We start from the raw sequence: 104,769 nt of genomic DNA on the forward strand, positions 1-104,769 counted from the left end.
TTCGCCCGATAGGGTTAGGTACTGCTCGGGTCAGCCTTTACTGCTCCCGCCCCCGGGACGGCCCAGTGACCGTTTGGGGCGGCCATGGTCCGCGCGGCCCCCGACACCCCCAGCTTTGGCACCTCTGTATCGTGTGACGGACCTCCGTCCCAGCAGCGCCGCCACCGCCCGGCGCCGGCGGCCGGGCCGACCCAGCCTGGCCGCGGAAGGCAGGAATCCATCTGGGTATTTTTAGGTGTCGACCGGTGCGCCCTCTGCTCCCCTAAATTGGGAGGGCCACCGAGTGTCGGCCGGTGTGCCGGTTCACTTCGGGTCTAGCCAGCGAGGGGTGCACTGCGCAACATCCCACCGCACGAACAACATCATGGTAAGAGCTCAGCGCGCGCCGCGCAGCCGGCGCTGGGAGTGAGACTGTGAGCACAGCACCAGTGGTGACGCGCGCCAGTGACCTGAAGACCAGCGACCCTCTGTGGAGATCGACGGCTAGCGGAGCGAGACCCGTCGCTCGCGTCAGAGCGCACCCTCCGGTGATGTTGCTACCAACTGATCAAAGACTGCTTGCTTGTAGCAGAGACGGATAGTGCTATATGAATGTTAAATTTCAAATATTCTCTGCACGTTCTCTTATAGCTTTTACGCCAGACTGCCTTCTTAAGTAATGAAGTTACGCTTTCACTTTTGCATCTGGATACTTTGGCTTCATTTAACACTTGCCTTTTCTCTCTATGAAAGGAAGAAGACCAGAGATGATTCGTCATACGCTATTAGCACTGAACTGTGTCCGCTTTGCTCATCAAAGTATACGTGTATGTCACCTTCCTCAATATGTCCATCATTGACGGTCGTTTCCTTCTGTGTTGCAGGCCGACCTCGCTGCCAGAGATGTTGAGAGTGAGTATCATACCATCTATCTGTCACTTGTGTGACATAATAATGCAACTGGCTGGCCTAAACCGCACTCTTGGGAACAAAGGAAGGCACACAAAATTCAATGAGCTTTCTCATAAGTTGTTACTAAGTGGGAAATATTTCGCAGTTGGTTTGGGGCGTAAGTTTGATAAACACCTTTTTGCTTCTGTAGTGTTGTGAGTGAGATGTTTTATAGCGCCGGGTTTAACGACAATTGAGTTGCACCTATAATCTTTCTAGCGATTATTTATTTATGATGACTTATATGCAATATGCTTTATTGCATTTATAAATTACATGCTGGCTTTCAAAGCATCTGTGCTGTGGCATCCCTATTGCATATCGATATGTATATTGCTACATGGTTAGAGCGTTGTCGTGCATATGATTATCAGCGCGAGTATCAAATTTCGCCGTGGGCCAGCGGTGGCCCCTGTGGATTGTCGGCGACTGTTCAGCCTCTTACACCAGTGCCGGATGGTGGATACTGGATATGGCCATCATAACCAACTCTCGGATCGGTCGCTCCCATCATTTCTCATGATCAGTGTAATATTCTGCCGGTGGCGGAGTCTGCGGAAAATTCTGCGCCACCGTCGATGACTACCCAGCTGGCCGGGTGCCAGCAGCGGCCCCGCCCGGCCCGTCCCGGCCGTCGCGGCGCGGCGCCACCGGCCTCTGGCAGGTGCCCGCTCTAAATCGGGCGCGGCCCGGCCTCTGCCGGAACTATGCGGGCCCATCTCGGCTGCCAGCGGGCAGGCCTCGGCCCCCCGAGCCCGACCGAGGGGCCGCGCGGCGCCACTGATCACGCTCATGTCACGAGGGCCCGCCATCTACGGACTGTCCGCAGATGAACGCGAAAAATCTCGAAAAAGTTCGCATCTCGTCTACCTTTCCTTGGGAAAGATAATCGTGGATAGATTTCAGTTCAATGCTGTAACTAATGGTTGCCAGCTTTGATGCTGTGGGATGATAAGCATTGATTTCACGTTCATTACTATAAGGCCTTTAAAATCCTTAATCAAGTCTCCTGACTTTCAAAGGTGGTGGTTGAAAGCGTTTCACATGCTTTTTGGAATCAATATCTAAATTGCCTTTTTTGTGTTTGGTAGCACACTGATTTCTTTTCCTACTCACACGGTTGAGATCATTGTCTCAAATTTGTATTCGGCTCTGAATTAGATGAGTGCCTTCATGGCTGTCTCCGAACAGATAACAGGAGAAAAAATCTTATGCTCCTCACCAGTCACCAGTACTATTGCCCCTTAACTACAGCAGATGCAGACTGTGGGCACCTTTCTACAGCACGGCGTCACCTCAGCGTTCCCGGGGCTCTGTATGGTGAGCAGAGAGCAACGTGGTGTGTTCGCACAGCGCGGCTGGTGCAGTGACGCTCTGCCGTTATTCTTGGCACGTAACCCGACTCGGCGGCTGGCGTGTTCGGCGCCGGTGACAGGCTGCTGCGCCAGCGATGTTTAGCAGGTGCCGCTGGGGAGAGAGCCCACCTCACGGCGCCGACGGCCCCGCAAAGGAGCTGGTCTTCTGGGAGCACTAGCACATGTCGCACCTAACTGTTCAGTGTTCGGTTAGCCAATCTGTGACGAAACGAACAGCTAAATGTGGAGGCAGATGAAGCTTCGGGGAATGACCTTTGCATTGGCTTCCCCAGGAATTCCTTATTCGGCTGAAAGGTACAGCCCTCTGCAAACTGCGTGGTAGGTATTCTTTTTTTCGACAAAACCGAGAATAACGAGAATACTATGCTATCGGTCACTCGAAAATCGTAACAGCAAGAGGCGCGAGGCACCACACCTTAGATTGGCATTATCATCGTATGCATTTTCCATCCAGTTTAGCAACAAAACCCAAAAGTTTATATTAGCCCCCAAAACAAACTTTTGCATTTTGGTGCCATACAAGCCGTATAGTTTGTTTAGTGACAGACTCAATCGAAGGAGTGGAGCATGGCGCATCTACTTGCAGTGAGTTTCGGCCGACTGTTGACATAGCCTTTGAGTAATTATCGGTTTTGTCAAAAAAAGAATACCTACCACGCAGTCTGCTGAGGGCTGTACTTACTGATATGAGGATGAAGATAAAGAGTGCAAATTGCATTTCTTTTGCTCATAGTTTTGTGAATCTTCCTTTATTAACGATACTGGGAGTTGACCCTTTGTCGTATGGCATAGCACCTCACATTTTCTGTCGTAGGCGTGCTACCCATCTGGTTTAGCAGAAAACCTGCATGCCCCAGGTGCCAACGCCGCCCTATTGCCAACCTAATGAATCGTGCTAGGCGGCACAGCATAGCTTCCGGGCGGTGCGGGCGCTCTGCCATCTAGCGGTACTTGTAGGAATCTCCAACTGTCGCGCGGTACAGCATAGCTTTCAGGCGCGCTCGGTCCTGCCATCTAGCGACGGCAGTCAAAACTACCGGCCGCCCGGCCCGGGCCGTTGGGCCATCGCGCTCGCGTGCTTCCTGAAATGGATGGGAGATGTGGTCTGGAAGCCGGCAAAGCCGATGCGAATTGTAACCAAGTTTCAAAACGCAATTTTTTCCATTAAGCAAAAGTTTAGAACCAGCATGTTCACACAGTCGTGCAGAACCCGTTCCGCTCACCGACTTTATCTGACCTTAACTGCAATCATTGTCACTGACTGCAGAGTGCAGACAATCTTTGTCAGAAGTTAATAGTGAACTCTTGACATCAAAACGGATCGAACCGGGCTCTCACCATTACACCGCTCGGCTCGGATAGTTCTGCGTACAGCACAGCTTCTGGACCACCAAGATCCATGGCAATAACTAAAATAATAATCACGCCTCGTTTGACAGCGTCATTTCATTTCCAGGGGCTCAGTTCGCCTTCTCCATCTACGACTTCGAAGGCAAGGATGAGGTTGACGCCTACTACCTGGGCGACGTGCTGCGCGCGCTCAACCTCAACCCCACCCTGGCCATGATCGAGAAGCTGGGCGGACAAAAGATCAAGAGTAAGTGCATACCGGTGCTGTTTTTTTTTTTTAGCGAGCCGTTAAATACCGCTCGGTAATAAAGATTTACTCCTTTGAATTGTTATTAACAAATCGATAATTTTTTATCTCGTTCGATTATTTCGTGTCCACATTTTCATCCGTAATTCACTCTGTTAACGATTGCTGATGCGCAAGCTTGCTCTCATTTGTTGTGAGTTCTTGATCGAAAGATTTTACGATTTTTAATGACGCCGTCTCTATCGTTTTGTTTACAGAGCAGAAGAAGCTGAAGCTGGACGAGTTCCTGCCCATCTTCTCGCAGGTCAAGAAGGACAAGGACCAGGGTGGCTACGAAGACTTCATGGAGTGCCTGAAGCTGTACGACAAGGCGGAGAACGGCACCATGATGGCGGCTGAGCTGTCGCACGTGCTGCTCTCTCTCGGTCAGTGACGCTCTCTCCATCCTCTTTACTCTGTCCTCTCCCACTCTCCCTCCCCCCCCCCTCTCTCTCTCTCTCTCTCTCTCTCTCTCTCTCTCTCTCTCTCTCTCTCTCTCTCTCTCCCTCTCCTCTACTCTCTACTCTGTCCTCTGCTCCTTCGGTCAGAGAAGTACGCAGTGCGCGTGCTTGATCAACAGTACCTCTTTGCGTTAATTATTATCATGGCTAATGTTATCTCTCGTTTGTTACAATTTTGCCATTTTGCGTGTCATTCTTGACATACATTGAATGGCTATACGGGCTAAACACATTACGCGTTTTATCCACTGAAATCAACTCCTATTCACTATATATCAGTCGCCTATTGACTCCAAGTTCACTTTGTTGCTGGCTCAGCCGCCCCGCTAACACCCAGGGAGCGGGGCCGTTTACCGTGTCTGGTGTAGGGAGTTACTCAGCCTGCTGACGCGGTAGCTGACCGTGCTGCTGTCCTCTCCAGGTGAGCGGCTGACGGAGAAGGAGGTCAACGACATCATGGCCGAGTGCTGCGACGAAGAGGATGAGGACGGCTTTATTCCTTACGAGCGTAAGTGGAGCGTGAGAGAGCGCTGGGGTAGCGGGAGGAGACAGTGATGGAGGTGATTGGGGCGGATTGGGTATGGGTTTAACCCGCGCCCCGTAGGGGGGGGGGCCGAAACGGCCCCCCCCTGTCCTTTTCGGTCGATATCTCCTAAACGGCTGGAGATATCGCCACCAAACTTTCAGGACCTCTCCGGGCATCAATTTTACACATTGTGACAAAAAAAATTTCCAGAGGCTATGATAGGTTGGCCACAAATGACGTCAGAGTGACGTCATGTTCTGTCATTTTCGACCGAAAAAAGACCTTCGCGAGAAGACCTGTCAGGACTACAGCTTTGAAGATACAGAAAAATGATCAAGACATAAAAGGTGTAGAATTGACAGGGCTACAAAACTGCTATCTCGAATTTTTGAAATTTATGAGTTTTGACCCCCAAAAATCAAAAAAACATTTTTTTGGATATATTCGCCAAAAAATCCAAAAAGTTTTTTGAATTTCGAAAAAACCGGAATATATGTGATAGTGCCTACCGTCTTCTATCTACATACCAAATTTCAGATCGATACCTCGTTTTTTGGCCAAGTTATAGCGAAAAAACTGTTCAAAAATGATGACGTCAAATTTTCAAACTCAATTTTTGGCAATTCTAGAACTCGTAGAGCAAAACGAAGACCACCATTCATTAGACTCCCCGTGACGAGCTGCATCGAATCGATACCCATTTTATGCAAAAATATCAACTTTGAAATTTGACCTAATTTGACCTGTCCTTGACCTGACCTTCACAAAAACGTGACCTAGGCTGGCCCCAAAGGCTGCCTAACCCACATAATCGCATTTGTCATGTAAAATGGACCATAAAACATGTATCACACGACACATTCATATTGTGACCCCCGGTGACCTGACCTCGCTGTGACCTGACCTGGTATCAGTGACCTCAGATAGCAAGGTATGTGTTTGACGAACAATGTACCATCGATGGTTTTCAATAAATTACCAATTTACTCGCTTTCACAGCACATTTCATGAATTGCCTGTGAACGGTGAAAATCTGACCTTTGACCTGACCTGTGACGTCATCGGTTTGACCTAGGTCAATGAAATTTGGTCACAAGGTAGTTCCCGGGTGGGGCTATCGAACGCGTTTGAATTTTGAAAATCGGCCGGTAACTTTCCGAGATCTTAGGGGGGGGCCGAAACGGCCCCCCCCCCCCTACGGGTGGTAGGGTCCGCCGGTAGCCCTACGGGGCGCGGGTTAAGTGACATTAAATTGTGCTATGACTTATGACGTTATCAGCTGTCTACCTTCTGGTTTTTTTTTTGCTCCTGGTTACGTTAACTCGTCAGTGGGGTTTTAGTTCAGGTTACTACAGCAATCGCTTTGTTATTCAAGATTTGCAATAATTATCCGGGTGTTTCAGCTTTCCTTAAGAAACTCACCACCATGCTGAAATGAACGCGCAAAAATCATTTAAGTATATCATCAATGACGCGTAAGTGGTGCCTCAAGGATTTCAGTACTTAGTAAGAGCAGACGTATCGTAGGCCCTTAGAGTGGTCCAGAATCGTACCAGTGTGCTTGCGTTTTCAGAAATGCGCGTATGATAGATATATCCTAGCCCAGAGTTCATCATTATCAGTAGCAGGTTGAATGCGGTATCGAAGAACTGTTGTGATGATCCTACCTCAGTTTGCAGCAGTGGGTCGCAGCGGCTGTGGCGTGCCACAGTTGTTGGGTAGTGTGACACTGATTGTAGTATTTGCCATTGTTTTTGGGATGGTGTTGAGTTGTAGTTAGTTGTAGCGTTGTGTAGGTGAGACAGAGTAGATTGTGACATGTCGACCAAGAGTTTACAGTCGAGAGAGATTTGGCAGCGAGACTGCATGTGACCCAGATGTGACGCTATTGATTGCAGCCTTCGTCAAAAAGCTGATAGCCGGCCCCTTCCCGGATGCGAAGTAAATTCGCAAACTTCGACATTCAAGCTCAGAGGTAGCTGCCCTATTGCTGACCGATTCCCCACCCCAGTCACCCGGTTCCCGCATGTAGATTGCACCGTGTAGATCGTACCTTCACGCCACAATACCCCATTGGAACAGCTACAGTTTGCCTCCGACGCACGTCACCTGAGCCCCTCCAACCCCGGAGCACTCCGAGGACTTCAGCGCGGGCTCTTCCGCCCCGCTTTGAACCACTCACCCTTGACATTTCACCCAAGCGACCTCTGAATGACGGCGCTTTTTAGACCCTATTGACCCCTGCAACCCTCTCTGACCAGCAACCTAGGGTCTCATGACATACTTTTGAGCGTGCTCCTGCTCTCTGTAACAGCCTTGTCCAATCGGCGGCTCTGTTACAGCCTTTGTAAAACGGCTACTGGCCGGCCCCAACCCCGAGAAGAAGTAAGCGCGTCGGCGCAGTTCCTCCGCAGGTACACAGAGCCTAGCTTTGTAGCGTCTGCCGCCGTCACGTCTTTCTCGAACGGCTTCCAGCAGCTGTGCGAGCTTCGCCTCTGTAAAAGCTCAGCGAAAGGCACCGCGGAGAGCTTGCTGCTCTGCGTATTGACGTTGCCATACTGCCCAGTCGCCGCGCCATGCCGCTCTGTCCTACATGTAGACACTAGACCTCACCACTCGTATGCGTGGACGTCTGACACACCAGCTTCAGTGATCGTCCAACGCCGACTAACTGGTGCCCGTGTGCCGCTTACATGACCCTCGCCTGACCCCGCCGGCTCGTCTTACCCCTAGGGTTCATCAAGCGGTTGATGGCTGGTCCTTTCCCCGACTCGGTCGCGTAGTGCCCCTATAGCAGTGGCCTCTCCAAAGTCTGGCTCGAAACAGGTAACTCGGTGGCCAGTGAAAGGTCGCATGTCTGGAATGGAAAGAAACGGTGGGATGCGAATCCGCATGCAGTGAAAAGCGGTCAGTCCGATTCCGTGAAATCGGCAAAGTGACAATTATTTTATTTACCTTCTGTTGGTGGCTTGCAGCTGCCATAATCATGTAACATTCTGTATATATTGAATTGTTTCAAGAGCACTTGCATTCGGCATGATTCGACGAATGATGGTGGGAAAGTTCTATCAATTCTCGAGCGGATGCTCCGCTGTACTAAATGTATCCGATGCTTGATTGACTTCTACAAGTTGTCTTGATCTTCCCAATGTTGTTTTCTCTGTCTTAAAGGAAGAAGACATTAATTTTATAAAAGGATGATTGATATTTATGTTGTACAGTCTGACACCAAACGATATTGAACACTTGAATGATGAAAGGAAGCGAAAAGAAAGCAATTTTGTGATCAGCTATGATAGCATTGAAAGCAGACAACGCTACGTCCTCCCAAACGCTGTGACTTATGTGAACCGTGCATGCTTCCAGCTTGTGTTTCTCTGCCAGCAACTAACAATGATGGTAAACTGGGAACGGCAGTACCTGAATGATGTATAAAACATATGCTCGCTCTATTTGCTTCGCCTGGTATCGCAATGTTTTATCTCATCGTCAATGTTCGCTTCCAGCAAACATGTATTTTCTTTTCATATTATCTGTATCTAGAAATGCTTTATTCATATTTCATTATCAGTGGCGAATTCTCTAAGATAAATGATCCATTTTAGTTTTCAGTGGCTCATTAGCTTATATACAACAAATAATCTGACAATCGTCAACGTTTGACTCGCCCGTTTGACCGTCTATGCGTGTTTCCAGGTAAACGAACCAACATCTCGACCCATCTTTCACTGGGAGGTGGCCTCCCGGCCGCCGAGTCACCTGGCGGCCTCGCTCAGCAGCTGTGTGCAGTCTGCGCGTGGTGAGCGCGGCGCTCGCGAGCCGGCGCCGCCGCCGCCGACCGCCGCCGCCGCCCCCTCGGCCCGGGCGGCAGCGACGCGGCCGACACAGTGGCGGCGCCGGCCACCTTCACTTCCAGGGAATTTTTTTTTATAAGCTCCGCCAGCTCGAACCCATACATATGTATATTTCACTCGTGATGTGTGCGTGTGAATATTGGCGCGTGTCGCGCGCCGCTGTGCGTGTGCGTGTGGCGTGCCGCGTCCGGAGCCCTCTCGCCAGGGCGGACTGAGTGCGATCTAGTCAGCTCCCGCTGCAGAGAGCGCCCCGACGTAAGTCGGTGTTGACGCTCTGGCGCGGGAGTGCGCGCGCCCGCTCCGCTGCCTGGTGCCGACCGGCCGGCGTGGCGGAGCGCTCGTCTGTCCGTCTGTCCGTGGTCGTCTGTCCGTGGTCCGTGTCCGTCCGTTGTCCGTTGTGCCCGAGTCCTTTCCGTTAACTTGACATCACAGAAGAGTCAGCATCATCAGTCAGTACCATCCGGCAAATCTGTTTTATCAAGTTTCGGAACAATATGTAAATAAATTTGTAAATTATATGTATGTTTTTGTCTCACTGCACGGCATGAAACTGGAAAGCTCGATGAGCATTAGGCACTGGGAGTGGGCCTTTTAATAGTATTTGCAACGTTGTTTAAATCATTGATGTTGTGCGGATAAATACAAGGTTGGCACCCCATGGATGGTGGGATAACTGGGGAGCCTGTATTGGCAGACAGCTGGTCATTCGGTGACCACACGATGGTCAGAGCCCTTCTCATATCGGTCATGCCACTCCGAGATTAGTGTGAAGGCCGCTCTAACTCTGTCCTGGCTCAGTGCCGACATACCGCATGCCTGCTGACGCCCGAAAATCAGCGAGCCTGGCCGACCTGAGAGACACTCCGTCTCGTTTACACGAGTTATTCAAACTTCGCGCTAGCCCAGAGCCGGCATGTCGCACACTGATTCATTTTCATTGTGGCGCTTCTATGAGTATCCATACACTTGAAGTGTTGATTCACATGGTCCATTTCTGTTCAGTTATGTTTTATTTGCTTTACGGTTCACACCACATTTAAGAACGCACTTTTTTTATTTCTCCGAAGACTTTTTGTTGGAACGAGCTTCTTCAATATGTTCTTAATCCATTCGTCATTTTATCGTCGGTGTAGGCGTAAAGAGAGAGAGTTAAACTAGGAGCTAAGGTTCGGAATTCTAAGCTTTTGCAACTGCTAATCTACATTATAATTCACGAATTACGAGCTCGGGTTTAATTGATGTTGATGCTTTCGTAATAATAGGCCAAGCGATTATTCCCTGTATTTAAAATGCTATTAAAGGTTACTGAAGATAAGTTACCATTACGCATCGCACTAAACCACTTCGTGGCTCCAAAGCATTGAAAAGTACCGGATTTATTATTGATTGTATTTCAGATGGGTGTTCTTTAAATTGAATCCTTTCATAAGAGGAAATAAGTTCGGCAAGTACATACAACCCGTCACGGGATATTCCTTTGAACACAGGGGAGTCAGTGGCTGGTCAGCCGCGGATCTCGTTGTCGACGTGCCAGTTGATCCAGTCGACGTAGTTCTGGACGCGCGTGTAGACGCCCGGGTAGCCGGCGGTGGCGCACTGGAAGCCGAAACTGACCACGCCCACCAGCCGCCAGCGGTGGGCGTGGCGAACGACCAGCGGGCCGCCCGAGTCGCCCTGACAGTGGGCAAAACGGAAATCAGATCCGGGTTCAGTTGGGCGGGCCGGAATCAGTAGCCGGGCGGTCAGACACTCAGACACGGCCGAACGTGAAGCGGACTTCTCTGAGATATGCCTGGTGGATTCAGTCTAAATTTAGTCTGAGCAGCAAATTGAAGTGGAGTTTCATGTTCAAAATCGACGGTAAGCGCACCTCGCTCGACAATCATTTATATGAAGTAATTGTTAGCTGTTGAGCACGTTTGGTTTTCTGGTTGCAAGTGAGACCGGAGACGTTATGGGATAAGTGCTTATAGGAGCTCTTGCATTATTCCAAAACACTCGGAACTGTTGAAGATACGCATGCAGACTGACCACTTGCTGCTTTACGGCATCCACAATTGCTATAAGGACACCTCAATCTGTAAAAAACCTACCTATTCTCACTGATCTTTCATAAATACCTACTTATCACCGAACCTCCCTGGCGCACCCTCCACTGACCTGACAGGAGTCGCGTCCGCCGGCCGGCAGGCCCGCGCAGATCATGTTGCGGGTGATGATGCTGCCGTATGTAGTGCGCCTGCACTGAGCGCTGGACATGAGCGGCACGTGGACCTCGCGCAGCACGGCGCTGGGTCGGCCCTGGTAGGCGGTGGAGCCCCAGCCGGTCACCGTGGCCCAGCGGCCCGTGTAGACCGTCTCTGAGAGGGGGGGGAGGTCTCTGGTCAGTGGTTGTGGTATGGGGAGGGGCACATGGTCAGTGTCCAGTGACCGTCCCTAGGAGGACGAGTGGACATTGGACAATGGCCAGTGACTCGTGGAGATGAGCAGGTGGGCAGTGACGCTTTTACATAGGTTCACTTATCGTCCATTTACGGAACCACAGCAAGTTCCCAAGAGTTCGTCATCAAAAATATGTAGGGAAGTTTGGGCGTAATGAACCAAGGCTCCAACACCAAGGTTCAATGTTCATTTACAATTTACATACATATAATAATTTTCATTTATGTCCGACCCTGATGAAACCAACTCCGCTGTCACTCACACAGCCCCTTGGGCAGACTAGCGATAGCGCTCCAACACCATTATGCAACCCTGAACGATAGACGGTCCCGCAGAGACTCAAGATGACACCCCCAACTCCGTCGAACAGCCCTGAATCGCCCCACAGAGACTAGCCATGCCGCCCCCAACTCGTCTGGACAATCTTGGACAGTCCCGTAGGGATTAGGTATAAGGGCAGTTACCCAATGGAACAACTGCTGACTTCCGGCCGGCGGAACGGCAATCTCCGAGACAGCGAGGTGCCGGCCCGCAACGTCTCATCTCTCCGTGGGGGTCAGTGACAGTGACCGCGGGGAAACGCTGTGCCGTAGTTATGTGAGCTCAGTGATTTACGGCTACGTTGGGAATCTGGCAGTTCATTGCATACTTACCGTTAAAGCTCAGATGACAGTGTCAATGTCAACTTCGACGAGGTCGTATTGTACTGGCAGTGGATTACTTGTGTTGATTAATAATGCTACTAGTCAGTAGGCATTCTAAATGATCGCGCATTTCTGCTGAGACGGGCAGAAAAATAACAGGATGTTAGTGTGACCTATCTACATATGTAGAGCTTATAAGTCCGTACCTACATAGCACCCTCACCCCATACACGCATCTTACTTTGGCTGATCACCGACCGATCGCCCTCCGGTGTCAGGACCCTTCCCCTCCGGCCTCGCTGTAGCTGTAGCTGTATAGTAGCTTAACACTACGGTAACAGCTCTCACTTCTTTCCATATCCTCACAGAAAAGTTGTTCAAGTAAAACTTCTACTGAATCTTAGATCCGCTACCGAAGCATCATTCATCTCTGTACACCAGATTGATAACACTGATAAATGCATATGGTGCATGTGTCCGCTAATGCCGTGCGATGAGTAATGGATTTTGGCCGGCGAGAGACTACGGTCGGCCAGATGGGAGAAGATCAGTCCGGGGGGAGGGAGGGGAGGGAAATCGCCCGGCACACCACATCGTTAGCGGCCAGAATCGCCGGCTCGTTAGCGGTGTCTGACATTGCCTCCTGCGGGCGGATCGGAACGGGAGACGGGCTATCCCAGCAGATCGGGATGGGAACGGATGGGAACCACTGGCAGAGCTGAACGGGATACGGAATATACCAGCAGATCGGAACGGGAGTCGGACTTTCCTGGAGGATCGGAACTTGAGACGGACTATCACTGTGACTCGGGATATCCGAGTCGTCTATCTAGTGGGAAGAGTTATCCCAGCAGATCGGGATGGGAACGAACTATACCAGCAGGTCGTGAAGGGAAAAGGCTATCCCACCGGGCAGATCGAGGCAGGACTATCACTGCGGAGGGCGGACGCTGGGCGGGGTAGGCTATCCCTCCGGGACGGGAAGGATTATCCCAAGGATTATCCCAGCAGATCGGACGGGGCAGACTCCGACTATCCCAGCGGGCGGCAAGGACGCCGCACCATTCCGCCGGCAGATCTCACTCAGATCGGGGATGGACAGGACTATCCCAGCAGCCCGGGATGCTAATTGGGACACGAACTGTTCGAGCAGCAGCTCGTATGAGACAGAACTAAGCCCAGTGGCTCGGGACGGTGACGGATTATCTCAGAAACACACCAAACCGGGACAAGGAAACGGACTATCTTGCCGACGACGGAGTTAAGTCAAATGGCCTCGATGGTATAGGGGAGATACCTAATAGATAATTCAAACATACCTACCTGTGTAAGAGGAATATATAATAGGCCAGCACGTAGACGTCGAGGGAAGCAGGCATTTCCAGCAGTACGAAAGGTAAAATCATTTGAGCTTCAAACAGTCTCTTTCCAAAAAAAAAACGGCGATATCAGCTGCCACCCCGGCAGACGTTTCCCCAGAACACTCGAGTAGCAGAAGCGGCCCCGGTGACCTCCCTATCCAAGACGCAGTACAGGGTGGAAAGTAATTACGCGAACACGCAATTTATTACAATTTCACGAGTAAGTAGCGACTTTGTTTAGACGGGGACTCGCGCGGGGCGTGATTGGCCGCGTTCGCTATCGATCCACCCACCCCACGTGACCTGACCCTGGGCGATGACCTTGGCCGGTCACAACGCGTCTAGACGTGGAACGGTGCGGGCGCCGGGCGCAGCCCAAGACCAAAATGGGCAAGGAGTATAGTTTGGAATTCCGCGGCAAAGCCGTTGGAGTGGTTTTGGGCGGAATGGATCGGAAGTTGGTCTGTAAGCGTCTCGGCATCAGTCTCACCCAGTTATACGTCTGGATGAAGCGGGAGACAGCTGGAGAGGGCCTTAAAAGCAAGGCCGGCCGAGGCAGAAAACCCTCCGTGCACCCAGTCGCTAAGCGAGTAATCGCCATGTCGGTGACAAAACGGCGCCAATCAACTCGGTAGCTGGCAAAACGGCTTACTGCGGCCGGGTACCCGATCTCTCATACCACGGTCCGCACGTATCTTCGCGAAAATTTGAACACATTTCCGTACAAGCCCTCAAAAAGACCAAAACTCACTAAAGAACAGAAGAAACGGCGTTTGAATTTTGCAAAGGAGCACAAAACATGAACAGAAGAAGACTGGAAACGGGTATTGTGGTCAGACAAATCATGTTTTGAATTATTTAACCCGCCAAACAGGCAGAACGACCGCGTATGGGCTGCCGATGCGTCTGATGTCCCACCAGTCCCAACGGTCAAGCATCCACCGAAAGTGCACGTCTGGGGGATAATGAGCTCCTGTGCGGTGTCGGAGCTTCAGGTAGTGCCCCAAAAGGTCACTATAAACGGCGACTACTACCGGCAGAACATCCTGGAAGAAGAGTGTCTGCGTGCCGTCCACCGAACCGGCAAAACTGGCACGATACTCCAGCGCGCTCTCGTGCCAGATGCAGAAAAGGCCATCTTCATGCAAGATGGGGCATCTCCGCACACGGCCAAACGAACGCAAGACTGGTGTCGGGACAACCTGCCGTCCTTCTGGGCGAAGGATGTTTGGCCTGGCAACAGCCCAGACCTCAATCCCATTGAGAACCTCTGGGGCATTCTCAAGGAGAAGGTCAGCGAGCTTCCAGGGGCCACCACTGCCGATCAGCTCGCCAGACAGCTTCGGAGGGCATGGGCTGCGATCTCTCCCGATGTGCTCCACAACCTGGTGTCAAGCATGCTGGAACACATGCGCCAGTGTATCGCTAACAAAGGAGGATGTGTCAACAAATAAAAGCTTTATGTCACACACGTTTTTTTTCTTCTTAAAAGACGAAAAATGTATGTTCGCGTAATTACTTTCCACCCTGTAGGTATACGGGCCAAATCGATACGGGACGGCGGCATCGCTCAGCCGCGCGAGCCGCTCACCAACTACAGATGACCGCATTAGTGGTAAGGCCGCGGCTCTCAGCGACCAAACTGCGGCTGAGTTTGCTTTGCGTAGGTACTGTTGTGTCGGCATGCCCATCGAACTGCCGGTTTGCAGCATCAATTTAACCATTGTGCAAAACGCTAAACGTTTACTCACTCTCGGTTGCTTTAGAAATATTTTACACTTATTTGTGTTTGTATATGAGACAAGTAGAAAAATACGGAACAAATAGTGCATGGACGCGTTTCGATTATTAAATCTTCATCAGCATGACTTCATGCTGACGAAGATTTAATCATCGAAACGCGTCCATGCACTAGTCTATTTGTTCCGTGTTTTTCTATTTGTGTTTGTGTTTCTAGGTGAATACAAATAGTTTTGAAGGCGATTTACATTTTTCGTTTTGCTGGCAGCCTAGCACATGTGTGCAGTTTTTATCCTACACCATCTCTCTAAACGAAAACTGTCGTTCTACCTTCACGATCCTGTTGATGCGGAGGGGCCGAGGGCTAATACAGAACACTATTTTTACAGCCTTTCATGTCGATGGAATAAACGGTTAATCAACAATCGGTGCTCATTATTTACAAGGGCCGGTCGGAAATCAACGCCGAATGCTGAGTCGGCTGACTGTTCAAGTTTTGAGTGAGCCACATTGGCGGGCGGGCCACCTACCCGAGGGCTACCGACGGAGGTTCCACCATTCTGTAGTTCAGCGTCTGCCGCCTGGTGTCGCTAGAGCCGTCGGACTGCTGACGCACCGACACCAACACGACGGACTAGCTATTTGTCGCTTGGCTAACTGCGTCTCTTTTGTGTTCGTATAGGAGTAATATGAACTGCTAAATATCACATTACATGATAAGCAGGCCGCAATACACTAAAAAGTGTGTTTCCTTTTGCACTTAACGCACCAGTCCCATCATCTTCGGCTTCCTATCAAAGCATCCGTCATATCTAACTATCCTTCCAAATCGACCTATCTTTATGTTTGATCGCACCTTCTTGTTCCGCGCTGACGGCCACCCGTTTAGACATTCGAAGAAGGCAACTCCAAAAAAAAAAAAACAAGTCCCTGTGGGGTAACCGTTAAGGCGGCGAGGTCAGGTGGCCTGTCCCACCAGGGCACACCTGTCCCAACAGGATGGGTTTAACAGCTTTCTGTAAATCTGGTTGGTGAAAGGCAGCGTATTCTTTCATGGGTTTTAGTGGTCCTAATTTGCACTATGCATAGTATCACATTTACATAATGCCTTCTTGTTATGGTATAGCTGACCTGAAGCGCCTGTAAGTTTCGGTCGTGCACACGGCCCTGCTCCCTGCCGTTCTCCCTGTCTCCGCCCCTGCGGACGAAGCCTCCCCCATCCACTGTTCTCCCTGTCTCCGCCCCTGCGAACGAAGCCTCCCCCATCCACTGTTCTCCCTGTCTCCGCCCCTGCGGACGAAGCCTCCCCCATCTCCACTGTTCCCCCCTATGTCCGCCTCTGCGGATGAAGCCTCCCCACTGCTCTCCCCTGTGTCCGCCCCTGCGGATGATGTCGGCAGCTGTCCGTAATGAGGGGCTGACAAGGCGCTCTCTGAGAGAATCGACGAGCACTCTCCAGGGAGCTGGGCAGAGGGGAGGCAGGTCATGTGGGGAGGGTCGGGCAGAGCTAGCGCCGAATGCGTGTCATCTTCCCCGCAGGCATGTGGAGCTATACTAATGACCCGGAAACAGGCCGTAGGAAAGGTGGACGAATCCCTTACTCTGCATGAACACTAAACAGCGTAAAAGATAAAATTAGAGAATCATATCTATATAACCTTAGTAGACAAAAATCCTATCTAGGACTTTGCGTCAGGACTAGCGACATTGCGTCTGACATCCCTTGGTTGCTTCGGTTAGTCGCGCGCTTACACGTAAGTACATGTACCTAATGACGGCAATGACCGTTGGATTGCCTTTGGGGCATTCCACGTCAAATCAAACACCGAAATCCGTCATCCCCTTCGATTTTTCTGAAAATTTGTAGGCAGACTGGGCATGGTTCAAAACTGAGTTACGTATAATATTTTCGAAGTTTGATAAAGTATCGCTGAGATATAGGTCATCGAATATAGCCAAAAATGCCACACATCAATTTTTTAAATGTCTATAACTCTGGTTCCTTTTCTGGTATCAAAATGATATTAACAGGGTCTTGTAGGCAATTGATAAGGCTTTGATTTTTAATTATAAAATTAAATTGAAGTGACCTTGAAATGCATTTGACCTTGAATTAAAACATAAAAATTTAAATAGCAAAAAACACGTCACCTTCGATTCGAGTAATTTTTACATATTATGTCCGTCACAATGTTCCTAACCATCTGTGAAAAAATTGGAGTGGGCCATTCATAACTCTCGCGGCAAACGCCGTTTTCATGCATCAACATCACGCAACCGCGCGTGACCTTGAAAGACAGAGTCAAGACATGCTTGCTTGTGTACACTTTCTGAAATGAATGATTGCTGATTAGTGATATCCCAAACTCTACGAGAATGGAAATACATAGTCATCGTAGTCAAGCATTCAAGTTCCATAGTAAAAGTGTCTCAGGCAAACGGTATTTTGCGGTGAATTTTGAGCCGTGTGGAAATGCATCATGAAGCCAAAAATTCAACGAAAACATTATCACGCAACGATATCTTCACGTCTTTTTATCTTCACTATACGAAAGAATATACATTTTTGAGTATGTATGGGGATTTTCTAGTTAATCCAATAATAAATATGGCAGTTAGAGACCTGCTAAGAGTAACATGTCGCCGGCTGAGGCGGGATCGGCCGACGCGGGAAACGCAGCAATCACAATTTTGTGTTTACACGTTCATATTTCAATTGTTTACCAACCGATTTTCAAAATTCTTACACCATAAGATTGCCTGTACATTTCTTAGTCTTCTCACAAAATTTGACGCGAATCGAATGTAATCAGCGGTAAGGAACGCGATGTAAAGACGGAACCGTTCCGTTCCGTCCCGGCACAGTCTACAATTCAGGCGGCGGCTAGCGGTCGGCGCCGGCGCGGCGACAGGATGTTCACTTTACACCGCTATTACTAGACCAGTTGTGGACCGATTTTCTTCTTGCTTGCACGATGAGATGTGCAATTCAATTTTGGACAGGCAGCTATAATTAATTTCGCATTTATACTATGAGATATTGGCGAAAAACAGGAGGGGTGGGGCGAAATTCGCTCTTCCCCCTCCACTGCGCGTGCTAACATACGTTTGGATATGTGCCATTTTCTTCAAAACTTAGGAATGGCCCACTCTAATTTTTTCACAGGTTGTTAAGAATATGGTAGGCAATAAAATATACGAAAATTAGCCAAATCGAAGGTGACGTGTTTTTGCTATTTCAATTTTTGTGCTTAAGAACAGAGTTAAGCAAATTTCAAGGTCATATATTTAAGTAGGTGCAATTCTAAACAAATGCTTAAGAAATTACCTAAACAGTAAGGTTTATTTCATTCAAATCAAACAAGTACAACCACAGTTATGGTCGTTCAAAAATATAAAGATGCAACATTTTGTAAAAATTCGATGCCCTATATTTAGAAGACCTGTGGTCAGAATGTGCAAGAAACATCAATGTAATGTTCGGGGCGACACAGGAACTCGCTCACAAATTTATAATGAAATCGCTGATGGTAAGGTGCAAAACAGGCGATTTTTGTTCGATTTGACGTGGAATGCCCCCTTTTTATGCAGACGTTTTTCTTGCTTTGGAACATGCTGTTTGGTACTTTGTTTGCATAATTGTTGATTGTCATAATGAAGTTCGCTCTGATTTTTTAATCCTAAGCATATTGATGAGTGAAGACTCATGCAAGAGTTCAAATTTAGCTCCTTTATGCGGATATGAGCTGTCCCGCTCATCAGTGTCATTGGCCGTAAAGTCGACCAGCTTCCAATGGTCGCCAATGATCAAAGGCTGTTCTCTCAGTATTGCGGCAGTTAAGCAGTTATATATAATAGGATTATCACAATCACGATATCGGACCTTAGTTGGACTGCACAGTACACTCTACTTTGTCAGGGCAGACAGACGAGGACTGTTCTCAATCTGACCTCCACTGAGCTTTGTCGGCCAGGCGGGCAGGTTCTCAGTACCTTTGTCGGGCAGACAGGCGGGTTATCAGTACCTTTGTCGGCCAGGCGGGCAGGTTCTCAGTACCTTTGTCGGGCAGACGGGCAGGTTCTCAGTACCTTTGTCGGGAAGACGGGGACAGTTCTCCGTACTTTTGTCGGACAGATAGGCGGGGCAGTCCTGAGAACCTATATACCTTTGTCGGGCAGACACCTACCTTTGTCGGGCAGACAGGCGGGACTGACTCGCGGTCCGAACTCGACCGGTTCCTCCAGGCGCAGCAGCGCGATGTCGTTGTCGATGGTGGCATAGTCGAAGCGCGGGTGCCGGTGGATCTCGGCCACGTCGTGCACCCAGAATCCGTCACTCGGGTCGGTGACATTATGTGCACCGAGGAGGACGCGTACTTCGGCGGCGCGCAGGGCACGGGGTCGGGCCATTCCCTGCAGAAACCTGCCGACCGAGAGATGGGGACGGCGGGTTATGGGTAGTCATAGAAACGATACGCTATACAGCGGCAACTTGGAACCAAGTTCTCTACGCAGAAAAGTTGCACGAAGTGACGTTATATTGTAATGGTCGCCTGCCTCGCATACTTCTATTCTATGTGTTATGAATGCAATGCACGTATGACTCAGCGAAAGTTGTAGCATACCTAATGGAATTGGAACGTAGCCGTAACACCAATGCCAGTGCGTCTGCGTGCATTCCTTATAGAGATGTATCGACTGTGCGCTACTTTACATACAAACACAACGGACTACCGGCTGCGTCGCTTGTGGATCGCTGATCGGTAGGATCGCTGTCTCACATGTTGGTGCAGTGCGCAGCGGTGACCACCAGTCGACTGCTGATGAGTGTGCCGCCGCAGTACAGGGCGTACCGGGTGCCGGTCTTGGTGACGAGGCCCGCCTGCCAGGGCCACGAGCCGCGCACAGCCTCCTCACCACCCACCACTCGGCGACTCAGGCTGGCCGGCAGACCGCACACTGGCGCGGGAGGGGCACGGCGTGGGTTACTAGATACGACGGCGTTAGATATCGAAAATTTTCTTGTTGATCATGAAATCCTGACAATAATAAGACGTTCAGCAAACATGCCATATTGTTATGGCACATTCGTTTGAAGCACTTTTCTTTTTCTTATAAACACTCAGAAGCAGATGTAGCTGTTTTGATGATTTTTCCCGTCTGGTTATGTACAGTTCAATAATTTCTTCACTTCATCACAAACGCACAATCTCACCTTCATTGATGGCGACCCGGTCATCTGCCACCATGTTACCGGACCGGCCACTGATGGCTCCATCGAGGCTCACTGGAATACTCCCGTGAGCCAGAGACACACAGAGACAGAGCAAAGACAGAGTCAGAGTCACCATGTCGCACACAGACTCCACTCGCACCCCCAATGGACCCCAGACACTGACACATTCGTCTGGCCCAGGAGCGGGACCGAGCCAGCCATCAGCTGAGGATATTACACAGGTGCTGCTCGGACAATTATACTCGAACCTTCAGAGGTGTCCAACTGGCTTTCAATGTGGTCGCACTTGTGAACTTGAACGCTGGCGAACAGTCAATTGCTAGGCCTACACGCATACACCCACGCGCATGTTAACAGGACATCTGAGCCTGCAATCATCTCTCGGCGAGTGTTTCAAGACTAAGGTTGTAAAATACGGGCCTTGACTCTGTCAGCAGACTAAAAGATAAATTGACAATTGACGCAACACGACATCCATTTACATACCTACAGGGTTCTGGCTGGCTAATAGCAATGCATTTCACTCAAAAGAATTCTTTTCCTCCAATTCGTCACCAAAAGCCCTCACTAAGGCACAAGGAGAGCGCTGGTCTCATGCACCCGCGGCCGACAGCCCCAGATCAAGCTGCTCGCCAGGATCGACTGGAAGTTATACTGTTCCGCAATGCACAACTCGCGCTAGGATCGACTGGAGGTTATACTGTGCCGCACGACACAGCACCACGCTACGATCGCCTGAAAGGTATACTGCGCCGCACAGCCCAGCGTAGCGCCAGGAGCAGTGGCGCAGCCAGGGGGGGGGTCAGAGGGTCAGCTGACCCCCCCGAAATTTCTGTCAGGGGCCCGCTCGAGAGAGAGAGAGAGAGAGAGAGAGAGAGAGAGAGAGAGAGAGAGAGAGAGAGAGAGAGAGAGAGAGAGAGAGAGAGAGAGGAGAGAGAGGTCCTAATCTAATCGGACGAGCCCGCTTCGAGAAATGCCCACTGCGACACCTCGGGTGAGGGGTCGGCCTGGGGCCCCAGGTGGACAGGGCCCGGGCCCCCAGGAGAACGGGCCCGGCCCCCTGGGTGGATGGGACCCGGGCCCCCTGTAGATGGGTCCGGGCCCCCGGGTGGATAGGGCCCGGGCCCCCCGGCGGATGGGGCCCCGGTGGATGGATCCGAGCCACCGGGAGAACGGGCCCCGGGTGGACGGGGCCCGGACCCCCGGGTCCCGCGAGAACGGGTCCAGGCCCCTCGGGTGGATGGGGCCCGGGCCCCCGGGAGAACGGCCCTGAGCCCCGGGTGGACGGGGCCGGATCCCCGGTTGGATGGGGCCCGGGCCCCGGGAGAACGGGCCCGGGCCCCCTGGGTGGATAGGGCACGGGCCCCTGGGTGGATAGGGCACAGGCCCCCGGGTGGATGGGACCCGGGCCCCGGGAGAACGGGCCCGGGCCCCTTAGGTGGATGGGGCACGGCCCCCCGGGTAGATGGGGCCAGGGCCCCCGATGGATGGGTCCGGGCCCCCGGGAGTACGGACCCCAGGCCCCGGGTGGACGGGGCCCGGGCCCCCGGCTGGATGGGGCCCGGGCCCCCTGGTGGGCGGGCCCCGGAGCCCCGGGTGGACGAGGCCTGGAGCCAAGGTGAACGTGGCCCGGGCCCCCGTATGGATAGGGCTTGGTCCCCCATGTGGATAGGGCCCGAGCCCCCGGGTGAATGGGGCCCGCTAGGGTGACCCGCTTGCTTCGCAACGCGAATAAGGGGTATTTTCGATCGGTGGGCGTTTGGTTGGTCTTGTGTCTGTGGGTTATGTATCCATTACGGTCGATTGCCTTTTGACGGCTAAGCATTTTGGTTTTGGGAAAAAATATCCATCGCATCGAGGTGCTCGTGTCTGATAATAACCATGCGTTCTACTATAGAACATGCCAAGTGTATTTCATGACATAGGTTGGCGTAGGTTATTGAAGAGTGAAAGCCATCGATGAATTACTATGTAGAGGTTTGAAACATTTATATTCTTAAGAATATTGTTGCTCGTCATGCAAAAGCGATGATTGGACCTTGGTCACAATTGAATGCTCTTCCAATCTATGCCCATTTCAATTGTCAAACATACCAGGTTATGTAGCAAAACCCCTGTAATTAAGTAAGTCATAAGCAAATGCTATTTTCTCCAGCAATTTGTTCCACCTTGTTTTTGATCAATTAGCTTTTCACAATTTTCCCATGAGAGGCGGTAGGTACATTTCTCTTGCCAACAAGCGTTGTTTGAACCCGCTTCGTTTGTTTGAACCCGCTTCGACAGTCACCCAAAAATAGCATTAAGTCCAAAATCCGTCCAAAACGTCAATTTTTCAAGCATAAGTGCCCTCACGGGTGCACGTGGCGCGTGCCATCCCTGCACCGCACACCATTCGATAGCCCGTTCGATTCTCATGCACGATACTGTGTTCCTCGTGCCGATCGGACCCACGGTTACCGAGATACTGCACGGGGACCGGACCCGTGTCGGGCAGGTTGAGCCATTGTCGCCCATTTTTGCAAGCCGATTTATGCATGTAAAGTCTATGACGCGAATTTGCACTTTTTGAGCACGCGCCATGTGCTCACCACCGGCCCGATCGAGCTGTGACTCTTCACAGGCACGTTACCCATCCTTGTTCTATAAGTTGCGCGAATTTCAGCGCACTATGGAAGTTACGTCGCGATCAGCCGCTTTTTTACGCGAGTTCTTCGCGAAAAAAAAACTTAGGGGGTTGCATCAACCCCTCCCCCCTGTGCCGGCGAGGGTTAAAAATTCTTACGAGCGAATTCACGTAATGAAGAAGAATAAAAGCACAATCTACTACAGCAGCCAATAGATGACTTAGGACAGGCACATGGGACTACTTTTAAATCTTGTGCGACAGAAGCAGGCAACAGTTCCGATTGCATATAATATGCTATGCATATTGCGGAATTGGGGCTCATATCGGACTCGAAAGATACGAAGTCATACGTCATAGTAACATATTTCTGTCGTGGTCAATTTGCGTAAAAAGTGAAGACCGGGTGATTACCGAGCTACTGTTCTATGCAAATTTTCTGATTCAAACTCGCTCAGGGTTATCGTGCAGGTAAAGGGGACCCGCCCAGCAGAATGCGTATGAAATATGGAGAGATTCTGAAAAATGGGTGGGGGCCCGCACACTAGGGGGCCCGCTTTGGAAGCGATGACCCCCCGAAACGAAATCCTGGCTGCGCCACTGGCCAGGAGTGGCTGGAGGTTTATACCTACTGCGCCGCAAAACAGCCCGCGCTAGGATCGACTGGAAGTTATACTGTGCCGCATAACACAGCACCGCGCGATCGACTGAAAGGTATACTGTGCCGCACAACACAGCCACCAGCCTGCGGCCGTCCGAGCTGAGCCGTACGACCTTGGGGGGAGATTTGGGTGCGTAAGCGATAGCTGTAAGAAATGGAGCCTAGACTTCAACTGCAACAGCTGCGAATGATTCAGTTAAATACGTCATGCGACACTTCTTGTTCCCTTTATCATCATTACCTTTTTTATTAGCATTTAAAATTGTCGTAGGTATTGTGCTTTAATTATCAATCAAAAGTCACTTTTATTTTGATAACATTCTTGTACAGCCCTCAGCAGACTGCGTGGTAGGTATTCTTTTTTCGACAAAACCGATAATAACTTACAGGCTATGTTATTAGTCGGTCGGAACTCACTGCAAATAGATGCGCCATGTTCCACTCTTTCGGTTAGGTCTATCACTAGACAAAATATACGCCTTGTGTGGCAACAACATGCAGAAGTTTGTTTTGAGGGCAAATATAAACTTTTGGGTTTGTTACCAAACTAGATAGAAAATGAATACGGTGATAATGCCAATCTAAGGTGCGGAGTCTCGCGCATCTTGCTGTTACGATTTCCGAGTGACCGATAGCATAGTATTCGCGTTATTCTCGTTTTTGCCGAAAAAAGAATACCTACCACGCAGTCTGCAGAGGGCTGTACCTACATCATTTGAAGTTGATATTTATATAAGGCAGGCACTATTTGCATTTTTAGGCCTATTTCTAAGTTATTTTTTTAGCCTTCGTCGAAGATAGAATGTGAGCATCGGCGTAACCCAACAAAATTGCGTCGAAGAACATTTACTAGCATTACCATTGACACCACCCTACGATACAAATATTTCTTCTCCGTCGTCCCCAGCAGCCGGCGGCGTGGACCGGCGCGGTGGCTACCAGCCCGTCCCCTGCCCAGTGCTCAGCGCTCACGGCGGGCCGCCGCGCCGGTCGGGCGGGGCGGAACGGCGAGAGATGCGCCCCGTTATCGCCGGAAGGGCCCCATTCGGCAGCGGGCCGCGGCGGATCGCCTGCCGGCCGGCTGCTTTAGTGTCGGCGTCCGGAAACACTCCTGGCGCCGGCTCAGTGGGGGCCGAGCAGGCAGCGAGAGGAACTCCAAAGGAGGGACATACTGTCTGGATTGAGCGGAGCAATCGCGCCAGAGGCCGAGAGAAAATCCAGATGAAGGACACACCTACTGTCCGGGCTGTGGGAGATGACGCACAAGTGACTCAGACGTAATGCTCTTTCTTTAGGTGAATGCATAGCGAAGTTACAGCCTATCGAAGCCGAAGGTACTGCCTGGGAAGTCACAGACATAGATCTATGGATCATGAAAAATCGGAACAATTTATTCTGATACTGGTTGAGCCGGAAGGCAGGACAGATCGTGTAACAAAAGGCAATCTGTCTTGCAATTTGTTCAAATGTTTGGCCAAATGACGACATCGATGAGTGGTTACGACATAACGAAGTAATTCGGTGCTGGTGCTCTCCAAAGAGGCAGACCTGTCATAACTGAGCGCGCACCTCAGCTCACATGCCAGCTCCTGTCGGTGTCAGTGAGATCACGTGACGCCACGTTTCTGTCCTGATGACGGTCACGTGCTCATATCCGGCGCGCTCTGCGCTGTTTCCGGTGTCGGGATGGTGGAAACATCTCCGGAGGGGAGTCAGCTGATGAGGCGGAGCGACGAATGTTGTACTAACTTACATACATACCACGACAGACGACAAGATACGGAGGCATGTGCGGACACGGGGTGCCGACTTGGTGGATGATTTTTTTTTGTAGTGTTATTTAAGTGAAGTTAGAAACATAGAAGAAGAGCCTGTTGAAGAATGTTGAAATCACTGAACCGTTGAAACAGTTTTTTCTTCAATGTAGGCAATAGAGTAAGAATGTGTTTGACTAAATGCTTTCGTAATGATTATATGAAACGATATTATGTAACACCACCAGTACAAGACGGCGTCGACTGTTGCAAAAATGTATGCCCTCGTTACGTCCAAACTCCCGAGTCATTGTCATTAGGGTCAACGCCAATAACACGTTTCTGCTTTTACCGAGCTATAGGTTAGCCTGAAGGCGACACCGGGACTTTAGCGTCATTTGCTTAAAAAGCGTTGATGAAGAAGATATTTGTAAATGTTAGTACATAAAGTGATTGAGTGAGCAAATAGCCAATAACGCCCATATTGGCTTGCATGTAAGCACGATCGCCCGGTAGAGAGCACATACATGAATTGTTCATTCATTTCTTTTGTACTATAAACGCAAAAAATTCCGCAATCCTTATTTAGTTTCAATGTCCGCAATAAAAAGTATGTCCTGTAGCTATATTTCGTATAGTATTTCCATTCTGAGACAATTTATACGGATTATTACAGTGTCTCAGTCTCGTTATCATACAGTCTTGTGATAGCGTTAGCCATTACGTTCAGGTACAGGTCCTCGTTTGTGCCACCGCTCAGCCTCTGGAGGTGCGGCCGACGGACACAGTCCCCGGTCGATTGGTATCAGAACAGCCACCAACCGGCTGGAACCTTAGGCAGCCCCTCTCCGTCGGCCGTCCAGACGTGCACAGTGCACAGTGCACACTGCACACCTCCCGCTGCGCCAAACACCGGTATCCGGCCGCCAGATAGATTCCACTTCAATAAACACCGGCTCCGGGGGGCGGCCGATCGACGCTGGAGAGAGCCGGCCCGGCGGCGCTCTCAGCTGGGAGACGGACGGACGGTCGACCGCAACAGGTCGTCGCCGGCGGCGGCTGCAGCCCGGGGCAGCGCGCGCGCCCGACGGCGGCTGCGCTGCCGCCGCCGGCCGGCGCAGTTCGACGGCCCCAGGCGGTCGGAGCGGGCTGGCCGGTGGAGACATGGAGCTGTCGACAGCGGTGTGCGACACTCCTGCAGACAGTGGCCGCCCTGAGTGACACCATGAACGAGCGGCGCGGCGGCGGCGGCGGGGTGCCGCTGCCCATCCAGCTGTTCCTCTGGAGACAGACCAGGTACGGACCGGGCGCGCCGAGCGGTGACGAGTTACCCCGGGGGTTGTTTGCTTTAAAGTATGCCAAACTGCTTCAAAGTTGACGCCACTTGACAGAATATATCCATTTGACCTTAGGTTAGGTAACCTGAGCATGAAATTTCGACACTTACATACGCACCGGGATGACAAATTGTTTTAATGGATATCAGATTTTCAATTCCTATATTAAAAATGCAGTCTTTTGTGTGTTTTACGGCTACTCAATAGCATCACGTGATTTCGCATATACTTTTTTGTGGATTTTAAATTAAGCATTAATATAAGGCGTTTATTTCAGCCCATTTATAAGACCGAAGCTGGGAAAACTTCATGAGGCAACATGCGTGGTAAGTGGCTGCGAAGTCTTCTTCATGTCCGCCATTAGTTGATCCCTGTAAATTACATTGAAAAACTGAAATGAATGCACGCTATTATTTTTAATAATTTATAATGATTAAAACGGTGAACATTTCTGCTTTCATTTTAGTCACTATTTAATTAATAGTGCATAAGCAAATGTTCATGAATACATCTGACGATTTAAGTCGAAATAAATGAAGATAATACTTTCCTATATCTATTTTAGATAAAGTTCGCCAATAACAGATCAAATATCAATGACATAATAAATACTTTACTTGATTTCACGAAGACTAAACTGCATTTCGAGGATACAACATCCCGGATTATTTTTATACTACCACCACTCTATGTCTTTCCTTTATTTATCCTCATTGGGTCTAAAAGTCGGACAATTTGCTATCCACTGCGGCATAAAAAAGCGCAAACGATGATGGAAGATTACCTTTTTACGCTTACCTCTACGAGGGGAGGGGGGTCAAACAGTTCTGGGCCCGACCATTAACCCGCGCCCTGATGGGGTCTGCCGAGCAACGCGGTCTGATGGGGGGGGGGGCATTTTGCCCCCCCCCCCTAAGATCTCGAGAACCACGCAACATAGCGACAAGCGGTAAACGGCGTTCGATAGCCCCAACGGGGAACTACCTTGTGACCCAATTTCATTGACCTCGGTCAAACCGATGACGTCACAGGTCAGGTCAAAGGTTGAATTTTCACCGTTTACAGGCATTTCAAGAAATGCGTTGTAAATCGAGTAAAATGCATTTCATTGAAAATCATCGATGGGGAAATGTTCTTCAAACACATATTTTGCTATTTGAGGTCACTGATACCAGGTCAGGTCACAGAGGTCAGGTCACTGGGGGGGGGGGGGGGGTCACAATATGAAAGTGTCGTGTGATACATGTTTTATGGTCCATTTTACATGACAAATGCGATTATGTGGGTCAGGCAGACTTTTGGGCCAGCTTAGGTCACGTTTTGGTCAAGGTCAGGTCAAGGTCAGGTCAAGGTCAGGTCAAATTAGGTCAAATTTCAAAGTTGATATTTTTGCATAAAATAGGTATCGATTCGATGCAGCTCGTCATGGGGAGTTCAATGAAGGTCTCCGTTTTGCGCTACGAGGTCTAGAATTGCTAAAAATTGAGTTCAAAAATTTGACGTCATCAATTTTTAACAGTTTTCTCGCTATAACTTAACCAAAAAAAGAGGTATCGATCTAAAATTTGGTATGTATATCGAAGAGCGCAGGAACTATCACATATATTCCGGTTTTTCGAAATTCGATTTTTTTGGATTTTTTTTTTAGTTTTTTTCTAAAAAATCAATTTTTTGATTTTGGGGGTCACAATCTCAAAATTTCGAAAATCCAAGATAGCAGTTTTGTAGCGGATTTTTCTCTACACAACCACATAATGAACTTTAAAATTGCTTGTTAACTGTAGAATTGGTGAGCGTTTCAAGATGTCATGTTTCTTGCTCATTTTTACTCGAACATGACCTCAGTTTGACCTCAATAACTCCTGACTTGAGATGACCTGTGACTTGAAATTTTGTATGAAGGTGTCAAATCGATGTCCGGTAAGGTACTTAAAATTTGGCGGCGCTGCGCGCCGCCGTTTTCTCGCTATTTAAGAAAAACCACAGGGGGGCCAAAATGCCCCCCCATCAGGGCGCGGGTTTTAAGGAGCAGAAAAACAGCATCGACTTATAAGAGCAAAGTTGTCTATTTATTTAAATAGCCACCGTTAAGACAAACACATTTTGCGCAGCGCCTCGCGAGAGCCCCCAGTGCCTCCATAACCAAATGGGGTTTGGATCTATCTGGCAAGTTCAAGACGGCTGCTTTAGTCTCTCTGATGTTCGTGAAGTTGTGACGGCTAAGCAATTTCCTTAATTGGGGAAGAGGTGGCAACCAGAGGGTGCAAGGTTCGGAGAAAAGAGTGGGTGTGACATGACAACTTGAAGCTACAGCTCACTGCTTCGCCAATCATAAGGCAGATTGGTTAATGGCTACGCAAGTGGACATCCTAAAAACACATCATTGAATACACCGCGTTGCAGGCCGAAATAACAACTTCTTCATGGTTGGGCCCGGAACTTTTTGAGCGCCCCTCGCTAATTATGCATGGTTATGCTAAAAACGATGCTTTACGTGAGTGGGGATAACAAATAGAAGACAATATTCATTCATCAATATGCTTTCAATTCAGTACACCAATGTTCCCATCTCAGTGACTCCCGGTCGCTGCAGTGTAGGCGCTAACCTACTCTCGGCAGTCGTCGATGTTGTTGGCTCAGTCAGTCTATCTCGTTCGGCCACCGCCGCGTGGAGGTGCCGGCTGTGCCAGTAGCCACCTGCAGCCAGCTGCCCCGGGGTATTTACCCTCGCGCCGGGTCGCCGTAATAAATTGTTTATCTGGCGTCTGCTACAGGCGCGTGTTTCAGAGACTCGGCGCACGGCTGCTGTTTGTGTGACCTGTTCTTCTGGGGCGCACGCGTGTTTGGTGGTGGTCAGCGTCATATTGCATATAAATGCCATCCCATTATGCCGCCGATGTCTGCCTGTAGCCAGACCGGTCTGTCTGCGGCCACCTGTGGCTGACCCGAATGCTGTCCGCCGCCGGCCACTGCACCGCCAGCAACAGAGATTGTTAGCGCGAGAGCCCGCTTGGAACCGCCCAGAGCGTTGCCATAGCGACCGCGGAGGAATCGATCTGGCCCGCTGACCGAATGTGGAGAGTGGCGTCCATCACCGCGCGCACGGCTGACCGACAAAATCGAATCGGGCCTTATCGCCGCTTGCCAGGGAGCAGCGGCACTGACATCGCGGCGCAGGGCCGCCGCGGGGAAAACCGATAACGGCCCCGCCGGCGCCGGCGCCCGCGGCCCGTCCGCCGGCCCTCCCGGCAGCCGATACCATATAGATGACATGTTGTGACTGCCCGGGTTTTTAGGGCCGGCGTCTTGGACCGAGCCTTCCGCGGAGGTAAAAAGACTCGGTCTGGCGGCCTCCGTGACGGCTCGCTGGATCTGAGGGTATTGATCGAGCCCCGGTGCCCCAAGGCTGCTCTGCCGGCGGCGGTGGCGGTGGCGGCTGTGGCGGTGGTGGCGGTGGCGTCTTCAGCGCACGCTCAGCATATCGCTACAATTCGGCCTTCCCGGCCCGACCGCTACCAGATGCGAGACGCTTCATTATGCCACCGGCAGGATGCGAGTGCGACGCCCCGGGCCCGGCCGGGAGGCGACGGGCCGCGAAGAATAGTGTTCTGGTACCTACCAGCGCGAGCGCGACGATTCGCCGCTTCCAACTCAGATGGATCCCTAATAATGAGATGTGTCTTTAAAAAATTGTAGGCTTCATCGAGAATATATATCAAAATCCCTAGATCTAATGACATGACGACTGACAAGATAACCTAAATTCCAAATCTTCTTGAAAGCCTCAAAGCCTCGAAAATGCGTCGCAGTCAGTGTATGTACTTACATACTTCATGTTTTATTAAATACTGTGTTGAAATGGAAATGAGAACTCAAGTGGCCAAGCGAAGAATGTTGTTCTAAATCCTTTTGAAAACACCATGCGCAGCGCAGAATCAAATGGTCATGGATGATGCGTCCTCCTGTCAAAAAAGAGCACCGCATTCTGCGGTAGTCACGTTCAACTATTGTGGAAGGTGATAAAGTATCATAGAACAATATGGATAAGTATACCTACGATGTTAAATATTTACGAAAGGGCTACGAAATGAGCAGACCAGCATCAGGCAGAGCTGCGTCCCTACAGTTTGCTTTCTGGGAGGTAGGCTGTCCCGCATCACACAACGGGCCGGCGGAACAGCATCTAGCCGTGCTCGCGTTGTTTTTGCAGTTCTGTGAGTTGACCAGTGAAGAGCAGATGCGTGTCAAATCGAGCATCTACATTGCACGCGGCTAACTTTCCGCCTTCTCGTCGAGTTCCAGCTTTCGCAATTAGTTAAGTATATTGGCCTGTTGCTCTTGTTTTCCTTGCTGATTTCTCTCCCAACTTCAGAGTTAAGCGTTCGATACCGTCAGTGCAGCGGCGCGAGACAACGACACATTAGCGATCAGCAGAACTGCATGTCCTCAGGCGGTGACGGATGCCGCCAGTGCCCAGTATCGCTTCTTGCCGTGGCCGGTAGGGTTATCCAGCCTCCAGCGCCGATGGGGTGGGGCGGAAGGAGGGGCGGGCTGCCGGGCGACCCGAGCGCTGATGGCAGCCTGGCCGCATCCGTCAGCATGGTGGCACGACGATCAATAGATAGGGAATCTGCGGGCGGCCGAGCGGCCGGCCGGCCGGCAGCCACCCGAGCCAGATTATGCCGGGTTCACACCGGATTCCGGGCCGGCAAAATTCCGTCTGCCGGGCCGGAAAAATGGCCAATTCCGTGCCGGAAAATTGAAAACTGGTGTGAACCGGCAAATCTGGCAACTTCTTTTGACCGGTCCGGCAGGCCGGAGAGCCAGATTTTCCGGTCCGGCAAGAAGTTGAAATCATCTCAACTTTTGCCTTAAGCCGGGTTCACACCGGTTTTCCGGTCCGGAAAAATTCCGTCTGCCGGGCCGGCACCAAAATGTTGAAATTGTCGCTAGATGTCAAAAAAGTCGCTAGAACCGGAAAACCGGAAAGTCGAGCCGGAAATGTCATAATCATCAACCATCAAGTAGGGGAGAGTGGGGTAAGATGCCCAGGGTGGGAAAGACGCCCCACCCCCTCTAGCGGCGAAACAAAGAATCGAACCTGGAAATTTATGTTCTTAGCGTAAAGCGGAAGCCTGCCTTGTTAACTGCACAAAAATTTGCGAAGCTCAGTTGGGCAACGGCTGGCTGGTGATTGCATGTTTTTTATTTGCTGCTTTCAACAAATATTTTGGTGTCAAAACATTGTAAATATCAAAAAAGGTAGATAATTTTTGCGTCCCTTGCTATAGTCGTGATACATTAACATGCGTGTACTGTGTCCCAAACAGTTTGTTTCAGGGTGTAGTTTTATGGCTAACAAATTGTACTGATTTAATGTTACTTCGGTACCTTGGGGTAAGATGCCCCCTGTCCTGATGGGGAAAGACGCCCCCCTAAATCCGTAGGCTGTCCTTCAAGCAGCCCGTCAAATCATTTATTACATACTTGTGATAAGAGACAAAAGCCGATCTGGGACTATTGAGAGTCCAGTACGGTCGGGTGCTCCCCATGCCGGTCTCTCGGCCCACACAGCGACTTTTTGGGCGGCATCTGACTCTGAGAGCCCTCACGACGGCCTCTGTGGGCCCCATTATTGGCTCCAAGGCCCCTCACGACATCCTTTGAGGGCTCCCACGTTGGCTCCACGGGCCGCGCAGGCATCTGAGGTCCCCACGATGGGCTCGAGGGCCCTCAAGCATCATGAAGACCTATAAGGGCCCCACAGCGGTCTCCGAACGCCACCACGGAGGCTTGTTTGGCCGCGCTGAACTAAGCTAGCCCTAACGATGACCTCTGAAGCCCCTTACGACTACTTTTGAGGGCCCTTCGATGACGTTTGGTGTCTACTGCAGGTTCGAAGGGACTACTGATTCGTTCAGGCGATTCACGTGCCCATTTATGTCACTTATAGTGCAGGGGGCATCTTACCCAACGCCAGGGGGCGTCTTTCCCACCCTGTGGGGTAAGATGCCCCCTTTCACTTCTTTAGGAAAATGCTTAATAGCAAAAAAAGTTATCATATTTCAGGCACGAAATTGTGATATTTTTGGAGAAAAATGATGTCGGCTTCTGTTGAAACTCCAAGTTTTTGCTTTCCTATCGTCATTTTCGAATAATATATGACAAAGTAAAACCCTGGGCATCTTTCCCCACTCTCCCCTACGATAAGTGGTACCAAGCAATCTCGCGAATTATTTTGAAATCGAACATACTTGTGTGACGGCTTTATAAGTCCCTGATGCAGTTCCACCCAACCGAAAATCATCCATACTTCACTGGTAGGTATATTAGCAAGATTAATACAATTTAACATTTACAGCATGCGGGCTGGGTATCGACAAAGAGACACAAATAAATTTCAATCGCGCTTTGGCTGTTGTTGGTTTAAAAACACTTGCGAACAAAGAGGAATTGAGGGCTGGGCAGGGCGCATTAGAGACGGCGAGCTTGATATTACGCTTGCTGATGTAGATGGCTGGGTCTCAAAATCGGTCATCTGACCGTCACTGAACTCTACTGCCATAACCCGCGCCCCACTGGGGATCCTAAATTTCCACGCCTTGCTGGTGAGGGTGTTTAACATCCCCCTTTTAACTCGGCTCCTGGGCCACGTAGCTCCACTTCGTAGACGACGGAAGTTAGCAATACGTAGGTACATTGTGCTACCTGTCCTGCGGCCGGCTCCAGCGCTTGATAATCTCTTCTGCAGATACTGGCTCCGCTCCTTCTACAACCAGCGCGTCCGCAATGTTGTTCCACAAATTCGCCCTTTTCACCGCTTCCTTATAACATTTATCTTTTTTATTATAAAGTCATGGATATTTTCCAACCAATGAAATTAATTTATAATTTGAAAAGGCCATGAGTCATGTGAAATACAAAAACAGAAATGTAGCTATCACTCCGTTTGAGATGCAATTGCAAATGTTTTGAAATAAAAAAGAAACGCCGTCAAATTTACGCTTGAATTTTATATTCTCGTGAAAAATTGCGAGACTATTAGGGCACCGTTGGTTAAATTGGTCCTGTAGCGCTGAAACATAACATTATTTCCCTCGTGCCTTAATTTCATATCACAAACGGTGGCTATCCGGCAAGGCAAAAGTTGAGATGATTTCAACTTTTTGCCGGACCGGAAAATCTGGCTCTCCGGCCTGCCGGACCGGTCAAAAGAAGTTGCCAGATTTGCCGGTTCACACCAGTTTTCAATTTTCCGGCACGGAATTGGCCATTTTTCCGGCCCGGCAGACGGAATTTTGCCGGTCCGGAATCCGGTGTGAACCCGGCATTACCGGATAGCCACCGTTTGTGATATGAAATTAAGGCACGAGGGAAATAATGTTATGTTTCAGCGCTACAGGCCCAATTTAACCAACGGTGCCCCAATAGTCTCGCGATTTTTCACGAGAATATAAAATTCAAGCGTAAATTTGACGGCGTTTCATTTTTATTTCAAAACATTTGCATCTCAAACGGAGTGATAGCTACACTTCTGTTTTTGTATTTCACATGACTCATGGCCTTTTCAAATTATAAATTAATTTCATTGGTTGGAAAATATCCATGACTTTATAATGAAAAAGATAAATATTATAAGGAAGCGGTGAACGAGACGAATTTGTGGAACAACATATTGCAGACGCGCTGGTTGTAGAAGAAGCGGAGCCAGTATCTGCAGAAGAGGCTAGCAAGCGCTGGAGCCGGCCGCAGGACAGGTAGCACAATGTACGTATTGCTAACTTCCGTCGTCTACGAAGTGGAGCCAGCCGAGCAGATTCTGAAATCTACATTCTACAAGACGCGCTGACAACACTTCTCTGCCCTCGATGCCCTCCTACACAAGCACATAGCAGCTCGGGAGAGTGGAGGCAGTTTTGCCATTCAATCGCAATTAGAAGATTCAGGAAATGCGATGGTACTGAATGCCAATTGCCAATGATATTATCCCGCGCCCTGCTGGGGTGGGGGTGGGGGTGGGGGTATTTGAACACTCCCTGTGGTTTTTCGTGAATATCTCAAAAACGGCGGCTGTTTTTGGGACACCTTATCATGCATCTTTTCTGCATATGTTATAAAAATTGTAGACCAAGGTCACTTAAGGTCAGGTCACCAGGTCACTTCAAGTGACCTCACCTCATACAAAGTTTCAACGTCTTCCATAGCTACATCGAGCGACTGACCTCTTTGAAACTCTCAGCGATTGATAAGGGCAACAATATGTACACAATTTAAATAAATAACTATCTCGGAATTTTGATATCGGTGACCTAAGGTCAGGTCAATTTTGTGACCTCCCCATTATAAGTCAATGGGAGAAAATCGATGCCAAGTTATGCATTGGCTTGTTGTAAATCGTCGACATTCGACCTGAAAATCGGTGAAGTTCGGTTTTCCATGACCTCTGGTGACCTGACCTTTGATTTGACCAAAAAATTGACCGTATTACTTTTGTCATTATTTTTGACACTTTCGAACGCCGCCTTCCCCGTATCGCTACGTGGCCCAGGAGCCGAGTTAGAAGGGGAGTGTTAAACACCCCCCAGCAAGGCGTGGAAATTTAGGACCCCCAGCGGGGCGCGGGTTATGGCGGTAGAGTTCAGTGACAGTCAGATGACCGATTTTGAGACCCAGCCATCTACATCAGCAAGCGTAATATCAAGCTCGCCGTCTCTAATGCGCCTTGCCCAGCCCTCAATTCCTCTTTGTTCACAAGTGTTTTTAAACGAACAATAGCCAAAGCACGATTGAAATAAATCAGTGTCTTTTTGTCGATACCTAGCCCGCATGCTGTAAATGTTAAATTGTATTAATGTTGCTAATATACCTACCAGTGAAGGATGGATGATTTACGGTTGGATGGAACTGCATCAGGGACTTGTAAAGCCGTCACACAAGTATGTTCGATTTTAAAATAATTCGCGAGATTGCTTGGTACCTATATTATCGTATGTACCAGATTACATTTCTGGCTAGACTTTCCGGTTTTCCGGTTCTAGCGACTTTTTTCACATCTAGCGACAATTTCAATATTTTGGTGCCGGCCCGGCAGACGGAATTTTTCCGGACCGGAAAACCGGTGTGAACCCGGCTTTAGTCCTGCCGCCGGACGAGATGCCGGCCGGTCAGAGGTCCGTGGGGCTGGTCAGATGGGTCCGTCAGATGGGCTCAGTCAGAGGGGTCGCCCGTGGCGGGCGTCATAGCCCGACAGCTGACCAATGACGACCGGCGCGTCCCTACCACAGAGTATCCTATGGGACTTCTCCTAACAATGGGCTGTGCGGGCGCCATATAGCCGGGAGAGTTCCGTCCGGGCGGGCTCTCTCAGACAGTCGCCACCGTCGGGTGCGCCGAATGCGATAAACAGTTCCGGCGGGCGACTATTTACGTGGGGCGCCAGCCGGCCGACGGCCGGGTTACAGCCGATTACTGCCAGCAAACGGCCGCCGTCTGCCACGCGAGCTGGGGCTGTCCCGAGGCGAGTACAGGCCACCAACCTGACTGCAGCTCAGAGCGTTGGATCATAGGCTGGATCTATGTAGTGTCCCAAAGGCACCGGCAGGACTCCCGGGTCCGTCAGTGCCTATATCGATCAAGTATAGATGCACTTCTTCTTCCGGAGAGCGGAGCTGGGAAGGACAGGTGTCTGTATCCGTTCAGGCCTTCGTTGAAATTAAAAAACTGCTTAAATGCCTGTGTTCTTTGTCCTCTTCTATCGAAATACTTTTATGAATTGCAAATTTATTCAGCAATGAACTCATTCTACTTATTCAACTTATTCAGCAATATAATATAGGCACCTAAAACATACCTATAGCCATATACATGTGTTTCTAGCTACATATCACGAGAAGGGTGTATAATGAACTGCAGTAAATGAGGAAATTGGGTCAAACATAGCAGCTTGATGTTCGAATAATGTTTGAAAACTATTTTCAGTATTGTCAAAGAGCACCAAGTCACCATGTAAGTCACCCCAATGTCATGGTTCAATGTTTTGTCGTGGTGGTGGGTACAAATTTCGTCGAGGCACGTTGTGGAATGCAAGCTTGTGTGGTTCGTTCTGGTCGAGTAGAATCTATCTTTCATTTCTGGGGTCAGCCCTGTCAAATCTCACCCCATCCAAGTGACGGTAGTAGAGGTATAGCTGTGAAATGCCCTTAGAAACGATCTCGCTTGGCTATGCTCCTAAGAAAACATTATTTAGTTAGGCAGATGTGATTGTTTTCTATAAATCCTTTTCCATCTGCTTAGCGATTTCTTTATTGTTTTTATTTCGTGTAACATGTTGACTTGAGCTTTATACATTAACAAGGCCTGCATTTGACGTACATACGAGTGACATTCATACATCGCCCTACCATTGCCGTTTATTTTCCCGACTGTGCGCCCTCGTTGACTTGGTACTTAGTCTCCTAGTCTCCTGACGTAGTCTCTCGGTTTAGTGCAGCACGTGTGAGGTGTATACCAGCAGGGGACAGCGGCTCCGGTAGTCTGTTGGAATGAGGGCCGGTGGTGGAGCCCGCCTCAGCAGAGCATGTGCCCACTTTGACCGCCGGCCGGGACTTTGTCTCTTTCTGGTGACATCAGTGCATGAGGAGAGGGGAAGAAAGGGGCCTATTTCGTAACTGTTCAGTATTCATATCCAGTCTCTCTAAAATATTGTGTACAGTGTTTAGGAATGTTATTAAAAAAGAAATAGTCCATCTTTCAGTTTACTGAATGTGTGGTTCTAGTCAGGGTTTGGGGCCTTCTATATTTTATCTGTGGTATGAACTTTTTTCCGAGCGTCCGTACTGATGCTATGGATTCTGATATGTGGTCCTGAATCGCCCCTGTCCCATCGCCTGACAAGCGGCAACATGACTAAAGTGAACATATTCATTGACAGCTATCCGAATGATACGCCTAGCCATTAACTTGTCTCGACGCAAAAACATCAAAACAAGCATTGACACATGCAACCATAGCGCATACCATACACACAAACAAACACAACCATCACGAAGTTATCCAATGCACGTATAATGTATATGTAAGCATACATGTTTAATCAGCTACATCCCGACATGCATAAATACATTTACTCGTATTATGCATACATACATGCCTACATACACACTAGAGTCTCCTACATGGTTTCACCCATTACTTCTTTTACACTAATTCAGTTACACTTACATCTCAGCACCCTCTGCGCTAACGAGACCAGCCGCCACCATTAGCTGAGGCCAGGGTGGGACCAAAGGGGAGACCCGCTCCGTGCTCTGCGGCGCTGCACGGAGGCAGACTGACCTATACGGGCTGTATATTACTGACGCGCCCCGGTCTCTTCCTCCCACCCTCCCCTCTTCATCAACGCGTCACGCTGCCCAGGAGATGAAGGAAGCCAGCAAGGTGAGAATTGGCGATAATTAATCAGCTCCGTCCGCGCCCAGTGGCGGGATGACTTACTATATGTTTGTAAGGCTTCCTTAGCTGCTGTTGTGCTGCTTCGCTCTTTAATTTTGCACTCATTGTGTATGCTCCTTCGTTCATCATTCTCTAAGCACTTATCAATTTAACCAAGATTCCATGGGCGTAGGAACCTCACGAAAAATGTGTGTGTGTGTGGGGGGGGGGGGGGTGCAGCGAAACTTCAATGTCACTTTGTGAGATTCCAAATACCCCTATGAGGAAATTCTTTGCAGTTTTGTGCTAATCACATCTTGCTGAAGGTTTTCCTGCTCTTAATTTTGTATTTAAATAAAGATTTTTTTTTTTAAATGGCTGAAAAGTGGGGGCAATAGCCCCCGCCCCCTGTTCCTACGCCTATGCAAGATTCAACGCTTGATTGTGAGTTACGTGGTGTCAACTAACCTTTGTGTAATTACGTGAAGCAAAGTTAAACGGTGCTCTTCCCCATGCACAACTGCATGCTATTGTAATGCTTTTTTGTATCGTGAATATTTGGCATTTTATTCATGCCTCGAAAAAAGTATCGATATGTGCTGATGGCCACTAGGTCTGAGGTCCTTATCGTGCCAGTCCAGAGAGATTCGCTCTCACTTCAATGTTGTCTGGCGCTGTTCGTAAATACGGATGCCTATTAATTTTTTCGCTATGAAGTCGCTGATTCGATTCTATTCAGATAAACACGAGGCATTCATGAGCTCATATACCTAACATGAGTAAAAGCAAGTGTGAAAAGTCAAAGTGTTCAATAAGCACCTTCTTTGACGAAGTTGTCCAAAACTGTAGTTGGGTATATATTATATTCAATATGTATGCTATAATTTTTATGCATTTGGTTATTTCTATATCGGTCATAAATCATTCAACGGCTTTGCAGCAGAATGTACAATGTTAAGCTTCTAATCCACCAATTATGCATATCCTAACCATCACACAAGGATACCAATCGTCATTCCGACATCAAAGCGAGCAGACGGTCGCGTCACGTCGGCCCCTGTCGGTCAGGCGATGTCGATTACAGTCTTGCTGTATGACTGATACAGCCATGTCGGGCGGTGTCGGGAAATGTCGTGTGGTGTCGGCTCATCTGCCGATCTCCCACGGGGCACAGCGACTCGGCAGCGGTCATCCTCCGGGACCGCCACTGTGCCACTGCCACCATACCGGCGGATGGACATAGAAATGGCCGCTGGCCGACCGCCGCGCCGGCCGCCCGGCTCCACTGACTCCCCCCGCCCCCGCCTCCCCTCCCGGCGCACCCGAGGGGCGGTGGTAAGTGGCGCGAAAACGGCACCAGATGTGACTGATGGCGCCGGGATCGACCGCCAACCGGTCGCCCCGCCCCTCCCCGGCGTCGGTCCACTCCCCGCCCCACCGGGATGACCGAGCGCAGAGCCAGGATGAAATCACCGACACAATAGACCAGACGCAGAGAGCCCGGGTACGGGAATTCCCAGCCACCCATTGCGCTCCACCGAAGGGCCGACGTGGGACGGCGAGAGAAAGGGGGAGGGGGACTGTGGGTATCGCCGGCGCCGACGACCGGTGATGATTTATTCAGGAGCTGCTCCCCGGTATCGGCGCCGCGAGGATTGGCACAGACTCGCCCGGAAGCCCTGTCCGAGATGATGTCCGCCAGTAAAAGCTGGAGCCCGGCAGAGCTAGCGACGCGCATGCATATCCGAGTGGGTCATATTCGCTGCTATTTGTGACCAGTAAAACTTGTAGTGAATGTTATGAGGCTTAGTTGGAACACATCTCGAACCGACTTAGGTGGTCCTCAGCCCCTCAGAAGTATAAATAGCCATCGTAGGCACATTCCTTGCCGTTATTCTTTTGTAGCCGTTCAAAGTCCCGCCTTCTGGGACGAGTCCTGACTGACTGCCTCGGACTGTCTCAGTGTCTGGAGAAGGTCCTGGTGCAGAACATTCTGTTCGGCCTGTCGCCGAGTCTGACCGACGCCATCAAGTCCATCTCGCGCTGGCGTCTCATCCAGACGGCCTTCCCCTACGTGGTCCACTGCGCCGCCAGCCTGCTGCACAACCGGTGAGCGGCATTGTCGGACCGTGGTCTGATTGTCCGTCCGAGTTAGGATCAGGAGGCTCATACTCATCTTTATTGTGGCGCCCGGTGAGCGGCATTGTCGGACCGTGGTCTGATTGTCCGTCCGAGTTAGGATCAGGAGGCTCAGACTCATCTTTATTGTGGCGCAAAGTGCAATAAATGTGTACTCACTGTGTACTCTTGAGTACGTGTAAGTGATCGAATTCGGTCCTTTCTCCCTTTCAGTCAAGCAACGGTCACCTTCTGCCACACCCAGAAGCCAAAATCTGTCGATAAAACTCCTGAGAAGGCAGGTGCTGGGAGCCCTCTGAGACTGTGCTGCTTCCCCACAGGCGCGAGTGAGCCTGCAGGGCCTGGGCGCCCTTTGAGACTGTGTTTCTATCCTCAGACGCGAGTCGAACCTGCAAGGCCTGGGCGCCGTGGACACGAAGCTACTCTACACACTGCACTGGATCCTGCTGGACGCCGCCGAGGAGTGTCGAGACGCCGATCTCGAGCAGGGCATCATCAACAGCTCGCCGTTCCACTACCTCTTTCCCATCACCAGCATACAGGTTAGTGTCCATAGCTCTCCTCTCAGCGCAAAGAGATACACCCCATCATTAATGGTATAGTAGGTAGTCACAGGAAGATATGAGACACTGAGCGCCGAACGACTGAGCCCGGGGAGACTGCGAACGAAATAGCCTCACATACACCCATTATTCATGGTATTTTCATAAATAGAGAGATGGGACACCGAGCACGGAACAGCTGAGCCCGGGGAAACTGAGAGCAGAATCGCCTCATTCTGTATTCAGGCCCGAGGCGGAATAACTGGACCGCTTAGGATGTTCTGAGCGATATTGCTCAATATGTGAGCCTAAATTTGCATTTGATGTAGGTATAATATGCTGCATGCGATCACCGATCCCATTCTGTGAGCTATTGATTGAATGCTCAAAAAGAATATTGAAGCCTTCAAGATCCGGGTTTCAGTGAAGAATAAAGCACACTCGGTTTCACATACCAAAGACCTCGTGGATTAAATGTTCCATCGGACAAAGACCTGCGATGGTCGGGTGTGCGTGCGTGCGGCTGGTCCGATTCACCGCTGGTCGTCACGTGTCGGCGGCTCAGGCCACTGATCCAGCGGCACCAGCATGAGTCCAGGAACCGAGTCCCAAGAGAGCCGGCCACGGTCCGAGCCTCCTCCCCGACCACCCTGACACGGCCGACACTCGGCGTGTCACGACACCGACTTCCGTGTCGCGTCACGCCACTCCACGTCACGTCACGTTAAGCCGCTCAGCGTCACGGCGAGTGACGTGATCATCATCGCGTGACCGTGCGGAGGGAGCCGTCCCATAACGGGGGTCGACGATAGGCCTGCAACAGGTCCCCGCTCGGAGCAATCCCTTCAGCGGGCCGTGCGCGGTTAACAATGGATGTCGTAATTGATCGGCTTCGCTGGACATCAGTCGAAGTGGGCGGGCCGCCGGTTAGCCGCGGAGGCTGGTCACTGTTTGGCAGGAGGGCGGGCCACCGCTGTTAATTTCGCGGGCCCTGAAGCCCGACTCGGACGTTCAGAGTGGCTGCGTGTTTGGCAGTTTGGTGGAGCCAGCTATTCAGTGCGCTGAAAGGCTGCCATTATTGATGATGTTCTGCCCGTGGAAGCAGAGATAATGGAGGCAGTGAGTCAGAGGTTAACTATCCGTCTCCAAAAAATGTGCTGAGCGTGGTTAGAGTTATAAGATGGCATCAAAGTAGCTTCAATTGTATAATAATGTTGTGAATTAATTTGCATATCATAACGCAATTCCATCATCATTTTACGTGTATGTAATGTTTTTCCTTCGCCAATGTTAAGCTTCGAGATTTAGGTATTTAGGTACCTACCAAATGTATCACACACTAAATCCATATTTTCCATTCAGCGGCCCGCTCGTCGAGCACGCGTCGGCTCGGTTCGTCCGGGTGCTATTCAGTGGAGCACGGCCCGTTCGACCGGCCGGTCCAATTTGGTCCAGCTCGGCTGAGGCTGGGCCCGCTCCGCTCGGCCGCTCGGCCGGCCCGGCGCCGTCTCGAGCAGCCCCCGGAACACAGTATTGAGCGGCCACCGGGGTGGCCAGATTTGAGCGTGGCCTCGTTCGATGGCCATTCAAAGCCTTTCGACTCAGCCGAATATCTCATAAATCTGCAGCCTCGAGAACGGTTGATGCAAAGTGGATACGCCGAGTGCTGTAACCCTCAAGAACACGGTGAAATTTATTCATTAAAATATTTCTCGAATAGATCGCTGATGCTTATATGAGGTCGGCCTTTCTGACGAAATGAAATCGATGATGGAATGGCTGTCATCAGGAAAATTTCTTCCATTGAGATCGTCACGCGCCTTCGCATGCTTCCAATTTATGAGTTGATCCAATTGATGTCCGTTCAAATTCAGCCACGTAAGAAAATGCTGAACATGTTACATCAATGACAATTCATACAAGTATAAGCTTGCTGTGTTTAAAGGAAGGGTGCCACCTTCCGAAATTTTTGTTCTATGAATCTATTTTACTTATTTGAATTTTTAGACGTGGTTAGCGCGTCCACAATATACAAAAAACCGAAACATTGCATTTAATACATTGGCCAAAAAAAAGATCGTTGTTTATATCACCACTACAACTCAAGGTCGTTTGATGTGGCAGCTAGGACGGCTGGCATATCCTGTTGTCATGGCAACATATCATTCTGCCATTTGCATTGATGGCGCAACTGAGACAAAAAGATGAACAAATAAAAAGGAAGAAGATAACATGATTTGAACTAAGTTGTAGGTAACCAAGTAGGTAACTGTTGGCCATATTATAAGTCGAGTAAATAAGTCGAGCAAAGGTTTTTCCTTTACAATGCTTAAGAGATCTATGGAACCCTTCACCCTTCATGCAACTTACTAGAAAAACTTCCCAATTAAAATTTTAAAACTTAAGTGTATACCATAAAGAAAAAAATATACCCTTTCAAAATGATAAAACATGCTTCAAAAGTATAACTTTTATACATACCTTTGCTGATTTCATGTTTTATAAAATACCCTTAACACGACGAGGAAATAGTGCTGAAGATTTTTGCCTGCCCGAATGCTGGCAGCAAAACTCGCAAATGATAACTTCACGTGCGGATTCAATGCTGACCGTCTCGAGCATAGGTAAGTGAAGCCGGTTTTTAGGTTCATGTGAGGCTAATCTTGTAAAAACTGCGTTGTGTCCAAAAGGTGGCACCCTTCCTTTAACCCTCGCATGTGTGCGGCGTTTTCCAGCTTCTAATGTGTAGGGGGGGGGGGGGTCGGTTGGACCCCCCCTTGCCGTTTGGCCCCTGATCGAGCTAGAGCTTCGCGGAAAAAACGAGCGTGTTGCCCGTGACGAGAGGAAGCCGATGATACCCAATTTTAAGGTCCTAGGTCATTGGTTGACCTTCCAGGTCAGGTCAATGACCCAAAGTCTGGAAAATCGGGATCTGTTAGAAAGTCGTAAAGTGTGGCTGCTAAGGGGTTTTTCGGGGTGCTGATCACGAATATCGTGTTAGTTTTGATCACAGATGATGTCTTGAAGCATTTATACCAGGTCGGGTCAGGTCAGGTCAGGTCAACCAGTAGGCGTCGTGACGGGTATTCGTAGTACGTGTCAACCGCCTCTGACAGCTTCGTAACATGTTACGAAGTCACCAAAACTACTTCGTAAATGTTCAAATGGTTGCTAAATTCGAATTCAGCTCCAAAAACTAGCCTAGAAACATGTAAAACTCAAAAAAGTGACCCGAGGTCACCCGAGGTCACCAAAGGTCAATGACCTGACCTGACCTTCAGGTGACCTTGACACACACGGGAGTAACATCAAATCACATGTTTGAACGTTTGAAACCACGAAAAGCTTGCAAACGCGCGGCTAGTGCGAGCCGACATACGCGAAATCGCGATTCCGGCCAAACATGGTCTCGGAAAAGAGGTCACAGGTCAAAGGTCATTAGGGTCAGGGTCATGAAATTTTCAGGGTAGGTGTAAAATTGATCAATGCGAGGGTACTGAAAGTTTCGTCGCGATCGGCCGCTTTTTACGCGAGTTATTCGCGAAAAACCATGGGGGGGTCCATCCGACCCCCCCCCCCTACACATGCGAGGGTATGTCCGCGACTCCGCATCCACCCATTCTCCTTTTAAATCCCGTCCCGTCCTGTCCGTGTCCTGTCGTGTCGGTATCCCATCCTGTCCGTGTCCTGTCGTGTCGGTATCCCGTCCTGTCCGTGTCCCGTCGTGTCGGTATCCCGTCCTGTCCGTGTCCGTGTCCCGTCTCCGTCCATCGTCCTCCGTCCTACGCGCTGCGACCCGTCCCGTCCATCCGTCCTGCCATGCCCTGTCCGTCCCCTTCCTGTCCGTGTCCCGTTCTGTCCGTGTCCCGTCCCGTCCTGTCCCAGTCCCGTCCTGTCCCAGTCCCGTCCTGTCCCAGTCCCGTCCTGTCCCAGTCCCGTCCTGTCCCAGTCCCGTCCTGTCCCAGTCCCGTCCTGTCCCAGTCCCGTCCTGTCCGTGTCCCAGTCCCGTCCTGTCCCAGTCCCGTCCTGTCCCAGTCCCGTCCTGTCCCAGTCCCGTCCTGTCCCAGTCCCGTCCTGTCCCAGTCCCGTCCTGTCACAGTCCCGTCCGTGTCCCAACTCCCAATCCCGCCCTGTCCGTGTCCCGTTCTGTCCGTCCCGTCCCGTCTTGTCCGTGTCCGCGTCCCGTCTCCGTCCATCGTCCTCCGTCCTTCGCCCTGCGACCCGTCCCGTCCATCCGTCCTGCCATGCCCTGTCCGTCCCCTTCCTGTCCGTGTCCCGTTCCGTCCCAGTACCGTTCTGTCCGTGTCCCGTCCCGTCCTGTCCGTGTCCCGTCCTGTCCCGTCCCAGTCACGTCCTGTCCGTGTCCCGTCCTAATCCCGTCCTGTCCGTGTCCGTCCTGTCCCAGTCCCGTCCGTGTCCCGTCCCGTCCTTTCCGTGTCCGGTCCCGTCCTATTCGTCCTCCGTCTCTGCGGGGACACTGACGTCACCGGATATAAGTGCCGAGAGAGCGGCGGATGTGCTGAGCCAACACTGGCTATCGACCGGGCTGAGCTGGCCGGCCGGTCGGCCTGTGGAGCTCCAACAGCTGCCGCGGGTCGGCCGGCCACACAGCGCTGAGGCGACTGCACACAGCGACACAGGCTGACTCACCCAACTAGCTATACACTGGGTCGGTCGGCCACACAGGGTTGAGTCGGCTACACAGTACACTCAACTCACAGGGCTTAGCCGACTAACACACAGCGACACAGGGCTGACTGGGACGAGCGGCTACTCTAGGTCGAGTGGCTACACACAGAGACGCAGGGCTGAGCCGACTACGCACAGCGGCACAGGGTTGGCTGGGACGAGCGGCTACACAGGGCTGAGCTGGCTACACACGGCGACATAGGGCTGACTGGGCCGAGCGGCTAACCAGGGCCGAGTGGGCTATAATACACCCAACAGTCAACACAGGACTGACTCGCCCGAACACCGGAACACAGGGCTGGCGCATTCGGGCCAAATTCACAGGGCTGACATGACCTGGCGGCCGGACCCGCACCGTGTCTGCCCAGTGAACACGGCCGAGCACTCGCGGCACGATGGAGGGGCGCGAACGGGGTCACCATTCATATGTCAACCAGATTCGGTATGGAAAGCCCATCGTTCATAGTACTCTATTGAGGCTGAACACTGATAATTAGTTTGAGCTCGGCTTTAATTGTTCACTCATTTCTGTGATTTTAGAACTGATGTTACACGCTGATTAAATGCACAAGCACATTTCATCTGAAGGGCATTTACATAACTTATGGTATCGTTGACCTATCGCGTACTCCAATTGTTACAAGTAGATGATTTACCTACTCATGGAACAGAAGTCTGAAAATATCATGCCAAATTGTCATACCATTTTCCGGTGTCTCACCGTTCAACACCGCCTCATCCCAATTATTCAGCGAGATAAGACGCAACGATGGTACACCGAGCGAGCCGTATAATTCGCTTTATGCATCTGAAAACAATCGTCCTCATTGTCAGAGCCCATATAAAGCACTAAAGCAGCTTGGTTTCATTCCACGGTCGTCAAGCTTCCACGGTGGGCTAACTTATAACTTTCGTCTCACTGTCCGCCGAGCAGTGTCGCAGATCTTTATCGTCTGAGACGGTGTAAAGATAAAAAACGTAACAAGCGCACCGCATTCCGCAGGCGTTCATCTACCTGTTCACACCACTGATGCACTCGCTGAAGGAGTCTGATTTCACCAACTTCCGGCTGGAGAACGGCCTGAAGATTTGGTCGGCGCTCTGGGAGTACCGGCACCCGGAGGTGGCGTGCTTCACGGCCACGGCTCGACCACGGCCGGCCGTAGCGCCGCCACGCCGCGGCCGCCGCGCCGCCCAGCAGTTCGGCGATGTGTTTATGGGCGGCGGCAAACAAGGTGGGTGCCCAGAGGAGGCGCCGGAGGGGGATAGTTGTGCGAGGAGGCGTCGGAGGGGAGGATAGTTGTGTGAGGAGGCGCCGGAGGGGGATAGTTATGAGAGAAGGTCCCGGAGGGGAGGATTGTTGTGTGAGGAGGCGCCGGAGGGGATAGTTGTGTGAGGAGGCGGCAGAGGGGAGGATAGAACTGTGAGAGATGGGCCGGAGGAGAGGGTAGTTGTGTGAGGGGCGCCGGAGCCGGGAGGATGGTTGTGTGAGGGGTGCCGAAGAGGAGGATAGTTGTGATAGGGCGCTGATGGGGAGGATAGTTGTGTGAGGTGGCGCCGGGGGGGGGGGGGGATAGTCGTATCATAGGGCGCTGATGGGGAGGATAGTTGTGAAAGGAGGTGACGGAGGGAGGAGAGTTGTGTGAGAGGCGCCGGAGGGGGGGGGGGAGAAATAGTTGTGTGAGGTGCAGTGCTGGTGGGGAGGTTGAAAATAGTTGACTGAGGTGGAGTTTAATGAAGGTGGAAAATGATTGTCTAAGGTGGTGTTAGAGGCATATTAGAGTTTATTTCCTTTCTGAAGCCCTGCCTACTAATCTTACATGACGTGTCCAGCTACCTCACCCGGTCACAGTTTGTTTTTCTGGATAAACTTCAAACAGTCGTCAACTGATCAAAGCTTGTTAGTTGTTTTTCGCATAACGCCTGAGGGCCTGTAATTATATGAAACACCGCCGTTTCCCATTTCCACATTGTCACACCGCTGTCTGAGCAGCTACCGCCGAGTCGATAACATCGCGCCCGACTGCCGTCGGTAATGAGGGCGTGAGCAGGGGCATTGTGTTGACGTGACCGCGACGACCCAGAAACACTGTCCAGGCACGATCCCATCGCACGGGCCCGATCCGGTCGGCTTCTTTGAGACCTGACTCACCAAAACAGCCCCGTTTGAAATAAATACACCCGCCGAGCTGCCGAGCTCCCCGCCGGCTGTCTATTTTTGCTGGCCTTCTGGAACCGGTCTGGTAGTTTTCAGTGGGTCCGGGAGCCGAGCGAAACATGTCGATGCGGAGACGTTGTTTGGACCGGAGCGGGGCCGCCGTCTGTGGACCTGTCCGGCCCCATTCGTTTCCCTGATACAGCACCCCGAAACTAGCGGGCCGGCAGCTCCGAGTCGACAGTTGGGCCGAGCAGAGCCAGGAATTAGTGGCCGGGATTGGATTGAGCCGACCGTGGCGGTGCGGTAATTTCGGAACACCGCCGAATGGCGGCCGACAAAAGAATTGGAGCTGTTGAAAACAGCCGTGAAAGCAATGAACGCTAACAAGGAAATATGAGTGTGGTAGCGCTGTTAAGTGGGGTTACTTCATAACAAATTACGTAACAACGATAAAGGAGGATTTCTCTTCAGTGTTTACTGAGCTAAATGCCTCGGAACCACTCTCTCAGCGACATTTCCATGCCCTTTATCAAAGTATCCATTCTTCCTTCTCCGAGCTCCATCCAGCGTTGTGACCCTCCCCGTCCGATGTGCGTCAGGTAAGGAACCGGCGCCGGGGACCGGTGGCGAAGACCCCTCTCGAGCGCCAGCTCCAGCCGATGAGGGGGCCGACCCCGGTCCGGCGGCGGGCTGGACCGCTCGTCACGAGCCTCCCTCCGACCTGGGCTTCAGTTCCGACCCACAGCCTACCTCCAAAGAGGTGAGACGAGATGTTCGAGTAGCCAGGGGTACGAGATGTGGTGTTCAATTTGGGATCTAGACCTAGTTGTATTGTGAGGGTTTAGGACCCCGTTGGATAAGCCACAGCTGTAAACACTTTGATATAGGTAATTGATATAGCTACTTTTTCCATGTCCTTGCACAGTTTTAAGCTCCCACGTTTTGTTTTACTTAAGACGCAAGTTTAAGATAAGAACGACCATGTTTGATGGAGTTCTTATCACTATATCATTGCATGATAGACTGAAGAAAATATGAATGAATAATTCGTAGTTCTTGCGTTGATAAATGCGTCACTCATCGTGCGACTTGACCTAGTTCTCGCGGGCCAGCACCAGTTTATCACAATAACGGCCGCCGGGGGATCTCGCCTGAAATACTGCCCAGCTTCAGCCGACTATCCATGCATAAACTAAAACCGTTTCTAGCCGTATACGGCAATAGCACCGGCATAAGGAGCGCCTGATCAATGAAGCGTGGGGAGGTTAAGGATCCAAGTAGCATCTCCGTCTGCATGTATGTAGGGTAAAATAACGTTACGATGATCTCTACAGGCGTCGCGGTCCAGCTCTTCAGCCACCACCCCGCGCGAGCCGCACGCCACCTCGTTTCCCGAAACGATCCCCGAAGAGACGTCTTCCATTGAAGAGGAGCACGTTATGATCTTCCGCCTTGACTCGCTGCCAGAGGAAGAAGACGAGGCCCAGAGACGACCCAAGGTCTACAAAGTCAGTACAAGGTCGAGGTTAACCCAATATTTTTGAGACGCTTCCACTTAATTACGTGAATAAAAAAAAAATCAGAGCAGAGAATTTGATGATTTAAAGTGTTTTTTTTTTGGTTCATTGAAAACAAATGACATTGAGTATTCCAGCATATTTCGTGTTGTATTCAGACGCATTGATCAAGTTTGAATGCTTTCAGGTCCCTTCTCGAATGCTGAGTAGGCAGGTCGCAGAATCTCGACCCAGTCCTCAGGAAAGCTTCCGTACCGCCGATAAAGGGTATGTTACAGCCGTACACAACATAAACTCTGCCCAATCCAGTGTGAGTCATTGTAAGGCTGTAGCGATTTTGCTTTAACTCAATGAATAGAGCGCCATTCGTTAAAAGTGCTTCGGGTTTTGAAATCTTGGCCCATTATTTACTACTGTAAAATAAAACAAATAAGCATTTGTCTCATAAGGGCAAGCATGGCTTCGGTAGCACTGCGTCCGGCATTGGCACTTATGATATAATATCCCTGGAAATCAGTTGACAAAACAGCACCACTTTGACAGTCTAATGAGCACTTTTTATAATACCTACACCGACTTGCGGTGATATCAAAGGCCGTGAATGGATCGGCGCGCTGTTATATCTGCCCGGATGGCTCCACGCCCGCACCGATGGCACCACTCCCACCCGTGTGCAGGAGTATGGAGCAGGTGGAGTCTGCCTCCTCGCGGGCCAGCCACAACCCGCCGGCGGCCGTCGACCTCACGCTGGCCACCTTCACCGACGTGGCCGTGCTCCGCTGCCTCTTCATCCCGCAGTGGGTCGAGGAGGGCGTCTTCTGGGCCGTCCAGTTCCTCTTCTACCGGTGAGACAGCCGCAACAAAAGAGCTAGATATTCCGCATATTTGACTTCCTTGATAAAAAACTAAATCTTACCTTACACGAAACCGCAGCGTAAAACGGTAAAACCGCCTTTTAGCCCTTGCTAGAACCAGTGACCTCTCAAATAACCCTCTCTTCCGTCCTGGCGCCTTCCGCAATTTGAGCTGACGGTTAGACTGTCCCGCCAAACATCCAAGCCGTGCGGGTCAGGCTAACCACCAGGCGCCCGCGCCGCTAATCATAGCACGACCAAAGCAAACGCTCACGCTGTTTCTCTAGTATTCAGCCATGTTTCCGTTGGCCGGCGAAATAGTTGTCTGTTTCCTTTGTCGATCTGCCGGTCTTTCCTTCCTCGTTTAACGTTCCACTTGAGCACGTTTCTTTTTAATGATGTGAAGCGGATCTTTGTGAAGTCCTTTCTTTGATTGTTGTCCAATCCTTCTAAATCCGACTCGTGCTTCTGCTGATTTCAGGTTTCTATTAACACATATATAAGGGAGGTCCTTACATGTAAAAGCGCAAAGGTACCTATTTGGTATTTGTTGCAATATAAATTCGCAGTACATGAATCATGTTTATTAAAAACTCGACTGATAGCATATTTGGTGTGGTCACTAGAATGAACTTTTTTCCCACGTACAGGCTGCGTGAGATGACCAACGATGGCACCGAGGAGGATTTGCCTCGAAAGAGGAGCAACTCGCTGCCGGTGCCCAAGATCGAGGTCTCGCTGTATCAGAGTCCGGAGACGAAGCGACGAGAGGCGGCTAGCCGGGACGCCCCGCCACCATCCCCTGAGCCCAAGTACTCGGGAGGTAAGCCGACCCGTGGTCGCGCCAGCCGGTCAATTGCTCACGTGACCTATTGCCAGTCACGTGACAGTCCAATTAGGGATGGAGGCTCAGCGGGTGTTAGATGGGGGGGGGGGGGGTGGGGGGAGGCCATCCCCGGAAGATCGGGTCGAGAACGTTTGACCTGGCTCATTGATTGCATTACCCACCAGCTTCTCCATTGCACGCTAAATTTGAACTCGCCTTTGACATTTGCGTCCGTGTCACTCACTTCATTAGAAGCCGCTCATCTTATCCGCTAGCGGTGGAAATTCTCAACATCATCTTATGACATCATCCAGAAATTGTTCCGTCATTAGCATAAGCAAGCCTGTTTCGCCGCAGAGTTCATGGCCTCGCCAACGGGCGGGCCGCTGCACAAACGTTCTGCCAGCGAGCGCGGGCGGAAGGGTAAGACCCGGATGGCTGACTTCCGAGCGTTCGTCGAGACCAAGCTGAAGTCGCGCTCCCAGACGATGCTGGAGAGACTGGCGGGGGACGGGCGGCGCGGCTCAGCCTCCGGAAACTACCCGGTGGGTGGCTGTCATGCCTCTTTTCTCTTTTTTCCCGCTATCCTTTCATTTTGGCATTTCCTCTATTCTTTATCCTCATTCTAAAAACTATTCGATACAAAACTTTATTCCCTGTCAGGTCTAACATAATATAATGGAATTGCTAAACAGAAGGTGGCAACAAACAAATCTGGCAACGGATCTGTTCTTATCATCACCAAAACACACAGCGACCACCATCTGATATCGTGTGCCTGGTTTGCAGAACTCGACATCTCAGTCGGACCTGAACGAGCCCGAGTCGCGAGCACGCTCGTCCATGGACCAGCACCGGGAGCACGGCGGCAGTTTTTCGGCGGCCGACTCGCATCAGTACGACCCCGTGCTCGGCCAGAACCTCGTCAAAGGGAAGAGCATGCCCAGCCTCAGGTAAGCCCGCCCAGCTGCACACGCGCCGCATTATTCACGGCCCTGTGCACAGCTTTGATGATCAGCAAGGGCCTTTGTGTCATTTCGTGGGAAATGCCGAACTATGTGATGGCTTCACGGGAATTTAAGCTTTTATTGCTTCTTTTGAAAGGAAACGTTTGAATATCAGCCGCCAGTTTTATAGATTGCTTCGTTTTGTCACATTGCCACACATTCCCCTGCCATGGATTAGATAATAATGGATTAGATTACTATCAAAGATTTCTATCTGATCCATGGCTCTGTAAATCAATTCCACATGTTTTCCTTGTCTACATAACAAAAAAATACGAATGCGATTGATTGTTTTTATTGTACCATTCCAATTTTTATCAAACCCCCATAGGAAAAATAAAAGCACAATTATAAAAATGAAAGTCACATTTTTTGCCACCAAGCATAAAACATTAATTAAGGAGGGAAAACCCTCAAGTGCTGACATTTCTAAGCACACGCAACAATTATGCGCTATCATTGTTAATATTCATTGCACATCCAACGACAAAATATTAAAAGCAGATTTAACACATGCTACCCCCTGTCAACGACACAGAAACAGGAACAGGACACATCACCTGCAATGGGAAAACATTCATCCGCCGTTCAAGCGCTGTTTGTCTCCTTTTGTCTGTTCTGTCTCCTTTCTCCGTCTTCGCTTCAATGCTCACGTTTCTCTCTCTCTCTATCAGCTCTATTGTAGAAGAGCTAGGGTAAGTGAGGTTTGCATTGTCATTGCCACACGTTTTCCTTGTTTACGATTAATTACTAACAGCGTGATACATTTACAATACTAGAGTAGCAAGGTTGAGTTTTCACTTACCATAAGTTGGCACAAATGCGTGTGCGGTACTTCGAGGCCTTGAAAAGCCGAAAGCTTTTTATAGAAGTAGTTTGGCCTGAATGTAATTAGACACATAATCTGCCCGTCTGAATAGTTAGACATTCTTAAATACAATATTGAGGAGTTTCTGTGGCACAATTTTATGTATTTACTTAAAGTGAAGTTAAAGAAGTTTTGAGTACCTACACCTTTCACTGGCATATAACTGTTTCTTGAGGAAGCTTATCAGCTAATTTAAATTGTGTGTGACGTCTTGGAGGCGAAACATTAGGGATAATTCTAAAATGACCGTATTTGAAATAATGCATGTTCACATCATTACGCATGTAAATGCATTTTACTAGCAATGTCCAATGTACAAAGTATTAGCTAATTTGAAATGATATAGTTTATCGCATGCTGTATAAATGACAGAATTTCAATAACTAGCAACTAACGCTTCTACTTCCTCACATTAGATAAACACTAAAGTGGTGAAAACACGAGCATGGTGTGGCTGCACAGAAGCTTTAGATAATATACGCAATAAAATGGTTAACCAGGAAAAAACCTGCTGAACAGGCTAGTGCCGCAGCGAACCACAAAAATAGACGTTCTAACATACATTTCGCTCGTTGGCGTACCTAGAATTCAAGACGCACACATGCCATGCTACTTCTAATTCAAACTAAAAAGCATCATCCCTCTAGAGTTTCAATAAACGTGAACTGACCGCACATAGCCTAGCATAGGAGTGAAGAACTGTTAGTTTTGAATATGCATTTTCTTGCCTATTTATTTAAGTTAAAGAAGAAAGTTCTTAAATGTAGGGAACTATCAATTGTCGAATAGTCACCCTCAAATAATTAAGCATAGTGTATGCATCAACTTGTGCGATGTATATTTTTGATACCTCAAAGCGTTTAAAAAATATTCGTTTCAATTTCAAGAACTCAAGAAGACGTTATCTTTACTCCCAAACTTTACAGCTCAACCAATCTAGTAGGCAAACGTAGTTACCTAATCCACTGCGATATAGTCGAGCTGGCCACTTAGTTACAATTATGGTACAGTGGGCAGCACTTCCAATCCATACAGCGCGGCGGCATGTAGCCGAGGCGGCAGTGCTGTCCGCAACTCCTCTCCGGCAGGCCTCTCAGCGAGCCTCCCGCGAGTGACCGGCCGCCGTCCGGCAGGTACATGGGCGTGCCGCAGATGGCGCAGCCGCCCAAGACGCTGGCGTCGCGCATCGCCAGCGTGCCGCACCCCATCATCACGGTGACGCAGCACACGCCGTCGCCCACGCCGACCCCCTCCGTGTCGGAGGAGGGCCCCGGTCCCGGCGGCGGCGGCGGCGGCGGCGGCGGCGGCGCGGCGCGGCCGTTCCTGCGCGACCTGACCCGCCGGCCGGTCACGCTGAACCGCAGCTACTCGGACTCTGACGTGTCGTACAGCGCCGAGGAGCTGACCGAGGCCGCCGGCTCCACCTACTACATCAACAAACACGGCGGCATCGACCTCGTCATGCTGCTCAAGGTAGACGCAGGCGGCAGAGCTCGGCTGCACAATTGGCTTCATTCGATGAAGGATGTTATTTGATATTTCTTTAGGAGTTTGTCATGCGGCTATTCTCCGCAACAAACTATAAAGTTGAACACTACATTTCCAATACATTTATAAAGTTAATTGTAATTAAATCAGTTTTTGAGTTTTCCAATTATTTGCCCGGTTCGATCCGACGTCCGGCGCCTGCAGGGCCTCCACTCGGTGGTCCTGAGGAACCGGCAGACCAACACACTGCGCGTCACCGAGGCCATCGTCAGCCTGCTGGAGATCATGCTGTCCATGGACGTGATGCTGCTGGACCGCGAGGAGGAGCGTCAGGAGGGGTCGGCCGCGGCCGCCGGCAGCTCCGGAGCAGCCCCGACCGAGGAGACGGCCGAGCCCGAGCGGGCCAAGGCCGGCTTCCTGGTGCACTATCTGTATATGGATATACTGGTCAGGTGAGATAGCTGCCACCTGAAATTATAGGCTTTGTGATTAGTTTAAGAACTTCTCACATACTTACGTTCCTGTTCATAAATCTACTACATGTAACAAGATCGGGCTAGTTGCCTATTTTACGCCCTTCTAGTCATAAAACGCACTGAACACCTAATGCTGAGCCCATCTGAGTAAGTGTTGAGTGTCTGTGTGGTGGCGTTTACGACAGGTCTTTCAAGCACATGGGCTGTGCGCACGGCTGCCGGGAGGGCTACCGCGGTCCGAGTGCCGAGTTTCTGCGCTCCCAGGCGCAGCTGCTGCTCACACGTCTGCTGAAGATTGACGAGCGCAGTGTGAGTGTCAGGGAGTGAGGGTCGCCCGGGGAGAGAGCGGGAGAGATAGAGCAGCGAGACAGAGCAGGGAGGAGGAAGTGCCCGCAGCAGTGCTCCGGCTAATCGTCACAGCGAAGATTGATGAGCCGAGTGGGTGGCGAAGCTTGACCGTACACAAGAGCTTCCATTTGTAGATGCATTTCCCGAGTCATTTGTATATGTGCAGCCAGCCCACGGCGCAGAAATGATATGATAAAGTAGTCGGCCAGACAGAAAAAACATTATTTCCTGCGAAATTAACTGAGCTGTTTACAAGTTACAATTGAACAAATTGCACTGAGCACGGTTAGTCATGAAACAGGCATTGCAATGCTGAGCTTAATCTCACGAAAAGTAACAGTCTCAATTCTTTTATTCTTGCTAATCAGTTATTTTGCGTGACTGTTTTATCGAATGGGCTGCCGTGTTATTATATGACGTTGATTTCTACAGTTTAAAAAGTACATGCGGGAGCTGTCATCTCAGTCGTCGATCCACGAGCTGATGGAGTTTCTGCATTCGTTCGTCGGCTGGTGCGGCGACCACGGCCAAGCGGCATCGCCGATGAGTGAGTAACGTTTTCGGGTGCTCTCGAATGAGTTTCAAACTGATTTAGGTACGTCATAGCTGTGCTGTGTATGTTGTATGTTTGCTACTGTACCTACTGCCATTTTATAGACACAAAGGCTGGCGAACTGCTTGGCAAATTCAACAACAAAAGATCGAGTGAAATCCCTCCACCTGTGACAGTAATTTTCGAAGTTCGTGACATTCTCACTCATATGCACTGGCATTGTATCAGCTGCCACGCCCACTTCGTTATACCCGGGTAAACAAAAAACACATCACGTTACACCACACAGCATCCACCCGCACTACTCGTTCATACAAAATCTACATCACTCTCTCTCGTACCCACGGTCGTTCCGTGGGGACCTCGCGATCGCATCGCTCCCCGGGAGTATCCGCGATCGCCAACCAGCCGGGCTGGAAACGTTCCCTGGACAGCGATCTCTCACCACGACTGAGCTATGGCGTCAGTAACAGCACAGGACTGCAACGGAACGAGATAGAGATATAGGGAGAGACCGGAAAGGATTAGAAAATACGAACAGCGTGGCGAAATAGAGAGAAAGAGAGAGAGAGAGAGAGAGAGAGAGAGAGAGAGAGAGAGAGAGAGAGAGAGATAGAGAGAGAGAGAGAAAAGAGAGGGAGAGAGGAGAGAGAGAGAGGAGAGAGAGATGGAGATGGGGATAGAGTGCAAGAGGGAGGGAGAAACAGAAAGAAAGAGAGAAAGAGAGCGAGAGAGAGAGAGAGAGCAAGGAGAGGGAGAAGGAAAGAGGGAGAGGGAGAGAGAGGGAGAGAGGGTTGGTTGTTAGAATAAACAGAAAAGATTATAGGTTCAGTGCGGCACGAGTGTGCTGTGGCGCGCGTCCACTCTCTGTAATCGTAATCCGGTGTGACGGGGAGCTCCTGACGCGGCGGCCGGCCGGGCGCCAAACGACCATCGGCCGTCACCAGCCATCAATTACACACACGGCGATAGCCGCGGCAGAGCCCGGCGATAGCCACGGTAGAGGGCAGGATGGCAGAACACAGGGATGGCCATGGCTATAGCTACGACAGAACCTAGAATGGCAGAGGACAGGGAGGGCCGCAGCAGAAGCAGAGATAGCCACATGATGACGGTGAATGTAGACACAAAATACACGTCCCTGTCGTATCTGCATCGTTGCATTGCCCCATATGTTGGATATAAAAGAGCAGGTGTCAATATTCAGCAGGACATGGCATCACAAGGGCGACTGGTCCCACCTCATTCACCTGTCTGTCTGCCGTCCCCAGACCAAAAACGAACGTCCGGCAAGCAGGCTGACAGTGCCCACCAGTTCGGCTACGCCACCAACTTTGGTGCCGTCCGCGGCACTGCCAGCGTGCGTGGCGTCGAGGGTCAGATGATCGGCATCATCTTCGGCGAGTACATGCGGCGACTGGTGGCTATGTCGCGGGAACTCCGCCTGCCCGAGCACCTGGTGAGTGGCGGACGCGTACGGTGTGGCAGACTGTCGAGTGTCGTTGTTGGACAGCGTCAGACAGTTGTCGGGCTTGTCGGTGTCAGTAGGTGTCTGATTGTGTCAGGGAGTGTCAGACCGTGTGGGGAAGCGTGGGACAATATCTGACTGACGACCAGAGCTGAGGAACACCGGAGTCAGCTGGTGAACGTCGTAACTCGTAGATAGTAAGGATAGATTCGGTAGGCTCCTGCGAGAGTATCGGGGAGACCCAGCTGACGGCTCAAGCTCATCAGCGTTCCATGTTTCACTTTACGCTTATAAGCGTTGCCTGAAATAAGTTATACTTACCCGTATTATGGCAGGCTCCTGCAAACATTGTCTTTGTCCTATCCGAACGCCAAACCTTGACGAAGCACCATGTGATTGCTTTAGTTAGTGGACTGATCACGGGAACGTGCCGTGATCATGAGCAACAAGCATATTATGACAGACGAGCTATCAGCTAAAAACCCTGTTTCCTCTGTACGCGCGCAGGCCCTGTATCACGACGTTCGGCAGTTTGTGGTATACGTTCGCGACAACCACGGCTGCATCTTCAGGAAGGTGCTCTTGGCCGGCTTTTTCGACTCGACCGACCGCAAAAATGTACAAAACACCATCATCACCACCAAAGTAGTTCGGTAAGAAAATACGACATTTCGATAAGAAATTGATATCAGCTTACTCCCTAAAAATAGTTTTCATTAGGCTGATCCGTGAAACTTCCTTGAAGACCCATTTAAAGGTAGTGTGCCACCTTTGAAAGATTTCCCGTTTTATTTTTCCTAGGATAAGAAGCTTCTGTTTTTACCTAATATCGCAAAAAAAATCAAAAATGGGCCTGGAATAGTGCCTTTTTCGCCTAAAAGTTTATCGGTTTTTAGATATGTATAACAACTGTAGTGGGCTCACCTGCAAACAGGCGTCGGGCAACAATCGCGAATGCGGCGCACTTGTGACAATAAGCAAAGGTCATTATAGTGTTACGACCATACGACGTACGGGAATGAGTTATCAGCTGTCTTATCGTAGACAACACAATGTCGAGCCTTAAACTGTAAGCCTGTATTGGTATTGTTTCTTAAATTTGGCTGTCGAACATTAAGTTGTGGTTTGAAATATGATTTTATGTAAAATAATTGATATGAAACAGCCGTCTCTTAAGTTATGACCCCATTACACCACACGCAAGTGGCAGAAATGACAATGATCAGCTGACGCATTTTTCTTGGCCGAAGTCAGAGCGCGCGGCCCGACGCACCACGCGTATTTGGAAATTCCGACCACGACGAGCATCAGAAGCCACCTAACAGGCGTGTTCGAAACCGCAGGAGATGATGATGAACGGGTTTATCGAAACTTGATTGGATGAGCCTATCGGTAATAGCGATTTTAGTGTGTGCATTTATTGTTCATAGTGGTGTGAAATGTGGTTGGGGTACGACCGACAACCCGTCGGGGCGAATTTCGCACTGGGGTACTCAAAATTTGAAGAATTTAAGACGTTTCCATAAGTTTTGAAGGTATGGATAAGTTCTAAAAATCCGGTTCTCCTTATCCGGGTCATTAACTCCATATGGTCCAAGAAAGCTGGCACACTACCTTTAAAGCAATATATTTTTGCCTATTGCTAATTGTCTTAATGATCATCTTTGTAGCTCAATGTTTGTTTCTTTCACGACAGGCGCATCCACATGATGGCCGAGCCCGGCTCCAGGGAATCCCCGACTAACTACTACCACACAGAGGACAAGGAGGAGCGTGAGGAGAGGGGACACAAAAAGTCCTTCTTCAGGAAAAAGGGCACCGTGGCCTCGCTGTCCTCAGTGATACGGAAGGCGCCCAGCGTCCAGGTAAAGTTTGCCATGAAGTTTCTATCAGAAGGAAATGTTATTCTTATTTGTTGTATTTATTGGAAGTACTGATTTCCAGGGGCGTGGCTTTTGGTTTCTATCAGGTGAGTTTCAGTCATCCTCGTGATCATTAGTTGGCTTGAGTTTTATTTTCATTTCAAACTCTGTGCTGTATGTTATGAGAGGTAGGTATTGTTTTCCCTTTACCATTTTAAGGGCACTGAGCGATTTTTGGTCGCATCGGGAATTTTAGAAAGACCAATTGTTTTCTGTAAATTTGACCATTTAAATTGCCCACTCTTCAGTGGCAGACAGTTTTTCATTCAATTCTTCCGATCGGTAGAGCATGCTGGACGCGGATGGCGACGAGAGCCCACCGGGTCCCAGCCCGGCGTCAACCATCCGCAGAAAGAACCGCCACTCGACGCGGGCCGCAGAGGAGCCGCGCACGCGCCGTGTGTCCCGCTTCGGTGAGTCACGTGACCCACCGCCCCGGGGGTACAAAATGACGTCACAGGCAGTGGGCGGGGCACACGAGTGCGATGAAAAAACGCTGCAGAGTGCAGTTCACCGTTCATGGACTTCTGTAGATATCAGACCCGTGCAGGCAGTCGATGCTGTGCCGCTGTTCATTGATGTCATGCGGTACAGTCTACCTAGCGCGGTGAATTCCGAGAAACTCCCAGGCTGTTGCTACAGCATTGGATGCTAAATAGCTACTGGTCGGTTGTTAACTTGTTTTTTATCTGTGATCATAATTTTTTCCTCAGCATTGCAACGATTAGGAGTTGTACTGAAACAGTTTTGATAGACATTCTGGAAATCATAACATTGAATCAATATGATTTCATGTCATTGAAATAACGCCTGTCAACACTGTGCCAGACGGCGGATTTAAAAGAAGTAAGTTTTGGAGGACAGTTCTACCACGTTCTACATAATTGTGTTTGGCTCACTCACAGCGCACTAATGCACCCACTTCTTGATAACCACTGAAAACTCCCTCGGTTTATCTGTTTTGGAGGTTTGTAAATGTTCTTCAAACAAAATCGAAGCTCAGTTGAGATTAATAGCACCTACGGGAAAATGCTGCATTTCAATGTTATTTACGACTAACTAAGCTGGTGGAAGACTGTTTTCTTCGATTGACGTGCACCGCTATTCTTGAGCACACGCTTGTCTTCGCTTTCAACGATGTCCCTAATTCTTCCTGGATAACAAACACAAATAACACGAATGTCATCTGCCTATCTTTGATGTGCACACACACTTTTACAAAGGCCATTTCGCTAAAACATCGAAGCCTGAGCTGTTATTTTTGGAATGCACACTCAGTACATAATTTCGGTGTATCTGCTGCCTGTATGGAGCCACTTATTGGATTGTCTCAACCTGCAAGGAGATAAGTAAGCCCAAAACCGAAAAAAACATTTTCAAACGAGTGAGATAAAAAATAATGGATCAGAAGCACACGAGTCTGGAACCAAATATTGTGGTTGTTATTGTGATTTATTATAATTTAACGAGGTTCAATACAGTACGATGACAAAGAGACAATGTTCAGCCGGCGCGGGCAGACGAGGAGGCACTGCTGACCCGTGATCTCTGACCGGAGTGTGTGTGTGTGCTGTGCTGCCAGCGTCCCTGTTCCGCCGGGAGGTGACCGGTCGCCAGGGCTCGGAGGAGAGCACGGAGGACGGCGAGGGCTCTGACCGGAGCATTCGGAGGCAGTCGGTCTACCGCGCCATCCGATACAACAGGGGAGGGTGAGGCAGGACGGTCCCCAACATCCGATACAACAGGGGGGAGGCAGGACGGTCCTAAAACACCATACATTAGGGGAGGGTGAGTCAGGACGGTCCCAAAACACCATACAGCAGGGGAAGGTGAGACAGGACGGTCCCCAACATCTGACACAGGTTACCGTGGAGGGGGCATTGGTCCGTCCGGTATCGGGATGGCACTGTTAACCTCCGGCGGAGTTCATAAGCATTGTGTGTTTTTGAATATATTTGCTTTATACTAATTGGTTGATTATTTGCATCAATATGATAATCAGCATCAGTGAAACCGGTGTATTTCTGCGTGGTTTTGTCGAGAACACCGGTTAGTGGGTGCTGTTTTCTCCCCAGCACGGTTAGTCTGAGCCTGTACCGAGCCCGGAAGCGAATGGAGGACCAGCTCAGCCGCATTGGACTCGGCAGAAACCGGAGAAAGGAGGGACTGCACGAGGACGTACCGGGTACGGAACCTACCACCTGTAACGACTGATTTAATTACTTACCGCTCCTCTTTCAGTAACTATGACTGTATCGGTAATACTGACGACTCTCTACTTTGGCGAATTGATATAAACTATGAACAATGTTGTTGCGAATAATCGGGATGCATATAACTTGCATTGCATAACGTAAATTCCGCCCACCATATCTAGTTATTAGCACGTTTTTATGATATATGTGCGCTGACGATCGTTCACTGTCCGTTCATCAGACCGGAGTCGGCACAACTCGTGGGACTTTGACGGCTATCCGCAGAGTCTCGAGTACATGATCGTCAAGGAATGTCGACTGGTCAACACCAACGCTGTCCGGAACGGCATGAAAATGTAGGTGCAGTCGACCGGGAAAGTCTAGTGAAGTAATTCCTCTAAAATTTTCATATTCAGCATATTCAATAACCGCAGAATGTTTGAAATGGACAAAACTATTCATTAGCATTGTGTTTTTCTATTGAATAATGAACTGCAGCAGTAATTAGTGTTCTGAACATCCAGAACGTAGGCACAGCTGCGAAGAATATGTTCACGCACAGCCTATGTAACGCTCGGACGCTGTGCGTTTGCAGACTGAACCTGCTGATGGAATCAGCCCCGCCGGGCAGTGTACCGGACGCACCCATGGTAGCCGCCGCCTTCTCCCTGGTAAGAACACCCGACCCCGCTCCGCCGCCGACCCGAGAAATACCACCGGAGCCAACCGCCACCGGCACACAGTCGGGGAAGCAATTCCGGGCGGTAACCTCGTTAGCATTTTACTAGCCACAGAACGTGGCCTGACTATTACGTGCGCTCTCTGCCAATGGGCTGCAGCGGTGAAATGTGGCCCAATTCGCCGGCGACGCGCTCCGAATATCATTTGTGTTAATTTGCTGGGAAACACCAGCTGGCCGGCGACACGCCTATTGATCTACAGCCAACTGCGTGATCTTCGAAAGGCGAGACACATTTTCGAAAAGATTATGAGAGTTATTGTATTTTCTTTCACTATCTATTGACGTTTTTTTACCATCGCCGACAGCCGGGAGTTCCGGTGGCCACCCGGGCCTGCTTCTACCTGGAGTGCGCCCACTTTGTGCACCGGTGCAACAAGGGCCTGTGGCCGGCCTGGATGAAGCTCAACCTGCCGCTGTTCAGGAGCTCGGGTCCGCTACACAGCAAACCGGTGACGGGCGCCAAGCGGACGCACGTGCTGCAGCGGGCCGCCGGCAAACTGTTCTACCAGTGGGCCGAGGTGAGCGGAGATAGAATGTTGTTCATCATAAAGTGGCGCTGTATGAAATGGCATTAATATCGCGCTTCCACCGGACCTAACTAGCATGCATGCTCGCGCCGAGTGGTGAGCCGGACATCAGCCCTCGCCCCCGTTCTCAGGCGCTGGGATCCCGACTGGACACGGTGCTGAGCGACGGTCAGCGTCCGGGCGAGGGTGGCGGCGGCTGCGGGGATGGTCGGCGGCCGGCGGACAGCGCTCCCCTGGACGACGCGCGCAAACGACAACTGCGGCTGGACGACGACGAGGAGGACTTCCTGGATGAAGGTGATGTAGAAACTCGCTAAACAGATATGATATCATCCACGCCTGCAGGTTTTACTATCATACAGAACTAGGGTGTGTGTCTTATTTTATGGCCATATGGAAGTAACTATTATCTTGTGTGGCGGCCTTTGCTGTTTTTATATTAATTTCGATCGTTATTCCACTTGCAAATGAGATTACCCCGTTAATGATACAATGAACAAAGAATTAAATAAATACGATCAATAGGATGATCTGCAATGCTAAATGCCTGGCTGAGCCTTGGTTATAGGTACTTATATTTGGTGTGCTATTGTAGTTAGTAAAGAAAAGACTTCTTTGCTACCAATCGATACTAGAATAATAGCCTTCTCGCGATGTTTCGCCGTGAAGTTTAGCCACGCCCTAACGGTGCACAATTTTCCATCGACCGACAGCCAGCGTCAACCCCACCGGCCGCGAGTGTCCGATGGCGCTGCGGTTCGCCTGCTGCGTGCTCCTCTACGAGATCACTGCCTTCATGCGCGAGACGTACCCGCTGCTGCCGCGCACCTTCCAGCCGCCACAGCGCGAGCGGGCGCCCAGCATGCTGGGAGGCTCACTGGGCGTGCCGGCCGGTTCGCGCCGCTGGAGCACCGCGCTCAGCAGCATGGGCTACTCGCAGACCTCAGCGCAGAGCCTGCAGTCCATCAGCGGCGACCACGTGCCCATCAGCAGCGAGCGAAAAATCAGCTTCGTACTCCAGGAGCCGGACGACGTCAGCCTGTGCTCCAGTCAGAATACCATCATTCAGGAGGAGTGCTCCCGCACGGCACGCATCGCTGCCGGCGCGCGCAGTCATCTGCTGAAGCGCAGCGGCGGCCAGGGCTTCTTCAACCCGAGCTCCAGCATCCGGCGGCGGTCCATCAAACTGCGCCGGGCCGGCAAGGAGCGCGACCCGGACGCCGAGTGTAAGTACCGTGGGAATCACCACTTACATTGATTCAGATTCACTTACATGGATTGCTGTCCTCCAAATGGCACTTCATTGGAACCTTGAGTTTTTTTTTCTGAGACGTATTTTATTTCCATTGGGTCACTCCGCACCCCATGGACTAGTTTCTAGTTAGTAAACGCAACACAAATCTCAATAATTACTACTTATTCAGGATAGCTTTTTTATTACTGCCTTTGTTATTCCTCACGCCCAACAAAGGCTAACTCTCTATAATTCGTCACAGCCATCAAGCGGGCGGACAGCATCAAGTCTCGGCGCAAGGTGTCCGCCATCAGCGACTGCAGCGCCACGTCGGACCAGCACAGCGGCGAGGAGTCGCCCGGCATGCTCAGCGACGAGCACCTGGCCGACACGCCCAGCGACGCCGACACGGACGACTTCACGGTGCCCGAGCACCTGCCGTGGCTGCGCGTGGCCACCGAGATGGTGACCGGGCTCAGCTACAGCTGCCGCCACCAGCAGTTCTGCCAGCCCAACTGCTACAAACGCCTGATGCGGGCCTGCAACAGGCTCGTCAAGGCCGTCAAGACGGTGAGGATGGCTGGCGGCCGGCGCCACCGCTACTTGTGGCCTGTCGTACCGTAATGTGATTTGCATAGTTGGCTGCTGAATGAGGGCGACATAGACCTTTGGCGGCAGACTTGGTCTCCACTAAATGATCCATTCTTACGGGAATATAAAATGCACTAAAGCATATTTTGTCCAGCCATCCGAACGAGTACCGCACTCAACTCGTATGCATTTATTGGACGCCATCAAATTTGTACAACGCCATGCTGAGCATATCATCGTATAATAAAACCGTTGAATGTGCAGGGCTCCAGCATTTTCAACGACTGAGCTAACCTCTCGACGCTCATGCCAATTCCTATTCTCGACAGGTGTATGATGAGGACCTGAGCACCAGCCCGTCCACCGAACACTCCAAGGGCAGTTCGCGTCAGAGCAGCCACAAGGACCGCTCCCGGCTGAAACGTACCGACGCCAACTCCCAGGGCAGCCCCATCAAACGAAAGGAAAGCGTCGGAAGGCGCGAGCGAGACAGGTACGTGTGATGTGCTGTGCGTGTCACTATCCGCGCGATGTGATTCACGGATGACCGTCGGAAAGGGAGCTCTAAGACACACTTCCTTGTCGCCGAGCAGGGTGGACCGTGTGCCGGAGGGAGTGTCGGGCCGGCTGAACACGGGCAGTCTGCACTTCTCCCGAGAGACGCTCGACTCAGACGTGGAGCGCGGAGGAGCGGACACCAGCTCCCTCAGCGGGCCGGACCGGCGCGCGCCCAAGGAGGAGCCGCCCATTGTCAAATACATCACATCCCAGGTCAGCCAGGGCATCTCTGGGGTCAGACAGCGGGTCCCCTAGGTCAGCCAGGGGGTCTCTCCGAGGGTTTCTGGGCAGTGACGCTCCTTTTAAGTTCGGTGTGAGCTTCACCGCTCAACAGGAGACACGTTAGGAATGTGTGAAAGGCAAGACTTACAGAGGAGCTAATGTCCACTACGTTATGCAAGCTGTACGCATTTCCAGGTGCACACGCTGTTCCACATCCCGCTGAACCTGCTGGCCAAGAGCGCCGTGGTGCTGTCGGAGGACGTGCTGCTGCAGGTGCTGCCAGTCACCTGGGGCCTCCTGCTGGACACCGACCACGAGGTGAGAGAGACTAAACGCCGCTCTCTTCATCAGCTCAGCGTTCACATTGAGCTGCCGTGGACGCTGTTAAATTCGACACTCTCATCGAGCATTGCTAAATTTTGTAGTGAGCGAGAACAAACACAAGCGCATTGCTCACGCTCTGGTCTTCGGCAGGTTGCGAGTGCGGCGGCAACCCTGTGTATAATATCGGCGGTGAAGATACCGGGCTTCACCAGCGACATCCTGATGCGGCACCTGCAGCACGACGACCCCACGGAGAGGGTCAACGCCATCCTCAGGTAGGTCACGTGCGGGAAGCTGTGCACGGGGTATGTTGAGGGTGGAATAGGCTTGGTGAAACGTTGTACTCTCGAGATGTATTAAAATGACGCAACATCCAGTAAATCCTCTTTGACGACTCCGATATCCCAGCTGGCCACGCCTAGATTTGCTCTGCGGCGGGGCCACCGGGATTGATTGATTACCCCCAGAACCCGGGCTTCATTGTAGCTCTCACAAATCTCCCTTTGCCCCAGGTTCCAGGCGCTGTGGCGGTTCCGCTACCAGTGCTGGCCGAGGATGGAGGACACGGCGCACCTCGGCTTCAAGGTGCCTCCGCCGGGCATAGAGTTCACCCTCCCCTCGCCCAAGATCGGCATCGAGGCTCTGCCCGTGGTCGACCCCTCCTGGATGCCGCAGGTACGACAGCCACCGAAACGGAAAAACTTGGATTCTCATAGCCAAACAGGAGCGCCGTCTATTACAAATGGCCATAGGCAGTGAGAAAGAAGCTGATCAAACCTCAGGAGGAGCTCATTCGAAGGAAACTACACCTTTTAAGGACACTCGTTTGACCTAAAATGTACCATTTAACGACCCGGGTAAAGAGACCCAGGTAACGAATCAAGTGAAGCCGATGACACAACGTTTAACTTTTGGCATCGTCCCAGAGGTGAAGAGTATAGTAGAGGACGCGGCAATTAACATTTTGGCATCGTCCTACAGGTGAAGAGCAAAGTGGAGGACGTGACCCTGAAGGAGGAGCTGCACTCGATCGTGTCAGCTGGCAAGACGCGGCGGAAGCAGCAGGCCGAGCTGGTGCAGATCGCCCTGAAGAAAGAGGAGGAGAAGAAGCGACTGGACAGGGAGAACTACCGCATCAGCACGGTGCCCGTCACCGGACAGGCGGCGCACGAGCCCAGCTTCTACCACGTGGCTGGGGACGAGCATGACGAGGGTGAGCGGACGGGCGCCCGGTGCGGACCCCGAGCGCTATCTCGGTGTGCGGGTCGGCCGGCGAGCCCGCAGGGACAGCGCGGCCGGCCGCGCTCGGCTTGGTCGCTGGGACTGTGCTCTGCAGGCCGCTGTGCGAGTTTCAGTTGCTCGTGATTGTCGATTGCTCACCATATTGTGATTTTCTTTCTGGATCTCACATTTTGTTACAGGAATCAGGAATGTTACACGAAGCTGAACACAATGACATTTTTGTAATCCAGTTTGCCTATCAATTTCATCGTTTCTTTTGTCAAGAAGCCTTCAAAATCCCAACAATCACAATCCTTTACTATTAACCCTCGCCGGACCTATTGGTTTTCTACATACGCGCCGGCCGAGGGGGGGGGGGGCGGGTACGACCCCCCCTCGCCGTTTCGCCCCTGGTGGAGCTAGCGCGTCGCGGAAAAAACGAGCGTGTGCGTCGTTACGAGACGCAGAGATTGGTACCCGAATTTAAGTTCCTAGGTCAACCGGTGACCTCTGAGGTCAGGTCAAGTGCCCCAAGGTACGGTTCAGTTTTTGGTGAATAACTTCGCAAAAAATGGCCGCAGAGCCGCGATTTTGGCAGCATCGTGTTCGCCTCGCTCAGGCGCGTCGAATGATATACTTTTTGTTCGGGTCAGGTCAACTTGGGGTGTTGACCTCAGGTCAAGGTCAGGTCAGCACCCTAAGGTCACGAAGTTGGTCGAAAGGGGTCATGTCGCATATCATTCGATTCGGCAGGTCTTCCTGAGTCCATTGGTGGCTTTCGCGACTCGCTAGCTCAATTTGATCAAGAGTTATTGACGAAAAACTAATATGACCTTGATGACGTCATAAATGACGTCACGCAAGGTCAACATTGCAAAAGTGACGCATCTAACCTTGCAAGGAGTGCATCAAATCACGATTCTGTGTGCTTGAGATAGTTGGAGATCGTTCCCGGCGCCAGAATAGCAGTTTGAATTTTTCCCCATTGACTTATAATGGTGAGGTCACGAAAATGACCTGACCTCATATGACCTTTAGGAAAAATCCGAGATATACAAGTTGTGAGACTCATAATGGATACTAGATCCTGCAAGTTTCATTTCCCTGTGACATCTCCTCTGGCAGTGAGGGCGTTGCGAAGTTGCGACATCTGAAGACCGTGCAGAGGTTCACTTATGACGTCATAGGTCAGTGACCTGACCTGACCCAAAAATGCGGTTGGATCAAAGATGCAACCTTGGATCAAAAGATGCGGCTTGGATCAAAGGTCAGGTATGCCAAGTTTCAGCTCTCTATCGCCAGCGTGTTCGGAGCTATCGCGAAAAAACCCTATGGGGGGGGGGGGCGGCACCCGCCCCCCCCCCTCGGCCGGCGAGGGTTAAGGTAACTTAGACATTTAGCAGCAAACGAAATACCACTGGTCCTTTTACTTTGTTTCCATACGAGTACCTACACGCTACGACGCATACCTACCTCATTATTTGGCCTACGTCCAACCATCAAAATGTCATGAACCTTTTTTATCCGTCGCCGCCCTCGCGCTTGCAAAAAACATTTGTCAGTGTGTAACGGGGCTGTATTTTTACCGTTTTTTGGAGAGGTGGAACAGTTCATAGAGCACACAGCAGTAGTACAGCCAAAAGCAAAGTGAATGAGTCATGGCACAGGAGGCGTTGGGGTGGCGGCGGGCGAACACGACTATCGCTTGCGCTGCGCCGCCTGTCACTGCGTAACTGCGGGTACGGCGCCGCCGCCGTCGCACCCGCCGCATGTTGACAGGCGCTTAAGTTGGCGACGACCGATAAAGGTCTTTATGCGCCGGTGGCGCATAAATTGCCATTTATCCGTCGCCGCCCTCGCGCTTGCAAAAAACATTTGTCAGTGTGTAACGGGGCTGTATTTTTACCGTTTTTTGGAGAGGTGGAACAGCCCATGTCCGAGATATGTAATCGGCACAGGGTTACCAACCTGGAAGTCAGTAATGCTGTACGATGCGTAGTGAAACACCGGTAGAAGCCGAAGATAAAAACAGCGAACACGACTATCGCTTGCGCTGCGCCGCCTGTCACTGCGTAACTGCGGGTACGGCGCCGCCGCCGTCGCACCCGCCGCATGTTGACAGGCGCTAAAGTTGGCGACGACCGATAAAGGTCTTTATGCGCCGGTGGCGCATAAATTGCCATTTATATGCTGTCAGTCATTCGCACATGAACAAAACACATCATTAGTTTGACATCTTACAAGTGTCCTTCGCTATATATTGTGTATAATTTGCAGAGCTCTGGATGATTTTGGCATCGGTCTGAATGTGCTTATCTCGCATATCGTGTTTGTATATACCAAGCGCTAAAGCATTTAGCTGGATCGTATGGTTCATCGACATGGGTTTGCCCCGGTTTTTGAGCATCTTCTATGGTCTGTTTCGTATACTAGAAAATGTGTGTGCATCTAAGATTTACAAACTTAAGCATCTTCTAAGCATGCTAGACGGTGATTTTTGTAGCTATGGCGCGAGCCAAACTTTTTTGATCTAGTTGCATGCATTTGGCACGTCCGCTCGTCTGGTCATACTGACAATGCCTTCGCAGGGAACTTTGAGCTGCGATCATCGGCGCTAGGCAACCGGGCGTCGGAAGGAAACTTCGACCACATAATGAGGTTTTATCAGCATTGTTACCAGATCGGAGGTTAGAACAATAAATGCTCCCTTTTCCTACCAGCATCAGGGCTACAATAGTCTTCTTGAGCTTATCTATTACCCTTGAGTAAAATGATACATCCGCAGTAAATGTTAAGTTGGTCAGCTTTCTTAAGTCTTTTTAGAGCTGAACATTTTGATTGCTCTGACTCCTGACGTTTATCAAACTTCATTTAACCATCCAGCGCACGCTGCTGAATGTCTGCCTAAGCCATTCCTTGTATGTATAATGGATTTGTTTCACCTAAACATTCTGTCATAATGAACGATGGGATATACTGTAGGATGATACATAGTCTGCACGTGAAGGTAGGACACCATCCTGACTGAATACCTAAGTAGTCTCAACGAGTCACTTCGTGAGCACTGAGCACGCACGCAAGCTCCTTCATCGAGCGAGCTATCAAACGGCGTAACATTTTCTTGCCTCTTTGAGCCTCTTTCTTTTCATCTCACCAATGTGATTCGATACCTGTACCTCACCCGTTGTCAGCTCTAGCACAAATCGGAAATTAATGTTGTCTGCCGTGCTTATTGTCTGTTATATGGATGTTTCATTTCTTCTTTCCGAATATCACTGTAAAGTGTGACCTCTGATGTTAAGCATAATTCTTCAGTCATGTTTCACATTTGCTCAACCCGATTGATATATGTTTAACCGCGTTTCCTCTACGAGACACCCTTCTGGCCTCAGTGTAATCCCGTCCTCCCTTTTGACCTGTGTCTGGACCGTCCCCATCCGACCCCGACGCTTGTCTTCCCCCTGCGCCGCTGTGACCCCTGCGTCGCTGTGCCCCCTGCGCCGCTGTGACCGGTCACCGCGTGCCCCGACAGCTGCCGATGAGGAGCCCACAGACGTGCTGCGCGGCTCGCACACGCAGTCGGCGCCGCAGATGTTCCCCTCGTGTCTGTGCACGGCCGCCACTAGCATCATCGCGCTGCTGGACGACACGGCCGTCACGCCCGACGGCATGGCCGTCTACTGCGTGGCGCAGCGGGTGCGTATAAAACGCACTGCGTGCAGACGCCTGCTGTGTACGCTGCATCAGAAAGAGGCCGATGTGATATTAACCCTAGAACGCGCCACGGAGAAAAATATTTACTCCGCTAGGTGGGGTTCTGACGTCCCAAATACAGTACCTATATTGGAGTAGATTTTCGCTTTGTTTTGGAGTTTTATCCGTTAAACTCCATCTTACCGGGTTTCAATACTCCAAACAGTTATGCATGAGGAGTAGGAGAACTCCCAGGCTCCTTCATCTACTCTGGTACATCAAGTGAGATACTTAAGTTACTCTGCCTCGTCATGGAATACTCCAAAGTTAGTGGTATATGAACACCCATAAAAGGAGTTTCCGAAATAAGGTGTTTGTAAATCCATCGGGGAGTAAAAATTTTTCTCCGTCTAGGGAGGGGGGGTTGTATCAACCCCCCCCCCCCTGAGGTTTTTTCGAAGTGCACGCTAAACGGCTTGTCGTAGCGGGCTGAAATTTTCAGTACCCTCTGAGGCAACCTTTGCGCATCTTTTGCCGAAAAAAATTGATCGGGTCATGTCAGGTCACGGAGTCATGACGTCATAAGAGGTACAGCCTCCGGCCGACAGTTACCAAACGTGTGCGCCGAATCCCTAGGTTTTCTGCCGGTGATACCCACATTGTTTGATGGATCATGATGAAACTTCCCATGCATGTTGGGGCAAGCATTGGCTATCGTGTGGTGCAAGAAAATGACCGGGTCAGGTCAGGTCACGGAGTTATGACGTCATAAGAGGAACAGCGTCCGGTACTATTTTTGAAAAGCGCCCGAACCACTATTTTGCTAATTCTTGTCACCTCAATGGGAATATGCAGCAATATTAGCTTCTAAAAGGAGCAAATGGACCTTCCAAATCCAAAAATACAATCAGATTTCAAAAATTTAAATTTTGATTTTTCGAATTTCTGCCGCCGACTGTGACCTTGCCGACTTCCGGCGCTCCCAACGCGCCATTTTTAGAGCTAGGGAAACGAAATACATACCAAATGATAGAGAATTGATCAAGGAACACGATAGTGAAGGTTTCAAGTCGATATCTCCCACCGTTTTGCCGCAATCGCCGCGGAAAGTTGAAAAAAGTCTATTTTTCCGAAAATTTGACCTTTGACCGGTCAAAAGTAGGTCAAATGTTGACCTAGGACCAAAAAATATACCACCAATCGCGAGATCTCGTTGAGAGCAATCCGTTGGTTTTTTTCCGCTAAGCTCTACGACCTTCCGTTTCGAAACGCCAGGGGGGGGTCGTAACAACCCCCCCCCCCCTGGTCGTTCGTGCTATGAGAAATGGCCTGGTCGTGCGAGGGTTAAGCAGCTAGCCCTTCATTTTTTTATTGCTAGGCACATTTATCTGACAAGTCTGTTGTAGATTTTGACAATTTAGTTATGACGGGGGCATGGGCCTATACGACCGGCATTGTTTTGGATGCTGACCCCGGTATGCTCTGTCCGCAGGTGATCTGGAAGTGTCTGGTGGAGGACAGCGCGCTGTTCCTGCGCCACTTTCTGGAGAAGCTGACCCGCGAGCGGCAGGAGGTGATGCTCCAGTACCTGAGACGGCTCATCCACACATTCCCGATGCTGCCCGCGCAAACGGCCTTCGCCCTCTACAACTACCTGGTCGGCTACATCATGTTCCAGATCCGCTCCAACTCCGAGTTCGCCACACAGAACATCGCCAACTCACTCACGCTTCTATGGCAGGTATGTGCAAAAACGCGCGGGGCACGCGGACACCTCAAAGCATCATTATTCAATGGATGAACCGTGTTGGATGCTCGTGCGTTACTCAGTGAGAAAGCCAGTCTCGTTTGACAGCTTTCTGCAATCGATTTGATGTGTGATATCCAATGACATTCGCACCAATTCAGTCGGGGTCTAGCAAGGCACGTGGACTACCCCAGGTTTTGTTTCGCACACAGGTTGTCCCCGGTATCCAGGGAATATTGTTCAAGGACTTGAAGCAAATCTTCCGGAAGGAGCAGTGCGATGCCACGCTAATGTTGACGGCCAACGTCCCGTCAGCCAAGCGAATCATAGTACATGGACCTCAGGGTGAGCAAAGGAAACGTCTCTGCCGATGAAGTGAAATGTATGTTTAATTGTTTGTGATTTGAAATTACGTCCGCTTCGCCTTAGAAGCATGGTTTGAGCACGATGAACGATGACCTTTCATCGAGACTTCATTGGCATTGACTAGATTAAATTTTCATTCTGTCCGGCAGGTCCGGACGCCGGCGGCATTCCGTCCCAGTTTCCGATCCAGGAAGACACCCAGTTCTGTCAGATTCTGACTGAAGCACGAGAGTTCTTCAGCATTCCCGAACACGAACACAGGTCCTACTTTCTGGTGGACCATAAGACAGGTAACGCTGCGAGATGAAGGACGTTCGGCCAGTAAGTCTCTTCCAAAATCAAGGAAAGTTGTGACCATTTTCATCCAGCTTTTTTATTATAGACGACAACGTCAATAAGAAAATGTTTAAGCAAGAAAAATATCAAAGAAATAATGCGTAAATATTTATTTCAGGTGTGATTCACAACCCGAAGGCGTACGTGCGAGATTTCTACTTCTTCAAGCGGTCGCAGTACCCGCAGCTGAGCTTGATCCACATCGATCCAGAGGAGGCCTACAACGCCATGCAGAACAACGTCTTCTACCTGAAACTGTTGGAGATCGGCAAAACGCTGAAGAGCCTGGCGATGCTGATGCGACCGGATCAGGTCTGGATACCAGCTTACCCACCTCGTTAGAACTAATAGAGCTAACAGCGTCATGTCTATGATCTATTGTCTAAGCTCATGGCACGTTTGGATTGTGGCATATCCAGTGAAAATAACATATGAGTTAAGTTATTCTTTCGTTTCAGGTGGCTCAGCGAGTGTTCTTTCTCCATGAGGAGCTCACCAAGCTGCCAGCGTTTCCTCGCAAGGCTCTGGAGACGGACTTTCACCTGTACAAAGGAGGACACCTGGGAAACGTATGCCTGCCGATTACCTGTTGCCGATGTCATTAATCTGTGAACTGTTAGGTGCATGAGCGTCAAGTCAATGGTGTACAAATTACTGTTAGATACGAAGTTTAATTAGCTAAATCGCCACTGTACTGATCAGTTATTACTCATAGCACGGACACCACTAGCATTTCACAAGACACACATCACATTGGCCATTGTTACCGCCCCACAGGAGCTCAAGTGTCTGGACAGCATGCACAAGCTGATCTGGGTGAAGATGATGTCGCGGATGTTCGAGGGCATGGCGGGCAACTTTGCCTACTCGGGCGATATCCACCTGTTCATCAACGTGGTGAACGGCTGCCTGCTGCTGCACTGCGAGGACAGCGCCATGCTGCGATTAGTGATGGCCACCTACATCAGCGCCGCCCATCAGTTCAAGAACGTCTTCTCCAGTAACGGGTGGGTCGGTACAGAGGGAGTCAGTCGTGGAATGTTTCGATGTCTGCTACATGATCGTGGAATGACCCGAAATTTCACGGGAAAACTGGGCGTCTACATGTTTAAAGATGATGTACCCGAAGTCGCTTTACTCATGCCGATTTGCTTCCCTTATTGGACATTTTTTTATACACAGCTCTGAGCTCATGCGAGGAACATTTAGGCGTTCTCCATAAGCACAACACAACGACTGACACCGTTCCCGCTGACCGTGCGCCCACAGGTACCTGCTGATAATGCCGACGGTGCTGCAGGTGTACAGTAACCACCAGTCCAACTCGCTGCTCTGTCGGACCGTCGAGTTCATCTGCAAACAGTTCTACGTGCTCCACCGCAAGCCGTTCGTGCTGCAGATGCTCGGCAGCATCGCGCCCATGCTCGACCTCAACACAGACCTGCCGTTCGCAGACGCCAACAAGGTAAGGCTGACCAGCTGCTGTGCCGATGCTTTTCAACGTGACGTTGTACTTGTACTTCATCAAATCTCAATGACGTATCAAGGAGGGGAAAAATTTGTTTGTAAATTAATGAGGATTACCAGTTGCTGTGAAGATATGCTATGACAGAATGCATATACTGCACTTTGTACATCTATGATTTAATCCTATATTTTCTAATGTCATGTGAACAGAGCAGTCACACTGACACGCTACTACCCCGGTGTCCAGATTCAGCCGGACACGCTGTTCAGGCTGCTCATCTCACTGGAGACGCCGTCCCCGGACCCGCTCAACTGCATCGAGCTCGTCTCTGTCGAGAAGCCGCTGCGCGCGCTCGACTTCTGCTACCACGAGGAGACGGACGACGTCACCATCATGGACGTCATCAGCTTGTGCGTCACCGTGGTGGCGTACGCGGCCGACAGCCGGCGAGCCCACCAGATGCTCAACGTGCTGGAGGCGGTGATTCCCTTCTACCTGCGGCACGTGGAGCGCATCTCGAGCGTGGCCACCACGGCCGGCCCGAAGGCAGAGCTCAAGGGCGAGAAGGAGGTCATACACCAGCTGGCACTCTCCATTAAAACGCTGCTCCACAACTGCGAGCCGCTGGCCAAGTAAGATGTGAAGGCGTTGGGGATTTTATAAATGCAAGCTGCCCAGTCCTCACTGGATATCTTTCTCTGGAATAATGTATTCTTTGTTATTATGAAGCTTTGGCAGTCAATCTCATTGTCCTGGGTCGCCGGGAAAGCGACTGATAATGTCCTTCCATTCACAGAAACTACACCGGTCCGACGCGGGGCAGTACAGAGTTCAAGACGTCCAGTATGAAGACGTTTACGCGAACAGCGGCACAGGAGACTCACAACGCCGCGCTGGACTTGGACGAGGACTCGCACTCGCGCATGTTCGTCAGCGACACGAGGAGGACAAACTTCATGGAGCGCGACATGGAGGACTCGGAGGTAAAGACGCGCGTCTCTTAGCTGAGCAGCGAGCGCAGCTTACACGTTTCGATAGTGCATTAGGTACACACTTAATAAAAAATGTAAACAAAATAAGCAATGATCAGTGTAGTCAAAATGTTTCCAGTCCACTAAAAGTGAATAAGCTAACGTTAATGGATGCAGCTTTTCCTCGAACTATTTGAGCCAGCCCGGCGTGGTCCGCAGGTTCTCCGTGAGGCCTTCCGCCGTCCCCGGGACACGCTGCTGAACATTGTCGCCGAGTTCCTCTCGCGCTGCTCAGCCCGGTTGCACGAGCTCAACAAGAAGCCCGGCGCCGGTGTGGAGACCAAGCAGGTCGAGCTGCTGGATGCCAAGTGTCACAGCGTAAGTACTTCAGTCCACAGACTACAGAGCTCCTGGCGGCCCGAGATTGAGCCGGAGGGACTGGAGAGATACGGCCGAGTGCCGAGAGGCGACGGCGACTGGCTGGGTAGGCTGTGCCGCGGGACGCCAATGCGCTGCGGAACAGTATTCACTCCGGCGGCGCCGACGGCCCGGCCAGTCCCGCGTGGCTCCGCAGACTAGAAATGAAAGCTGGTGCAAATGAATAGCAAATTAGCAATGGATGAAAAAATTAAAGATATTAACCATCATCACTGTCTTCGTGCGCTTAGTGGACATACTCAAAACGCTATTCCGAACACGTAAAAAATCGGAACTCAATTACGATATGCCGTTTAATTTCCACGAAATTAGTCATGCATGCTAAATTTATAACCATTCCAATTACATGCAAATAATCTCTATATTCAGACATCAGGCAACTAACATGATTGCATTCATTTTCAACCTCATATGCAGTTTCAGCCTCTACCACTTCTGTCTGTTTCTGAAGTCGCGCGTCTGTTTCTGTCACCGCAGCGTCTGGCCGAGATAGCCCACAGCCTTCTGAAGGTGGCGCCGTACGACCCGGAAACCATGTCCTGTCGCGGCCTGGTCAAGTATATGAACCAGATCCTCACCTACCCAGACTGGTCGCAGGAGGCTCTCAAACCCACACTCATCATCATCATGCGACGGCTCGAGAAAGTCTTCACCAAAATACTCAAGAAGAGCTTCATCAGGGTATGCGCTTTGAGGTCCATCATCACAGGCCTGACATGACTGTAATAAAAAACACAAACTTCGTATTTGTCCTGTTTTGAATGGAATCCTCCCGAAGCAACAAACCATGAATGTACCTGAGTCAATCCGTAACAAAATGCCTCATAAACTCTTTCAGCTACAGATGACGTGACTGCACTCCTAACATTCATCGCCTCTTCTGTCGGCGGCCAGTCTGCCTTTTCATCCCTCGCCTCTCTACTGTCCACAGCGTCACACGGACTGGGTGGCGGCGGCCAATCTGCTGAAGGGCGTCTACACGACGCTCTGCAAGTACCCGTACATCGCCCACCTGCCGCCGCTCAAGGCGCTCATCCTCGTCTGTCAGGCGCTGGTGGTCGGCGAGAGCGGGGTCACCACCGCGGGCGAGGGCGCCGCCGCGGACTCGGCCGCCGCCGTCCACTATCCGCCGCCGCAGCACTTCGCTTCTACCGTGGTCCGACTCATTGCCATGCAGATGCTGGCCCAGGGGGTGAGTGGAAGGGGGGACAGCGGAAGGTGATGGGGAAGAGAGGGCGACGGATGGGCGCTCAGCCGCGGAGCTGGCCGAGTTCTTAGTGTGCGACTCAGCTTGCGGAGAGTTCTTATCTGTACACAAGAGTTCATTTTTGCATTGTCGACTTTCCATCAACGGCAAAAGGCTTCGCCACATAAATGTAGAACACACAATGGCCGTGTCCGGTCAGGCTGGCTGTCTGCAGAGCAGGAGTTCGGCCGGTGCCGCGGCGGTGCGCCCGGACCAGTCGCCTGTCCCCCCGTGCCTGGTGTAAAGAGAGGGACGAGGGCCAGTCTCGCGGCACTGTTTGCCTTGGATGGTGTTTTGGTCACCCGTTTGAAGCTTTGAAGCCGTAATGTCAGTTTGAAGTTGGCGTAACGTGTCTAGTTGTCTGGCTTGGCTGGCAATTTTCGGCTCTGCTTGTAACGCTGTGTTGACGGGAGGATCTGCTGCTTTGTAAGCTGCTGGCCGCGGCTGCTTCTACTCAGCCCCTGAAGTCTGACAAACGCTAACATAACTGGTCTGGTGTTTCAGATGTTTGAGCACATATCATTGGTGAGACGATTAAACTAGCATTGAAATGACAACTCGAAAAAAATGCACATTAGATGATAGAACATAGACTAACCCAAAGCATGTCCTGCCAAGATTTGATGTCTAAACATGATCGTGTCTAGACATGGCACACTTTACATCAAAACATGCAGATTACAGAAAAATCAGGTACCGCATATCTATTAGCTGTACCAGTTACCCGCAATCTTCTCGGTGTTTATATTTCTACAACATTGTCTGATTTTCATGGCTGGACATGTATGGGTCTAAACAAATCTTCGATGAATACTGAATAATCTTCATAAGTCTGAAATCCTCGCATAACTAATGAAACACATGCATTGAAATGACGGCATTCTTCAGCGTCACAATTCGTTAGCGTTCTTCCTGCTTCTTCCTGGAAGGTGAACCTCGTGCTGTACTGGGCGCCCACGTGGGAGCTGCCCCGTCTCACCGGCCCGCTAGAGCATGCGTGGTGACCTGTTGTCGGTAGTTGGTGCTTGTGTCTGCCGCCACGGTATAAAGTATGCGCGCGGAGCGCTGCCACAGGTCCTCGCATCCACATAGACGCCAGAATTAGTGCATTTCTAGCACCAGATAGTGTAAACTAGTGATAGTGCATCTGGGAAATATTCAAAAAATCTCGCAGCGTCACTGCAGTGTTGAAGCAACATCAAGTTACGAAACTCGCCTGCCCACTTCATTGCACTTCCCCATACCCCAGTGTTACCCACTCATGAAGATCTAGTTACAGAAGTTCCACAACTTACACTGAGAAAAACGGTCAAATACCTACCTATTTTAACTGGTTTTTAAGCCAACAACGTCTTGTTAAAATCACGAACAAAACAACAGTTTTCGATTGTCTTAAATTTTCCAATTGCACATTCATATTCGCCTGCTCGATCGGTTCGTTCAGCTGCAGTTTCTTTTTAACCTCTTCACCAGCAGATTGCTGAGAATAGAAATCTGTATTATCTTTCATGCCTCTGAAATGGCAAATCTTGTATCCACATGAAAAAAACTGATGTGCCGCTTCTCAGCTTTGTATTGCCAACAACGAAACTAAAAAAGAAAATCTGTATGACTATCGCGCCAACATGCATGAATAACAAACGCTACGATCACACGTGACTGAGGAATCCCCGCAGCAGCGTCCGACGCGTTTAGAGCTCGACTAGTGACCTCAATCGTGACCGGCGCGCCCGTGCCCATCGCCGCAGGAGGCCCACTCGCTGGAACAGGTGTGCGGCGGCAGCTCCGTCTTCCCCAGCGCCGAGAAGACCGAAAACATGCTGATGAACCTGCTGCTACCGCTCTGTCTCCGCGTCGGCTGCGGACGAACTGGTGAGAAACTTTCGATGAAGGAACCCGATCCTCGTATAGCTCGATCGTATCTCCCTTACACAATGTCAAGAACGCAACAACACCGTATTAACTTCCAAACTTAACTGCCACCTGCTCTAAGCGCAGGTGAAAGATTTACTCGACACACGTGAAAGCAACAACACCGAATTAACTTGACTGCAACCTCCTCTAACCATGATATTCTTGACAGACGTGAAAGCAACAACACCGAATTAACTTTCGAACTTGACTGCGGCCTCCTCTAACCGCGATACTCTCGGCAGACGTGCCCAAGATGCGCCAGGCGGACATCAGTTTCGCGCTGACTGTGATGCTGCACGCGCTACAACCGCCCGCCTCCACCAAGGTAGCCGCCGCGGGCGCGGGCGGCGGCGCCGGCGCCGGCGGTGTCGCCAACAAGACCGAGGCTGGGCTCTTCTCCACGAGCGAGACGCGCGGTCACAGCACCGTCCGACCGTCCATCTACTCCGTGGCATTCCTCGGTATGTCACCGTACCAAAACTGAACTCAATCTTCTTCTCCCGCAATCAGCCTCTCCTTAGTGTATCATTCCTCAGTGCTCCTAAGTTTCTCAAAAGAGCCATACGTGGGCTGAAATGACAGCGCAGTTCTGTCCCGCCAGGTCTGAAGATCCTTCTGATATGTTTTGAGAAGAATCTGGCCATGGACTGGCACCGGGTGGCCCGCACGGTTCAGGAGCTCGGCCAGCAGGGCTGCGGCGGCCTGGCGCTCTGGGACTTCCTGGACTTTGTCGTCACCTACCCGACACCCGTGTTCGTCCTCCTGCTGCCCTTCATCGAGCAACACGTGAGAGAACATCTCTGATAGGTACTAATTTAAACAGGCAAGGTGGAGCAATACAATGGATCAGCTATTAGTTATGTACCGATTAGTTCACCATCGCGACAGTACAGACTACAGACGACAGTTAAGCCGCGGGTTGATTTGCGTCCTTTCCTTTGCCAGTTGGAGTCGCCGACATACGACTTCGCTGACGAGGTGCACTTCAAGCAGCTGATCAGGGAGAAGTTGGCCGGGAACCAGGAGGAGATGCCCAGGATCAAGTCGAAGGGCTCGGTGCTGATGGAACTCGCACACGAGATGAAGCTGGTCAAAGAGGAGATCGCCAACTCAAAAACAGGTTCGTTGACCCGTTCCTACAAGCCGTTAGCTATTGGATGCTAAGACAAAGGAATCTTGCAAATAAGGGTGCAATTTCCATCGATGTATGTAGATGGTTGTCCCTGATAAATATGACTTTGCGCGCCCCTTCTTTTGACTGATGACTATGCTACAGGGGATTTCGACCACCGGAAGTCTGTGGTTGTCGACCTTCATAGCGACTTCCGCTCTCGCCTGTGGACCGGATCTGTGTCGGAGGGACCCAAATCATCCAAAGGTATAACCTTACCACCGTGGCAGAGAACCATAAAATCCAAAGGTAGAGGGTGAATAATAATAACCCTGAGGACAATAAATTTAACAGTTTAAATATCAAACCGAAATCAATCCCGCTTTTACTATTCTTCTGTTCATATGCTGCACGACTAACCACTAACCAGGCTTATCGGCCTACCATTCATAGTCATACGGGTGAATCATCGATTGTCTTGCTATTGCACTGCCACTAATCCAGCTTCCATAACCCACTAACCGCGGCTGTGACGCACCGAAGCGACATTCAGCACGGTGCCGACCTCCCCATGACCCGGGTCCGTTCACGGCAGTCTCGAGCCAGCGCTCCCTGCACCGCGACGCCAGTGTCAAGAGTGAGAACTGGCCCCAGCCGGCCGGCCAGCGCACCATGCGCGTGTACTCAATGCGCTCTCGGGGCGCCGTGGAGCGCTTCCTGCGGCGGACCAGCTACGCCGGCTCCGAGGATCGGGCAGGTGGGGTTCGACGGGCTGAGCCGCGCAGGTGGGCTCCAGAGAGGGGGGGGGGGCAGAATGGAGTTTGGCGGGCTGCACACAAAGATGGGATCCGGTGGGCCGCCCGCCTGGGAAGGCTGAGAACCAGGACAGCACCGAAGCAGGAGGGACCCGCGGAGGACACGGCATACCAGGGACTAAAGGGGATGGTTTCCGAGACCTCAGATCGGTGGGGAAGCACCTGCACAGCACGTTGGACCTCTGAACCAGATCACAAACCCACACACGACAGACCTCAATAGGAGAACAAATCATCATGATGAACATTGGTTCACGAATTAAGTATTAAATTTCATGAACTCACAGTCACAGGCTTTGTGAAAATGCGTTCAAGCTCACAAATTATTCAGCTGATGCATGTCATGAGTATAAATAAACACGGGAGCAAAGCTCTAACTGGTGGGTCAACTGGTTAGTGGGTAACAATGAAAGTGAACAGCGTGGGTAACGAAATACGGGCGTTCGGTAGGGACACACATCGGTAAAATGCATGCCGTAGTTGATGGTCGGTGTTCACCTAAACTCAAGCTCTATCCAAGGCATTCTATTAACTAGATCTCTCCACTTTCGCTTCACTAGAAACACTGCCTTCGGTGTTGGCATCACATTAAAGGGAGATTATGACCTTTTTCCACAAAATCTGAGTTAGGACCATTTTCTGACAAAACACAACAAGTTATAATGTAAATTAAAACCATTTTGCTCAATTCGGTACCTTGCCGCAAATATCTCAACTTGAAGTCACGTTAGCGGGGAGCGCTGAAAATGACCGTTGAATAAGTACTTACATCACTTTTTGGTACTTGCATGTAATTTTGTAAAATGAGCGTATTCATTACATTTGATCTTCATCACATCTAGTTAGTTAATGGTCGTCTATAGTGCCTTCAAAAGATATTCATGGTTTGGGGGTGGTTTATGTCTAAATTTACGCAACTATTTTTCCTGTTCATCATCTGTCGCCATATGCTGCTATTTTACTAGCAACGACTCAATTTTGAATCGGTCCCGCCGACTGCACAATAAAAGAAGATAGATACAACACTTTTGCGGCATCACTGAAAAAACTTATGCAGTACTGTTATCAAAATTCTCATAACACCGTTCGACAAACCTGAAGTCTTTTTGAAATAAATATGCTTGTATTTTTCGCTTCAGGCTCTGAGGCCAAAATAATGAATTTCGTAGTCGCAATCGCAAGATTTGACTGCGTTTCTGGCGCATACCGTTCATTTGTGGCGCAAAATAATACTTGGAAACAAAGAAGAGTAGGCACTATGTACCCCCGAATTAGAATCTAATTAATTCTAAACCGAAGTAACTCTAATTTTAATTAGAATCCTTACAACCAAGCAACGACAAGGCGATAACATAAACAAAAACACAAGCGTCGCTGTTTGAAACAAAAGCGCCATATACTGCGACTTTTTTATAGAGAAGGACAACGCATTTCGGTGGGTGTTACAAGTACTGCAAGTACTGCTTCTTTTTGCAAAAATAAAAACCTTTTTCACATACGAAAATGTGCTAGGAAATTTTCATATTTTATAGAAACTACAGTAGAAATAGTATAGATGTCGAGTAATTTTTATTTAAGAAAAAAGAAAGCTCATTATCTCCCTTTAAGATGAGTTTTGGCAGTGCCTTTTGATTGTCAATGTTCACACTCTAACAACTATTAACTAGAAATGGAAACGCAAGGTGGTGTGGAGTCGGGATACTAATGCACTTAGGTAGCCTACCGCACATAAACTGTCACTCGTATTCGTATGGACTTCCCGTCCCGCTCACAGTTTTCAGTGCTGTGTTGATGTTGACACATACCTACGGTGTCGTTTAGTTCACGAATGCCAGTTCGCCGCAATCTGATCCCACGGATTGGCAGTCTGAGAATGTTTGTGTTGTTGATGTCCCCAAGGCTAAAATAACCTACAAATAAACTCAGTGATTTGCCACCACTAGAAGAACCAAATAAACCAGAAGCGACCGGTTTAAATGACAAAAAGTACTCCCCCATTCACTGACCCTGTAAAATTATATCTGGTTACCAATGTCCCGGACATTGTCAACCAAAAGGCCACCGGCTGAGCCAGTGTGCTCGCCGTGCCGGTGCCGGTCGTTTCTGTGGCTGTTCCCGGTGTCTGCCGGGACCCCGGCGGCACGCCTCTGGTCCGGCCCCGCCTGGGGGCAGACTCCGACCAGCGCATGACCCACGCTCTCTCTGTCTGTCTCTGTTCTCGTCTGCGCTGTCCGCTGTCACTGTCACTACTGGCTGGCTGGCTGGCTGTGGCTGCCCGTTACCGCTGTGGCTCGCCGCCCGCCCGTAGGCGTCAGCGACTCGCGAGCCGCCACCTCCGAGCCACGCCTCTACAGAAAGTCGTTGTTTGTAATGCGGAAGCGCGGCTCCCGGCCCAACGCAGGCGACTCGGACACCACGCCAGGTTTGTCCACCGAGGCGGTCTCACACCAGCCAGGTTTGTCCGCCGAACGGTTCTTCAGAGACCGTCGGCGCTTCGAGCGAACGATGGATGTTTCTCGACGCAGGATCGGAGAGACTTCAGCTAGGAAGACACAAGGTAGCCGATATATCAACTAAACGTTCTTGGGGAATGCCTACACGTTTGAGAGGTTACATAAAGTCACCAGCTACCCAGGAAGTTTAAATAAAACGCCAAGCAATTAAAAGCTATAAGTTGCAAAGATAATCGACTAACTAGCCCAGCTTGTGCGATATTCAAAATCGTCAGCAACTATCATCAAATGTCAATCATGACCTAGGAAATGCCGCCTCACATTAACTATTGCCAATGCAAATCAGGGGTGCCGACTCCCACCCACGGTCGTTGCAGGTGACTCTGCGACTGACCTCGACCAGGCGCTGAGCAAGGGCTCCACAGAGGAGGGGTCGACCGCCCGCCCGCACCGACACCGGCTGCAGCGGCAGAAGGCGCAGAGTAGGAAGACGTTCCGCTTCAGGAAGAGCCGCAGGGGAAACAACTTCGAGGTGAGGACAGACTACCAATGCCTTGTGCAATTTTTCAATCGCTAATTCTCACGCCAATAAGGCCCGATTCTTCATTCTTCAACTTCATTCTGCTGGGGCATTCCACGATGGATCGTACCACTTTTTTCCAATTTGACACCCTCATCTCTCGGATTTTAACGATAATTGGTCTAAGGGGTAAATCAGGGGCTCTGAATCCTCCTGTAACAGTTTCAGGCTTATCAGATGAGTGGTTTTTGAGTTATAGTGTATAACATGTTTTGGATCTTGCGTTGCAGCCCCAAGTTTGGCGGGCTGTAACTCTAAGACGAATAATCCAAATGCCAAATGCTATACGGCGTTGAACTTGCATTGAAACAAAGAATAATATGCATTTTTAAAATTTTGAAATATCAACTATTTTTGATATATTACACCTCGAGTTTCCTTTCATTTGCATTTTTATGCCTTTGGGACCAAATTTTTTTGAATTTTTATTTACTTAAAAACATTTTTGGATCATTTTAAAGTAGTATGCAAAAAATTAGGAAGGTGTTCTTTCTATAAATGTACTTATTTTGCGTCATCGTAATGGTCTCGAATTGTGATTTCGGAAGAGAGCCTACAAATGGTGTGGTAAAGCTGCCTAGTGACATCACTGGTTACTGAAAGTTCAATTGAAGTCATTTTTGCCTCATTTTTGCATTGTTGACCTTGCATGACGTCATTCATACGTCACTAGGGTCATAAGAGTTTTTCGTCAATAACTCTCGATCAAATTGAGCTAGAGAGACGGGAAAGCTACCAATGGACTCGGGAAAACCTTGCGAATCGAATGATGTGCAATATGATCTCATTCACCCAGCTTCGTGGCCTGACCCGACTGTTAACCATCTCTGTGGCGGCGCTGTTTGTCCAGCGCCGCGCTGGTTGGCTTTGCCGCGGACTCGGGCGGTCACGTGATGCCCGGGGGCTGGCTGCCGGCTGGGCCGCCCGGTCGGGGCGCGGAGCCAAATACACGGCAGTGTGCTGACCCGAGGTCAGCGACTTAAGCTGACCTCATCAGAACAAACAGTACACCATTCGACGCGCCGGAGCTAGGTTAACACAAAGATGCTAAAATCGCGGCTCTGCGACCATTTGTTGCGAAGTTATCTATCAAAAACCGGACCCGTATTTTGGGTCACTTGAAATGACCTCAGGGGTCACCAATGAACCCGAGACCTTAAAATGTGGTATCATTCGATGCATCTTGTAAAGTCGCACATGCTCGTTTTTTTCCGCAAGGCTCTAGCTCCATTAGAGGCGAAACGGCGAGCTGGGGTCGTACCGACACCCCGGAAACCCATTTTGTATACATTTAAATAAGGAACTTATAGAAAGGACACCTTTCTAATTTTTGCATGTCGATTTTAAAGGACCTGAGATTTATTTTGAAGAAATAAAAATGGCAAAAATTTTGGTCCCGAGGACCATTATAGATAATTTAAAAAAAATACTACGACTTTTTTTCAATATATTAAGCTTTTCTTTCCAATTTTAAAAATACTGTATTAATCTTTGATTCATCGTTAGTTCAAAGCTGTTAACCGTTTGTTGCTTGCTTAGCTCGTTTTTGAGTTATAGGTCATCAAACTCACCCTTACAATCTGAAGTTTAGAAAAACTAGAGGTACAGGTTTACGCAATAACTGTATGTTTTGATATGTATGATTAACGGGTGCATTAGTTTGAGTGTAAAAGCTTGCATTTTTATTGGTATTATTTGTGAAGAACTGGGTAACTGCTTTTAATTGAACTGTAAAGTATGATGGTGATGCAAGCGAGTTGTTCGAGTCCTTTGTAAGTTAGGATTTTACTCAATTCAACCCTACCCTACCCTACCCTACCCTACCCTACCCCTACCCTACCCTACCCCTACACTACCCTACCCTACCCTACCCTACCCTTACACTACCCTACCCTACCCTACCCTTACCCTACCCTAACCCTACCCCTAGATTACCCTTACCTACCCTACCCTACCCTACCCTACCCTACCCTACCCTACCCTACCCCTACACTGCCCTACCCTACCCTACCCTTACACTACCCTACCCTACCCTTACACTACCCTACCATACCCTACCCTACCCTACCCTACCCCTACCCTACCCCTACCTCTGCCCCTACCCTACCCTACCCTACCCTACCCTACCCTACCCTACCCTACCCTACCCTACCCTACCCTTACCCTTACCCTTACCCTACCCTGCCCTGCCCTACCCTACCCTACCCTACCCCTACACTACCCTACCCTACCCCTACACTACCCAACCCTACCCTACCCTACCCTACCCTAAACTACACTACCACCAACAGTCCAAGTTTCAGCTAAATCGGCCCAGAAACGGCTGAGATATTGCAAAAACAAATTTATTGTATTTACTGGTGATCCCCTTGGCGAGCGGTGCCCGGCGCCGGTATTCATTGTCAAAGTTCAACGACCTCCCGGCTCTGATGCTTTTCACTCAGTTTTAAGCGAACAACTGAACCTAAAGCACGTGCCTTCTGCTCGGCACCGGTCGCGGCCCCACCACGTGCACACCGCTGAACCCACACCGTCGAAAATTTAATACGACAAATGAGTGCACGCGCTCGACTTTGCGTGAAAATTTCAGCCCCGTAGCCCTTACCGTTCCCGAGCAATAGCCTGTTTTTGCCGTTTTTAATGTTAACCCTATGGCGCACATGAGCACGCGCCACGGGCGCACCCCCGGCCGAATCGTGCCCAAAATCTAATACGACCTGTTGAATGACGTGACCCACGAGTCGTGAAAATTTCACCCTCCTGCGTCAATCGACGGCGCCTTAATAAGCCTTTTAGGGAGTAACCCCGACGGCGTGGGCGGATTTTCTACAGGGTGTTTCACTAAAAGTGTCAAAAAGTAAATGCTTATTAAAGATACTAGAGGTACAGGTTTACGCGATAACTGTATGTTTGGAGTTATGTTATGTTACGGGTGCATTCGTTTGGGTGATTGACTTGTATTTTTAGCTGTATTATTTGGGTAGATTTGGGTAGCTGTTTTTAATTGAACTGTGGTGATAGTTGCGGAGTGTTCAAGTGTTTTGTATGTTGGGCCCTTTTTGAACACAACCCTACCCTACCCTACCCCTACCCTACCCTACCCTACTACCCTACCCTACTCTACCCTACCCTACTACCCTACCTTACCCTACCCTACCCTACCCTACCCTACCCTATCCTACCCTACCCTTACACTACCCTACCCTACCCTACCCCTACACTACCCTACCCATACCCTACCCTACCCTACCCTACTCCTACACTACCCTACCCTACCCTACCCCTTCCCCTACCCTACCCTACCTACCCTAACATACCCTACCCTAGTCCCTACTCTACCCTACCCTACCCTACCCTACCCTACCCTAACCTACCCTACCCTACCCCTACATTACCCTACCCTACCCCTACACTACCCTACCCTACCTACCCTACCCTACCCTACCCCTACATTACCCTACCCTACCCCTACACTACCCTACCCTACCCTACCCTACCCTACCCTACCCTACCCTTCCCTACCCTACCCTACCCTACACTACACTACCCTACACTACCACCGACAGTCCAAGTTTCAGCTAAATCGGCCCAGAAACGGCTGAGATATTGCAAAAACAAATTTATCGTATTTATTGGCGAATCCCCTTGGCGAGGGGTGCCTTGTGTCGGCCTTGGTTGTCAAAGGTCAACGACCTCCCGGCTCTGATGCTTTTCACTCAGTTTTCTAAGCGAACAACTGAGCCTAAAGCACGTGCCTTCTGCTCGGCGCCGGTCGCGGCCGCACCACGTGCACACCGCTGAACCCACACCCTTGAAAATTTTATACGACAATTGAGTGCACGCGTCCGACTTACAGCGAAAATTTCAGCCCCGTAGCCCTTACCGTTCCCGAGCAATAGCCTGTTGCCGATTCTAGTGTAAACCCTATGGCACACCACGTGAGCACGCGCCACGGGCGCACCCCTGGCCGCATCGTGCCCAAAATTTAATACGACCTGTTGAATGACGCGACCCACGAGTGGCACAAATTTCACCCTCCTGCGTCAATCGACGGCGCCGCAATAAGCCTTTTTGGGCGTAACCCCGACGGCGGACTTTTTAAGATTTATAATAGTAGACAAGTGTTTTGTATGTTGGGCCATAGACCTCTGTATACATGGACTGGACACAGAAAATCCGGCCATGACCACAACGGCCCTAAAAGTAAATGCTTATAACTCGAGAGTCAGTTCACCTACGACATTCATTTTTTCACCGCCGCATAGCCCCATTCATTGAAAATGATGGGGATCATCCGCCGAACCGATGCGGTGTAACGGGGGAGCACCAGCACGTGGCGCGTGAGAGATGTTTATGAAAATGGCGTGACAGTATCTCGGGAACGGCTGGACCGAATGAGTCCAGATTTGGCACACAGCTAGGTATAACACACCTGCCAATAACGCATGTCCCAATTTTGAGGTGCCGATGCACGTGCGCACGTGCACACCCCTTTTTTGTATCTCAGAAACTACTCGTCCGATTTCGCTCAAATTTTGTATACAGGCAACAGCCTAACAACCATTGCTGGTTCACACCTCAAGCAAGGGGTGCGGCTGCACGTGCGCACGTGCACACCCCTTGTTCTTATCTTGGAAACTAGCCGCCCGATTTAGCTGAAACTTTGTATCTGCCTCCCTAAGAGCCAAGCTAAACGTTCCTGATACTCATCGCAAGCTTGAATTGCCGCTGCACGTGCGCACGCGCCACGCGCGCACCCCAATTCGTGGCTCGGAAACTAGCGGTTCCGTTTTGTTTTGCTGAGATCTTCTACGCAGCAATGTACAGGTCTCGCGAGATTAAGCGGTAGGTTTTGCACTTTTACATTTCCGGTTATATCTCAGAAACTAATCGATCTACGATGAAGCCATTTTACACGATCATGGCCGGCTTGTTACCCAACAAGTCGATCGCATCTTCAACACTTAAAAGCTTAAGACGACGAAGATATAGCCTGAAGTACACTAAATTTTCTAGGTGCAAAACCTACCGCTAAAACCCGCGAGACCTGTACTCCATAACCACTGGCGACTTATACATTTGCGTATCTTAGAAACTTATTTCCCAACGGGACTGAACTTCTGCATTATCAGGTGCGGCTGCACGTGCGCACGTGCACACCCCTTGTTTATATCCTGGAAAGTATCCGCCCGATTAAGCTGGAATTTTGTCTATATCTCCCCAAGAGCAGAGCTAACTGTTTCTGATTCTCGTCACAAGCTCGAAGTGCCGCTGCACGTGCGCACGCGCCACGCGCGCACCCCTAATTGATAGCTCGGAAACTAGCAGTTCCGTTTTGCTGAGATCTTCTACGCAGCAATGTACTCCATAGCTTAACCACTAGCGACTCATACACCTGGTATCCTAGAAATTTGCTTTCGAACGGGACTGAACTTCTGTATAAAGATGAAGTTAATTGGCAGTAAAAGCACATGCATTGTAAAACATATGTATGTATTGCAGATCAGACTGAGCACACTTATACATAGCTGATAGTTCTTCAGCACCGAAAAAACATCCGGCTCATAAACCAGTGGGTACCCACTCATCGGTCAGCTGCACGATGTAGCATTTTTACATGACAAACAGCAAAGCAAACAACAGAACTAACAGCAATGCAGGATTCACTTGCGGACGCTTTATCAGTTAGCTGTGATTTTTTTCGAGAAAACTGGCTCACTGTTGAACCGCCCAATCCCGGGAAGAGCTGTTGGGTACTTGTTCGGGTGGAAGAGGTGCCGTTTTCCCCCAATCAGTCACCCATGAAGACAGGGCACTCGAAAAAGATGTGCTAGAGAGTATATGCTTTCCCGCGTCACACGGCTCACCGACCCGCCAATGGTCGAGCACTTATTGCACTTCTCGAAAAGGTTCCTTGAAATCCGCTGCAAATAATAGCAAGAGCCCAACAGTGGCTATGCACAACAATGTAATGGCTTACACAGAGCTGTTGGATGTCCGCGGATAAGTGCTGGTGCATGTCATAGTCTTCCACCACCGGTGGCGGTAGGATGAAAATGGGAAGAAGGATGGAGTGGAATGGCATTCCATTCATATGGCGCTGACGGCTACTGAGCTCTTGGTTGCTAAACTGGATCATCATGCAGTGACCCTTGTGCGGTCTGGGTGTTCGTCAAAATGATGACAGAAAAGTACACGCGGTAGCGTTTAGCCGATACACGGCCCTTGTGAGCCATGTAGCCGGTGGCCAAGGCCGCCACCACATCGTCGCATTGGATGTCGTGGGTCGCGCCGATTATGTTTCCCAGCGCACGGAGCCGGGGACGTATGTACAAGCACGGACACTCCAGCAGCACGTGCGCCGGAGTGTCCGCTGGTTCGCCGCAGACCAGGCAGCGGCCCGCTGGACACTCTTTGTCTTCGCATTGGGCGCACTCGGTCGTTGATCTTCGTCCAATCCGTTGGAGTTACTGTTCTGATCGTCTCCAGTGACCCGACCGGAGCTGGCGGATATCAACAGCCTCCTACCTGGTGGCGGCTCGTCCCGGGGCGGGGGCGCGGTCCCCCATGATGACGGTGCGATGCCAGCCAGCTGGCCAGTCCGCCTGCCACCTCTTCTTGGTGGACCGCGCAACGACCTGCGTGAGGGTGGCGGACGTCAACCGGGGTCATCTGCTGGGACAGCCCGACCGCTTCCTTGGCCAGGGCGTCCGCCCTCTGGTTGTCGGCGAGTCCACAGTGGGCTGGGGCCCATGGCAGCTGTATTGTGCTGCCGTCAGCCGTCAGGCGCTACACTTGGGCCGCAGCGCCTTCAGCCAGGAGCTGCCTCGACTCAAAGGCGCCAGCAGTTGCTCGATCGGCGGAGCGACTCGGCCTCGCCGGCCTACCGGGCACTGCGGCCGATCTTGTCGCTCCTTTTCTATCAGTCTCCCAAATGGGCCACTCTTTTAGAGAGCGTGCGCCGTACAACTCGGTGAGGACCTTGGCCGGCAGGATAGTTTGCTGGGCGGCGACCGGAGCCGGCTCGATCCCTGCTACTACGGCCTGTGCGGGGCTATGCAGCGGTCAGCTGACAGTCGCACACAGCTACCGCTGGAGCAGCCAGATGGCGGAGAGCGGGATCGTTAGGACAGCGGCTGCGTGCTCCAGTGTTCCGTCCACGCATCCCGAGAACGACGCTGTAGGCAATGATTCTCCACATCCGGTCAGCCTGTGGAGCTGCATCGTGGACTACACCCGGGAGCAAGAGTTGGCATTTCGATGATGTGCTATCCCTGGGGCATTGTTCGTTGGCGGCTCGTTGACTATCTCTGTAAGTGGCGTCACTGAAAGAAATAGAGAAAAAAGTATGTCGGTCACACTTTATAGGTCGGATAATGTGTGCTTGACGGTCATCTTTTACTTTTAAGAACAAGCGGCCCTCGCCAAGCATGGTCCACAAAGTCATTACTATAGCATGACAAGAACAAGTAAATGTGTTTGTCAAAGTAAGGTTTCTGATAGATTTATGTATTGCAAAACTGCCTTTACACAGTGATACTAGATATTAACCTACGTCCTACAAGCACACCTGCATTGAGAGGCAAACGACTTAAAAGTAATAATGAATGTAAATGCGTCAAGATTGCTATTTTACAGTTTGATCAATGACACTCACAAATAGATTGATTCGAATTCGATGACATTAATTATCTTGTCTGCGAGCATGCCTTCCAACCATGGCAGGCAGTGCAGTAACTAATCTGGTTTATTGAACACCGACTTTGGCGAGCAAACATACCAGAGAAAAAGCAGCAAAGACAAATAACAATGAAGCAAGTTATAAAGCATTACTCACGCTTGGAAGGATCTGGCTAAGGGTGGATGGAACCACAGTGTATAGATGTAACGATGCGTCAATCAGAAATGTTTGCTTGCTCTTCCCGTGGGATCTTATAGGTAAATGGTCTTCTTCAAAATGCAGCTAAAAACGAACAATTGTTCAACAAATAACCTTCTACTTGTGACATCTCATAACGTATCAGTTTGTATGCACAACGACACCAATTATTCAACCGAAACTAATGATAAGTCCTCAATATGAAACACTTAAAAGTGAAACTTAAATATACAATTCCAGTTGTATGCCTATTTTATGACAAAACACGTAGGTCTGGGAATAATGCTAATGATACTTTACAGAAAGTCACGTGCTCTTTTCCGTCGCCGTCATTAAGACGAATTTATTTAAGACGGTCCGTCATGAGCGTTGCACTTTTATCCCCTTTCAGAGCAATAAAACCGATTTAACGTTATACTGTTTTTGAGAACAAGTATCCTAGAATACAACAGTATAGGAAATTAGCTCAAATGCTCACCAACTACCGGATATTTATCCGCATACAATTACAACGATCAGAATCTGCTGGATTACACGATCAACAGTTTTAAGTCGTTTGTTGTTATTTTTAGTTATGATATCAACTATTCAGGTGTGAATAAGCGGTAGTTGTGGGGACCATGATTGTATTCAAAGTTTCAACGAAATGGGACTGTTTATTTCCGAGATATAATGGAGGGGTGCGCACGTGCGCACGTGCAGCGGCACCTCAACATTGAGACGAACACCAGCAATGGTTATAAGACACTTGGGTATATGCAAAATTTCAGCTAAATCGGGCGGCTAGTTTCCAAGATAAGAACAAGGGGTGTGCACGTGCGCACGTGCAGCCGCACCCCTTGCTTGAGGTGTGAACCAGCAATGGTTGTTAGGCTGTTGCCTGTATACAAAATTTGAGCGAAATCGGACGAGTAGTTTCTGAGATACAAAAAAGGGGTGTGCACGTGCGCACGTGCATCGGCACCTCAAAATTGGGACATGCGTTATTGGCAGGTGTGTTATACCTAGCTGTGTGCCAAATCTGGACTCATTCGGTCCAGCCGTTCCCGAGATACTGTCACGCCATTTTCATAAACATCTCTCACGCGCCACCTGCTGGTGCTCCCCCGTTACACCGCATCGGTTCGGCGGATGATCCCCATCATTTTCAATGAATGGGGCTATGCGGCGGTGAAAAAATGAATGTCGTAGGTGAACTGACTCTCGAGTTATAAGCATTTACTTTTAGGGCCGTTGTGGTTATGGCCGGATTTTCTGTGTCCAGTCCATGTATACAGAGGTCTATGGTTGGGCCCTTTTTGAACTCAACCCTACCCCTACCCTACCCCTACCCTACCCCTACCCTATCCTACCCTACCCCCTACCCTACCCTACCCTACTACCCTACCATACCCTACCCTACCCTACCCTACCCTACCCTACACTACCCTAACCTACCATACCCTACCCTACCCCTACCCTACCCTACCCTACCCTACCCTACTACCCTACCCTACTCTACCCTACCCTACCCTACCCTACCCTTCTACCCTAATCTACCCTACTACCCTACCCTACCCTACCCTACCATACCCTACCCTACCCTACCTAACTCTACCCTACCTACCTCTACCCTACCCTACCCTACCATACCCTACCCTACTACTTCACCATACCCTACCCTACCCTACCCTACCTTACCCTACCCTACCCTAGTCCCTATACCCTACCCTACCCTACTAACCTACCCTACCCTACCCTACCCTACCCTACCCTACCCTACCCTACCCTACCCTACCCTACCCCTACACTACCCTACCCTACCCTACCCTACCCTACCCTACCATACCTTACCCTACCCTACCCTACCCTACCCTACCCTACCCTACCATATCCTACCCTACCCCTACCCTACCCTACCCTACCCTACCCTACCCTACCCTACCCCTACCCCTACACTACCCTACACTACACTACCCTAAACTACCACCGACAGTCCAAGTTTCAGCTAAATCGGCCCAGAAACGGCTGAGATATTGCAAAAACAAATTTATTGTATTTACTGGCGAATCCCCTTGGCGAGCGGTGCCTTGTGTCGGCCTTCGTTGTCTGATTATTTTCACTCAGGTTTTTAAGCGAACAACTGAGCCTAAAGCACGAGCGTTTTGCTCGGCGCCGACCGCGGCCCCACCACGTGCACACCGCTGAACCCACACCGTCGAAAATTTAATACGACAAATGAGTGCACGCGATCGACTTGGCGTGAAAATTTCACCCCCGTAGCCCTTACCGTTCCCGAGCAATAGCCTGTTTTGGCCGATTCTAATGCTAACCTTATGGCGCACATTAGCACGCGCCACGGGCGCACCCCCGGCCGCATCGTGCCCAAAATTTAATACGACCTGTTGAATGACGTCACACACGAGTCGTGAAAATTTCACCCTCGTGCGTCAATCGACGGCGCCGCAATAAGCGTTTTTGGGAGTAACCGGCGGCGGACTTTTTAGGATTTATAAATAGTAGATATAAAATATGCAAATCACGTGGTTGTGCATGTGGCTTTGTTGCAAATTTTTGGACATTTATGCTTTGTCCATTTAAGATGTATTTTACACCCATACGGAGCGAGGGCAGGAGGCCAAAGTTACTAGTCGTTTTTTTCCTTATACAGACCAAGAACAGGTTATTTACACCTCAACAGGAGGGGTGAATTACACTTACATTTGGTGCGATCAGAAACATTGAAACGGTATGCCGACTTTTCAGGAAACGTTTTACTCTCTCACCTCGCTACGTTCCAGATTATAAAAGTTTAAAAGGGCTTCTTAAGAGGTTTAAAAGGGCTCCTTCGATGCCAGTTCCAGTCCCCAAAAAAGGCAGGGTCGCCCCCCACGTCTCGGCGGAAACCGTTGAAAAGGTCAGGGTCTTTTTGAGGGCCTTTGAAGATTTAACAAGAAGCTAATTTCAACATCAGAAATAGCCAAGGCCTTACAAGTTATCAAAAAAACCACTGCGACGGCTGTAGCCACCAGGAACTGGCTGGACCAGAAGTTCCTGGGCAAAATAATCAGCTGCCTCACCGCCCGCCACCATGGCCAGCGCGAAGCCCCGAACTGTCACCGCTAGACTTCTGGTTTTGGTCAGTGAATCAGTGGCTCTCGCAGAGCTGAGGAAGACTCAAGTCGCTTCACTTCGGGAGCTGAAGAGCACAATTCAAGGCTTTGCCGACAGTCTAGACGCTGAATATGAAAACGGGCTGTGAGCCACCTCCGGACACGTGCGGAAACGGTGCATCAAAAGAAGGGGCGGATATGTGAAATAGGTTTGAGTGACGGTGATATCGCTGTTATATATTCAAATGTCCAACAATTGCGGATGAAATGATATGCACATTTCCTTAGAAAACATTGTTCTTATGTGCATTATGACCTTTTACTTTTTGACACTTTTAGTGAAACACCCTGTAGGATTTATAATAGTAGACTAGAGGTACAGGTTTACGCGATAACTGTATGTTTTGATATGTATGATTAACGGATGCATTAGTTTGGGGGTAGAAACTTGCATTTTAATTGGTATTATTTGTGTAGAACTGGGTAACTGCTTTTAATTGAACTGTTAAGTATGATGGTGATGCATGCGAGTTGTTCGAGCCCTATGTAAGTTAGGATGTTACTCAATTCAACCCTACCCTACCCTACCCTACCCTACCCTACCCTACCCTACCCTACCCTACTCTACCCTACCCTACTCCTACTCCTACCCTACCCTACCCTACATACCCTACTCCTACACTAACCTACCCTACCCTACCCTACCCTACTCTACCCTACTCCTACACTAACCTACCCTACCCTACCCCTACACTACCCTACCTTACTCTACCCTACCCCTACCCCTACCCTAGACCCTACCCTACCCTACCCTACCGTACCCTACCCTACCTTACCCTACCCCTACACTACCCTAACCTACCCTACCCTACCCTACCCCTACCCTACCCTACCCTACCCTACCCCTAACCTACCCTACCCTACCTTACCCTACCCCTACACTACCCTACCCTACCCTACTCTACCCTACCCTACAATCCCCTACCCTACCCTACCCTACCCTACCCTACCCTATAATCCCCTACCATACCCTACCCTACCCTACCCTACCCTACCCTACCCCTACACTACCCTACCCTACCCTACTCTACCCTACCCTACCCTACAATCCCCTACCCTACCCTACCCTAGCCTACCCTACCCCTAAACTACCCTAACCTACAATACCCTACCCTACCCTATCACCGACAGTCCAAGTTTCAGCTAAATCGGCCCAGAAACGGCTGAGATATTGCAAAAACAAATTTATCGTATTTACTGGCGAATCCCCTTGGCGAGGGTTGCCTGGTGTCGGCCTTCGTTGTCAAAGGTCAATGACCTGCCGGCTCTGATTATTTCCAGTCAGTTTTTAAGCGAACAACTGAGCCTAAAGCACGAGCGTTTTGCTCGGCGCCGACCGCGGCCCCACCACGTGCACACCGCTGAACCCACACCGTCGAAAATTTAATACGACAAATGAGTGCACGCGATCGACTTGGCGTGAAAATTTCACCCCCGTAGCCCTTACCGTTCCCGAGCAATAGCCTGTTTTGGCCGATTCTAATGCTAACCTTATGGCGCACATTAGCACGCGCCACGGGCGCACCCCCGGCCGCATCGTGCCCAAAATTTAATACTTTAATCGTTTGGATGGTTGGCATGAGTGAAGACATTATAGTCAAAATTGATGTGAAAATGATGCAATAACATGCCAAAAATTGTATTGGTTCTTTAGTTTACCAAAGAGAAACAAAAGAGACAAGCTTTCGACAACACTGTCATCATCAGGTCTGAGTTTTTTTGAAATTCCTTTACACACTTCACAACATACAAAAACATATTCGCACGCTACAATGATGGAAAACATTCCTCCGTTTGTATAGTAGGTAGATGTCGAGATCCAGATCACAAAATGCTATTTCAATATGCTTACAACGTCACATGTCACAAGTTCTATATAATCAAACGCTCATACAAACAGATATCTCACCATGCAAGTAACAAAAATGAATACTACTTTCTGGTTCGTAACCTACCAAAAGTCACAACAACCTAAACGATTGGCCAGGACTGTGTGAAGGTATTTAAGTTTGGGTTGATATCACGGATTTTCATAGATTCATCAATTTTATTGTCAGCCACGTCACGGTTTCTGCTCAAAATATCTATATGAAAGTTGTTGTTCATTTCCTTGTGACTAAGTGTCGGGTGTCTATCTAAGGCATGCTCACCAAGTCCGGTACCTAGTCTTCTTAGTCTGGCGTCAGAAAGGTGCTCGTTAAATCTCTCACGAACCGGTCGCGACGTTTCTCCGATGTAAATATAAGGTTTGTCCTGACATGTTTTACAAGTAATTTTATATACGACATTTTTTATGTGGCATTTCCCCTGAAGACCGTTCGGGCACGTGTGACACCGGGTTTTGCCGCGACAAAGCGGAGGCTGAAGAGCAGATCTGACCAGTTTGCTTTTCACCGTGGGTCCACTCTGCCAAGCCACCCTAAGGTTAAGCTTAGATGCCCTGATAATGCCATTGACTCGATGACACACTGTTTCATTGACGTAAGGGAGCCTCATATAAGTCATCTGCCCTGATTGAGCGTTTTTCCTATCATGTTGTGCCTTTCGTTTTTTGTTGTTTTTGAAAGTTCGGTCAATGATGTGCTCAGGATATCCGTTTTCTAGGAAGAGGTGCTTGATTTTGTCCAGGCTGCGTTGCACAGCAGATGGGGAAGAGGATACCTGGACCGCTCGTTTCGTTTGGGAAGTGAGGACACCTAGCTTAGTTTTCATGGGATGAGCCGATTCATAATTTAAAATGATAGGGGCAGTCATGGGTTTGATGAACAGCTCTGTTGTGTAAGTGCCGTTGGGATGAACCGTAACCATAGTGTCAAGAAATGAGATATTGCCTGTGTGGTACGTGTGCTCTAAGGTGAACTTGATTTTTGGATGAAAGCTGTTGATATTCTCATAAAACTCAAGTAAAGTTTCGATGCCATGTACCCATACTCCGAAGTAATCGTCAATATATCTTAGTAAGATGCTCGGCCTAACAAGTACTTTCTTTACAAAGCTAGATTCTAGGTTGTGCATGAAAACTATAGCTAACGGTGGCGCAAGCCTGTTCCCCATTGCTATGCCCTCCGTTGGTTGTAAAAATCAGTCCCAAAACGAATGAAGTTGTTTGTCAGCACATGTGTAAGAAGTTTCTCTATTTCGTCTAGTGAAAGGCCATACGTGTTAATTTTGGAAATGTTTTCTTTGATTAAGCCGATCGTTGCGCTAATCGCCTCTTGTATGGGGATACTCCCATACAGGTTCACCACGTCAAGGGAAAACACAATGGCTCCCTTAGGCAAGATACCTGGAAAGGAATGCTTGAGTTTACCAAGATAGTGCTGTGTGTTTTCAATATACGTTGGTACAAACTGAAGGAGCTGTGTTAGGATTTGCTGTAGGAACCAAGACAGTTTGTCTAAGGGGTTCCCGCAAGCTGATACAATGGGTCTGAGAGGGTTTCCTGGCTTGTGGGTTTTCGGTAAGCCATAAAACTCAGCCGTTCTCGTCCATTTGGGTACTAATTGGTCGATGGTCCTGTCAGGTAATTTCCCACGCAGCACTTTCGCGGTGAGGTCTCGGGTCCTTTTCTCTAAGTCTGGGGTGGGATTCGTGGCCACATTTTGGTAGCTACTTAGCAAATCCGACGCTTTGGAGACGTAATCTGATTTGGACATGACAACTAAGCTTTTACACTTGTCAGACTGCTTTACTATGAGATCATCGTTGCTAACAATATCCTTTATGACGGGAGCATATTTCTTGGCATCAGTGTTCTGTGTGTTTTTCTGTGACCGAAATGCTGATAATATTCTGAACTTAAGCTTCCTGAAAAGTTCGATAGATGAGCTTTTCACATACGGGGGTTGACAGGCGTATGAGTCTGGGAATCGAGGCTTAGAGAGAGGAGGTCCCCCCACTTCCTGACTATCTGTCCCATCCGTCACAGAGGCATTCAGTGGATCAGCGGTCTGGCTATCAGGGCGTCTAGCTTCTGTCCTCTTGTCGTTAATGTGCTCTACCCATTTCAGTCCATAAATTGCTCTTTGTACCCCAATTTCTACCATTTGTAAGGTGGCGGCGTCAACAGTGCGACCTAAGGCGAAATTGGGACCTTTCCCCAACAGTTCCAGCGTAGTATGATCCAGATCACAATCAGAAAGGTTTACAACACGTTGGGTTCCCTTGTCCCGAGGCGTTGACAGCCGCGTCTTCAACAGGTCTGTTTTCAACGGAGGGCATAGCAATGGGGAACAGGCTTGCGCCACCGTTAGCTATAGTTTTCATGCACAACCTAGAATCTAGCTTTGTAAAGAAAGTACTTGTTAGGCCGAGCATCTTACTAAGATATATTGACGATTACTTCGGAGTATGGGTACATGGCATCGAAACTTTACTTGAGTTTTATGAGAATATCAACAGCTTTCATCCAAAAATCAAGTTCACCTTAGAGCACACGTACCACACAGGCAATATCTCATTTCTTGACACTATGGTTACGGTTCATCCCAACGGCACTTACACAACAGAGCTGTTCATCAAACCCATGACTGCCCCTATCATTTTAAATTATGAATCGGCTCATCCCATGAAAACTAAGCTAGGTGTCCTCACTTCCCAAACGAAACGAGCGGTCCAGGTATCCTCTTCCCCATCTGCTGTGCAACGCAGCCTGGACAAAATCAAGCACCTCTTCCTAGAAAACGGATATCCTGAGCACATCATTGACCGAACTTTCAAAAACAACAAAAAACGAAAGGCACAACATGATAGGAAAAACGCTCAATCAGGGCAGATGACTTATATGAGGCTCCCTTACGTCAATGAAACAGTGTGTCATCGAGTCAATGGCATTATCAGGGCATCTAAGCTTAACCTTAGGGTGGCTTGGCAGAGTGGACCCACGGTGAAAAGCAAACTGGTCAGATCTGCTCTTCAGCCTCCGCTTTGTCGCGGCAAAACCCGGTGTCACACGTGCCCGAACGGTCTTCAGGGGAAATGCCACGTAAAAATGTCGTATATAAAATTACTTGTAAAACATGTCAGGACAAACCTTATATTTACATCGGAGAAACGTCGCGACCGGTTCGTGAGAGATTTAACGAGCACCTTTCTGACGCCAGACTAAGAAGACTAGGTACCGGACTTGGTGAGCATGCCTTAGATAGACACCCGACACTTAGTCACAAGGAAATGAACAACAACTTTCATATAGATATTTTGAGCAGAAACCGTGACGTGGCTGACAATAAAATTGATGAATCTATGAAAATCCGTGATATCAACCCAAACTTAAATACCTTCACACAGTCCTGGCCAATCGTTTAGGTTGTTGTGACTTTTGGTAGGTTACGAACCAGAAAGTAGTATTCATTTTTGTTACTTGCATGGTGAGATATCTGTTTGTATGAGCGTTTGATTATATAGAACTTGTGACATGTGACGTTGTAAGCATATTGAAATAGCATTTTGTGATCTGGATCTCGACATCTACCTACTATACAAACGGAGGAATGTTTTCCATCATTGTAGCGTGCGAATATGTTTTTGTATGTTGTGAAGTGTGTAAAGGAATTTCAAAAAAAACTCAGACCTGATGATGACAGTGTTGTCGAAAGCTTGTCTCTTTTGTTTCTCTTTGGTAAACTAAAGAACCAATACAATTTTTGGCATGTTATTGATCATTTTCACATCAAAATTTAATACGACCTGTTGAATGACGTCACACACGAGTCGTGAAAATTTCACCCTCGTGCGTCAATCGACGGCGCCGCAATAAGCGTTTTTGGGAGTAACCGGCGGCGGACTTTTTAGGATTTATAAATAGTAGATATAAAATATGCAAATCACGTGGTTGTGCATGTGGCTTTGTTGCAAATTTTTGGACGTTTATGCTTTGTCCATTTAAGATGTATTTTACACCCATACGGAGCGAGGGCAGGAGGCCAAAGTTACTAGTCGTTTTTTTTTCCTTATACAGACCAAGAACAGGTTATTTACACCTCAACAGGAGGGGTGAATTACACTTACATTTGGTGCGATCAGAAACATTGAAACGGTATGCCGACTTTTCAGGAAACGTTTTACTCTCTCACCTCGCTACGTTCCAGATTATAAAAGTTTAAAAGGGCTTCTTAAGAGGTTTAAAAGGGCTCCTTCGATGCCAGTTCCAGTCCCCAAAAAAGGCAGGGTCGCCCCCCACGTCTCGGCGGAAACCGTTGAAAAGGTCAGGGTCTTTTTTGAGGGCCTTTGAAGATTTAACAAGAAGCTAATTTCAACATCAGAAATAGCCAAGGCCTTACAAGTTATCAAAAAAACCACTGCGACGGCTGTAGCCACCAGGAACTGGCTGGACCAGAAGTTCCTGGGCAAAATAATCAGCTGCCTCACCGCCCGCCACCATGGCCAGCGCGAAGCCCCGAACTGTCACCGCTAGACTTCTGGTTTTGGTCAGTGAATCAGTGGCTCTCGCAGAGCTGAGGAAGACTCAAGTCGCTTCACTTCGGGAGCTGAAGAGCACAATTCAAGGCTTTGCCGACAGTCTAGACGCTGAATATGAAAACGGGCTGTGAGCCACCTCCGGACACGTGCGGAAACGGTGCATCAAAAGAAGGGGCGGATATGTGAAATAGGTTTGAGTGACGGTGATATCGCTGTTATATATTCAAATGTCCAACAATTGCGGATGAAATGATATGCACATTTCCTTAGAAAACATTGTTCTTATGTGCATTATGACCTTTTACTTTTTGACACTTTTAGTGAAACACCCTGTAGGATTTATAATAGTAGACTAGAGGTACAGGTTTACGCGATAACTGTATGTTTTGATATGTATGATTAACGGATGCATTAGTTTGGGTGTAGAAACTTGCATTTTAATTGGTATTATTTGTGTAGAACTGGGTAACTGCTTTTAATTGAACTGTTAAGTATGATGGTGATGCATGCGAGTTGTTCGAGCCCTATGTAAGTTAGGATGTTACTCAATTCAACCCTACCCTACCCTACCCTACCCTACCCTACCCTACCCTACCCTACCCTACTCTACCCTACCCTACTCCTACTCCTACCCTACCCTACCCTACATACCCTACTCATACACTAACCTACCCTACCCTACCCTACTCTACCCTACTCCTACACTAACCTACCCTACCCTACCCCTACACTACCCTACCTTACTCTACCCTACCCCTACCCCTACCCTAGACCCTACCCTACCCTACCCTACCGTACCCTACCCTACCTTACCCTACCCCTACACTACCCTAACCTACCCTACCCTACCCTACCCCTACCCCTACCCTACCCTACCCTACCCTACCCCTAACCTACCCTACCCTACCTTACCCTACCCCTACACTACCCTACCCTACCCTACTCTACCCTACCCTACAATCCCCTACCCTACCCTACCCTACCCTACCCTACCCTATAATCCCCTACCATACCCTACCCTACCCTACCCTACCCTACCCCTACACTACCCTACCCTACCCTACTCTACCCTACCCTACAATCCCCTACCCTACCCTACCCTACCCTACCCCTAAACTACCCTAACCTACAATACCCTACCCTACCCTATCACCGACAGTCCAAGTTTCAGCTAAATCGGCCCAGAAACGGCTGAGATATTGCAAAAACAAATTTATCGTATTTACTGGCGAATCCCCTTGGCGAGGGTTGCCTGGTGGCGGCCTTCGTTGTCAAAGGTCAATGACCTGCCGGCTCTGATTATTTCCAGTCAGTTTTTAAGCGAACAACTGAGCCTAAAGCACGAGCGTTTTGCTCGGCGCCGGCCGCGGCCCCACCACGTGCACACCGCTGATCCCACACCGTCGAAAATTTAATACGACAAATGAGTGCACGCGATCGACTTGGCGTGAAAATTTCACCCCCGTAGCCCTTACCGTTCCCGAGCAGTAGCCTGTTTTTGCCGATTCTAATGCTAACCCTATGGCGCACATGAGCACGCGCCACGGGCGCACCCCCGGCCGCATCGTGCCCAAAATTTAATACGACCTGTTGAATGACGTGACCCACGAGTCGTGAAAATTTCACCCTCGTGCGTCAATCGACGGCGCCGCAATAAGCCTTTTTGGGAGTAACCGGCGGCGGACTTTTTAAGATTTATAATAGTAGACTAGAGGTACAGGTTTACGCGATAACTGTATGTTTTGATTTATGTTATGTTACGGGTGCATTAGTTTGGGTGATTGACTTGTATTTTTAGCTGTATTATTTGGGTAGATTTGGGTAGCTGTTTTTAATTGAACTGTAAGGGATGGTGATACTTGCGGGGTGTTCAAGTGTTTTGTATGTTGGGCCTTTTTGAACTCAACCCTACCCCTACCCTACCCCTACCCTACCCCTACCCTACCTTACCCTACCCTACTACCCTACCCTACCCTACCCTACTCTACCCTAGCCTACCCTACTACCCTACCGTACCCTACCTTACTACCCTACCCTACCCTACCCTACTACCCTAACCTACCCTACTACCCTACCCTACCCTACTACCCTAACCTACCCTACTACCCTACCCTACCCTACCCTACCTAACTCTACCTTACCTAACTCTACCCTACCCTACCATACCCTACCCTACTACCCTACCCTACCCTACCCTAGTCCCTACCCTACCCTACTACCCTACCCTACCCTACCCTACCTTACCCTACCCTACCCTACCCTACCCTACCCTATCCTACCCTACCCTACCATACCCTATCCTACCCTACCCTACCCCTACACTACCCTACCTTACCCTACCCTACCCTACCCAACCCTACACTACACTACCACCGACAGTCCAAGTTTCAGCTAAATCGGCCCAGAAACGGCTGAGATATTGCAAACACAAATTTATCGTATTTACTGGCGAATCCCCTTGGCGAGGGGTGCCCGGCGCCGGTATTCGTTGTCAAAGGTCAATGACCTGCCGGCTCTGATGCTTTTCACTCAGTTTTTTAAGCGAGCAACTGAGCCTGAAGCACGTGCCCTCTGCTCGGCGCCGGTCGCGATTCTAATGCTAACCTCATGGCGCACATGAGCACGCGCCACGGGCGCACTCCCGGCCGCATCGTGCCCAAAATTTAATACGACCTGTTGAATTACGTGACCCACGAGTCGTGAAAATTTCACCCTCGTGCGTCAATCGACGGCGCCGCAATAGGCGTTTTTGGGAGTAACACCGACTGCGTAACCCCGACGGCGGCGGCGGCGGACTTTTTAAGATTTATAATAGTAGACTAGAGGTACAGGTTTACGCGATAACTGTATGTTTTTATTTATGTTATGCTACGGGTGCATTAGTTTGGGTGATTGACTTGTATTTTTAGCTGTATTATTTGGGTAGATTTGGGTAGCTGTTTTTAATTGAACTGTAAGGGATGGTGATACTTGCGGGGTGTTCAAGTGTTTTGTATGTTGGGGCCTTTTTGAACTCAACCCTACCCCTACCCTACCCCTATCCTACCCTACCCTACCCTACTACCCTACCCTACCCTACCCTACTCTACCCAAGCCTACCCTACTACCCTACCGTACCCTACCTTACTACCCTACCCTACCCTACCCTACTACCCTAACCTACCCTACTACCCTACCCTACCCTACCCTACTACCCTAACCTACCCTACTACCCTACCCTACCCTACCCTACCCTACCTAACTCTACCTTACCTAACTCTACCCTACCCTACCCTACCCTACCCTACCCTACTACCCTACCCTACCCTACCCTACCCTAGTCCCTACCCTACCCTACTACCCTACCCTACCTTACCCTACCCTACCCTACCCTACCCTACCCTACCCTACCCCATCCTACCCTAACCTACCCTACCCTACCCTACCCTACCATACCCTATCCTACCCTACCCTACCCCTACACTACCCTACCTTACCCTACCCTACCCTACCCAACCCTACACTACACTACCACCGACAGTCCAAGTTCAGCTAAATCGGCCCAGAAACGGCTGAGATATTGCAAACACAAATTTATCGTATTTACTGGCGAATCCCCGTGGCGAGGGGTGCCCGGCGCCGGTATTCGTTGTCAAAGGTCAATGCCTGCCGCTCTGATGCTTTTCACTCAGTTTTTTAAGCGAACAACTGAGCCTGAAGC

General features: G+C 50.0%; 3 protein-coding genes across 7 annotated transcripts; 2 read left to right on the forward strand and 1 right to left on the reverse strand.

The window, feature by feature from the left end:
• Window positions 1-250: 250 nt before the first annotated feature.
• LOC122382853 (myosin light chain 1-like) lies at window positions 251-9,301 on the forward strand. Of its 5 annotated transcripts, none has more exons than XR_006256738.1 (8): window positions 251-367; window positions 864-891; window positions 3,763-3,903; window positions 4,161-4,328; window positions 4,825-4,911; window positions 6,828-6,904; window positions 8,626-8,734; window positions 8,820-9,301. XR_006256738.1 is itself a non-coding variant. In XM_043368715.1 (7 exons), the coding sequence occupies exons 1-6, from the start codon at window positions 365-367 to the stop codon at window positions 6,365-6,367; spliced, it is 462 nt and encodes a 153-aa protein (XP_043224650.1). In that variant the 5' UTR covers window positions 251-364; the 3' UTR covers window positions 6,368-6,404; window positions 8,626-9,301. The 5 variants fall into 5 exon arrangements, 3 of the variants coding, with proteins under 3 accessions (XP_043224650.1, XP_043224648.1, XP_043224649.1); XR_006256739.1 differs by lacking the exon at window positions 6,828-6,904 and adding an exon at window positions 7,272-7,343; XM_043368715.1 differs by lacking the exon at window positions 6,828-6,904 and adding an exon at window positions 6,333-6,404 and having other exon boundaries at window positions 8,626-9,301.
• Window positions 9,302-10,188: 887 nt separating this feature from the next.
• On the reverse strand, window positions 10,189-20,356 carry LOC122382857 (trypsin-1-like). Its single transcript, XM_043368719.1, has 5 exons — window positions 20,186-20,356; window positions 19,752-19,929; window positions 19,158-19,393; window positions 10,944-11,143; window positions 10,189-10,457 (listed from the first exon to the last, which is right to left on the reverse strand). The coding sequence occupies exons 1-5, from the start codon at window positions 20,319-20,321 to the stop codon at window positions 10,287-10,289; spliced, it is 921 nt and encodes a 306-aa protein (XP_043224654.1). The 5' UTR covers window positions 20,322-20,356; the 3' UTR covers window positions 10,189-10,286.
• A 6,032-nt stretch (window positions 20,357-26,388) lies between these two features.
• On the forward strand, window positions 26,389-90,746 carry LOC122382862 (protein unc-80 homolog). The gene is made up of 59 exons (XM_043368725.1): window positions 26,389-26,540; window positions 26,859-26,907; window positions 36,560-36,586; window positions 37,997-38,017; window positions 39,975-40,120; window positions 40,527-40,692; window positions 46,385-46,616; window positions 48,139-48,299; window positions 48,874-49,047; window positions 49,244-49,323; window positions 49,734-49,901; window positions 50,561-50,733; window positions 51,094-51,281; window positions 51,526-51,689; window positions 52,418-52,438; window positions 53,745-54,084; window positions 54,304-54,551; window positions 54,761-54,884; window positions 55,356-55,470; window positions 56,748-56,935; window positions 57,452-57,597; window positions 58,641-58,809; window positions 59,153-59,279; window positions 60,449-60,575; window positions 60,951-61,051; window positions 61,303-61,417; window positions 61,657-61,732; window positions 62,109-62,321; window positions 62,462-62,627; window positions 63,044-63,556; window positions 63,827-64,134; window positions 64,485-64,648; window positions 64,749-64,926; window positions 65,131-65,253; window positions 65,410-65,534; window positions 65,772-65,934; window positions 66,241-66,472; window positions 70,013-70,176; window positions 71,666-71,914; window positions 72,133-72,265; window positions 72,436-72,576; window positions 72,741-72,934; window positions 73,081-73,191; window positions 73,400-73,629; window positions 73,892-74,087; window positions 74,337-74,722; window positions 74,887-75,073; window positions 75,281-75,439; window positions 75,977-76,180; window positions 76,431-76,691; window positions 78,494-78,617; window positions 78,902-79,120; window positions 79,261-79,445; window positions 79,605-79,779; window positions 79,936-80,037; window positions 80,366-80,527; window positions 82,894-83,007; window positions 83,416-83,570; window positions 90,612-90,746. The coding sequence occupies exons 1-59, from the start codon at window positions 26,470-26,472 to the stop codon at window positions 90,744-90,746; spliced, it is 9,888 nt and encodes a 3,295-aa protein (XP_043224660.1). The 5' UTR covers window positions 26,389-26,469.
• The last annotated feature ends 14,023 nt before the right edge of the window (window positions 90,747-104,769 follow it).

This window comes from Amphibalanus amphitrite, unplaced genomic scaffold, assembly GCF_019059575.1.
Source record: "Amphibalanus amphitrite isolate SeventyFive unplaced genomic scaffold, NRLGWU_Aamphi_draft 000148F_arrow, whole genome shotgun sequence".
Classification (NCBI taxonomy): Eukaryota; Metazoa; Arthropoda; class Thecostraca; order Balanomorpha; family Balanidae; genus Amphibalanus; species Amphibalanus amphitrite.

Bases quoted from the DNA above. Each gene is read 5' to 3' on its own strand.
- LOC122382853 (XM_043368713.1), top strand. The intron at 892-3,762 runs GTGAGTATCATA...TTTCATTTCCAG, and splicing joins CGCTGCCAGAGATGTTGAGA to GGGCTCAGTTCGCCTTCTCC. The intron at 3,904-4,160 runs GTAAGTGCATAC...TTTTGTTTACAG, and splicing joins GGGCGGACAAAAGATCAAGA to AGCAGAAGAAGCTGAAGCTG.
- LOC122382857 (XM_043368719.1), bottom strand. From the start codon at position 20,321: ATGGTGACTCTGACTCTGTCTTTGCTCTGTCTCTGTGTGTCTCTGGCT. The intron at 19,394-19,751 runs GTGAGACAGCGA...CTCGGTCGGCAG, and splicing joins GCTGCGCACTGCACCAACAT to GTTTCTGCAGGGAATGGCCC. The intron at 11,144-19,157 runs GTAGGTGTCTGC...CCCCCCTCTCAG, and splicing joins CGCCTGTCTGCCCGACAAAG to AGACGGTCTACACGGGCCGC.
- LOC122382862 (XM_043368725.1), top strand. From the start codon at position 26,470: ATGAACGAGCGGCGCGGCGGCGGCGGCGGGGTGCCGCTGCCCATCCAG. The intron at 54,552-54,760 runs GTGAGATAGCTG...CGTTTACGACAG, and splicing joins TATATGGATATACTGGTCAG to GTCTTTCAAGCACATGGGCT. The intron at 80,038-80,365 runs GTATAACCTTAC...CGTTCACGGCAG, and splicing joins GGGACCCAAATCATCCAAAG to TCTCGAGCCAGCGCTCCCTG.